This window comes from Dipodomys spectabilis, unplaced genomic scaffold, assembly GCF_019054845.1.
Source record: "Dipodomys spectabilis isolate Male_0828 unplaced genomic scaffold, ASM1905484v1 ptg000125l, whole genome shotgun sequence".
Lineage (NCBI taxonomy): Eukaryota > Metazoa > Chordata > Mammalia > Rodentia > Heteromyidae > Dipodomys > Dipodomys spectabilis.
Window position 1 is genome coordinate 20,028,457 of NW_024870802.1, and position 144,179 is coordinate 20,172,635.

At 37.5% G+C, this 144,179-nt stretch overlaps 1 protein-coding gene, 1 long non-coding RNA gene and 1 pseudogene across 2 annotated transcripts; all 3 read right to left on the bottom strand.

Annotated features, from left to right (window-relative positions):
- Positions 1–15,819: 15,819 nt before the first annotated feature.
- Hectd2 (HECT domain E3 ubiquitin protein ligase 2) lies at positions 15,820–86,479 on the bottom strand. Its single transcript, XM_042689310.1, has 21 exons — positions 86,348–86,479; positions 68,755–68,881; positions 52,494–52,632; positions 51,273–51,375; positions 50,533–50,622; positions 49,364–49,428; positions 47,002–47,047; positions 44,818–44,927; positions 43,119–43,267; positions 42,490–42,613; positions 39,985–40,081; positions 36,482–36,589; positions 35,412–35,544; positions 34,116–34,204; positions 30,438–30,596; positions 27,078–27,152; positions 26,267–26,354; positions 26,072–26,178; positions 24,126–24,241; positions 22,129–22,272; positions 15,820–18,082 (listed from the first exon to the last, which is right to left on the bottom strand). Exons 1-21 carry the CDS (start codon positions 86,477–86,479, stop codon positions 17,962–17,964), a joined length of 2,322 nt encoding a protein of 773 aa, XP_042545244.1. The 3' UTR covers positions 15,820–17,961.
- Positions 86,480–127,032: 40,553 nt separating this feature from the next.
- On the bottom strand, positions 127,033–142,935 carry LOC122115967. The gene is made up of 3 exons (XR_006148854.1): positions 142,768–142,935; positions 142,088–142,089; positions 127,033–127,044 (listed from the first exon to the last, which is right to left on the bottom strand). It is a non-coding gene; the product is annotated as an uncharacterized LOC122115967 (long non-coding RNA).
- LOC122116067 lies at positions 139,285–139,384 on the bottom strand (annotated as a pseudogene).
- Positions 142,936–144,179: the final 1,244 nt, after the last annotated feature.

Genomic DNA, 144,179 nt, shown 5'->3' on the forward strand with positions numbered 1-144,179 from the left:
TAATAATGGGTGTGCCTTTTCCTATATTTATAATAGCTTACATTTTAACCACTATAGTTTAATATACTTAATAGTCCATTTATTTATGGAATACCTATTTTCTTATAGGAGTAAAAATTAAATCAAAGGTTTTTTGTCCTTTATAAATCTCACGCTTTTCTTTCACTGCCTAATTTGAGGCAATAATATCTTATTTTTTAATTTTGCTTAAATCTGTTGCTATATTTTAACCTGGCATTGGAAGTTGCTCATAGATATGTGAACCTGTTTTGATTTTTTTTCTGTGTAAGTCACTTGGTCATTTTTTTTTCTTGCTTCCTAAATTGCTTTTTTTAATATTTGAAATCTAGTAAATTTACCATGTAAAACTCAATTGTTATCATTCTGGGCCAGTTTCTCCTGGATTAACTGTGTGTTATTTCATTGTATAGATTTCACTCCTAAGATTCAAGGCTTTGTGCACACGGTCACTTAGCCATTCATGCTGGTTTTCCTTCAGTTCCTCAAATACTCTCATTTCTCTCCTGAAGCCAGATGATGATCATGTTAGGCCAGAGCTTTTTCTTACCAACTCTGCTCTCCCTTCTTTCATCTGGCCCCATCCACTGCCTGTCCTTCACAGAGCTTCCTGACCTTTCTTTGAGTTTATCACTTTCTTCTCCCTTTGTTGTACCTAGTATACTTACAATTTTTGTCTAACATCTGCATCTGTCTACCTTCTGCAAAGCATGAGCTACATGAAAGGGCAATTATTACTATCTTATGCATTGCTCCATTTACAACAGTGTCTGGAACAACTCAATAAATAATGATAGATTACAATGAACAGCTAAGAGAATGCTACAGCTGACTGCCAGTAATCATAGGCGTTAGTGCTAATGGAAAAATCCCACTCAGTGATAGGACCCTCAGTCTTTTAAAGAAATCAGTAAGGATGAATTATGTTCATAAGCAGGTGCTAAGATTTTGCCATTGAAAAGGGGGTAAAAACAAAACAAAATATTATTCTGAGCTGCCCAGTTGATGCTTACAGAAACACCGCTCAAAGATGTGTCTTTCTTCATCTAGAAGGTAATTTTTTAAAGCCTGGTTTCAGAATGATATAGTTGCATACAGAATGCATCCGCTCCTGCTGATAAAGTGATTGTTGCACAACACTGGCTGCCTTCCAAGATGAAGGAAGGGCTCCGAAGATGCTTCCTGAAAAGATGAAAGAATTTCCAAAATAGCAGCTTAATGTTATACCACATATGGGATCTTCAAATTCACAGCTGGTTAGAAAACCATTTCCGGCTTCAAGCTGTTTGACTTGCTTGTCTCCCTGCCTTCATGCACCCAGAACTTTCTTTATCTCCTGGTTGTCAGGGATTTCTCTGATTTTTTTCCTCTCTCATCTGCCCCTTCTGATTGAAAATAGGATTTTCACTGGTGACATAGCTCAGTAATAGAGCATGTCCAGTGCTCTGTGTTTAATCTCTAACACACACACACACACACACACACACACACACACACACACACACACACACAGATTAGTGTGAAAACAGTATGTCCAGTTGCATGTACCTAGCATTAGACCCTGTGTCCACAAAGGACGTAGGCTACCTGGAGAGGGTACCATATCTGGGCTTTGTTCTCTGATCTTACAAATAGCATAAATATAAATATATATTAATATATTTGAATAAATGGGCTATCAAAAAACTGTATTCTAGTTAAAAAAAATCACACTGGAGAGAATCATTCAATATGAAAGAGAATATTGATTCCTCTGTTTATGCTTACCCTCAATATACTTGCTCATGCCTATATTACACTACTGTCAGTCTGTGTGACCTAGAAAAGTCATCTGCCCTGGTTGGGCATTGGTTTTCCACACCTGAAAATAGGGTTGGGGAACAACCTTATATATACAGGATGGATGAATTAATTTTTGGAAACAATTTAGCATTACATTTTAAACTATTTGCATGCCCCATGACTCATGAATTCCAAAAGAGATAAAACAGAAAATCTATAGCAACACTTTTTGGGGGATAGCCCTTTACTGGAAATTATCTGAATATCAATTCATAGTCAAATGTGGTTTTTTTCTGGATGGTCATGTGGCTTGAATTTAGGGCCTGGGTACTGTGTCTGAACTCTTCTGCACTGTTGTTTGAACTCTTCTGCTCAAAGCTAGTGCTCTACCACTTTAAGTCTCATCTCCACTTCTGGTTTTCTGGTGGTTTATTGGAGATTAGAGTCTCACTGACTTTCCTGCGTGGGCTGGCTTTGAACTGTGATCCTCAGATCACAGTGTCCTGAGTAGCTAGGATTATAGGTGTGAGCCACTGGCTCCTGGCTATATAAAAGTTTTGTACTACAGCCATACAATGAAATACTATATAATAATAAAAAGCCATGAGTTACAATTACATGCAAAAACTCATATGAATTGCATAGACATGAGGTTGAGCCAAAAAGGGCATGAATATTAATACTATATGATTCCATTCTATATATATAGAAAAATACAGTATGATATGTTAGAAATAAGGTAACAATATTCTTAGCATCTAATATCTTCAAAGGGGCATAGGGGCTCTTTTAGGATAATGTTCTGCTTTTTGATCTAGATGATGGTTAAATTTCATTTTAAAATGTATCAAACCAAATGCTGTGGGCAGTATAGTGGTTTAGTGAGAAAATCTCCATTGAGGAAATTCGGAGATCAGCATCCTGTTCCCAACTCTGCATTTAACTATCACATACTTTTAGGCAAGTTACTTCTCTTTCTAGAACCTCTCCTAACACTTGTAAGGTAAGAAGTTGATGTAGGTGACCAAAAAGGTCTGATGGTGTTGAGATGCAGCCATCACTTTGTCAAGCCACCCTCAAACCAATCTACCATGTGGTATGCTGTGCCAAGATAATTCCCTTCCTGGCCACTGACCCAATTAAAAAGACCTAGACTGGATGCTGAAGGTCCATCTGTATTAGTCCTACTGGACTAATCTCTACCCATCACCCTCACAGGGTTGTTGTGAGGATCAAGTGCATGGCAAAGGGGGCTGTGTAAACTGGACAGATACTTGTTATTCTAGTATCATCACAGCTCAACGGCAAGATCATAGTCCAACTTGTAGAGTGACTGAATTGAGCAGTGTGCAGACTACCAACAGTACCGCTGATTACTCAAAGGTGAACAGGTAAACCATCTATTGGGAAGAAAGTTTCAGGTAAACAAGGATTCAAGAGCCAACAGCTGAGTGTTGAAATCAGTTAAGTAAACAGATATTTCTACAAAGCTTTGGCAACTTTGGGTAGAGTGGTTTCCCAATGAAAGGACTTTTCTGGAGCTAGTGGTAAGGATGCCTGTCTATGATCCCTGTGAGATCCTTATGGTGCTAAGTAGAACAATTTGGCCAGAGAGTGACACAGCCAAGTGCCTGCAGCCAAGGCTGTAGGATCTCTGGAGCAGTGACAAGCCTCTGTTAGGCACCCATACTATGCAGCTTATGGGATTATTCCATTTAGTCCTCCCAATAGCTCTCTCAGTTAGGTCTTATCATTGTATAGATGAAGAAACAAGTCCAGGAAAGCCACATCCTGTGGTAGGATTTGAAATCAGATTTCCTGACTTCACAAACCATCTCCTAAGCCCTGTTGTAGTCATTAGCCTCAGAGAATGGCACCATTTTATCTACCATGGGGATAAAAAAAAAAACGCTTATTGGACTCTCACAAGGCCAGACTTACAATCTACCCAGTTCTCCAATATCTCATATGTTGGGCATCATTATTCATACTTTGTGGATAAGATGGGGATCTAGAAATGTTACATGTAAAATCACATACCAGGAAGTGGAAGATTTAAATCTGTTTAACCCAACCCAAGACTCCTTGTTCTTCTTCCTTCTGTCTTCCTGATCCTGCCTGAGACTTCCTAAATATACTGCCTTCATGTGAACTTCATGTGAATTAGTATCTGCCATCCCTCCACCAGATGGAGAGCTTTGAAAGGGCAAGGCTAGGGTCTTATTTCATCTGTATTTTCTGTGTCCTCAGGCCAAAGGAGCAGAGAAGCCATACTGAGCTGCAGGAGATTAGAGATGGATTTAAAGAAACTTGGTTGTGGAGTCTTTAGAGGAATTTTGGGGACTGAGATTAGCAGTAAAAGATCCTGAAAACTTATTAGCATAGGGTGTGAACTGAAACAGATCTCAAGTGGAGGAAGCATTATTTTTGGAAATTAGCTGCCTGGACAAAGATTTAGGGAGGAATAGGGGAGATTAGTGAGGGAGTAAGAGATAGAAGAGGCTTGCATAGCTGCTTGCTAACCAATAATCATGATCTCAAGTGTTTTATAAAGACCTACCACTCTTTCGACCAACAGAAAGACCATGGTTTTACCACAACCAGTTCTTTGTTACCTTATTTTTCTTTAGCACTGTGCAGAGGCTTAGTTGGAAACTTTGGCTTCATACGCAGAGGCAGAAGGCAAACCACGGAGGTGAGAAAGGCAACCTCCACCCTACCTGCATGAAACAGTACAGAGCCAAATTGTGCTCAAATGACAGAGATGCCAAATCCTCATGCAATGATACAATCGTAGGCCTTGCTACAAGTTGACATGGTTCCAGTCTTGGCAAGAGAAAGAAAGGTTTAGTAAAGGCCAAGCTTCTTTGGGATCCAGAGTGGCGCTCACTCAACATGCTAATTGCCATTAGTGTGATGAAATCTTGCACCATCTTGCCCTGTCCTGCTAGGGACGTGGCTAGGGATGTGAATCATCCCTTCACCCAGTGTATCTTCAGTGTCTACATTACCTGCCTGTTGGTCCCTTAGTGGTAATCCTTATAAATCATTCGAGTAGTAAAGCTGACAATTTTAATTTGCCAAAGAATAGCTGTAAAAATGCTTTCTTTAAGTAGGAAAGATGAAAGCTTTATATCTGGTAAGGACCAAAGTGTATATGGTTTGATATTTAATCTTCAGTTTTAGGCATTTACTTGAGTATTTTCCATGGACAAATTCAGCCTTGGTAAGGGAATGGTATTATACAGTATCATTTCATTCCTGTGGGTGGAGGAGGAAGAAAGGCTGCTAAAGTAGTCAGGAATTATTTTGCAACCTTCATTGGTGAAAACTTAGTCCCTAATGCAATGTTCAGAAGTGAGGCTCCAGGGCGGTGACTAGATAGAGCTCTGACTTAATCATGAATTTTTCCATTAATGGATTTATATCAATGTCTTTATTAGAAGATGGTGGAAACTAGGAGGGCAGGCCTTGTTGAAGGAAGTAGTTCACTGGAAGTGTCCCTTGAAGGGTAGACAGTGTGCTACTGGGGACTCCCTGTCTCTTTCTGCTTCCTGTATTCCATAGGGTGAGAAGTTTACCTCTTCTGTGCCCTTAGGCCATGATATTTCTGCCTTGCCTGTGGCCTAACAGCAATGGAGCCAGCCATGAGCCAGAATAAATCCTGGCTCTTTAAAGTTGATTTGCTCAAATATTTTTTGTCACAGCAACAGTGACTAACACAGGAATGCAAGAGATGGGACTGGTTTTCTTTCTGATACACTGGCTGTGTAAACTAAAAATCTAATGCTGCAAAAGCAATTTCTCTCCCAAGAAGGGAGTCCTAGCTTTTTAGGCCCTATTGGGCATAAGGCCATTCCTTACCTTTGTGATCTTGTTTAGAAAGTCCCTGATGGTATGACTGTTCTATGGAGGACCCAGATTTTCCTATCCAGTGAGGCCTTTCTTTTTAATCTGTCTGTCCTTTACCCACTTAGGATGGCAGTTTGCCAGGTTCTTTGCTCAGGATCACCAGTGGTAGGGGTAGTATCCCAAATCCAGTTCCCTGTAGTTCAAGAGGACTAGGAGCTAACTCTGGGTGGTCAGGATTTAGGTTTGTTTTGAATTTCCCAATGCTTTCCTGGGAGGAGTGATAGAGGGCAAGGCATCCTCATGATTTTCACAGAGAACCTCCTAAATTTTCCTTTGACTGCTAGAACTTTAGAGGTTACTGTCAAAATGGCCAAGTATATTACTTGGTGAAATGGGAGATTAATTTCTAGTGTTCTAGCCTTTTCTCTTGGACCAGGAAAGTGATTATAAGCTCTCAGCACTTTGGAGGTCAAAGCTAATAGGTACACATGTAAACAAAAGAAATTTTACAACTCAATGGTCATATTTCTTACTCTGTTTGGACTGAATAAATTGCTGATCATCCAGACACTGAAGAACAGGGTTCTGGCTTGGGCTGTTTATACTCTCAATGAAGCTTAAGTCAGCAACAAAAGCTGGAGATGGAAACAACATTACTTAGGCTCCAACTCTTTGGACATGTCATGGTATTACAGCTAGGTTTAAGTGTCTGATGCCCATCTCCCTGCCCCACTAAGGGTTCTAGTAGAGGCAGTAAATATGTCTGCCTAACTGAAGTCCCCAAACTTCCTTTTATAAAATCAACTTGAAGGGTAGAGATCTTGCCTGACTGCTAGTTATCATCAAACTCTGCTTTCCCATTTTCTTAGGCACATGAGAAAATCACATTTTCCGACTCTTTCACAGTAACTGTGGCTATGCATTGTAGACAAGTAGGTGTGTCACCAGACACCTTTTAAGAAGGTCTTGCTGCCCAACTGCAGGGATAGCAGTCAGCAAACAAGTATCTGTCACCTAAGTCAAGGTCAGTCTCAGTTACAGTCTCAGCAGTTTTTCTACATTTCAGTCCTTCAGGGCATGCCTCTCTATGAGGCACAACTACTTTGGCTCCATAGATATCACCTCAATAGAGCTCCCCAATGGGTTGGCCATTGCTTTAGTTGAGAAATATGCCAGTTTCACTTCTAGCTAGATCTGTTTCTCCCTTCTTTCATAGGTATTGAGATTCCTAATAAATTTTGTGTTTTACCAAGGAATCTGATTCCTAAGTCTCCAATCTGCAATACGGTGACCAAGATGTCTCCAACGCAATGTAAACAGAAGTAGTGTGCACTGTTTTAGTCCAGGTCCAAAAAATGCCCACCACCATTCACTTTTACCTGGTAAGTGAGCCACCTGGTTATTAGAGAAGGCATGCTAACATGGGAGAGGGTTCTAGAAGGTATTCCCTCAGAAAGGTATTTCCTAGTACCTCAGGCTGGTGTGACTGAGGTCTCGACAGGGTGAGAGCATGTTTGTGTGAGTCAGTGCAACAATTTACAAATCCAAGATGAGCTGCAAACCCATGGCAGGATGATCATTCACTCCACTAATTTGGTGGGTGAATGTTTCATCTTCCCACCCAAGTCGAGTAGATTCTATGTGAATTTATAAACCTAACAGCTTGAGATGCTGAGTAGAGACAGAGTCTACACCTCTTGAGCTGTTGTTATCCACACATTTAACCATGTACTCTTGAAATCACTCATTCCACTTAAGAGATGAAAAGAGGGATAGATATTTACTTTATAGATAAATATTTTGTTGTAAAGGGATGGGAAGAACACCTCAGAAGGTACTAGATTGAGCCTGGGTGGGATTAAACAATGTATTTAGGAGGAGGTTAGGGATCTATTCTTTTGGAAGGTAGTATTAGGAAACAAAAATAAATTATGCAAGATGAGAGTGGAGTTTATGCTAGGATTTGCAATTGAAAACTGGCCCAAGAAGCACCAAATACATCTCAGATTCTTGATGAGGGGGGTTACAATATAAAAATGGAATTTTACAAAAAAATAACTAAGGGACCTGAGGACAAATAGCAATAGGGTAAGCCAATATTCAGGGAGGCCAGTTGGGATGAATGTACGTCTGAACTAAAGAAGAAGCTGTAGAAATGGGGTGGAAGGATCAAATCTGAGGACAACACAAAGATGAAATTTGCTAGCATGTAGGTGAAATAGAAGACATAATGACCATAATGATTATAAGCCAAGGAGATTAAAAGAAAACATTGCTATGACAGAAACAGTCAAATAAGAAAGCAAAAAAGACATATGGAAACTGGCCTATATGAAATTGGAAACATAGCATAAAACTGTGCTTAAAGGTTTTGCTAACTCTCAAGATGGTGAACATCTTGAAAGCTATGGTGGACATAACTTTCCTGTTATGTCCACAAACTAGACATAAAATTTCTGCAATGCTTGGTAAGAAATGTATGCATTATCCTGCCCATGTAATTGTAACCCCTCTGTACAGTATGTTCTCAAATAAAATAAAATAAAGTTTAAAAAAAAATTTCTGGTATATGTCTGCAAGGTGAAGTAAGAAAGTAAATTAGCAGAGGGTACCAGTAAAAGGACAGAACATTAGGAAAAACCAACAACAACCAGACTCTCAATCTCTAAAAGAAACAAAGAAAAACCTTGTTTGGAGGGAGCCAGTAGCAACATGCAGATCTGCTTCATCCTCTGACCATCCCAGATTGGATCCCAGTTTTGTTTTACTGTTTTGCTTCTGGCAAAAGCCACTCAAGTGGGTCACCCTGTGAAAAAATAAATTCCACAAAGAATGAAGTGCAGGTTGGCCAGCTTGGCCCAAAGCACTGGCAGTGTCTGATGTCTGTGCCTTACCACCTGGGACAAAAAAATCTGTCCCTCAGTCCTGAGGGTCAGTGCATAGGTCAACCCAGCTCCCAGGAGCAAATACCTGTCTCCATCAAAAAAAAGTTTTGGCTAAGTGGGCTGATTCAAAGCCTCCATACTCACTCCTTGACCGATGAATGGGTGAAATGGTAAGTGCTGCTTTCAGCCAAACCTACTGTGCATACACAAATACATTTGATCTCTGGGAAAACTTTTGGCTAAGTAGACTGGTTAAAGGCTCTCATATGTGGCCCAACTGATGTGTGTGTGTGTGTGTGTGTGTGTGTGTGTGTGTGTTTGTGTGTGTCGGTGTGTGTGTGTGTTTGGTGAAGCCATACAATAGTATCTAGGTCTCTACTCCAAGACAAAGGAATGGTACAGGAAGTTGGCTAGAATTCATCATCTGAATCTCTATCATAAAACAAAAGAAGGATCACAGAAACCCAGCTGGTTAGAGCTTTAAACTCACTTCCCAATCCCCTAGTGTGTTTATTTACACAAATGATAGTGGCTATTTCCCCTTCACTCTCCCAAAAGATTATTAAATTGGTAATCTAGGTGGACAAGCCAGAGCTGCCACTAGATTCCCTGAGCAGGACAGGGAACAGGCTTTGAGAGTCCTCAAGTGTTTTTTTGTTCAGTAGCTGTTCTTAAGAAATCCCTGCACTTACCCCAACAGCTATTTGACATGCCTGGAACTGCTCCACTGAGCTTTAGCAGATTACCCCCATCACTAGACTTGCTCTGCTTTGCCTAACTAGCTTCCCTTGATCTGGAGCCATAACTAACTACAGAACACTGCACCCATACTGCATCTGGTTCCATCCAGGGCCCTGAGTAAATGCAGAAGAATTGCAGACAGAAAGCTGAGGACTAGGGATTGTAGGAGCGTACACATCATGCTGTGTGCTGTGAGCCCAATAGATATAAATTCTTCTCAAAAAAGAATATTCACTTTTGTTAAAATTTTGCCCTTAAAATTATATATACATATATACATGTTTCTTAAACATACTGTTTTTTGAAAATTATATATACATATAGTTTCTTTTTCTTTCCATTTTTCCTACCTCTCATTTACCATTCTTCTGGTGCTCTATCCTACCTCCTTTTACTATTATTCTTAACTTTTTGATCCCTTTACAACACCTGATTACTGCACCTTTCTCCACAATAACTGAACTATATTGCTACACAGTTGCATTTTGTTTACCTGAAGCCCTCACACTTCATAGCCCTTCTCCCTATCTTCACATTTCTCTCAATTGCTTAATTTTATTGCCTATTTTTATATACTTACATAAATAAGCTTTCTAACTTTACACCATATCACACAAAATTCCTAATTCCCTACATACACTACATGATAGGCTGTTAGATAAAAATGTTAATATTTGTTTGATATTAGATTGGTGAAATTTTAATTTCTGAGTCATACTTCTAAGCCAGTGGGGGTAAAATGGTACATCAACATTTCCAGTACTTCCAGAATGTGTAAAAAAAATGCTAGAAAGAAGTCAAATGATTAAAAACCCCAAACAAGGAACTGATGTCAGGTGAGAACATCTTAAAGTAGAAACATAAACTATAAACTAAGAAAGAAAAAAGATGATACCTCAAAGAGTCAACAGCCACCTGAACAACGGAGGGGGGTGAAATCTCAAATTCTGAGTTCAAAAAATGATAAAGATGATTAATGAGACAAATGACATGTAGATGCATTTCAATGAAGTCAGAATACAAATAAACAAATGAACTCAGAAGATACAGATAAACCACTAAAAAAACTAACAAGGGATATGAATAGATAAAATAAGGTATTTCATGTAAGATATGAAAGAATTGGCATAGCAATCCTGAAAAAAGTCAATTAAAGCTCTGAAGATCAAAAGTTCCTTAAATTAAGAAGATAATGGAGGGCTGGGAAGGTGGCTCAGTGGTAGAGCACTTGCCTTGCATGCCTGAGGCCCTGGGTTCGATTCCTCAGCATCACATAAGCAAAAAAACAGAAAAAAGCCGGAAGTGGCGCTGTAGCTCAAGTGGTAGAGCGCTAGCCTTGAGCTGAAGAGCTGAGGGACAGCGCCAGGCCCAGAGTTCAGGCCCCACGAGTGGACCCTCCCCCCCCCAAAAAAAGAAGATAATGGAAAGTCTCTCCAGCAGATGGAATCAAATGGAAGACAGAAAATAGAAAAGTAACAAAAGTCAGATGCAGATAAAAAAGGAAAATGAACCAAAAACAAAAGAACTCTGGGAGTTCCATTAAAAGACCAAATATACAAAGTATGGGCACTAAAGAAAGAGAAAGGTGTAAGTTAAAAGCATCAGAAACATTCAATACAGTAATAGAAAACTTCTTGTTTAGCTACATAGCCTTCAGGACTACAAACAGACAAGAACAGAATAGAGCCACTCCTGCTATATATTAGTCAAAACACTAGAGATAAGAGAAAAAGAATATTTTAAGTTGCAAGATTACTCTTTCCAGCCAAGTTATTGTTCATAACTCAAGGACAATAAATCTCTTCTATGATGAACAAAACTAAAGCAATTTATAGAAAATCTTTGTCAGCTATTTAAGAGATAAAGGAATAATATCCAGAACACACAAAGAATTCAAAAAAGTTAACGGCAAAATAAAATAATAAACCTACAAAACTCTATAGGAAAAATTGGTGAGGAAAAAGGAGGGGAATGAAAATACAATGGAGTAAAGTTGTTACAAGTATTCTGTATGGCCAGGCGGGGATGGCTCACCCCATCCATACTACTCAGGAAGCTGAAATCTGAGGGTTGCAGTTTTAAGTCAGCCTAGGCAGAAAAGATTATGGGACTTATCTCCAATTAACCAGCAAAAACCCAGAAGTAGAGCTCAAGTGGTAGCCTTGAACAATAAAAGCTGAGGGATAACATCTAGGCCATGAGTTTAAGCCTCAGGGTTGGCATTAAAAAAAATATAAAGCTGGGTGCTGGTGGCTCATGCCTGTAATCCTAGCTACTCAGGAGGCTGAGATCTGAGGATCATGGTTCAAAGCCAGACCAGGGGCAGGAAAGTCCGTGAAACTTTTTTTTTTAATTTAATTTAATTTTATTTGTGAACATACTGTACAGAGGGTTTACAATTACATGGGCAGGATAATGCGTACATTTCTTACCAAGCATTGCAGCCTCCTCCTTTGGTTTACCCTTCACATCCCTTCCCAGCCTCCCCCCTCTCCCCCAATCTTTCTCCTTCCCCCCATGCCCCCCCCCGCCCCCCCCCCCTCCCGCTCGTTTTGGACATGACAACTTGTACTTCTCATTGTTGCAACAGGTCCACCTGTATCCTTAAACAACCTGTTTTTCCCCATCTCCTCCACAAGTTATACTGACATCAAATATAGTGAAAGCAGGGGTTATACTGTGGGGGAGGGACATACAAAGCAACAAAGAGATAATCTTATAAATGCGTTAGAAACACATGCATGAAAGAAAAAAACATTAAAATACATATCTAAGGGTTCATTTTCCTGACATCACATTATCTGATCTTTTCCGCTTGACTCATACATATACTAGATATTGCAAATAAGGAAAACCATGGGACCTATGTTTCTTTGGGCCTGGCTTACTTCACTTAATATAATTTTTTCCAAGTTTTTCCATTTCCTAACAAATGGGGCAATGTCATTCTTTCTGGTGGAGGCATAGAATTCCATTGTGTATATATACCACATTTTCTTGATCCATTCATCTACTGAGGGGCATCTGGGTTGGTTCCATATCTTAGCTATGGTAAATAATGCTGCAATAAACATAGTTGTGCTGGTAGCTTTAGTGTGGTCTGGTTTGTAAACATTTGGGTAAATGCCCAAAAGTGGGATTGCTGGGTCATAGGGGAGTTCTATGTGAAGTCTTTTGAGGAACCTCCATACTGCTTTCCAAAGTGGTTGAACAAGTTTACATTCCCACCAACAATGAAGTAAGGTTCCTTTCTGTCCACATCCCCTCCAGCATCTGTTGTTGTTAGAGTTCTTGATTTTTGCCATTCTAACTGGGGTGAGGTGATATCTCAATGTTGTTTTGATTTGCGTTTCTTTTATGGCTAGGGATGTTGAACATTTCTTCATGTGTCTGTCTATTGGCCATCCTTCTTTCTTCTTCAGAGAAGTTTCTCTTTAAGTCTTTCGCCCACTTATTTATTGGGCAGTTGTTTCTTTGAGGATTTGTTGTTGGGGGGTTTAATTTTTTGAGTTCCAAGTATATTTTAGATATGAGACCCTTGTCTGTTGTATGGCTAGTAAAGATCTTCTCCCAATCCGTGGGCTTTCTATTGATCTTGCTAGCTATGTCATTTGCCCTGCAGAAGCTCTGCAACTTTATGCAATCCCATTTGTCCAACCTTTCTTTGATTTGTTGTGTTTCCGGGTCTCTATTCAAAAAATTTTGGCCTGAGCCAAGGAGACCCAGGGTTTCTCCTATTCCATCCTGTAATGTTTTCAGAGTGTCTGCTTTGACTCTGAGGTCTTTGATCCATTTGGAGTTGATTCTGGTGCAGGGTGATATATAAGGATCTAGCTTTAGTTTTCTACATGTAGTTAACCAATTTTGCCAGCACCATTTACTGAAGAGGCTGTCTTTCTTCCATTCTATTGTTTTAGCTCCCTTATCGAAGATTAGATGGCTATAGGTCTGTAGGTTCATTTCTGGATTTTCAATTCTATTCCATTGGTCCTGAGGTCTGTTCTTATGCCAATACCAAGCTGTTTTGATTACTATGGCTTTATAGTAGAGTTTGAAATTTGGTATTGATATTCCTCCAGCAGTGTTCTTTCCGTTGAGGAGCGTTTTTGCTATTCGGGGTCTTTTATTGTTCCATATGAATTTTTGGATTGCCTCTTCTATTTCCTTGAAGAATGAGGGTGGAATTTTGATAGGTATTGCGTTGAATTTGTAGATAGCCTTGGGAAGTATTGCCATTTTCACGATGTTAATCTTTCCAATCCAGGAGCATGGGAGGCTTTGCCATTTTTTTAGTTCTGTGTTGATTTCCTTTTTCAAGATTTTAAAGTTTTCATCATAGAGGTCCTTCACTTCTTTAGTTAATTCCTAGGTATTTTATTTTTTGTGGGGCTATTACAAATGGAGTTGCTTTCCTAATTTCAGCCACACTTTTCTCATTGTTGGCATACAGAAAAGCCATTGATTTTTGGGGGTTAATTTTATAACCTGCTACTTTGCCAAAGTTTTGAATCAGCTTGAGTAATTTGGGAGTGGAGTCTATGGGATTCTTTAAATACAAGATCATGTCATCTGCAAAGAGGGAGAGTTTTATTTCTTCTTTCCCTATTTGGATCCCCTTTATGTCTGCATCTTGTCTTATTGCTGTAGCTAGGCATTCTAATACTAGATTGAAGAGAAGTGGAGAGAGTGGGCATCCTTGTCTTGTTCCTGAGTTAAGAGGAAATGGCTTTAGTTTTTCACCATTGAGTATAATGCTGGCTGTAGGTTTGTCATATACAGCCTTTATTGTATTGAGGAATGTTCCATGGATTCCTAATTTTTCCAAAACCTTCATCATGAAGGGGTGTTGGATCTTGTCGAATGCTTTTTCTGCGTCTATTGAGATAACCATGTGGTTCTCATTCTTGCTCCTGTTGATGTGATGAATAATATTAATTGATTTGCGTATATTGAACCAGCTTTGCATCCCTGAAATGAATCCTGTTTGATCGTGGTGTATGACTTTTTGGATGAATTGTTGAAGTCGATTGGCCAAAATTTTGTTGAGAAGTTTTGCATCAATATTCATCAAAGAAATGGGTCTATAGTTCTCTTTCTTTGATGAGTCCCTGCCTGGTTTTGGGATGAGGGTTATGATGGCTTCATAGAATGTGTTCGGTAGTGAGCTTTCTCTTTCAATTTCATTGAAGAGTTGGAGGAGTATTGGTGTGAGCTCTGCTTTGAAGGCCTTGTAAAATTCCGCTGTAAAACCATCTGGTCCTGGACTTTTCTTAGCTGGGAGGTCTCTTATTGCTGTTTCTATTTCAGTGCTTGATATGGGCCTGTTAAGATAGTTTAACTCATCTTGGTTTAGTTTTGGCATGTCAATATTTGCTAGGAAAAGGTCCATTTCTGTCAAGTTCTCAAACTTATTAGCATAGAGTTTTGAGAAGTATTCCCTTATAATGTTCTGAATCTTGGTTGTTTCTGTGGTGATGTTTCTATTCTCATCTCTGAGTTTATTAATTTGGGTGTGTTCTTTTTCTGATAAGATTTGCTAAGGGTCTGTCAATTTTGTTAAGTTTTTCGAAGAACCAACTCTTTGTTTTGTTGATTCTTTCTATAGTTTTTTTGGATTCTAATTCATTTAATTCTGAGTTAATTTTGATTATTTCTTTCCGTCTACTGGATTGGGGTTTATCTTTCTGCTCTTTTTCAAGGAGGTTTAGATGTGTCATTAAATTGTTAGTTTCAGATCTCTCCAATTTGTTGATGTAGGAGCTCAGAGCTATAAACTTGCCTCTGAGTACTGCCTTTGCTGTGTCCCAGAGGAGCTGGTAATTTGTGTGTTCATTTTTGTTGAATAGCATGAACATTTTAATTTCCTTTCTAATCTCTTCCATGACCCACTCATGATTCAGCAGTGTGTTGTTCAGCCTCTATGTGATGCCGGACTTTCTTTGGTGGCTTTTGGTGTTGAGTTCTAATTTTATTCCCTTGTGGTCAGAGAGGATGCAAGGTATAACTTCAATGTTTCTGAATTTAGACAAGTTTGCTCTGTGGCCTAAAATGTGGTCTATTTTAGAAAACGTTCCATGTGCTGCTGAGAAAAACGTGTATTCTGATGCTGCTGGGTGAAATGTTCGGTAGATGTCTGTTAAGTCTAGTTGATCTATGCAGCTGTTTAGATCTGCAAGTCCGTGAAACTTATCTTCAATAAACAACCAGAAAACCGGAAGTGGCACTGTGACTCAAGTGGTAGAGTGCTAGCCTTGAGTTGAAGAGCTGAGGATAGCACCCAGGCCCAGAGTTCAAGCCCCATGACTGACAAAAAAAAAAGTATACTTTATATATATATATGGAATTAATCTAATGAAAATTTTTTATATTATTATGTAAGCTAATTCAAAAATAAAAGCTAGGTGCTGATAGTTCATGTCTATAATTCTAGCTTCTTGGGAGGCTGAATCTTGGAAGGAAGGATCATGGTCTGGATAAAGCACTTCCAGTCAATGATTGAGAGATTAAAAGAAGGCCAAGACATTTTATAAATATTGCGCAATGCTTTAATTTACTGTGGTGGATACAAAAATCAAGAATTCATTAACAGATTGCATATAAAAAAGTAACTACATGAATTTTCTAGCTGTTTAAATTAACAAAATGTAACAGTAGTGGTTTTTAATTTTAAATGAGGTATTATTACACTGTAAACCGAAAACAGCATAAATAAATAAAGGTTATGTGCAATTTAGTGATTTATAAATTTCAACTTAACAACAGATAACAATAATCCTCCAGTTATTTATGGACGTTGTCACTTAACATCTGGCTTGCTTGTGAACATCTTACTTAAAAGTGACATAGCTATCATATACAAGCACATCATTAAACATGCAGACCAAGCCAACACTATTTTCCATGAGTCATCTCTATCAAATAAAAACTTTTACATTTACTTAAAACACTTGAAAATCTGGTTTCTTATACATGATTCTTTTGTGCTTATTAGTAGTAACCTACATTAAACATCTTACATTCTAGTTCAAGCAGTGTAAGAGAGAAGCAGTTTTATTTGCATGTGGGTTAAAAACAGAATAAAACCATACCAAACCAATATGCCTTTAACTCTCATAGGCTTGCCAAGAATTTGAAGAAGAAATACGCTGTATAGCATACCAAGTGGAGAAGCAGAGTCATTTCAATCTCAGCAGTAATAGTAACTCAACTGACTCCTTTCCCTCAAAGATTAAGGAGTTGGCTTCAGAACTGTAGGAAAACAAGCTGGTTAGTTCCTCCACCCTTGAAGAATTCTGCTGGTTGGGTGCAGGAAGCATAATAGCAAGGAAATGGCCTAACTCAGAAAAGATTTTGGAAGTATTATTTGCAAATGAATCATATGCTGGTACTAAATGCTGGTTTCATTATTATTGCAAATACAACTTCAGAGTATTCTGAAGAAAAACTCTCAAAGAATAAGAGAATTCAATCCAAAAATGTTTGTAACATGCTAATAAAACTGCTTCATTCGCTATAAATAAAAAAAATTACTGTGACTTAAAGGGCAGTGTTTTTTACATGCTATTTTATGGGAAATGAGAAACAAGGGTATGTTTGAATTTACTATATTCAGAATCCAGTGAGCAACAAACATTTTAGCCAAAATGTTGAGCTTTTCATTATACCAAGCTCTATCATTTTGACATAAATGCTATTATTGTATCCACTTTTGTCAAATACTTTATCCTATTTTTTCCAAAAATTAGTGTTTCAGTACAACTGGTGATCAGAATTAAATAAGTATGTCTTGTACACCAATCAAAATATATATAAAAGCAGTTCTTTTGTGCTTCTGACTTAGTTCATCAGTGATTATTCAGATCTGATTTTTTTCTAATATCTTGATCTTTAAGAAGAAATGATCATTATACAAATATTACAGAGTACTCAGGTAACTGGTTTGCTGCCAATGTGCATGCAGACTAACAATACTTAAAAGAATATAACCTTAAATCCAATTAGTCTGAAAATACTCTTATACAATCATCTTTTTATTGATTTGTAAAAGCTGTGTACACATCTAAAACCCTGAATTTACTTTGTAAAAATAAATCTTTAGCAATAAATGTCACTATCAAAATTCCATTTTTCTTAGGCTATTATGTAGTTATTTACATGCTTTTCAGCAACAGTTGAAAAGAATCGTATAGGACCCCAAACCAGTATATCAAAAGACCCTGTAAACTGCATGTGCACTTATACTGTTGTTTACCTCAATATGAAAATATGGCTACATGCCTTATGTTAAAGATAATGTAGCTGCTTACTTTGCTACGGTGTGCTAGCAGCGCACAATCTGCCACTGGGCTTAACTTTGTCATAAATGCATTTCTTACTGCACCTTGCTTTCCCAGTGGAACACCTGTGACAAACTACTTATGGAAAATGATAAAGTGCTATAGAAAAGAGCAACTGGACCCACACCTGCCTTTGCCATGTGGTCTTTCTTTCACACAAGAAATTTCTGTTTTTAGAAAATCATGCCTTCACTAAGCATATTTCATACTTGATTTAAAAAAGCTTCAGTATTTTAAAGTTGGTGAACTTTGTGAAAGTATCTTGAGACAGAAACACAAAAAGGTTAAAGGCACAATAAGAGGGAAGTGAATGCTACATATAAAATTTATATTTCAAGTCTGCTAGGTTACTCAAGTCCAAAACCTTCTGAATTTGAAATTCCAATGATCAATTTCTGTTTCAGGTCCTTTTTGCTCTTGTAGGGGGGAAGGCAGAGTTGATTGAAGCAGGTGTGAGCCACAGGTAGCCTATGAAAGATAAGTTTTAAAGAGGTAGTGAATCTTAAAAATGTAAACATTTTTGGTAAAATGTCTTTTTAAAACAGACACATTCCAGTACATTTTACTGTTCTACAGGATGATTCATTCTTTATTAAACAAATATTTATTAAGCACTAAGCTATGTCTCAGGTGCCATGTTAGACAATCAGGTTATGTTTACAGACAAGACAATTAATAGCCCTGCTCTCAGGAAACTTTCATTTGAAAAGATTTGTTTGGAGTCAGATCTGAATTTGAATACTGCTTCTTTTACTAACAAGCTATGGAACTTTGAGATTCTTACTATCTTCATTATCTTACTTGTTCCATCATCATAATAGGTTGGTTTTTTTTTTAAAAAAAGAGAGATCTACAGAAAACACCTAGCAATGTAATAAACAGCACAAGAGCCATGACTGTTAAAAAGTTATGGAAAGAACATTTCTGAGACACTAGATGGCCACACTTTCAAAAGTTATTGCCTTTAATGCACATGTGACTACACCTTCTAAGTCCTTACCATCATCTTCCCCAATCCTCTACCTGAAGATTTCTACGAGTATCTCAAACTCTTCCCCCCTTCAGTTTTTATGAACTTCATAGAATAGAATAGTTATCAAAGAAGTTAATAATAAAACAGGGGGTATACCAGAAGAATTGAGGTTTTAGCCTATAATGAGTCTAAACTGAGAGTTGAAGTGTTCACAGGATCAGTGTTTACTTAGTGCCTAGTCTATGATACTAAACATAGCACTGGACAAACACTGTTTCACTTAAGTCTCAAAGCAACTAAAGGTTATCATGCTCAATTTACCAATGAGTAAAACAGACATGGATTATATACATTAAATTGTCTGTTCAAAGGATAAAGTTAGGTGTAGATCTGGTAGTCAATTTCAGGTCAATCTGACTTCAAAACCAATGCTGCCGATTACATAAAGATTTAACACTGTTATTTAACAAAAATCTGTTGTTCTGTCTCTTGAGGTACCCTGTTAACTGGGTCAGATTGCAATGTCATATGTCTTTGATAGTAAGATATATGTAGTCTATGTGTGGTTCCCACTGGGATTTCTAAGTGTTCTAGATTCATGACTAAGCCATGTTAGCTCATAAAATAATCACTGAAATAATACACGGTGAAGTTCACATATAATATCACCTTTGTATTAAAACATACTATTCAAATTATCTTTTTAAATTGATAATATATATATTTTTGATAATTATTATCAAGCTTACATGTTGGAAGATTGTAAGCTCTTGCCTTTCAAGCTCTATCTTCCCCAAGGGAGTTTTAAAATATGACTTTCTTTTAAGGAAAGTAATACAGAAAGGCATGTGGGGCTTAGGTAAGGGCCTTTCTTGTTCACTTGGAATGTGGATAGTGTACATCTTATCTCATTGATATAGGTCAAGGATAGCTGAGAGGATCAAAGTTAATTAATATAAAATATTCCAGCTGGTGCAATGTTTCATGCCTGTAATCCCAGCTACTGCAGAGGCAGAGATTAGGGAATCATGTTTCTAAGCCAGCTGGGGCAAAAAATTCATGAGATCCTCATCTCAATGAAAGGATGGGTGTGGTGGCTGTGTGTTTTTTGTCATCCTAGCTACATGGGAGTATATTAGGAGAGAATTGTGCTCTAGGTTGGCCTGGGTATAAACATGAGACCTTATTCCAAAATAACCAGAGCAAAAAAGGCTAGAGACATGGCTCACATGGTAGAGTTTTCCTGGTAAGAACAAGGCCCTGATATCAAAACCCAGTAGCACTAAAATAAAATTATAAAGTATTAATTTTGAGCAAATAAAGCCTTGAAATTTTCTCATTTTAGGTGTTTAACTATAAATATTACTCAGGAATTAATTTTATACATACATTTAAATATTTATTTTATACTATTGGAACAGTCCTAATGTTGGCTTAACTACTCATTTAAGAAACATTTACTACATGTGTGCCTATGTAGAAACCACAGATATATAATGCCCTGATTTCTCCCTCGAAGAGCTAAATGACTAAGACATAAGGTAAACAGCACATCACTTGTATATCTGAGGAACTCACTGAAGTCATAACAACTTAAGTCAATATTAAACTGGGTTTTCAAGAAAGGTAGTAAGTATAAACTTCATGTAAAGGGAGCAACTTAAAGGTATGAAGGAAGGTTGCTGGGCGCCAGTGGCTCATGCCTGTAATCCTAGCTACTCAGGAGGCTGAGATCTGAGGATTGCAGTTCAAAGCCAGCCTGGGCAAGAAACTCCATGAGACTCTTATCTCCAATAAACCACTCAGAAAACTGGAAATGGCTCTGTGGCTCATGTGGAAAAGGGCTCCCCTTGAGCGCCCAGGCCCAGAGCTCACGCCCCACGACCCACAAAAAAAAAAAAGAGGAAGGTAAGTACAGAATGTTACAGAATTTAGTAAAAGATTATACTAAGAATGAAAAGAAATAAAAATTGATACATAGCTTGAAGAGAATTATCATGATCAGATGGTGTTAAGGCAAATAAATTTAATAGGGTAACATAATTAGAGAGGGAAGAACAGGAAGGAAACATTTAAAAAAACTGGGATGAGACAAAAACTAATTATATAAGGTGTTGGAAGCCGGAAAAAGAAAGGACAGATTCACTCTCTAGAATGAAAGGGAAACCTCTCACTACTCAGAATGTCCAATGTATGCGGCAGGAGAAAAAATGCTTATAGTCAAAGTTGTGTCTACTCAAATTAGTTTTAGAAATTACAAGAAGTTTGGCAAAGGAATAAGAAGATCAACATTAATTAAAATAAAGCCATCATCACTTCATATGAAAAGGTTTTTAGAAAAGAAGTACAGTGGAAGTATTTCTGCAGTAAGAATTGGTCCCCACTCTAAACAAACAAGAATTCCAATTTAAATTTTTCCTAAAAATAAAAATTATTTACATAAAAATGAAAGCTAGAAATAAACTTGTATAAAAGTAGTCTAGATTCTCAAAGAGATTTCAAAGCAATAATCTGACCTAGCAAAATAAAGTTAATGGGAGTGAATTTCTTTCAGTTAGTATTGGTATGTGTCAAAAATCAATAATGGCATTTCAGCCAATGTCTCTCTCATTTCATGGCCACATTTACCCTGGAGATTATTAATTTACTTATTTATTTAAATGTAATTTGATTTTTATTATTAAGGTGTTGTACAAAGGGGTTACCATTTCACAATTCAGGTAACATGTACATTTCTCCTTTGCACAATATCACGCCTTCCTTCATTTTCCCCCAGTGTCCACCTCCTGTCCCTGCCCACAAGTGGCATAGTTCATTTTCCACATAGTGCATACTAAATACCATGTTTGAATTTGTCTACCCTCCCTCACTTTCTGTGCTTCACTTTACCACCACCCCCAAGAAGCAGAAAAAGATTTAAAAAAAATTAAAAAGCACACACACACACACTACCACCACCACTAACAACCCATATTTCCTGGAAATTGGTTTTGATAAATAGTATTTTAAATATTCAAGGGAGTTCCTCCCCTACTGTATCCTCCTTTGGTCTATGTAAATGCCTAGTTGTCTAAGCTATCATGTCCAGTTGTATTTTAGATCTAGTTTCTACATATGAGAGAAAACATACACTGTTTGTCTCTTTGAGCTTAGCTTACTTCACTTAACATGATTTGTTCTAGGTTCATCCATTTTCCTGCAAATGACATAATCCTATACTTTCTAATGGATGAATAAAGTTCCACTGTGTACATATACCACAGTTTAAGGGGCCACTCATCGACTCCAAGGCATCTGGGCTGTTTCCATTATTTGGCCATTATGAATAGTGCAGCAATGAACATAGATGTGCAAGTGTCTTTATGATATCCTGGCTTGTAACATTCTGGGTAGGTGCCCAAGGGTGGTATGGTTGGGTCATAGGGAAGTTCTATGTGGAGATTTTTTTTTGTATGAAAAAAATGACATCAAACTGGTTCCTCCAACTCCAAATTAACAATAAACTACAGATTAAAAATAAAATTATAATCTAGAAGCTTACCAGTTAGTAGAGGTTTCATTCTTTGAAATTTTGAAGTTCAAATCAGCCATCCCTCCTACCGGTACTCTGTCACTTCCAGTAGTAAAATGAAGCAACTTTTTTTGAAGATCAAGAGGGAATCCAAGTACAACATCCCAAAAGTATCTACAGAAGAAAATTTACTAAAATATTCTGACAAAAGCCTTAAAAATCATAACAAACTAATAAAAACTTCTGAGAAAAAGTTTCCTTAAACATATGTACTATCATTGGACTGGTTCAAGGGGTAGAGTGCTTGCCTTCCCAAGTTTAGTTCTTAGTATTGCAAAATTGTTAAGAAAAGCTGGAAAAAAAGGATAATCTTAACAAAATTAAAGGAAGTTTTTATTTATAAATCAGATTTTTTACTAAAATAACTACATAAAAAATAAAATTTTTATGACATTATTTAAGTAATCCTAGAATGGATAATTTAGAACCTTTTTTCTGATATTTTTATTATCTTTTAGTAAGTGTACAAAGGAATTGTCATTTAACAAAGCAGTGTATGAATAAAATGTACCTCAATCAATGTCACCCCATTCAATATTCTCAACCATCTCTTCCCTTCCTTTATTCTTTTTTTCCCCTACTCCTCTTAATTTTGTAGGATATGCATTGAATTCTTGACTATACTCTCCCCTCTTCTCTTCATTTTACCCTTTTCTCCTTCATCCCAATTCACACCTTTCAAAGTACTCACTTCCTGGTATTTATCTTGTTGAATATTGACTTTGCTTTTCTGTATTCTCCCTTGAATCTACCATATTTCAATCAAAACATTTGTGTGGGGGATGGGCAGGTAGCTCAGTGGTAGAGTGCTTGCCTTGCATGCATGAGGCCCTGGGTTTGACTCCTCAGCACCACATAAGCAGAAAAAGTTGGAAGTGGCACTGTGGCTCAAGTGGTAGAGTGCTTGCCTTGAGCTGAAGAGCTGAGGGACAGTGCCCAGACTCAGAGTTCAGGCCCCATGACTGACAAATGGAATAAAACTCCATTGTGTATATATAACAAATTTTCTTGATCCATTCTTCCACTGAGGGGCATCTGGTCTGATTCCATTCCTTGGCTATGGAGAATAGTGCTGCAATGAACATGGTTGTGCTGGTGGCTTTACTGTAGCCTTTTTTTTTTTGGGTCCAGTCGTGGGGCCTGAACTCTGGGCCTGGGTGCTGTCCCTCAGCTCTTCAGCTCAAGGCTAGCATTCTACCACTTGAGCCACAGCACCACTTCCGGCTTTTTTCTTTTTGCTTATGTGGTGCTGGGGAATCGAACCCGGGGTTTCATGCATGCAAGACAAGCGCGCTACCACTAAGTCACCTTCCCAGCCCTACTGTAGCCTTTTTGATAAATGCATAGGAATGAAATTGCTGGATCATAGGGTATGTCTATGTTTACCTGAAGAACTTCCATACTGTTTTCTAGTGTAGTTGAACAAGTTTATATTCTCACCAATGGAGTATTTGGGATCCCTTTTGACCACATCCTCACCAGTATCTGTTATTGTTTGTTTTTTGATAATGGAGTGAGATGAAAGCTCAATGTTGTTTTGATTTATACTTCCTTTATAGCTAGAGATGATGAAAATTTTTTCATTTATCTATTGGCCATTTTTACTTCTGAGAAGACTCTGTTAGCTCATTAGCCCATTTATTAATTGGGTTGTTGGTTTTTTAAGTTCTGTGCATGGATACAGAGTCTATTTCTGTCCTACATATAATTATAAGCCTTCTTTTTTAACAAAATACTATTAAAATGCTATTTATAAATATAGCATCCCTGAAACTTCATGATCAAAGCTATTTTTTAAAGTAAAATTCCTTTACTTTCTTTAAATAGAAAGCTTCTTATATAATTTTCTTCTACTTTACAATATTTCCATTAATTGATTTAAAACTTGTAAGTTATACATATAAGCAAGCTACATTCTTTGTGTTCTATTTCCTACAGTCTCATTAGCATAACTATAAGGAACTCACCTTATAGTTACATCTGTTTTTGCATAGCCATCATATTGAGTACTTCTCTGCAAAGCATGCATATCCAGTTCAGGACTTCCACAGACAAGAATTTCAACTTCTTCTGGACGAAGCAGCTGTCAATAATTATTGGCCAAAATAGTAATTAAAATCATAGGTTTTTGTTTTTTGTTTTGGCCTTGCACCAATGGTTCACATCTATAATCCTAGCTACTCAGGAAACTGAAATCTGGGATTGAAGTTGATAGCCAGACAGAAAAGTCTATGAGACTCCTATCTCTAATTAAGCTGGAAGTGCAGCTGTGGCTCCAGTGGCAGAGCACTAGCCTTGAGCAAAAAGCTTAGGGGCCACACCTAAGTCTGGAATTCAAGCCCTTGGAGGACACACACACACACACACACACACACACACACACACACACACACACACACACACGATTAAAAAAAGCAAGAAAAGAAAAAGAGATTAAAGACCTAAAATCAAAGAACAAACTGACATTTAATTCTGATTTTCTCTCTCTCCATTCCCACAAATACCAGTATATTCTAATTAAAATTTTATTAGAGTTCAGTAAAGTATTTCTTTTCCAAAGGTGCTTTTAGCTGGAAAAATAACCTCCTCTTGCCCTGAAGTAATTTCAATAGTCCACTTCTCTCCTATGAAAAAATAATCAACAAGTGGCATAATGGAGTTCTGTCCTTAGTAGCTGAAGGGTTTTATATGACATTTCTAATACTCAACCCCAAATTTACATGGTGGCTAAGTCAAAACAACCATAGTTTACCATTATTCTGGAGAGGGCAACTCATGGTTGCTAAAGGATTCTTTTTTTTTTTTTTTTGTCGGTCGTGGGGCTTGAACTCTGGGCTTGGGCGCTGTCCCTGCAGCCTTCAGCTCAAGGTGAGAGCTCTACTGCTTGAGCCACAGCACCACTTCAGGTTTTCTAGTTTATTGGAGATAAGAGTCTCACAGACTTTCCTGCCCGGGCTGTCTTGAACTGTGATCCTCAGATCTCAGCCTCTTGAGTAGTTAGGATTACAGGTGTGAGCCACCGGCAACCGGCGCTAAAGGAATCTTAAGGAAGTAGGAAGCAGTTAGCAGTGAGAAAACTGTGGCTTTTACTTGGAAGCTAAGTGGCATTGTCCCTTGGGTTTCTATCTGGGTAAAGTTTTTTCTTAATTTATATAATTAAAATTATTATTGTACCAGGGTTTGAACTCAGGGCCTTGCATTTGCCAGGTAGATGCTCTGATCTATCACTTGAACCATACCTCCAGTCCTTTTGGCTTTCATAGCTAGACTATGATTCTATTTATGCTTTCTGCATAATTGGGTTGACAGGTGTGTAACCACACTCAGCTTTTATTAATTTTGATGGGGTTACTGCGAACTTTTGCCTCAGCTGATGTTGAACCATGAGCCTCTCAATCTCGATCTCCCAACTAGCTTATTAGGATTATAGCAACTTCAAAGCCATGTAATAAACTGGGATAACTTTTTTTGGGGGGGTCCTGGGGGGGGGTTTATTTCAGTGCTTGATTTTGGGAACTTGTGCTCTTGCTTAGATTTTTCACTTATAGCAATGCTTTGCCACTTAAGCCACAATTACACCCAAGCATTTTCCTTGCTGGCATTTTTGCTTGGGCTGGCTTTCAAACCATGATCCTCAGATCTCAACATCTTGAGTAGCTAGGATTATAGGTATGAGCCACTGGCAGCTGGCCCTTGGGGAAAGCTATAAAGGCTATACTAACAGCAGAAGGGGGAGAAATGAAGTGCATGAATAACTTTATAGAGACATAACAATGAATTGGGAAAGCTGTGTTTGTTTCTATTTTTAAAAGAAGAGATTTAAATTAAAAATTTTAATTTTAAAATATTTATTTGTCTAAGTTATACCATTACAAAACCTAATTAAAAGCTCAATTTAAAGTTTTAAACTCACCATTAGGGCATTTGAAGCACATACACTATGAAATCCATAATAAAATGCAGCAAACTGCTTATAGATAGATTTGTTGAGAAGGAAGTCAATATAGAGCTGTACATATTCTGGAAAGCAATTGTACATCTGTTATATAGAAAAGGTAAACAGTAAATAAACACTAATTCATTTTAATTAAAAGTGTGTCTATCTTACCTTTTCTATTTTGATTGGTAACTGGAATTTTATCACCTCCTGGCTTTAAATTATAAGACTTAATTATTCCAAATTCTTCTTGAAAAACCTGATGAGAATCATAATAGGATATTAGTTATATTATTGGTTCAATAACAGGCTTCAATTGAACAGGTTTCTAAAATTTAAAAAGAACAATTTTCTTCTCCCATCAAAAAGATAACTACAGAAAGGCCAAACAATTGTGGCATTTTGTTTATTTATTTATTTGTAGTACTAGAGTTTGAATTCAGGGTGATGGACTTACTAGACAGGCATTCTACCACTTGAGCCACTCTCTCATCCTTTTTGTATCATGGAGTTAAAAAAAAAAAAAGGTGCCTTAATCCTATATGGAAATACAATTTAATACTTTAATGGTAGCCACAAAATTTGTGTGTCACCCAGACCCAATACTCAGGTCTTTGGAGCTATGTAGATCACTATAACATCTACCTTCTGACTATTCGAAGAGCAGTGGGAATAACAGTGTTTTAGTCTGACCCATCAGCTTCAACTCTTAACTTCTTGTGGTGACAGTACAGGAGTACTGTCTATTTTGAGAGGCTGAAAGTCTCAGAGAGTAACTGAATCAAGAGAATATCTAGTGGATTATCTTGAAGCAGTTTTGTCAAGTTCTCATCTACTTGTGTCTCTCTAGGTGTCTCTATCATGCTAACATCCTCTAAGAAGGGGATTTTTCATCTTTTCTAATGGTGACTATTTAGTACATATGACATTTTTCATATATAAAGTATATGGCTGACAAACATTTATATGTCCTTTGTAGTACCTGAAATGTTGAATAGAAATCTTCTTCAACATTGCCTTCATATGATAAAAGTTCACTTAATCCATGGGCCAATTCCTATAAAAAGAAATCTGTTATGTCTTTTAACATTTATTAGCAGTACTTCAAGTAAATCTACTGTAGTTCATTTCCATGTGAGACAATGGGTAAACTTAGATTTCAAAATAAATATTTGAGATGTATTTTCCAGGACTCAAATGCATGTTACCAACTTCTGCCATCCAAAAGCTTGGAAAAACTCATTAGTTATATAGGAGGAAATTATCCATTTTTTAAAACCAGATTTAACTGTAGGATCTATTCTTTTTTTTTTTTGGGTCCGGTCATGGGGCCTGAACTCTGGGCCTGGGCACTGTCCCTCAGCTCTTCAGCTCAAGGCTAGTGCTCTACCACTTGAGCCATAGCGCCACTCCCGGCTTTTTTCTTTTTGCTTATGTGGTGCTGAGGAATCGAACCCAGGGCCTCATGCATGCAAGGCAAGCGCTCTACCACTGAGCCACCTTCCCAGCCCATGTAGGATCTATTCTTAAGCAGCAAGCTAAGCATAACTCTAACGTGATTTTCAGCATAATTCACAGCTATTTGCTAGATTATTGTTTATGAATTCGTGGTGTTTCATGAAAAAGCACAAAAATTCTATTTTAGGACTTATCTTTAAACATAAAACATAGAGATCACACATGTTAAGTAGTTTATACTCTGTTACTGTGTCTTCTCTCAGGTACAAGGTGAGAACAAAGGAAGAAATACTATATTTTGTTATAACTTAACTTACCCATGAATAAGAATTTAATAGGAATTTGATTTTTTTTATTGTAAAGATACTATACAGAGGGTTACAGTTACAAGAGTGAGGTAATGAGTACACTTCCTCTTGAACATTGTTACCCCCTCCATTGTTTTCCCCCTACCATCCCCTCCCTCCCTCCCTTCCCTGAGGTTCTTTTTTTTTTTTTTGATTGTGGTTAAGTGATTACATAATTTCTGGAAATTCACAGTATTGTGGAATAATGATGCTCATTTAAAGTCACAAGTTCATTCTAACTTTCCTGGAGCAAATTGTCTATCACAGTCTGTTATAACGGTGTTCACATGTTATATACCCTATATGTGATCAGCAGCATGGGGATATTTAGTAGTGGTTCAACCAGATGAGTGGGAGTTCTTTGTTTCTTAAGTCCTGTTAGTTTTGTCATATCACCTAACATTTTGGATTTAGCATCCACTTATCAGGGAGACCATGTACCGTTTGTCTCTTCATTCTTGGCTTACCTCGCTCAACATGATTCCTTCTAGCTCCATCCATTTCCCTGCAAATGCCATTATTTTGTCATTTCTAATGGCTGCATAATATTCCATTGTGTATAGATACCACAATTTTTGGATCCATTCATCTGTGGTGGGGCATCTAGGTTGTTTCCATATCCTAGCTATTGTGAACAGTGCTGCAATAAACATGGAGGTGCACGTGTCCTTGTATATTGGTTCCTGTTGTTCAGGGTAGATGCCTAGAAGTGGTATGACTGGGTCGTAAGGGAGGTCAATCTTTAGCTTTCTAAGGACCCTCCAGACTGCTTTCCAAAGTGGTTGTATAAGTGTACATTCCCACCAGCAGTGTAATAGGGTTCCTCTTTCTCCACATCCCCTCCAGCATTTGTCGTTGGCTGATTTGTGGATGTGGGACATTCTGACTGGGGTAAGGTAGTATCTCAGGGTTGTCTTTATTTGCATTTCCTTCACCACCAGGGATGATGAACATTTCCTCATGTGTTTCTTTGCCATTTTTATTTCTTCATTTGAGAAGTCTCTCTTTAGTTCCCTTGCCCATTTAGTAATTGGTTTGTTAGGCTTGGGAGGGATTAGTTTCTTGAGTTCCCTGTATATACAGGATGTTAACCCCTTGTCTGATATATTGCTGGTAAATATTTTTTCCCAATTCGTTGGTTGTCTTTCTAGCTTAGTTGCGATAGATTTAGCTGTGCAGAAGCTTTTTATTTTAAGGTAGTCCCATTTGTCGAGTCTTTCTCCAACTTGTTGTGACCCTGGGACTCTGTTCAGGAAGTTCCTTCCTGTGCCTATTAGTTTAATTTTGTTTTTAAAAATAAAACTAACATAGTATTTTTATTTTTGATTTTATTTATTTTTTTGGGGGGGGGGTCCAGTTGTGGGGCCTGAACTCTGGGCCTGGGCGCTGTCCCTCAGCTCTTCAGCTCAAGGCTAGCACTCTACCACTTGAGCCACAACGCTACTTCCGGCTTTTTTCTTTTTGCTTATGTGGTGCTGAGGAATCGAACCCAGGGCCTCAGGCATGCAAGGCAAGTGCTCTACCACTGAGCCACCTTCCCAGCCCCTAACATAGTATTTTTAAATTATTCAAAGTTGCCAGGTACCCGTGGCTCATGACTGTAATTCTTGCTATTAAGGAAGCTGAGAGCTGAGGATTGAGGTTTGAAGCCAGCCTGGGCAGAAGAGTCCATGAGATTCTTATCTCCAATTAAAGAAAAGAAAGTCCAGGCCGGGCGCTGGTGGCTCACGCCTGTAAGCCTAGCTACTCAGGAGGCTGAGATCTGAGGATCGCGGTTCAAAGCCAGCTCCGGCAGGAGAGACCGTGAGACTCCTATCTCCAATAAGCCACCAGAAAACTGGAAGTGGCGCTGTATCTCAAGTGGTACAGCGCTTGCCTTGAGCTGAAGAGCTGAGGGACAGCGCCAAGGCCCAGAGTTCAAGCCCCACGGCCGACAAAAAAAAAAAAAAAAAAAAGAAAGTCCAGGACCAGCACACACACACAAAATTATTCAAAACTTATAATACTTTTAATTTATTTAAAATTATGAAAAAAGATCAACAGTATGGATTAGAATGTTCTAATATACTTCATATAATTTTCATTCCATTAAAATAATTTTTTATATAATCTAGGCTGGGTATAAATTTGATATGATTGTTATCATTTGTTTTAATTTTTAGTAAAACCTAATGTTTGCATAAGGAAACTACAACTCAAGAAAGGTTTAGTAACTAATCCAAGTTCACAAAGCTAGTTAGTGGCAGAGCCAAGTTTCAAATGACTGTTTCTCAGACTGTTCCACTATTTTTAAAGGGTTTAGGCATGCTACAGTGTGGGTGACTAAGAAAGGTCTACTTTATCTTTTCTATTTTGATTGGTAATTGGAATTTTATCACATCTGGACTTTAAAAAATAAAACTTAATAGAAGGGGAAGCTAAGCAAAAATGGACTAACTTTTAAAGTAGAAGGAACCATATTTTAAAAGAACAGCATTAGAAGAAAAAAGACTGTGCAGATGAGATATTAAAGGACAAGTTAATTAAGTTATACTTACAGGCATAATTTGACATAAGTCATCAATGGTAACACTGCAGATGCCTACTGGTGTATTTTGGTCATCAGGAACGATGGGAGGGCTCAATAATTTCTTGTAACAGCAGGGAGGGAAACGAATATCCAAGGTAATGCTGTTATAAACTGCTAGTCCCATAAGCTATGCATACTAAATGTTAAGCATTAACATAAGATCCATGGCAACAAATGAGCTTTGAATTATGCATCAGTCTATTTCTTCCAGTCTTAACAATGAATTTTTAATTAGTCCCACACATTTCCTTTCCTCTATTTCATTTATTTTCCCCTTACTGTATGTAATATAATTCCTTGATTACCAAAAGTCATGTAAAAAGGTTTAGTTGATAGAATTAAATAATCATCCTAGAAAAGAAAAGCTTATCAAAGATTACAGTAGATAGTAACTTCAGACATTTCTGCAAATTATCTAATAAAAATTTCCTAAATCTAAACAAGCAAATTGGTGGTTTTCTAAGCAGCAGCAAAAGTTTATTCAGAACTTATTTCAGAAAACATAACCATTTTAGCTATTTTAAAATTAAATGCAAGCCAGGCGCTGGTGGCTCATGCCTATAATCCCAGCTACTCAGGAGGCTGAGATCTGAGGATTGTGGTTCAAAGCCAGCCCAGTCAGCAAAGTCCATGACACTCTTATTTCCTCAATTAACCACCAGAAAACCGGAAGCAGCACTGTGGCTTAAGTGGCAGAGTGCTTGCCTTGAGCTGAAGAGCTCAGAGACAGCCCTCAGGTCCAGGGTTCAAGTACCATGGGGAAAAAAAAAAGCATACTGTTAAAAGAGCTGAAATAAAAGAGCATATGGATATATGCACACTATTGGTAAGTTAATAGAGCAAGAAATCTCCCATAGTTGGGGCTGGGAAGGTGGCTCAGTGGTAGAGCACTTGCCTTGCATGTCTGAGGCCCTGGGTTCGATTCCTCAGCACCACATAAGCAAAAAGAAAAAAGCCAGAAGTGGTGCTGTGGCTCAAGTGGTAGAGCACTAGCTTTGAGCTGAAGAGCTGAGGGACAGCATTCTGGCTCCACGACCAGACCCCTCAAAAAAAAAAAAAAAAGAAATCTCCTATAGTAAAACTTTAAGGCATTACTTTGAGTTTATTCTAAATGTCAAAGTTAAAAAGTTATTGATGTTATATTTATAAACTTTGTCTATTGTTTTCTTTAAAAAATTTTAGATCAAATTTTATGTTTGTTAATTTTATATGAAATTATTTAAAAATAATTCATTTCATAGTCTCAAAAGGAAATTTATAAGCATATGGGCTGACTAAATTGCTGAAAACAATTAAAAACACTGGAAGAGTGCCAATATTTATAAGACAGAATCAAGGCTGTTAGTTAAGGAATAGATATACTATTTTATAAGTAACTATATAAAGACTGACCAGCATTCAAGAGAATACTGATATATATAATATATAACTGATAATAGTGGTGATGATGATAAACATAATACTGAAGTTAGTTTTTGATTGACTACAGCATTGAGAACTTGGTAATGGTGGTATCATCTTCTTTGCCAACTGGTGACAACTTGTAACATTTTTCATTGAAGACTTTTAAATGTTATAATTTTGAAATCAGATTTTTCATAGTGAGGAAGTAGGCTGTTAGATTTGCAACAGGGCACTCACATGCAGAAGCCTATTTCATTTAGCACTTCATTGATCTGCTCTGGTTGAAGCAGGGATGGGGATGAGGTAGCTTTTCTTCTGGATGCACTAGATCATGTAGTGCAAACAGCAGAATTAGAAAACCCCACCCATACTATATTGCCCCTATTCCTAAATCCAATGTCCATTGTACCATAGACAATTATATTTTCAAAACATGGTTAAATTATAGTTCTTCACAAAAATTTCAAAATATTTTAGTTATTACTATGCATTTTATTACAAATTTTAAAAGATTTCTATAGATGTGTACTAAAATATAATAATGTAATGCAATTTAGTGTTGAATTTAATTATTTAACTTGGAATACAAAAATGTAAATATGCTTAGTATAATCTTTTGGGTAATAACTGAGTAAAAACTAATACCCACTGCACAGCAAAGTATTTGGCAAATTCATGATTTTATGTGCAGCATCATTTTAAAAGTATAATAAATGAGATATAATACTATCTTACAAATAAAAGTAAATCAAAATATCATCCAACTCTAAGCAATGATATAAAAATCTAAAGCATGATCATATATATCAGGAACTTGAATTGGTGATTGTATAGTGGTGGGGCCTTCAAAAAAGGTTAAACAAAAAGGTTAAACACATTTGTTGCATGAGTACTATAGATGATAGAATTAAAAACAGGATTCTTTGGTGTTATGGAATTTAGCACTTTGAACCTTTAGACACATTAAATATTCAAATTTCAAAATAAGTTTAATCTCTCAATGTGTATTATTTCCCTACTGCTATCTTGTTTCCCCATCAAGTTTCTCAATTTCCATATTCCTCAGGATTGAAAATCTTAAATAAGATGGTTCTAAATTGTTTCTTTAATAACTATCAGTGTCTTACTGCTCTGTACCAAGCTCATCATAGTTCAGTCATTTTTTTTCACTATTCTTCCAACTTACACTGTTCTACTCTTTCCAGTCCTACCTTAACCAAATATAATCATTTCATTTAAAATATTCTACCTTCTCTTGGAGGAATATAATGATACTGAGGGCAGCTGATTGTGCACTGGTGTTTATCTGTTTGTTTCTTAAAGTTTGAATTTCTTCCCTTCTTTTGATGTAAGCATTTCCAGTGCTTGCTTATTTACTCTTCCCTCTTCTCTTCCACAGACAATTTATTTCTGAGAATTAAAAAGTTAATGTGGAGTCAGGTGCTGGTGGCTCACACTTGAGGCTGATATCTGAGAATCATGGTTCAAAGTTAACCCTGGGCAGAAAGTCTGTGAGACTCTTAACTCCAATAAACCATCAGAAAACCAGAAGTGGCATTGTGGCTCAAGTGGTAGAGTGCTTGCCTTGAGTTGAAGAGCTGAGGGACAGCGCCCAGGCCCAGAGTTCAAGCCCCATGACTGACCCCCCTCTGCCTCCAAATTAATGTGTAGGCATCGTGTTTACTTTAACAAGGCAGAGAGATATGCCTTCAATAAAATACCTGATAGTGATCAAAGATTGGCAAATGAGTTATAAAATTAAAAAACACTACAGAATAATGTTATATGTTTTAAACATTCCCATTCCACTAATTTTTAATTTTTAAAGATGCCTCCTTCATGTCTCAGGATTCAGGAATATATTACAGAGCTAAATTTAGTTCTGACAAGTACAGTTTACTAAATAGGGAAATAAGCACAAAATAAGTAAACAGAAAAATAGTTAATAATGAATAGGAAACACTGATTTTTAAAAAATGTTTTAAATTTTTGATAATTTAGATTATATGTGAAAAGGAAATTAATCTTTTGAGAGATTTTTCAGAAAAAATCCAAGTTTTTTGAATTTATAAAATCTACTAATATTATACAGCTGTGATCATACATACGTATGGTAGAGATTATAGAAAACTTATTTGACAAGAATGGTTAGTTTTCTAAAATAATATTTTTCTAAAACACAGATACCACTTAAAAAATCTGTACTCTAGTAGCACCTCCTAGTGGAAAGTTTAAAGGATACAATTCCAACCAATCGGAATTCAGAATAATTATCACATTTGAAGCTGCTAAACCAATGGCAGTGTGAATCCTTGTGATATGTAAACATGCCTGAAAACAAGAAAATAAAAAGTAAAAATGGTAAAAATGTACATGACATATTAACTGTTAGGAATAAACCTTTTTAGCAATAATTACAAACTATCTTCCATGTTAAAAATTTAAAGATTCTTTAACAGGCTAATATTGGCAAATCTCAATGTATATAAATACATACATACATGCTGAATAAACAGCTAGAACATTTTATTCTTTAAGCTAAGGATAGAGAAGGACAAAGAGCAGACTAAACTTTATGAAGTTATATATAACTATAGGTTACACATTTTATAAGCTATAAATTACATGTTAATGCTCATAAATAATTTTGCATGTCATATGGAGAAATCAATTTATCCATATCATTCCTACTTCTGTTTCCTACCACCAGACTTTATGTGTCTATTTCTATATTACATATCAATAAGAAAACTACTAAAAACTTCCCTTTATATAAGTGGTTTAGCTAAGTAAAATTTAAGTTTAAAGACCTTATTTCTTCTAAAGAAATTAATCCATTCCTTAAAATGACTCACTAATGACAGAGGTTTCAAATACTAGTGTAGAGCAAACTAGTTTTGGTGTTTAATGTTGGATATTGTTTATTTTTATTTTATTTTTAGGCATTTGGCCTATTCAGGAAAGCTATGGGTTTCTTCACAAATATATACTTGCAACCTGAATACATCTTGTGCTGCATTCCCAATCAGGTAATTACCATTGCAATCATCAATTTGGTTAAAAAGTTTTTTTAATGTTAAAAATAGTCATTCAGGGCTGGGAAGGTGGCTCAGTGGTAGAGCACTTGCCTTGCATGCATGAGGCCCTGGGTTCAATTCCTAAGCACCACATAAGCAGAAAAAAAAAAAAAGCCAGAAGTGGCACTGTGGCTCGAGTGGTAGAGCACTAGCCTTGAGCTGAAGAGCTGAGGGACAGCGCCCAAGCCCAGAGTTCAGGCCCACTACTGGACACCCCCCCCCCAAAAAAAAGGTCATTCAGTAATTAATTAACACAAAGGGGGGGGGGGGGACCATGCTCAACAGGAAATGGACTCATCTTGCTCATGTAACTGTAACTCCTCTGTACAGTATCTTTACAATAAAAATATGTCATTTATCATTGACACAAGTATGCAAAATCATAAAGTAGATTAAAAATAAGTTACTACTTGACTCCTAACACTTATGAAAAAAAGACTTCATCAAAATGAAAAACTCACCATAATCGGGATGAAAAATTTGGCGATTTAGAAGAAGGAACCATTCTTTAGTCAAGCCACCCATATCCAAACCAGCTTCTCCTACAAATGTAACTTTTAACTTCTTTTTCAGGTCTGCTCTTTTCCGGGTTAACTATTTGAAGAAATTATATAGAAGAAAAGAACCAAGGCCAGTGAAAAGAGAATTAACTGGTTTTGATTCTGGAAACTGTTAAGACAGTCTATCTAATTTACAAAACCCACCAATCCATCCATCCATCCCAAATTTGCCAGTGAACAAGGTGTTTGGTTGTTTTACAGATAATGTGTCCTGTCCAAGGTTAGCCTCCAATATCATATTGCCCACCAGAATTTTAATTTAGTAGACTATACCATAAAATAATTAATTTTCTTCTAACATTTCTTGAACATTGAATTTTTAAAAAGTCAGATAAATAAACCAGTCATTATCTTCAGGAAGCTTCATGTATATATACAATCAGTATTTATGTGGACTTGAGTATGCCCAATAGAATCTGTAGTTTCAACTTACAATTTTACAGATAATCTAGGACTTGCATAAATTACATAACATATCTATCAAGTCAGAGATGGGTGAGTCTAGAATTCAGGTAATACTAAGAAACAGGAGTTACTCATTTAAGTGTTCTTAGTCCTTTTTGAGTGCAATAACAACATACCATCAATAATCATAAAAATGAATATAAAGCTTAACTATATAAAACTGATTTAAACTATGGCTTCAAATTTTAAGGAGATATACCTAATATGCAGATAGAAATAAAAAATAGCTTTCTGGGGCTGAGAAGGTGGCTCAGTGGTAGACTGCTTGCCTTGCCTCATGAGGCCCTGGGTTTGATTCCTTAGCACCACAGCAACAGTAAAAGCTGAAAGTGGTGCTATGGCTCAAGTGGAAGAGCACTAGCCATGAGCTGAAGAGCTGAGGGACAGCGCCCAGACCCAGAGTTCAAGCCCCATAACCAACAACAAAAAAATAGGTTTCTACGACTTAAGTAATGAATCATATTTAAGAATTTAAAGAAATTAATATATCTTAGAATATATTATACCTCATCAAGTGAATCGCTAACCAGATGTGTCCGCCTTACTTTCATATTTAGAAATAACATATTCATATCAGGTCTCTGTCTTCGAGATACTTTATCCACCAGACTTTGCTAATTAAATAAGAGAGTAAACATTTTCACTTTTAATTATATTATGCTTTCATTTAAAACATTTAAATACTTCAGTCAAAAATCTCTTAATTATTGCCTGTGCCACTACTTATATAAACAATTTCATAAAATCAACTATAACACCTTGATTTGTGAAAATGCTTTATTCTGAAACAATTGCCAAAGGGAGCACATAGGGAGGACTAAAAATGAATTGACTTCTATATAAAGAACAGTGCATTACAGTTCACATTTGTCTCATCTCTTAAATAATGAAGTTTTTTCTTTCATAAATACAAATATAAAATGGGAATATTTAAATCATGGTAAATACTTCTGATAATAAACCCAGACTTAAGGTATTTTAGACAGTGAATTTACTCTAAACGCACAATTATTCTACTTTTAGAAAGTAATTGATCAACATTATAAAAAATTTTAACATCCATACCTTTTTTCATATAATGCTAGTTGTTTATACAGCTGTAGCCACAAAAGCCAAGATTGTTAACTATCTTAAGACATACCTAGCTAATGAAATCGAATGCAGCTACAGCCACTAAGAATGATGGTTTTGAAAACCATGTAAATACTATAAGAAAGATACACCTAAGGAAAGCAATGAACAAATTATATATAATACTGCTTCAACTCTTCTAAGTTTTCCCATATAGGGAAAATACTAAAGAAAATTTACTAAAATAGCACTAATAGTTATGCTTGTAAAAGTTAAAGTATCTGTTTCTCATAGCTCTTAAAAATTAAATCACTAAGTATATAAAAACCAACATACTAAAATATAAGGAATATAGGTCATTTATCATATAAAATTTACATGCTTCTATATTCATTTACCTAAATAATCTATCAGACTATTCCATATTCTTTGATAACAATGAAACAAGTTTTTGTACAGATTAAAGATGAGCATTTCAGACATTTGAAGTACATATAGTAATTTACTTTTAGTAGATAAAAGACGTTTTTAATCTATGAAAACTATATAACTTAAAAGGGTACTTCGAATTCCACATTATATTCTGTATTATACTGCTTACTACAACAAAACACTTAAGAGCTTTCTCCACTGCTCCAATATCCAATGCTAAGTGCTTTTAACTGTGTTTTGCTTCACTGAGTTCTCTATTACTAAAAAGATCTTCATTTGAGACAGAATTCTGTGTTGTGTATGTTCTTTTATCTATCATTCCTATCTTCTGTTCTAGCATAGCTCCTAGAGAGCAATTATGATGTAGATGAACAAAACATAAATTTATATTAGTATGAGGATGGCAAACAAACTTAGTCATTTTTCTTCCTATTAGGAATTCATATTAATAAAAAATGAAAGAAGTAACATAATAAAAGTAAGAATTCTAGACAGTCTGACTGAGGAAGTCATTTCAGTGGAACTTCTTTTGCAGCTTTAGACTGTAGCATAAAAGCTCTTGCTTACATTTAACTACCAATAGGGCTGTCCTGTGTCAAAATAATAACCAGTTATTAATTTAAACTAAAATTGCAGTTTACAAGTTAAATTGTTGGGAAACCTTTCTAGGAAGTAATAATGCTACTTGGCTCTCCAATCTCTACTCACTTCCTTCCATGCTCTGTGAGCTAGGCTATACCTGCCATTTTCCTTTTAAGTATAAGAAAAATTCCAGAAAAAAAACAATATTTAGTATTTTAAGGGTGAATGACAAAAGACAATATTTTAAGAAAAATCTGGACAATCTTCTAGCTCTTTAGATTTTCATTAAAACATAATAAATACATAGCCCAATGAGGAAAAGTACTAGGAAAGTTATATTATACAGTATCAAAATGAAAAACTTCATTTTTGAGACTATATCTGTTCAAAATCGAGTAACAATTCAGATGCCATATATATCTGTTTAAACTCATTCTTCAGGGGGGTGGGAGGAATGTGAATTTGGAATTCCCTTAAGAGCTAAAGGCAATAAATTTTCCTGTAATATTCTCACACAGTATAAGACGACTCTAGGATGTCACCAGCCACTGAATGCTTTTATCTTTGTTTATGATAGAAAAAAATATCTCTGGGAACTAAATTACTAACTATTATATAATTCTTATTTTTACAGTAATTGGAAGTATTGCAATTTAGGGTTTAGGTTTTATATTCTTCATATATTCTGCATTTTACTTAGATTATACTCAAGCTTCCTTTTAATTTTTAAAATTGTGGAGCAATAATGTAACATGAGTAGGAACTGGATATATGTTCTTAAATATACAGTCTACAGCACTAATTAAATAAAGCTCATTAGAGCTGTACTGAGCACTGTTGGCTCACATATATAATCTTAGCTACTCAGAAGACTGAGATCTGAGGATTGTGGTTCAGTGCCAGCCCAGGCAGGAAAGTCTGTGATACTGTTATGTCCAACTAATCACCAAAAAAAGCCAGAAGTGGTAGAACACTAACTAGTCTTGAGCACTAACTAAGGCCCTGAGATTAAATCCAAGTACTAAAAACCAAAAAAAAGAAAACTAAATTAATTTTAGCCAGGTACTGATGACTAGGTAATCCTAGCTATTCAGGAAGCCAAGAGTGGAAGGATCTCAGGTAGAGGCTGGCCTGGACAGAAAAGTTCATAAGACTCTTATCTCCAAAATAACCAGCGAAAAATAGGGCTGGAAGTCTGGCTCAAGTATTAGAGCAACAGCCGAGCAAAGCTAAAACCCTGACTTTACACCAGGCCCCTCCCAAATAAAACAACAACAAAAACCTCATTTAATCTATTACACAAATGTAACTTTTCTGTTTGGTAAATGGTAGGGGATGTTCATGGATAGGCCTAAATATGAGCTTTACTGTGTTCTATAATCTGTCTAATGTCAGCCTGACTGCTATCCTAGCTTTCACGGATCTCCATGCATCTATCTCAGTTTCCTAGGAGCCAAGTAAAACAAAAACAAAAACATCATTCACAACTTCGTGGGTATGTTTCCTAGTTCTCCAAGAGATATACTTTTCTAATTTCTTGGCTGTTTCTGATTTTTATAAAGCCTAGAACATACTACAATGGTTTTACTCATTTGTCTTTTAAAGATCCTCATCACTTCACCCTAAGTTTCATCAGTGATCTGCTTGTAACCTGAACAGGAAGAGAATTATATAGAATGAGGTCCAACAAGCTCCTAGAAATATGAGTCTGTGAGAAACACTGACTCTTCTGCTACATTTGTAATATAATAAGTTGATTAGATGAGGTGTGTCTTCTCTCCCGTACTGCCTACAGGTTTAAGCACTTTGTAATTTTATTTTTAACATTTTCAGATTATGCTAGAAACAATCCAACAGACAGCTGACTTATTTTTATTTACTATATTTATTATAGTTAGCATAAGTAGTCTTATAGCTGGCTTACCCTTGCGATGCTTATCATCTGTTGCTCTGAGTCTCTCTGAATAATGATTTTTTTGGCAGCTATAGAAATAACGAACGGGTACTGACAGAAGGAAAACCTGCTTAACAAGTGAAAACAGAAAAAAGCAAAATGGTGTATTTTTAGCAAAATTATACTAAGGGAATTTAAGGTACCCATTCTAGTAATAAAACATTACTTTTGTATTGTGTTTTACCATTTGTGAAATGATTTATCACTTAATTCCCACAGCCCTGTGAAGAATGTTGCCATTACTAAATATGCAGTGCTTTTATTCTCAGAAGGAAACTATATATAATCTTCTGAAATGTGTGCTAATCATGCTCATTGCTTGTATAAAGAATTACAGCTTATTCAGTCATCTATTATCACTTGGAAAAAACAAGGAAAACACCAGAACTGGGAAGCAATGGTATTATGAAGAAGAAACAGGACAGAAAACTCATATGCTCAAATTATATAAGTATCCACTATTAAAAGGCTACTTCTGCTGTGTGTCATAAATGAAAAAAACATAGCAATAACTGTAGCACACAAAAAAACAAAATAGTATTTTTTGTTAAAGGTACTGGGGTTTCAACTCAGGACCTTGTGCTTGCTAGGCAGGTACTTTATCACTGAGCTATGCTTCCTGCTCAGACAGTAATAAATTTAAGACCAACTGATGATTAGGAAAATTATGTTGCTCTTAGTACATTATTTAATGGTGTACTTGTAACTTAATGCTGTAATATAAATAACCTCACTTATAGGTAAGAATCCATTCTTATACTATGAACAAAAGCCATAAAGTACATAGACATAAATGTATTGTATGAAGCATGAATATGGCAGCAGTAACACCTTAGCAGTGAGATTCCCATCAGAAGTGATCACGTGGCTGATGGGTGTATAACTCAGTGGTGGAGCACTTGCCTAGAAGTGGCTGTTATGAATTAATTAGTCATAGTTGAGATCCATCTCAGCTGACAGGTGGTATATTTGCGACAACTGGGCACAATGAAGACATTATAAGAAAAAGGAGATAGTCCTAGTATAAACTGAACATGAGACTGCTTCTGCTCTGAGACAAAACTGTTAAACAATAGGGATTGTTCAGTACTCGTATGTAGTAACTTTGAATCACTAGTAATAACTAAAAATTGGAAAATAAAATGCAGTAAATTTCATAGGACACATTATCAGCTTCATTACAAACTTTAAAACCAATGCTTCTCAACCTTTCTCTTGTTATGGCATACACAAAAAATGATGAGATATGCATGAAGTACCCAGATAAACCTGGATAAGTCTGCTTATGGTCAGAGGTGATTTGCCCTAAGATTCCAGAACACACTCAAGTTCAAGCCAGCTTGATGGGCTGTGATTACATTATCTAAAGTCCTGTATAATTCATTTGGTATGTATTTTCTGTGCCACAGTTGCAATGGTTAGAGAAGCACTCTGTTAAAGATGTCATTGAAATACGAGTTGTTTCATGTCTACTGTACTTTAAAGGTGAGGAAAAGTATTTTTATAACACTTTGCTAGAAAATACCATAAGACTGACTAGAGTATCCAGAAACATTTTTGTTTAATTCTGGGTGTCAGATGTGGACTAACATGTCCCAAAGGTCATTCAATATTTTAGGCCAATTTTGGTAAGACAGGGTCTTGGGAAAGTTTAGCAATTTAGCAATGCATCTAGGGTTTTGAAGTTATTATTTTTATCTATACTGTATTTTCTAGTCTCTTTTAGAATAAAGGCAATCTTCTAGATATTTCTTGGATTAGGAATAAATTATATTTGTGATACTCTTCTTATCTTACAGTAATCCAAACCGAGTGTGTATATAAAGTGTAGTGCATTAAAGAATATGGTCAGGTATTTTGAAAATCAATTGTATCAAATGATCTATGGTGAAGTCTTTCTCTGTAATATCTATTCTTTTTACACAGTAATTAACATGCAACCACTTTTTCTTCAGAATAAGGGACAAAAGGAGTGAATGTAAGTGTACAGTACGTGTGATCAATGTGATAAATTAGGTACTGGCAAACATGGTCCCTAGGAGAAGGAAGGTTTACCATCTGTTTTATTTGGAACACAGACATACTCATTTATATTTTGTCCAAAGCTGTTTTGTGCTAAAAAAATGTATAACAGAACTGAAAATATTTACCATCTAGTATGTCAGAGAAATGACTCTTGTACTAGATAGCACTACACAGAATAAGATAGAAGAAACTATATACCCGGATATAATCATTTCCTTCTTGAAAAAATGTTATTAACTAGACCAAAACCAGGTTAATTTGTATATCCATTCAAAATGTAGCAAATAAAGAAAATGATTTAATAAATATAATTGGTGTTTCCAGGGCTGGATATCTAAACTATATGTATTTATATGTAAAGGTATATGTGTATATCATTTATGCAAACTTAAAATTGTCATTATTTTAAATAGTATTTCCTTTAGGTGAATAATGAGTCTTTCATCGTACCTGTGAGAGTTTCCAAAGCTCTGCCAAGTATGATATTCTTCCATGAGATCAATATGATCCAGTGTAGAATTATAGAAATCAGTATAAGGAATAAGAGGAGGATGAACCAAATTGTTTGCAGTATCTGTAAAGATAAATTCTAACATAATGGCCTTTCCCAACAAGCATATGATTTAGTCTAGAAATAAAAACATTTTAACATTTACCAGCCAGTCTTGACCTAGAAAATTATGTTTTAAAAGCGGTAGCTCTAATGAGAAAGGCAATTTTAATATTGTGGTCAAAGCGTAGGTTTTTACTTTTAAAAAATTTGTTTTGGAAATCATTAAGAGCCAAAGGAGCATGCAGATGGCTGTCTACTTATATTTTCCCCATCAGTGTGTTCTTGTCTAGGGGTCCTCAGTTACTAATGGAAGCTCATGTTTCTCAGCAATCACTACTATGCACTTAATAGCTTTAAAACAAAATACTGTTCAGTAAAAGACATATTTTTTCAAGCTTATAAATTGTGAAATGGCAATAAAAATTTAAAAATACAAATTTTTCCTTCAGAGAATCTGAGATTCTTGAGTAATGTCTCCAATATTTAACAAAAGAAACGCATACATGACAAAACAGGAAGAACTTACTAAGTAAAGCCAACACTTTAGATGCTGATGGAATCCACCAGGAACACTTTGTTATAGGGGGAAATTCTTCAGGCTTTGCAGGAAACAGGCGTAAGGAAATAAATTGCAGCAATCTCTCTACCAACTGTTTGAACCTCTTCTGGGATAATCTGGTAAAGATTTTGAAATAATTCTGGTTAAAATTCTCATTTTCTATTTTATTAATGCATTTGTTAAACATTGTTAAACTATATCCTATATGCATAAAATTTCAGGTTATTCAGTCTTTCAAATTCTCTGTCTTGTGTTGGCAACCTATTAAAAGATAAAAAATTCTACTATGAACATAGGAGAATTGAACCCCAAAATTATTACATGGCTAGTAATGTAATATTTAGGGCTTCTGATATTTATTCATTATTCACAGATTCTGTAATTATAAATGTTCCAATTTTCTTAATCCTGTTTGCTTATTAACTCCAAAATAAATACTTAGCTTTTATGATCATGTGTGGACATGAAAAGAAAAAGAAAAATTTGAGTCACCTCACAGGTACATTTCCAGATGAGGTTGAACAAGGCTGTCTTCTTGTTCAGTTCTCATACAGCACACAACTATCCTTTATACAGTCAAATGGCATGTTTTTCTTATTTATTTGTGCTTTTTGTTGGTGAATCTGCCATTTCAAAATGGTCCCTAATGGTAATGATAAATTACTGTCTACTTACTAGTATCATATTAGTAACACTAAGATTACTAATACCAAATTAAAAGCTGTGAGGCTACAAAATTATTAATATTATAGAATGATTCATTACTTTTTAAAACAGTGAATTATGGGAGCTATCTGTCGTACCAAGTGAGCACAAATGACTTACATAATAGAATAAGTAATAAGTATGTGATGCACCTTATGGAGGAAATACATTTAATGTGAGTGCTATTCATTCATGACTTATAGTACTACTGTAATGAGCTCACTATTAGTGAATCCATAACCTACATTAAGATATCTTTAAGCAGAAACACTGATAAAAGTTATACACTGACTAGATAACAAAAATGTGATCAAAGGCTCTCACGAACCTAACTATATTTTTTCAAGAAGTGATGGCTCACTCAGCATTTTTTAATTTAGCATTTGTGGTGACTTTGTAGACTTGTAAGTACTGTCAATAATGAGAACTGATTGTACTTAGGAAATTATTTTGAAAAATTGTATGTATTTTGCTTTGACCCATGATGGAGAAAATTATGTTAATGTGAACATAGTTTTGAAGGAAAAAAAGTTTTTTACTTTTACAATTTGATGTTTTTATGTGAGGAGGAAATGTCATGAAAACAATGATGGAATTTGTTAATAAGCACGTAGGAAATAAAAAAACACGTCCCAGCAAATCCAATCTCCATCTTTGAGATACACAAAAAAGGCAGTGATAGCAATGTGTTAAATAAAAAATTGAAAGCAGTAGATATTTTCAAGAGCTTGTACAGCAAAATTCTTACGCTAGAACAGTTTTGAATTATACTTTATATAGTATTAAAGGTATATTTTTATAATTGACTTTTGAAGCATCGCAAATTATGAGCAATGCTAAGACCTTTATAAGCATTTCTAAAGACCTTTGAAATAATCTAACACATTTAAAAGTAAAATTACTAATAGTAAATTAAGAATTGTGATAGTACAGAAATTCTTAGTATTATAGAATGATTTACTTTTTAAACCAGTGAACTAGAAAATGATGGTCAGCTTCCACTAAGGCAGCTATTTGTCGTAGCAAGTGAGCATAGATGACATACGTAGATGTGTTATTAAATTGAGGATTCTGAAAAAGATAGTAAAAAAATTATGTTAAAACTGTGTTAACATATAAAAGGAAAGGCATTAAGCTTAACGACTTAAGTGATAACTTCAAGGAATCAAATTTCAGACTAGGAAATACTTCAATACAATAACCTATTTGTTATTCAATTAGCAGAGACTAAGTTATACAGCCCTGCCATTGGAAAGCATGGGTCAGTTCTGGGTCAGAGGGTATATTCTACTAGTTACTGTGTGACTTCAGGCATGTTCCTTAAACTTCTGATTCTCAATTTCCTTACCACTTAGATGAGAATAGTATCTGTCTTAGGAGTTGTTTTGATTATTAAGAAGAAAATATATGTAAACTACCTAGCTCAGTACCTATTCTGTCGATCACTATTATTCAATTAAACAAGAAATAAGCTGATAAAACACCTGCCACAGTTAAATAAGTTAGCAAAAGCAGAATTAAGAGCAAAAGCAGAAGTGGGGAGCTTAGGGGCAGAGCTATGTAATAGTTTGTGACAACTTATGGGTTTGGTTTTTCTTTTTCTTTTTTTTTTTTATGGTCAGTCATGGGGATTGAACTCTGGGCCTGGGCTCTTCAGCTCAAGGCATATGCTCTACCACTTGAGCCACAGCATCACTTCTGTTTTTCTGGTGGTTAACTGGAGATAAGAGTCTCACAGACTTTCCTTGCTGGGGCTGGTTTTGAGCCACAATCCTCAGATCTCAGTCTCCTGAGTAGCTAGGATTACAAGTGTGAGCCACCAGCGCCCTGCTTATAAATGTTAAAAGATACTGAAGAAGTGGCTTGTGAACAGTTCCCAAACTCTACTTGTTATCAAAATGTTCATTTTAGCATTTCTTATAAAAATGGTTATCATTGATATTCTGAAAAAATAAGAGAGTACTATATGTTTTTTAAACTTGATTTGTGGATAGGAGAATTTAAAATTAGTGACCCTATGTAGTAACTTCACACAGTGATGGTTCTTGGAGCTTACTGATGACTAATATAGTCATCTAAAAATGTAACCTTCATGTTGTCATTTTTGTAGGTTTTTGTTTCCTCTTTCTTCCCTCCTCACTTAGCTATTTCTTCTCTTGTATCTCTATTTTAATTAACTTCTTGGGTCATTTTTTTCTATATTTCCCTCTTTTCTCTTATGTTCTTTGTTTTCCTATCATTTCCTTTTATTGGACATACTACCACTACTATGATAAATTGAACTAACCATATTACATTATTATTAATTTACCTTTAAGTGAGTTAATATATACAAATAACTCTTGTAAATTGTAAAGAATAATACATAGTATGTTACCTAAGTTAATAACTTTCTTAAAAAAAAGTAATTTTTTAAATTTAGGCCTCAATTTTTTTCATCTATGATTCTGTTATTTGGCAAGGAAAACATTTTGCCATTTTTTGCTTATTTAATTTTTGCTTTATAATAAATAGAAACGAAATTTAACTTTCCAATAGAATTCTAAATCATTAATTTAAAAAAAATACGTAGAAAGTTTGAAACCTAGTAGATGGGGAAATAAATGCAAGTTCTAGAGCCCAGCAAAACTAGTTATAAGAACAGAGGTTTGAGTAGAATGTAAAAGGACCTTTTTATTCCCAAATACTGTGGGCAGGGAGTCAAGAATTAAATTTTTAGGCAGGAGCATTGATTTAGGCCTGTAATCCCAACCACTTTAGAGGCAGAAGTGGGGGATAATGGCTTGAGGCTAGTCTGGGCAAAAAATAAAAAGTTTGTAAGACTCCATCTTCATCAACGGTTGGATAAATTGGTGACTGCCTGTCATCTCAGGGATGTAGGGAAGCACAAGTAGAAGGATCACAATTCAGGCTGGTCTGAGCATAAAGAAAGACCCTATTTCAAAAGAAACCCAACACAATCATCATAAAGAGAGTTGATCAAGTGGTAGAGTGCCTACATAACAAGTGTGAGACCCTTTGTTCAAACTTTGGAACTGCTAGAATGTTTAAAAAAATTTAATCCAATAGATGTTTATTTGTTACAGCATTAATAATTCTCAAAAGTATCAAAAATATTGTCAAAATGAAGTTCTTAACATCTTACCTGTAAAAGTATAAAATAAGCTCTAAGATCATCTTTACTTCGTGGGCTGAAAGAGAAATAAGCATAATCAATTACTGGAAGAAATGTTTAATCTCATAGTATCTAATAAAAATGAACAACCATTATGAAAAAATAAGTTAAATTGTATTATTTTTATAAGTTATTCTGTGTATACAGTAGGTTGGTTCTGAGGCAACCAGCCAGAGAATTAACTAGGATAGCTAGCTATCAAATTGGAAAAAAAAATCTATCATGACTAATTCTGAAATAGCTATGTCTAATAATAATCAACAATTCTAGAATATTTATGTTTTTGTTTTAATATGGGATAATCTACATAATACTTATGCATTAAAGAATGTTCATATGTTCATTTCTAAAGTGATAGATGATGTATGCTTGCATATCACATCATATTTTAAGTGTATCTAGTATATTTCTAGGTAAAAGAATAATCTCTGATTAATAATTTTTTTCTGTATTAATCTGGATTATACATGATTGGATTTGATGAAGAACTTTTATTTTGTGCCAGTAGTGGGGCTTGAACTCATGGCCACAGACTTTTCTGCCAGGGTTTTCTTCAAATTGTGAACCTCAGATCTCAGCCTCCTGAACAGCTAGGATTATGTGCTCTGCTAGGCTTTTAAGAATTTCTTTTATTCACAGAGCTGGTAAGTGATTCTCTCCTACTCAAGATCTATTTGATACTTTCCCATAGATTCACAGAAGTAATTTTCTGAATTAAAAAGTTTCATTTGCATGACAATCAGATAGCATTTCAAGATCTTGGCTTAATCTTGGATTAAAACAAAACTCAGATATCAAAGCTTTATTATTTTCAAGGTTCAAGAGGGTTTCTTTCTTATATGATCTATTTCTGTCACCTTTGCTTTGAAATCCTTTCCCATCCCAGTGAAGACTTCATAAAACTGACACTGTCATTTATGTTCACATGAATTATCAAATATCAGCAACAACAGTATGAGTGTGTTTGATAAAATGCTTTGATGGTATTTTCATTATAGTACTCAGAAAGCATCTAACTCCCAGTTTGGCCTAAACCATTCTCCCCAGTTCTTTTTTTGGGCAGTACTGGGGTTTCAAATCAGGGACTCATGCTTACTAATCTGGTGCTCTACTACTAAACCAGCCACTTTCCCATCCCTTTTTTGCACTAGTAGGATTGAGATAGGGTTTTGCTTTGTGCCCAGCCTGTGTCTATTCCACAATCTTCATATTTTATGCTGCCTTCTGGGAAGATTGGCATGTACCATCATGCCCAACTTCTATTGCGATAAAGTCTCCTGAACATTTGCCCAGGCTGACCTAGAACCATAATCCTTCTAATCTTGGCAGCCCAAGTAGCTAAAATTACAGAAAAGAGCCACAAGACCTAGCTCTCTTCTATCCATAGGCACTTGACTGAGAAGTAACAGGAACTTATTCTCTCTGAGGCCAGTAATCATTTTCTGAAAAGTTTTCTCTGGTTACCAGGAAGCCCCAAACTAAATTTTTTTTTTGGGGGGGGGGGGTGTCCGGTTGTGGGGCCTGAACTCTGGGCCTGGGCGCTGTCCCTCAGCTCTTCAGCTCAAGGCTAGCGCTCTACCACTTGAGCCACAGCGCCACTTCTGGCTTTTTTCTTTCTGTTTATGTGGTGCTGAGGAATCAAACCCAGGGCCTCATGCATGCAAGGCAAACACTCTACCACTGAGCCACCTTCCCAGCCCCCCAAACTAAATTTATGGTAGGGTGATTTTTTTTTTTGTACTGGGTATAAACAAATACTTGCTTAAGCTACTACACATCTCAAAAGCTAAATGTAATGCCCATACTATTAAACTGTGGTTGCTGATTACTATCCAACCTATATTTGTTAAAAATGTATATTTCTACACAAAACATGACATAATTTTAAATGATTCACCAATTTTCAGATGCTTTTGTATGGAGCCTGTGAGAAATCACAAACTGGGTTAAGCATCTTTGTTGCAAGCGTTTTATAATCCTTTTCTGATCCATGTTATTATTATGATTCACTTAAAATATCTGAGTAAAATACATAAAATATATTAAAGATATATGAGGGCTGGGAAAGTGGCTCAGTGGTAGAGTGCTTGCCTTGCATGCATGAGGCCCTGGGTTCGATTCCTCAGCACCACATAAGCAAAAAGAAAAAGCCAGAAGTGGCGCTGTGGCTCCAGTGGTAGAGCGCTAGCCTTGAGCTGAAGAGCTGAGGGACAGCACCCAGGCCCAGAGTTCAGGCCCCACGACCAGACCCAAAAAAAAAAAAAAAAAAAGATATATGAGATATGTAAGTTAGTAATCTATATTTATTGGTTACAATACTGGTTACAATTACCCTTTCCACTCTCGTAACAGACTGTTAATGATTCCCTTCAATACTGTCTTCTGAATGTCTTGAGGCTGTAAGCAAAAGAAAATAATAAAGTAATGTAATCTGATTAGCTATTTAAGACTTTTACATGCTAACTGTATTACATATCAGTTTCAATAATTAATATCAGATGTGATGGCTAAGTACTAATAGAGTAGTATTCATTTTTCTTCTTAAAGCTCTAGGAAACAAAAATGATGTAAAACTCCAGTGAGATTTCTCCCTGGGATATGCACTAGACAAGTGGAAAAATATGTCCAGTTGTCCTTTGATGATCAACAACAGTTACATAACTGGAAAACAATAGTTTTAGTGAAAGACCTGTAAGAGAAAGATTAAATTTATGGGCTGACTGCACACACACTGTGCAGTCAAAAGGATACTTCACAACACTGACAATCTTACAATAGTTTGCTACCTTCCACGATAACTATTTTCAAAACTCCTTACCATTTTTTTCATTTTTTTGTCTTTCATGATAGTGACATTTTTGAAGAGTTTAGGCATTTATTGTTTTTTTTCCATCTATTTTCTTGTGATTATATTTTTGGTAGGCTCATAAATGATACCTCAGTGCATCACATCACCTTTTGTCAGCTGTCAATTTGGCAATTTAGTTAACTGACTATGATAATGATTACCTCAATTATTACTATAATGGTTGTAAATCTTAAATTTTAAACATTTTAATTCCTTGTATACTTACTAGTCCACATTCTTTTTATTTCTCCTACTTTCAAAATATATTTATCAATCATCTATTTTTCATTAGATGGATTCAAATGTTCTTATTTTCCACAATGGTTATAATTCATTGTTATTTTGATTTTAATAGCCAAATTGATTCATATTTGGCCATTGGGTGAGATGGTTCTTGTGATATGACAGCCCAATTTTCTTAGTAATACACTTTATTTTTTAGAGAAGTCTCAGATTTACAGAAAACTTATGCAGAAAGTACAGAGTAGTATATTTGTAATAATTAATGAGAAATTCAATTACATTTACTTAAAATGATATCAGTTTCTAATGTACTTATGTTACAAAGTGATTTTTACATTGTATGGTTATATTTGAAATACAGAAGAGAAACAGAATTGTACCATTTGAATGTGTCCATAAATAATACTTACAGTACTAAGTAAGGCATCATACACAGCATTCACAAATTTAGCATTAATCCCAGAGTCTTCAATGGTATTAAATAAAGCCGTGGCATCTTTCTGTAAGTTAATTTAAAAATTAAGTGTATATAACATTTTAAGAACTATTATTAGTAATATCTGAATCACTATTCTTTGATAATTTTTACTATTTTATAAAAGTATTCTGTAAAAAAGAACCATTAGCTGGGTACCAGTGGCTTATACTTGTAATCCTAGTGACTCAGAAGGCTGAGATCTGAGGATCATAGCTTGAAGCTAGCCTGGACAAAAAAGTCTGAGAGATGCTATGTCCAACTGACCAGAAAAAGAAAGAAAGATGGAAGGAAAAGAAGGAAGGGGGGAAGAAAGGGAGGGAGGGAGGGAGGAAAGGAAGGAGGGAGGGAGGGGGGAAAAGAAAGAAGAATGGAAACCAAACCAGCAAGAAGACTGGGAATGTGGCTCAAGTAACAGAGACCAGTAAGAGGCTGAGGCCCTGAGTTTAAGCCTTAACAACGAAAAAACTAAAAGAATTGAGTCAATCATTAATAGCCATACAAATAAATTTAATAGTTAAGGTATTAAGTAATATTTGTTACACATTTGATTTTTTAAAATCAATACATGTATTTTTATTTAAAAAGTTGTTTCATTGTTGGTAATGAGATAAAGTCATATATTTTGGAAAATGTTAAACTAAAAATGAATGAAAATGTTTTATATATTCTTACCTTAAATGCAGTATTTAATTCTGGGAAAGAATCAAATGTTGTAAGATAAAAATCATGTACTGTTTTCCAATCCCCTGATGTCTTAACTTTTTCTACATCTTCCCTAAAATAGAAATATGCATTAGCTGTATATAGAAATATTATTCAAGTAACACTATTATTTATTTTAAATATATATGTTACCAACTATGCACTTTGAAATACTGAGACCAGATAGAGAAATCTGCTTGTTAACGTAAACATAGTTTATGAAAAATACATATATATAATTCTTAACTGGATTATGATATTAATCAAGTTTCAACTTTCCCATTTACCTGCTGTAAAAAAAAAAGTTTATTCTTGACCTGGCCTTTCTAATTGTCATTCTACTTCCTCTCCTTCTCAGTCAAACTTGTGAAAATTTTGTTTATTCTCTGTATCTCTGCTTTCTCATTCCTACTTAGTCCTTTGAGTTTTTGAATAGTGACATAGTTTTTATAGTATGTGTAAAAAAGTAGCTGGATTTTTTTTGTCAGTTTTGGGGCTTGAACTCTAGGTCTGGGTGCTGTCCCTCAGCTCTTCAGCTCAAAGTTAGTGTCCTACCACCTGAGCCATAGCGCCACTTCTGGCTTTTTCTGTTTATGTGGTTGCCGAGGAATCGAACCCAGGGCCTCACGCATGGGAGGTAAGCACTCTATCACTGAGCCATCTTCCCAGCACCACTGGATTTGTTTTTTTAAATGTCAGAGTTCTAGCCAGGTGCAGGTGGCTCACACCTGTAATCCTAGCCACTCAGCAGGCTAAGATCTGAGGATCGCAGTTCAAAGCCAGCCGGGTAGGAAAAGCTGTGAAACTTTTATCTCCAATAAGCCACCAGAAAACGGGAGGTGGTGCTGTGGCTCAAGTGGTGGAGTGCTAGCTTTGAGCTTAAGAGCAGAGGGACAGCGCTCAGGTCCAGAGTTCAAGCCTCAGGACTGACCAAAAAAAAAAGTTAGAGAGTTTTATTATTTTATCACCATCTCTTTTTGCATATTTGGACTCATTTTTTTTACTTAAGTGTTTCTTTTCTTTTGCTTTAACATAGCTAACCTTTATCAACCTCAACTTGAGACACATAGTCGGTGTCTTTACTCTTGATTTTATAGTGGCCTACAAGTTTGATGAATTTTTCACAAAAGATATTAAATTATGTAAAACACAGAATGAAGATAGCTGAAAGTCCAGTGAGTTGAAACTTACTGAAAGTCTTTCATAGTTTTGGGCTGGATAGGAAGGAGTGGTTCTGGAAGGATTGGGGCCTTCATTTCAGATGATAATACATCAATAGAGATTCGCTGCTTTTGTCTAACATCAAGGCAAATTGGTGGTAGGTCTCTCACTGTAAAGTATCAGAAAGCATTCAATGTAACTCATCATCAAACTTCCAAGTTACCAAATGCCATGCTCACTCAACATGAACAGAAAGCAAATTATTATTTTTATTAAATTCTGGTTATCAGAGTGAAGGGCACTGACCAGCAACACGCTTATCCTCTCCTGGCTACATCACTCATAGCACCTTGATCTGTACCTTAATGTGTGTATGTATTTTAGTTTTAGTGAAAGTGATAGTAAAGTTTATTAGAAAAAGAAAATACTTTCAATAGACTGAAAGCAGGCCATCTCTAAGGTGATTATAATTTAATGGGTATATTTATTAGAGTTTCTTCCCTATCTCCATTCTCTCCAAATCCACTTAGCAATGGAATTTAGTTTTTTTTCCCCCAATTGCCTTTTTAACATTGTCTTTCAAGAAATATTCTAGAAAGGCTCAGTGTTTTTAGTGTTTATAAGCTTTAGAATACATTCATATAGTGTCCTTCATAATTATTGGTTTGTCAGCATTATTTTACCAATTTAGATGAGTTTTATTTTTTTGCAGTGCTAAGGACTGAACATAATCTGTACATGACAGGCAAGTGCTCTACCACTAAGTTACATCCACAGCCTTGAGTGAAATTTTTCTTTAATATCTACCAGTATGTTTGCCTTTTTGTTACATTTTATGACCCTTACATTTTAATATAAAACAAATACAAGGAAAAGTCTCACAAAAATATATGACTCAATGTATTATTATGAAGCAAGCTCAACTTGGAAATCACTACTAGTCAAGGAAGCCATTACTAGTCAAGGAATAAAATTCTAACCAGTTTTCCCTTTGCTCTAATTATTGATAAGCTGGGAGCTTACAGGTACTTACTTCCATTTTTAATTTATTTCTCTCGAAGTTTAATTTTTCTTCATTTTTCCTTAATTTCAAACATTTCCTTCAATCTTTTGATTCTCTAGGGCTTTATATTTATTTATATGTTCCTTTTATTTCAAATATTTTTTCTAATTCTTTTCTATAATTATCCATTTCCCTTATGTAAGTTTTCTAAATTAGGACCTAAGTTGATCTTTCAAGTGCTATTATCATTTTCTTAAATGTATTTTAGTAAATTCTGAACTAAGATCTTAACTTTTTGTGGACAATTGTCATTAATTGCCTGTTATTACAATATAAATTTGTAATAAGAAACTATAGGTTTTGATCACAACAGTTTTCTCTTACTAATTTTTATTTTAAAATATTATTTCCAAGCTTTCAGAACCTCACTAAACCCTTTTTGTTTTTATGTAGAACATAAATATTTGGTGGTTTGCTTTCCCCAAACCCTTGCCGCCCCTTATATTTTCATCTCTATTGTTCCTGATTTGATAGTAGGCTCAGTAAGGGGTCCTAGACTGAAGGAGACCACTCCTTCAGCTTTGAGATTGCTGCATGGGATCTCTACATTCTTCCCAATGTCAGTTTTTGTTCTAAAATCAGCTTTCCAGTGAAATATCTGTTGCTTGTTTTGAAGTTCTATGGTTCTCACCAGCTAGTCCTGGTGCTTTCTTCTGGTACCTTCTGTCCAGAAGTTAACTTTATAAAGAACTTATGGTTTTGGTAACTTGTCCTTTTTATCTTTGGGGATTTGTGTAGACATTTTAGTTGATTTCATTGTAAATTATTTCCATGATCTTAAATGTTAGTTCAGTTTCTCTGCATGTTCCTAGAGAGATTAAAATCCAGTGCTGTTTCTGTTGCTACCTTTACAGAATCTATTTGTTTTGGAAACAGAAAAAGATTTAGTAACTGCATTAGCTAATTTTATCAACTTTTTCTGTCTGTCCACCTGATCACCCATCTGCCTATCACATCATCTGTCTATTAATTCATTTTTGTGTCTATAATGGGACTTGACTCAAAACCTCATGTTCTCACTTGGCTTTCTTGCTTATGGATGGTTTTCTACTGAACTGGTCACATGGAAACAAAACCTCATAGACTCTGCTGCTTGGAATGGCTTGAAATCTCAATCCTCCAGGTGTCAGCCTCCTGAGTAGTGAGGATTACAGGCATGAGCTACTTGCACCTAGCTTATTATTTCATATTTGTATGATGTTAGCCTTAACTTCTAGAGATCAGGTGGTCATATATTTCTTCTAATTATGTTTTCTTCATTATAATACATGTGAGGCACTTTCCAACAAGAAGTAAATGCTACAAAATGTTATCTATTATTTCTGGAATTTATGTTATAACACAAGAATAAAAACTTTTCCCAAGTAGCCAATTTCAGAGTACCATTTATGAAAACACATCTCTTTTTTTGTTGTTGTTGTTGTTGGTTGTGGGTCTTGAACTCAGGGCTGAGGCGCTGTCCTTGAGTTTTTTCACTCAAGGCTAGCACTCTCCCAGTTTGACCTGCAGCTCTACTTCCAGTTTTCTGGTAGCTAACTGGAGATAAGTATCACATGGACTTTCCTGCCCAGGCTGTTTTTCAACTGGATTCTCAGATCTCAGCCTCCTGAGTAGCTAGGATTACTGGCATGAACCACTGACACCCAGTACTTCGCACCTTTTTACACTTCTTTTATCATACATGAAGTTCTTTTATATGTTGCAGGACATTATGATCTATGTATATGGCTCCACTGACATATGTGTCATTAGGTTAGTATCACAAACTTTCAATATGCTTTATAGTATATATTATTATCTGGTAAGGTTAGTATATATTATTATCTGGTAAGGTAGTAGGTAATAATAGAATAATATAGCTATTATAATAGTAATATATAGTACTATCCAGAAAGAGATGGTGGTGGATTAGACTGGAATGGTAGAACTGATAAGAAATTGTCCCGTTTATGACAATCTAAATGCAGATAATATAATATCCTGTTGGAAGATAGGCTAAGAGAGATAGAAATGCATTTTTTACAAGATAGATGCCAAAGATTACATCAACAGGGGCTGAGAAGGTGGCTCAGTGGTAGAGCGCTTGCCTTGCATGCCTGAGGCATGCACCACATACGCAAAAAGAAAAAAGCCAGAAGTGGTGCTGTGGCTCAAGTGGTAGAGTGCTAGCCTTGAGCTGAAGGGCTGAGGGACAGCGCCCAGGCCCAGACTTCACACCCCACGACCGGACCCAAAAAAAAAAAAAAAAAAAAAAAAGATTACATCAACAGTTTAGCCTGACCCAAATAATCTACTGAAGTGCAGATGCTAGCAGAGCAAGGTTTTTTGTTTTTTCCTCTGTGAGGGAAGAGGAATGATCAAAAGTTCTCTTATTGACATGTTAAAGATAGGATGCTTATTAGACATGTAAGTGCAGGCATTCAGTAGATAACTAAATGTATGAGTCTTGAGTGCAGGAGAGATGTGATGGCTTAGTTTATAAAAGGTAGTAAAACTACAAGATTAAAGAGACCCCTAAAGAGAGAGTAAATAGAGAAGAAGCATGAAAACTAAATACTGATGGAGCAGTATTTATTTGAATATTTATTTCATTAAGTTTTCATTTCTTTTAAGGAAAACATTAAAGGCTATAATTCTTGATTACATAATATTGGCCTTATCACACAAACTATGATGAACTGCTAATCTCATAGCTGCTATTTTCTTAAACCTTTAAGTCTAGCTTCAATTTTTCAAAGCTACTTTTTTAAAAATTAGAGGGGCTATTTATAAGTTTTCTAAGCTAGTATGTTTAAATTTTTATTCTTAAGTCTAGTTTTATTGCATAAGAGTTGAGAAAATGAACTTCATGATTTCTCATGTGAGCAATTTATTAAAAACTATTTAATCTATATTGTGAATTCTTGATATATTTTTTCTTTTTTTGGGGGGGGGGTCTGGTTATGGGGCCTGAACTCTGGGCCTGGGCGCTGTCCCTCAGCTCTTCAGCTCAAGACTAGTGCTCTACCACTTGAGCCACAGCACCACTTCTGGTTTTTTTCTTTTTCTTTTTGCTTATGTGGTGCTGAGGAATCGAACCCAGGGCCTCATGCATGCAAGGCAAGCGCTCTACCACTGAGCAACCTTCCCAGCCCCTGAATTCTTGATTTTTAAAACACCTGTCTTCTATTTGAAGGTTACAAACATCACAATTAATGGGGAAATAGTAACAAGTATTCTTTTTCAGATATAATGATATAACACAAGAACAAGCCTACGATCAGCACTTTCATTCAACTATGTTCTAGAAGTCAGTGAGAAGAGACATTAAAAAAATTATTAAAGACACCCAGAATTAGAAATCTCAAAGAATCTAGATATTTAAAGATAACTGAATTTAGTCTAGTAGATGAATTTCTAAACAGTAGCAACAAATAGTAACCAAATTTAACAGAAAAAAACTATTTTTGAGTTTTTTGTATTAAGTACTGATTTATTAATCGTTAAGATCTCTATGAACAAAGTACTGAAACTGTCAAGGTATGAAGAGCTAAGTAAATATAAGGAAAGGAAAGGATAAAACTGTGTTTACCACATTAATGCTAGAAATGTTAAATACCATTAAGAACTCAATTTTCCCTACTTGATCTGTAGAGTCCATGCAATTCAGTAAAAATCCCAGCAACACTTTGGAGCTTAAAAAAGTGGATTGTAAAAGGAAGGTCAAAGGGACAAGAATTGCCAATGTGTTTCTTTAAAGAAAAAGAAGTACTGTTCTACCAGATACCAAACGTTTGAAGCTATAATAACAGAGACAGTATTATATTGATGTGTTATCAGATACGTGGACCAACAGTATATAGAACTCAGAATGATACCTATACATATGTGAAATTTAAATGTATGTCAGATAGCAGGTAAAAAATGATGTATTTGAAAATATGGTTAGCTCTGTGGAATCAAAATGAAGTTGTGCCTCTTGCTAAGTTTAAGAAGTTTTTAGTCATTATCTTTTTTTAATATTTTTAGCCTTACCTTCTTTTTCTGTCCTGACGCGCTGATAACAAGAATCCTGTTATACTTCCACAGGTCCCTGTCACCTGCTCAATTGCTTCTCCTAGTCTGTTTTATAGATTCTAAATGTACGCAATTAGAAATAACAATACCAAGGTAGACTGATTTTATTGCTACTTTAATAGGCTATATTTTCAACTAAGCAAACACAATCATCTCAATAATCACAGCAGTGCCGTAAGTACAAAGTTTTTTTTATTCCTTATTCACCTTCTCATTCAAGTATCTATCTGTCTATCCTTGGACTTATCAAAAACTTCAATAGGCTAAGTCAAATCTATTTAGTATGGAAATATGTTATTGGGGAAATGCCTTTGAAGGGTATGTGCTGTCTCTGGATTCTTCCATTCTCTGCTTCCCAGCTTCTACGAGGTGAGCAGCTTTTACTGCAACACTCTCCTGGACATGATGTTCATAGAGTCAAGTGACTATAGACTGAAACTTTTGACATTGTGAGCCAACATAAATCTTTCTCCTTCAAGTACATTTCTCAGGTATTTTTGTCACAGTAAAGGAAAAGTGGTTAACACAGGTATATTTTAAAGCAAACTTTCACATTAGAAGATAAAGATGTCAGTTTTTTGTATTTGATAGAAATGTTTTTCAAGCTTTACTACATATCAGAGTCACTTGGAAAGTTTATTTAAACAGATTAAATTTGGGCTTCCCCCCTGAGTATGTGGGGCACAAAATTTGATTTCTAATATGCTCTTAGATGATGCTGATGACTGTATTGAAACAAACTGTTCAATGGTTTTAGGTGAGATGACTGTAGTACTGACAATACGTAATAGGCTATTAAATTCCCTTAGTTTAGATCTACAGATGATTTTATATCCTTTAATAAATATGGAAATATTCAGTTTATAGTCATTTACACTATAGGCACAAATTGAACAAAGGTCTAATTTATTAGCAAGTAAAATTAAGTATTTTTGCAAATTATTTTTTAAAATAATTTTATTGGTGTTGTATGAGGGGTTACCATTTCGTAAGTTCAGGTAAGTACATTTATTTTTTTGGACAATATCCCACCTTCCTTTATTTTCCCCTCCCATTTCTGCCCACAAGTTAGATAGGTACATATCCACAGTATATACTGAATTGCATGATGGCATTGTTTATCCTCCCTTCTTCCCTCCCTCATTTTTTTACAGTTTTTTAAAAATTATATCACAAATCATTAGTCTTCTAAAATAAATGACATCATGCCACCCTCTGAAATATTTTAGATTAGATTATGCAAAGACCTGTCATTTGAAGATATTCTTTTTTCCTGATAATCATATTCTTACATAGAGAAAAGTTTTTTTTGTTTTTGGGTTTTTTTGGTCAGTCATGGGGCTTGAACTTTGGGCCTGGGCTCTGACCCTCAGCCCTTTAGCTCAGGCTAGTGCTCCACCACTTGAGCCATAGCACCACTTCCAGCTTTTTCGCTTATGTGGTGCTGAGGAATCAAATCCAGGGCTTCATGCATGAAAGGAAGCACTCTACCACTGAGCCACCTTCCCAGCCTGAGAAAAGTTTTTAAAAAGTTTGTAAAACATTTTAAGTCTTGCATAGTGTAAATTAACTCTAATTACAAAGGTGAATTGTTTTATATCTATCCTTTGGTAATTTCTACTAATTTCGGCAGGAAATTAATAAGTGATAATCATTTCCTTTCTTCAATAACGGTATTGTCACAATGATCTCTTGGGGCTCCTCTATAGTTTTTCTTCCTCTTCACCAGGCTTACCGTATCTGATCCCTTCCTATACACTTTTCTCGACCGGGCTAAAAACACTCACCATTAAATGCAAGCAGACTAATTCAAATATAAATTAACTTAATCACAAACAAAACATATACACATTTTAATATGCACTCACTTTTATTAATATCATGCCTAGGAAAAAGTGAAATCTGATTAATCTCAGGCAGAGCCTGAGAGTGAGGAGATTGTTATATAGGGAAATAGTAATTCCAAGACCAAGAGGATTAAAGGTGGAAGTGAGAACCAGAGGCCTAGACTGAATCTAGTTTTAGTTGTACTACAGAGTAATGCACAATGTTAACATATTATGTTACTAAAACTTGACTCAGAAATAAAGGCTAAATCCTTTGCTCAAATCAGTGAATGAAAGCCAAACTACAGGATCTGACATTCAGTTATTAAGAAAGAAAAATAACAGCTCACAGCTGCTCTCATGTCCCTGAATATCAAGGCATTGTTTTCTGAGGCAGGCTTTCTGCCTGGTCTCACAGATGGTTTATTAAAATCTAATTCAAAAGAGAAAAATCAATAACTATGCTGATGGAGATTAATTAAATCTCAAAGTGATATCATAAATAGAATAGGAAAATCTTTATTCTGTTACATGCAACTTTGTCTGCAATATGGGAGATCATAATACATTGAAAAAAGTAAAAAATATATTTATCACTGAAAACCTGTTATTTAGGTTTCATTCATCCAATACTTTGGGAACACTCTGTGCTAAATTGATAAGCAGTAATCATTTTCCCTTTCTTTTAATATACTGTTGCCAATTTTAGTTGGTTGCTTAGAAACATTAAGTAAAATCCCTGAAGCCAGTGTAAGGATAAGGGCTGTGGTAAGGGCTGGCAGTATATTTAACATGTGAAGATCATAATTCAACTACAGATAAGGGTATTAAAATCATTAGCTAAATTTGCCAGCTCACTGCTTTCATAGGCTGACTGGTAGGAAGTGTCATATGTAGTTATCCACAGTGGCAGTCACCAAAATGAAGAAAGACCCAACTTAAAAAAAAAAACCCAAAACCCACTACTTTTCTTCCTTTTTTCTTGCCAGTGCTGAGCCTACATGCTTGCTCAGCTTGCTTATAAGCTTATTCTCTTAAGCCACACCTCCAACCCAGCTTTATGTTGGTAATTTTGGAGGAGTCTCAGACTTTTTTTTGTTGGTTGTGGGACTTGAACCCAGGGCCTGAGCACTGTCCTTGAATTCTTCTGCTCAAGGTTAGACCTCTACCACTTTGAGCCACAGCTCCATTTTTAGCTTTTTGGTGGTTAATTGAAGATGAGTCTCATAGATTTTCTTACCCTGGATGACTTTGAATTATGATCCTCGGAACCTCCTACGTAGGTAGGATTACAGATGTGCACAATTATCTCCCAGCTAAAACTTAATTCTCTTCCATGCATTTGATTTTTTTTCTTTTTCAAGGTAGGGCATCACTATGTAGTTCAAGCTGCCCTTGAACTCTTGATCCTCCAAGTACTACCATGCCAAGCAGCATTATCTTTAAGTGGCTACATGCAGATTGTTCCTGGATATCCAGGGCAGATGGCAACAGAATCAATGCAGATCATATACAAGAGGAATCTGGACCTGTTCTTTATCCTCAACTGCTGGAAAGGAAGTAATGACATGAAAAGACTTTTGCAAAATGCTATACCCTAATATCCTAAGTGCCATAAGTAATGGTAAAGTATCAGCCTTGGATCCTATTGCTGACTAACTTTATTAACTAACTTTATTAAGCAAGTCATTGAAACTCTAAAAAGCTATAATTACTTGTCTTCATGGGATGAAATTCTATAAAAACAAAAACTATTCAGGGCATGGAAAGAACTGTTGATAATTAAATTTATGATTATACATAAAAATATTCAATAGTATACTTTTATTTTTAAAATATTTATTTATTGTCTTGTAGTTCCAGATACTTGGGTAGATAGGTCCGAAGAATCTCAAGTTTGAGGCCAGTCTGGGTTATACAGTGTGTCTGAGTTCAGCCTAGTCAACTCAGTGACACTGTCTCAAAATAAGGGGCTGGGATATTAGTTCAAGGTTATGGTGCTTGCCTATCATTCTTGTGATGTTGATGAGGAGACAAAGGAGGAAAGAAGGAAGAAAGAGAGGGAGGAAGGGAGGAAAGAAGGGGACAAAAGGGTTTTGAGGAATTTCCTGAAATTATTAGCACAAAAAGAAAAGGAAAATAGTGAAAAAAGTACAGAAGTGTCCAGAAGGTTTGGCATTCTGAATTATAGGAAGACCTAGAACAAGAGGCTAGAAAAGTAGAAAGAAGGAAATATAACAACAAAATATTTTTTAAAAAATGTCCTGCAGTTTGAGGACAGATCTGCTGGATGCAAAAAGCCTATTAAATATGTAGCATAAGGAATTAAAAAACAGACCCAGGTTACTAGGCACATCACTTGTGCAATTTCAAAACCTTGAAAGATTAAGAAATGGTTATCTAAGCTTCCAGAGAGATAACAGGTAAAAACAGGAATGCAGACATAGATATCTTATACAATGGACCAACAATCACAGTGGCCTGAGAGTTTCACTCTGCACAGAACAGAGGTCACCTGAGCATTAATAGCATTTGATGCTGGTCATCATCAAACTCGTAATTGCCTTTATAGTCCTATTCTTTAAACGAAGATAGAATGAACAGGTGGGCCTAGCCCAAACTCGTATTCTTCTCTTGGATTGCCAGTGCACTGATGAGGTCCCTCTCTATTCATCATTTTTACTCTACTAGCTGAATGAATCAACTAAGGACACTCAATTTACCACACAGCTCTAACCTACAGTACTTTATGAACAGTTGGAAACCATATTTCTCCTAGACATCTAATACAATATCACATTCAAATGAGAACTTTGTCAGATGTTCCAGTAGTTGTCCTTTGTTTCCCAGGATTTACTCTATGTGAGTGAATCACATACTCACATAGAGTGAATCCACAAAAAAGCAACAGTAATTACCCATGGAAAAAAGGATGGGGCAATGTAATTGGCATGAGATTATGCTGTCTTTTGAAGTGCTAGTAGTGTTTTTAAAATAAATTTGAGTGCTTTAATTTAGTCATTATTATGGAAATGTTGATTCCATTCAAAATGTGTGACATATTTTGACTTGTTAAAAATGTATGCAATTAGTTGTTCATGGTATGAGTAATGGTAACCTAGCACATTATAATCTCTTCTCCCCAAATTTAGTGTGTGCTGCCTCCTCTTTATATATTTAGGATTCTCTCTCTATATATATAGATATGTATGAATGTATATATGCATGTATGTATAGTTTACTTCATAAAGCAAGGAACTGAATATCTTTCAAATGCTTTTTCATACATCTAGCATTATAGAATAGCTTTTCATTAATTAATTTTACAGATGGAAAAAATAACTACTTAAGAGACTAACTTTTTTTTAGGATGGTAGAGTTTGTAAGTTACAGAATCAAAATTCAAACAACCTGAAAAGTTATGAAACCCTACTGTTTCCACTAGTGGGCAAATATCATTAATGCAAGTAAGTAGTAAAGTAGAAACCTATTTGGAAGCTACAAAAAGTAGGAACTAGTAAACTATAAAATGTCTCAATTAAAAAATATTCAATAAAGACCAAGCAAAAACCAACAACAAAAGGGAAATTACCCTTTAAATCATAAATGTTAGGTATAGAAGATATTTTACAGCTCCTCACCCCCAACTGTCTCATTGTAAAAAATGAGTAAATAAAAGCTTACAAGGGCTAAGTAACTGTTTCTAGTCATACTGCCAGTTAGAGAGAGCTGACTTAAAGACATGGTTATTTTGTATCATAGCTGACAATGTGTGAGTACGAGGCAGGTCATAAATTAACAATGTGAAGGGCTCTTCTTACCAGTTTAGTTCTTTGGACTGTTTCTGACTGCTTCACTAGTGGCATGAAGCTGAAACAGGGGAAGACCAGAGTGGATGAGTCATAACAGGTGGTGTTTACATCAGTGTCTATAAGATGACTTTTCTGAACATTTAGCAAAAAATAAAACTGAAGGTGGGAGAGAAAAAGGAAGAAATTGGGAAAACAATCCTCTGACTCACAGGACTTTAGCCATAAATGCCAAGAAAAGCAATACATTCACTGGTTCTTGGAGATGGACTTTTTACTAAGTTCAGTGAAGTGTGTGTGTGTGTGTGTGTGTGTGTGTGTGTGTGTGTGTGTGTGTGTGTGTTTGTGTTTGCAAAACTGCAATAAAAAGAACAAGTAAAATGTTCTTTTATGGATTTAGTTATAAGAATACTAAAAAATAATGACTATAAAAGTTTATCTTTAATGAGGTAGATGCCTTACAATGGGTTATCTTCAGAGAATGTCTTATAGTCTTCTGATGGATATGACAGAAGTCCAGAAAAAAATGCCTCTCAACTTCTTCCTTCAGTAAATTTTTAGTGTACAGGCTACATGTACCATAGATGCTGCTTCCTAGAGACTGATGGATTCCAAACTGAAGGACACTGTAAATCTGGAAATGCCAGGCACTGGTGGCTCATGCTTACAATCTTAGCTACTTAGGAGGCTGAGATCTGAGAATTAAGATTCAAAGCCAGTCCAAGCAGACAAATATTTGAGACTCTTATGTTGAGTTAGCCAGAAAAAAGCTAGAAGTAGACTCAAGTGGTAGAGCAATAGCCATGAGCAGAAAAAGCTATGTATGAGCGAGGCCCAGTGTTCTAGCCTCAGTACTGGTACTTCCCCCTTGCCTTCCCCACTCCAAAGCATTTACTGTAAGATCGGACACACTGCCAGGAATAGTCTATAGACATACTATAGGTGACCACAATGTCATAAATGGAATTCTTCATTGTGATGTTGCTTATAATAACAAATGAACTGACACAACTTAAACAGAAGTATGAATAAATTCTAATGTATTAATAAAATGGTATATGGAATATGGTTGTGCTAAAGGATAGGGAAACTTTGTGTATTCTAATATAGAAAGATATCTTGAATATACTAACTGAAAAAAACCAAGGTGCTGGATAATAATGCATGTGGTTCTTTTTTTTTTAAGGAAGGAAATGCAAATGTGTTGTTGCATACAGAAACAGGAAAGAATTCAAGGGACAGCGGGGAGGAGTGTGACAGACATCTGAACCAATTATATTTTTATAGTTTTGATTGTTGAAACATATAAATGTTACTCAAAAACTTAGATTTGCCAGGTACTGGTGGCTCATCCCTATAAATCCTAGCTACTCACTCAGGAAGCTGAGATCTGAAGACTGTGATCAGCTCAGGCAGGCAAGTCTGTGAGACTCTTATTTCCAATTAACCTCCAAAAAGCTGAAAGTGGAACACTGCCTCAAGTGGTGGTAGATCGTTAGCCTTGGCTTACAAAAGCTCAGGGACAGCACCTAGGCCCTGAATTTAAGTTCCAGCATACACATTAAAGGACCAGCATACACATTAAAACAACAACCCCCCCCTCCCAAAACAAAACAAAACCCTTAGACTTAATGTAAAAAGGTAACCTGTTCCTTCTCTGAAATAAAATCTTGAGGATCATATAGATTAAGTAAAGGGATAGATAAGAAAATGAATAAACATAGCAAAATACTTTAAGTACTTCATTGAGATACCTCTTCGGAAAAGCCGAAACCAAAAGTATTCACTCACTGTGACCTAGGAAAAGATCTTCCAAATTTGGCTCAAAATCTATTCATTTTCCAAGGAAAACTAGAGATAGGGTTGAGGCCTTGGAGATACTTCTAGGGTAGGGTTCTAAAGCAGCAAGTACTTTTTCTTAGGCAGTAAGCCCTATGATTCATTTCTTAGAACAGCTTGTTTGATGTTTGTACCTGAGTCTTAGAAACTGGGAAGGTCTGTTATTTTACCTGTAAATAGATCACAGGCCCCACCCACCCAGACCTAATCACTAATTCCCTTAGCAAAGATGCATTTCTTGAGAGTTTATAATAATTTAGGGCGGCAAATTTTTTCAGAGTCTGAAAAATTATAGACTTCACATCAGGCCTCTACTTAGAATACTCATGAAATGGGCTGAGCTGCAAATGAAATACTGCCCTCAAGGAAAGGTAAAGGTGAGAGTTCATATCCATTCTTTTCTGAATTACCAAGAATGTAAAAATATTTAAAAGATTTGAGAAAGAATTTCTTTGATGTTTTAAAATATGTTCCCTGCTATTTTAAAAATGTTTTAAATAAGTCTGAAAAGAGGCATGGTAAGTTTAGAAAGAATAATATAAAAGAGTAAGAGAAAATGCAGTGTTACACCCCACATGTCCCCCAACTCCTACATTACTTATCTTTTAGATTGTTTCTCTGAAGATGTATCATCTCTAGCAGCTGTTATAGTAGGTAAAACTCCTACATTTCTCAGATCTTTAAAAGGACAGCCAACTTGACAGGCATATCTAGTCATGTGATGTACAGGGAGGAAAGGCATCCCTCAGCTGTTAGGTAAACCCACGCTAGGTTTTTGCAGCCTCTCTAATATCACTTGAAGACAAGGCAGACAAGCTGTTAGAAAATACCGGCATAGGTTCTGCTACCAGCAAAAGAAGAAAGTTATAATAATGGCCAAGAATGATACATTTCTGGGGAAATAATATTTTTGGCAAGTAAGAAAAGCTTCTCAAATGATCCAAGAATTACAAATACGCTTAAGTATGGAAGACTTAATCTAAAGTCTCATTCATCAAAAAAGAGAAGCAGAGAAGTGGTGGAAATTCAAATAAGTAAACCATATTCAGAGTCAATACAACTAGACTTGTGGGTATATGAGTTTACAACCTAAATTCAGAGATCAAGATATCTGTGTAGAAAGGAGTAGAGAGGAGTCACAGAGTGGAATCAAAGGCTAAGGAATGTGAACAAAAAATCCAAACAAGGAAGTTTGTGTTATCTACCACTTTCAAACCACTATCATTCTTTCTTGCATGCATTTCAGTTTTTTTGTTTTGCATTTCAGTTTTCTTAGGGTTCTTAACCCTCTATTGTGAGTTGGACTGAGTGCTCTCCCCACCCCCCAAAAAAAGATACAATTAGGTTCTAAGCCCTGGAACCTGTAAATATGACCTTAAAACAGGGAAACTATCCAGGTAGGTAAGAATCTAATCACACAAGTCCTTTAGAAGCAATGTCTTCCAGTGTTCTAGAGGACAAAGTTAAGAGAGAGGAATCATAAAGGGGATTCAACACTACATTGAAAGAGTAAGCTTTGATATTATAAGACTTATGTTATGGCAAAGAACTGTAGGTGTGGTCTCCAGGAACTAAGAGTAATCCCAGACTGACAGTTGGGCAAGGTGATAGGACATCAGTCTTAAAAGCACAAAGAAAATATTCTGCTCACAACCTGAAGAAGTTTAGAAATGTTTCTTGCTCAGAGCCCAACTGAACTCATACCTTGATTTCAGGCTTATAGGACCCCAAGTTAAAAACCCAGAGTATTTATGAAGCTTCTTACAAAAAGATCTTTACAGGATAGCTTTGTCTTTTTATATGGTGTGGGACACTTAAAATACGCAAGTAATTTATATTCCATGTGATAAAGCAAGATAGATTTATACTTTAATTATAGATTTATAGGTAAATTATAGATTTATACTTTAATTAGATTGATTTATACTTTAATTTACACTCAAGCCTCCCTGATAAAAACAGTAACAGATTTGTAAGCACCTTTCTTTGCTCAAAGTATAAGAGATCTCTTGGACGCTGGTAACTCAATCCTGTAATCCTAGCAACTCAGGGAGCTGAGATCTAAGGATTATTAAGCCAGCTTCAATTGACCATCAAAAAACCATAAGTGGAGCTGTGGCCAAGTGGTAGAGTGTTAGCCTTGAGCAAAAAAGCTCTGAGACAGCCCAGTCCCTGAGGTCAAGCTCCAGAACTGGCATAAAAAAAAAAAAAATCAGAGTCATATTTTAGCTATTAACTATATAGCTTGCTTTTAAATTTTTTATAATTGCATTGTAAGTGCTCTTCTAATCACTTTATATACTTATCACATTCTTTTTCATTAGAAGCATAACATTTACAATACAGATGAACATAATTTAAGTAATCAATTCACTTAGGTTGGCTCAAATACTTTCATAAATAATCCTCATTCTTTATATTTGCAAATGTATGTCACATTATTTCCTCAGACTAAATTCCTAAAAGATGAATTACTAGGTTGGTGAGTAATTGCACATTTGAAAAAAAAAATTCTACATGTTCTTCTAGTATGTTTCCAGTTTAAAAAAGAGGCTATCCTTTGGGCTGGGAAGGTAGAGTGCTTGCCTTACATGCATGAGGCCCTGGGTTCTACTCCTCAGCAACACATAAGCAGAAAAAGCCGGAAGTGGTGCTGTGGCTCAAGTGGTAGAGTGCTAGCCTTGAGCTGAAGAGCTGAGGGACAGCACCCAGGCCCAGAGTTCAGGCCCCACAACCAACCAAAAAAATAAATAAATAAAAATAAAATAAAAGGTGGTTATCCTATTGGCCTAATTATACTTTTTTTAAAAATTTAATGCCATTTACATACAGTCTTTGGCTCCATCTATTTGACTTCTCTAATGGCAATGTTCTTATTAGTTTCTTTTTCTTTTTTTCTTTTTTTAAATAGAGGTACTAGGGTGGAAAGTCAGGACTTGAACTGCTAGGCAGACTACCATTTGAGCCACATATTCAGCTATTTTTCTCTGATTGTTTTTGAGATATGGTTTCACTTTTAGCCCAGGATATTCTGTATTGAGAATTACTATTGGTGCTTTCCACAGAGCTGGAATAACAGACAAAAACTACCCTGGCTCAGATTTTTCTGTTGAGATAGGGTCTAGAGAACATTTTTGCTAGGACTAGCCTGGGACTACAATCCTCCCAATCTCAGCTTCTTATCGCTAGCCTCTTCCTGCCTCTTGCTCTGCTTCCTGGTTACCATGAAGTGGAAAGTTCTTTTCTACCACAGCCTTCCCACTATAATGTTCTGCCTCACTAACAACCCAGAATCAAAGAGCCTACTGTACATGGATTGAAACTTCTGAAACCCTGAGTCAAATTAACTCAGTCTTAAGTTATTTCAAGCATCTGTCACAGTGATGGAAAGGCTGCTTAACTGTACAATAAAAAGACATATAAAAGTCTTATTGTAGTTGGTTCTCTAATCAAACTTATTATTCATGAGTTTTTATTTCATTATTACTTTAGGTAACAATGATCTAAAATGATTTTGCTTCTTTATGTACATATTTACCTAGTTTATTCACTCAGAACAAATATGAGTAATTGAAATCTAACTTTTAAATAGCTGAATACTCCATTCTTAGCCAAGATATATCTATATATATCTATATATATACATATATATGTATATATACACAGAGAGAATGAGAGAGAGAGAGAGAGACTATTACCATTCTTGATGTTAGGGAAAACAAGATGTGTAGGTGAACTTCTATTTTCAGCTTCTTTCTTCTGGCTAACAGTTGAAACAAAACTGCTGAAAGTGGGTATTTGGCCTTTGGCACCTCTGTCCAAACACTAAAAAAAAAAAGTTAAAATTGCAGTATAACTCCTACTTTCTGTAATTAAATTATTTTATTGCATAAATCCAAAACATTTATAAGAGGACATTTAATAAGTGACAGATAAAACTGATGATTTACAACTGATTTACCTTTGCTAGAACCAAATTATCTTAAGTATTCTAAGATACATGAAAACTGACTTCTTACAAACTACTAGTTTGTAAAGAGAATAATCACCCTTAGAGACAGCAGGGGGTTTAACAAAACAATTCATACAAAATAATTCATACAAAACAATAATACAAAATAATACAGTACATACTCCACTAATGTTAACTGCCATTAACTATATATTTAGATACACTATTTTTGTAACCTCCTAAAATATTGTTTTTAATAATTTACATGAATGTGATATTTCACTGGTTGATTTCAGTGAAGTCTTTCTTGTCATTTTAATACAAGTTTATGGGCCCAGCATGCTTCTGCTGCACAACTCTAATGTTTTTATACAACTTAAAAAGTTCAGATAAAAAAAAAAGATAAAAATCTTTTTAGAGTTTATTTTTTCTAGTCATTTTTGCATGTATTTAGATTCTTGGCTCATAGAGCAATCTAAACTATAAACTATCCATTAACAGTTTTCCACCAAATTCATAATACATATTTAATCTGTATTTCATATAAACCAAATAATGTAGACAGTGAAAGATTCCACTGTCTCAGGACTTATTCCTGGCTTTTAGATCTTCATATGCGAATGTTCCAGCTTCCAGTCTGTTAGACTAACTAAACATTTACTATTTTTTTACTTTTAGATTTTTATTTTTAATATATATTTTATTGTAAAGATATTGTACCAGAGGGGTTACAATTACATGAGCAAGGTAATGAGTACATTTCCTATTGAGCATTGTTACCCCATCCTTTGTTTTTCCCCTACCATCCCTTCCTTCTCCCCTTCTCCAACTCCTCCCTCCCCCAACCTGAAGTGATAAAGTTCCTTCCAACATAGTGTCTTGTACATCTCATTGTTACAATGGGTCAACCTGTATTCTTTTTTTTTTTTTTTTGTCGGTCGTGGAGCTCGAACTCTGGGCCTGAGTGCTGTCCCTCAGCTCTTCAGCTCAAGGCTAGCGCTCTACCACTTGAGCAACAGCGCCACTTCTGGTTTTCTGGTGGTTTATTGGAGATAAGTTTCACGGACTTTTGGGCCCAGACTGGCTTTGAGCTGTGATCCTCAGATCTCAGCCTCCTAAGTAGCTAGAATTACAGGTGTGAGCCACAGGCTCCTGGCTCAACCTGTATTCTTGTTTCAGCATTTTGTTATTTTCCTTCCCCTCCCCAAATTAGAAAAATGTATATACAAGATGTATATACAAGAATCAAATACAGTGAAAACAGGGGTTATACCATGGGGGAAGAACATACAAAAGAAACAAAAAAAATCACATAGTACATCAAAAATACATTAAAACAATAGCAACAAAGATGAAACCTCTTGTGTTCCTATCTTGGGGTTCATTTCGCTTAGCATCATCTTATATGGTCATACGTACATAGCTTTTCACCTTTTCTGCTTGTCCTAGATATATACTAGTTATTGCAAATAAGGGAAACCATAGGACCTATGTTTCTTTGGGCCTGGCTTACTTCACTTAATATAATTTTTCCCAAGTCTTTCCATTTTCTAACAAATGGGGCGGTGTCAGTCTTTCTGATGGAGGCATAGAATTGCATTGTGTGTGTGTGTGTATATATATATATATATATATATAAAAAAATGTGATATATGTATGTGTGTGTGTGTGTATATATATACACACACACACACATACATATATATATCACATCACACACACACACACATACATATATATATCACATTTTTTTTGATCCATTCATCTACTCAGGGGCATCTGAGTTGATTCCGTATCTTAGCTATGGTAAATAATGCTGTGATAAATATAGTTGTACTGGCAGCTTTAGTATGGTCTTGTCTGTGATCATTTGGATAAATGCCCAAAAGTGGGATTGCTGGGTAATAGGGGAGCTCTATGTGGAGTCTTTCGAGGAACCTCCATACTGCTTTCCAAAGTGGTTGAACAAGTTTACACTCCCACCAGCAATTCAGTAGGATTCCCTTTTGGCCATATCTAGCATCTGTTATTAGATTTCTTGATTACAACCATTCTAACTGGAGTGAAGTAGAATCTCAATGTTGTTTTGATTTGCATTTCTTTTATGGCCAAAGAAGTTGAGCATTTCTTCATGTGTCTATTTGGCCATTCTTATTTCCTCTTCAGAGAAGTCTCTCTTAAGTCTTTAGCCCACTTATTAATCAGGCAGTTCTTTGAGGATTTGTGGAGGAGTTAATTTTTTTGAGTTCTAAGTATATTTTAGATATGAGACCTTGTCCATTGTATGGCTAGTGAAGATCTTCTCCAAATCTGTATGTAGGCTTTCTATTGATCTTGCTAGCTATGTCCTTTGTCATGCAGAAACTCTGCAGTTTTATGCAATCCCATTTGTCCAACCTTTCTTTGATTTGTTGTTTCTGGGTCTTTATTAAGAAAATTTCAGCCTGTGCCAAGGAGCCTTAGAGTTTCTACTATTCCTTCCTATAATGTTTTCAGGGTGTATGCTTTTACTTCAAGGTCTTTGAGCCAATTGGAATTGATTCTGGTGCAAGGTGATAGATAAGGATCTAGCTTTAGTTTTCTATAGTTGTTTGACCAATTTTGCCAGCACTAAAGAGGCTGTCTTTCTTCCATTCTATTTTTTAGCTCCTTTATCAAAGATTAGGTGGCTAAAGGTCTGTGGGTTCATTTCTGGGTCTTCAGTTCTATTCCATTGGTCCTCAGGTCTGTTCTTGTTCCAGTATCAAGCTGTTTTGATTACTATGTAGTAGAGTTTGAAATCTGGTATTGATATTCCTCTAGCACTGTTCTTTCTGCTAAGGATTGTTTTTGCTATTCGGGGTCTTTTATTGTTCCATATTAATTTTTGGGTTGCTTCTTCTATTTCATTGAAGAATGAGATTGGGATATTGATATATTGATAGGTATCACACTGAATTTGCATATAGCCTTTGGCAGTATTGCCATTTTCACATTAATCCTCCCAATCCAGGAGCATGGGAGGTTTTCCACTTCCTTAGTTCTCCTTTTTCAGGTTTTAAAAGTTTTCATCATAGAGGTCCTCCCTTCTTTAGTTAACTCCTAGGTATTTTATTTTTTGTAGGGCTTTGCAAAAGTACTTGCTTTTTTGATTTCAGTCGTGATCTTCTTGTTATTGGCATACAGAAAAGCCACTGATATTTGAGGGTTCATTTTATACCCTGCTACTTTGCCAAAGTTTCGGATCAGCTCAAGTAACTTGGGAATGGAGTCTATGGGGTTCTTTAAATACAAGATCATGTCATCTGCAAAGAGGGTTTTACTTCATCTTTCCCTGTTTGGATCCCCTTTATGTTTGCATCTTGTCTTACTGCTCTAGCTAGGCATTCTAATACTAAATTGATGAGAAGTGGTGAAAGTAGACATTGTTGTCTTTAACTTTTCGCCATTAAATGTAATGCTGGCTGCAGGTCTGTCATACACAGCCTTTATTATATTGAGGAATGTTCCATGGATTCCTAGTTTTTCCAGAGCTTTCATCATAAAGGTGTTGGATCTTGTCAAATGCTTTTTCTGCATCTGTTGAAATAATCATGTAGTTGTTGTCCCTGCTCTTGTTAATGTGATGAATTATATTGATTTGTGTATATTGAACCAGTTTTGCATCCCTGAAATGAATCCTGTTTGATTATGGTATATGACTTTTTTTTATGAGTTGTTAAAGTCGATTGGACAAAATTTTGTTGAGAAGTTTTAATCATTTACTTTTTTACCCTACAGATAACTTCACTTTCACAGTAGAGTTTCTTTTTAATATCTTCTTTCTTCAATCACCAGACTGACTTTATTTACCTTTTCAAAATCAGCTCATATATGGTTTAACAGGAGCATTTATGTTCATTGAATATTGATATATTCATCACACATTCCATACCCTCTTACAGAGACATCGGATGAACTCTTAATAGGCCAAAAAAGAGAAATTATGTCCCTCACTTCTGGACTAGCAATATCAATGATTTAAGACCGATGAGAAACTTTGTTTTCTTCTATTTGTTCCCTCTAGTACTGTAACACAATGACTAAGAGTTGAGATGTCATTTATCAACTTGGATCCTTGAATGATGTGTAAACAAAGCCGTTTCTGACCAACATTATACTTTAGAGTTTTTAAACACTGAAGCTTGGTGCTAACTTGAGCAGCAGCACACACTATCAAGCTTCTCTGGAAAATGTTTTGTGGTACCCCCATTTCTACCACCAATTTGCTCTTACAATTTGTTATTATATGGAAATTTTAGTTATTTTCATATTGGTCCCTCATACTGCTCTAGAAATTTCATATTCATTGTAGATGAATAAGACTTCTACTTTAGAGTAAATCCATCATCTTTTCTTCTCAAGGAAGAAGTTAATGTAGGTAAGAGAGATGAAAAGAACTAAAAAAATTTCTGGACTTAGGATACCCTCAAAAAGTAGTTAACTCTTATTTCACAAAAAAAAAGAAATTGAAATTGTATGAGACTCACCAAAAGTTACTAGGCTAACAATCAAAATGTGATGAACACTAAATGAGAATTTGAGGGATACTTTCATGAATAAAGTACACAGATGAAGTTTGTGTGTGTTTGCATGTGCACGCGTGCGTGTGTCCGTGTGTGTGTGCGCGCGTGGGGGGGGGGGGCGGGAGAGAGAGAGAGAGAGATCTTTGGACCACTCATAGACATCACTTATTTGTTTTGTTTGCTCCTTGATTCTTGTCTATAGTTCTGCTCATCAAGTTACTATTTCTGTGTTTGGATCAGCTTATAAAAGTCTAACTGAAATGAAACAGTTTTCAACAGATGTGAGCCATGAATCTGGTTTTACCTGCATAGACAATATCACCTAGGGTCTTGTGTAGAACCTACAATATAATGGGCACTTAATAAATAATCATTACTATGATAATATACTAAAACAAATCATTTAAGAGAGTCCCTTGTTATACTTTCTTCTATTTAGATGCTTGCATTAATGTATTACAAGATACACATTTACACCTCAAATGGGGGAATTGAGATGCCATGTCCAAGAATTCAAATTCCATTCTGAATGATTATGATGACTGTACTCTTAAATATTACAGAATCTCTACCTATGGTAGCTAACACTATTAAGAACTTACCAGGTGAAAGTAGATATGTTAAATATATCAGCCTATTTTCACAACTACCTTTGGTAGTTGCTTTTATCTTCTATAGTTTTACAGATGTATAGTAAATGATATTTAATAGCTGTAGAAATAACTCACCTAATCAGAGGAAATTAACATATGACAAAAACTAAGTGTACATTAGGAAAACCTCTGATATCTTAACAATCAGAAAAAAAACAGTATTTTATTTTCTTTCCTGTTCCTTTCTCCATCTGTGGTAATAAAATGGGGTTCCAAAGAATATTGCAAGTCCATTTGTGAGATTTCCAAATGATAATAATAATAAGTAATTCAATGAACAGTTATTTCACAGCTATCAATTCTAACCTTTAGTAGATTTGTAATGAAAATTCCTGAAGGTAAGAAAGAAAATTGAAAAGAGGGAAAATAACACAGGAATAAGCAGTATTTCTGTACTTATTTAAAATAATGCTCTGGTAGCAGTCTAAGGAGTAGCTTGAAAGGGAGTACTTTTGAAGCTGAACTACAACCCTACTGTAAGAAGTAAGGTCTCACTGCGGCAGTAGGTTAAATGGCAGCCAGGCAAGGACAAAACAGTAACAGCTATTTTAGGTCTAAGTCTGAAACACAATGAGAAGGAATATTGTCTTATGAATTATAAAGTAAAAGAACAACGCAAAATGCTTTATTCTAAACTTTACAAAGGCATATCTGAAAAATTTCTAAACTAGGTTACAGAACTACACAGCTTGTGATTAACAAGAAAAGGGACCAAAGATTGCTAGGCAAAAGCATACTTTTCATGACAAAAATTAATTTTTCTAATAGGATTATTGTTGTTCAGTAACAGTAAACTAATATAAGGACAAAGCTATATGGCGTAAGATGGCAAAGGACATAAAAAGTGAGTGATTGCTTTAGCAAGAGATGGGCAAAAGGCAGTTTATCTGTAGGTGGGAAGGTCATGTATTAGTCCCGTATGAGTGAAGGGCATTGATTCTGCTTAGTAAGTTAAGTAATGGTGGTCTTTCCAGATTTTAGTTGAGGAATATGAAAGACTGAACAGCTAAGAGCAAGAGAATAGCAGAGGTAAAGACATCAGCCAGTTTCAGCTCCCATTTAATTTCTTATTCTAATCTGTCTACATTCTAATAAACTCTTCTGCTAAAAAGAGGCATAAATTGACTGATTTTCTGTTTCTTATTGTAATCAGAGAACCTTTAACAGTAAGAAAAAAATTCCTTGATTTAATATGTCTGTTGTTTGTAAAATGATTGTGTTCTTGGTACTTGTTATTTAAGATGACATGAAATTGATTATGGACATTTTAATAGGTTGACAGATTAATAAAAGCAAATTTTCAAAACAGCAACTGCTCCAACTCAACTTGTAGAAAAGTTAACCTAGGACTTTCATGACAAAAACACAGAAACAGAACAGCATGCTAGGCACAAACAAAAACAAAACAGGACAGCATGCTGTGCAAAGACAAACTGACTAAATATGAGATAAGAAAAAAGTCCATTGAGTATTAATATGACATCAAACTTCATGCCAAATTAAAGGTTAAAAGATACCACTTTACAACTCTTCATGACTTAGATCTATCACATATAGTGTATCTGTTTTCTGCTGTTTTGGGGGTGTTATCTCTGAGTCTTTCAGAAGAACCATCCTAGAGATGAAGTCTTGGAATGCGGCCAGCCTACAACAGTGGGCTGATATGTTGAAGAATAGAGAGTAGCAGGATCCCCAACCAGCTGTTACAGATTGAAAAGGAAAGTACAAATATAAAGCCCAGGGAGAAAACACTTTAAGAATTCATTGAGAGAAATAATAAATTTTAATCTAGGCAGAGGGTAACTTGAATTTATTAAACTTTAATTTACTGCTGCAAAAAAGAAAAATTTAATTTTGTGTTATTATAATAACTAACCAAAAATTGTATTTCATTAGTACCTAACAAATCTTAATAGTCTTCTGACTATAGAAATACACAGAGTCTATGTAAGGTTACTATATAGAATACTTTCAAAAACTAAATACTGAGTACTTGAGATGCTCATAAAAATAATTTAAAAATTTCAACATTATTTACATTTTATTCAAATACATGAGTTCCTACTTTCAACTTTTATTAAGAAATAGATTATGGGCTGGGAAGGTGGCTCAGTGGCAGAGCGCTTGCCTTGCATGCCTGAGGCCCTGGGTTCGATACCTCAGCACCACATAAGCAAAAAGAAAAAAGCCGGAAGTGGCACTGTGGCTCAAGTGGTAGAGCGCTAGCCTTGAGCTGAAGAGCTGAGGGACAGCGCCCAGGCCCAGAGTTCAGGCCCCACGACCGGACCCAAAAAAAAAAAGAAATAGATTATATCTGAATTCAATTTCTACTAAAAAGTATTTTTCAGATGTCAATAAGCAGGATATTCATAGTCCTCTATGATCATTTTTGTTTTGAATGTCTAGTTGTTATATTAAAAATTCTGGTAAATTTTACTTTGATCATCCTCTATCCTCCAAAGCTAATAAGAATCTCAGTAAAGATAAACACTTGTTCACATGCTAACCAAATTCTTTTTTTTTTTTGTCAGTCGTGGGGCTTGAACTCTGTGCCTGGGCACTGTCCCTGTGCTCTTCAGCTCAAGGTGAGTGCTCTACCACTTGAGCCACAGCGCCACTTCTGGTTTTCTAGAGGTTTACTGGAGATAAGAGTCTCACAGATGTTCCTGCCCGTGTTAGCTTTGAACCATGATCCTCAGATCTCAGCCTCCTGAGTAGCTAGGATTACAGGCATGAAGCCACCGGCACCCGATGCTAACCAAATTCTTGATAAAGGAAAAATGGCTGGGTCTACTTTATCATGAAACAACAAAACACTTTAAAGTTATTGTATCTCCCTTAGAGTCTCTGTAATAAAATATTTTAAGTTGAATTTTTATGTGTACAAAATCTATCCTTTAAGTCCCAATGTATGTGCAGACTACCTATGATGCATATAAAAATACTTTTTCAAAATAATAAGTGGCTTTTTGAGATACTGAGCAAAGGTTATCATGTGAAAAGACTAGCAAACAAATACATCTGTGTGTGTGTGTGTGTGTGTGTGTGTGTGAAATTAGAGATTGAATTGAGGGCCTTTTGCTTGTTGAGTAAGCACCCTGCCACTTGAATTATGCCCTAGTCATTTTTTTTTGTTGTTATATATAAGCACGGTCTTGTTGTTACCTTTGCCAGGAGGGCCTCAAATTCATAATTCTCCTGGTTCAACTTCCTGATAAGCTAGAATTACAGGTATGCATCACCATTCTGGCTGTGTGTTTTAAGTAAAAAATAGAGTCAACTTTAATATAGTTTACCAACTTCTAAAATAACTGATCTAAACTATCTGTCTTGGCTATAAGGCCTCAACTGTATATAGTCTACAAAAGATACTAATTTTAAATCTTGTTATTGGATATTCTCTCTTCTTAAGTTTTTTTTCCCAGTTCCTTATTAGGATGCTAGGTAATACAATCAGAAGTGTTAACTTTACATCATTCTATTAAGATGTGAAAAGTCAGCTATACTTAAGGTGTGAACTTCTTTCCAAACTAATACCAGCAGCCTAAGTAGGATTGCTTTCTTTATATAATAAAAGCCTTGTGTTTCAAGGGACACTAGGAAATAAAGATGTGGATTTTGAAATAAAAATCTGTCACCCAAAGTCACCATGAAATTGATCAGAGATAACCCTCAATTACTCCTACAAACATTAGTCCTGAAGCACAGGACACTCAGGTTCCTTACCACCAGGAGGTAAAGTGACACCAGAGATCCTTTTCATTTATTTTCCAACACACACACACAAAAAAGATGCAACTATGTCATGCCTACGTAGTAAAATATTACTTGTAGAGTATATGCTTTGATAGGTAAAATCCTTCAACTAATTAGTTTTGTTGTTCTTTAACAGAAACATCTACATCAAAACCAAGTATATTTTGATGACAAGCCTCAACTTTTTAATTCAGCTAACTTAGCAAAATTTCAACATTTTTTAAATTTTAGAGGCATATTTAATTATATTTGCTCCAAAAATATTTTTGGCTGTCTACTAAAATATCACACAGATATCTTCTCCAAGGTACAAGCATTAACTAATAACAACTAGCTATTTGTATAAGGCTTGTCAGAATAACATTACCCACACCAGAAGAGATTCTTCACCCTAGAGTCAACCATAATGTTTACAGTAGGAGGGGAGAAAGTGAAAATAAAACATACAACATATATATACACACACACACACACGCACACAGAGGAAACCAAAGTTTCCCATAGTTTTGTCACATCCACATGCTTCATTTATCCACTGCAGATCTTTCTCTTCTTAACTCTAAAAATAAGCAAGTCAATTTTCAAACTCAATGCCAAAAAAAGTTGCTACTTTAGTAGCTAGAACCTTTTTGAAGCTATTTTTTCTCTCTGTAAAAAGAAATTCATAGGGCTAGAGGAGTGGCTCAAGTGGTAAGAGTACTTGCCTAGTAAAGACATGGCCCTGAGCTTAGTACTACCAAAAAGAAAAAGGGGGAGAGGGGAGGAGAGAAGTAAAGAGAAAAGAAATTCATATGAGCCTAGATATATAACAGTTGTAAAGAGTTCAGAGCACATGACATCTCTTAGTTGTGTATGTGGACTCGGAGAGAGATGAGTTGATAAAGGCAATACATACAAAACCTGAGACTTGATAGGAAAGGCTATGAAGAAAAGTACCAAAATCACAGGACAGGAGTAGAAAAGCTAGCTGATTTACCAAGAGCTTTTCAGCAACAGATGTTTGTTTTTAAACAATAATAATATAATCTTACAACTGAATGGTTACTATGTATAGGACTTTTTCCTGAATCCTTTACATGTATTAATTAACACTTCATATTGATTCTATGAGATAGGTCCTAGTATTATGGACAATGAGTTATAAATAACAGTATCACAGCTGACGTGTGTGTGTGCGCGCGCGCGTGTACGCGTGCACACGCGTGTGGTACTGAGGTTTGAACTCTGGGGCTCTCATTTGCCAAGCAGATGCTCTACTACTTGAGCCAATCCATCAGCTCTTTTCCCATTGAGTACTTTTAAGATAGGGTCTGGCTTTATGTCCAGGCAAGCCTGGGTCATGATCCTGCATGTGTTTCCCCATGAAGCTAGGATGACAGGCACAAGTAACAGCAACTAATCACAGGTTAACATAGAGTTCTCAAGCCCTGAACTGTAATCCTTCAGATCACCACCACCAAGTAGCTGGGATTACAGGCTTCTATCACACCAGCCTACATCTGATATTATTAAAGGTTCTCTGGTTAACAATGTTAATGGCTACTTTTCTCCAGTTGTCAAACAGTCAATGTATGTTCGAACATTCTAGATTAATTGTAAATCCAAAAATGAGCAGGCAGATGCATTATGGTGATAGCTTAAAAACAACAATGCTGACAGACTTCACAATCAACTCAAAATCAGACACTCAGAGTATGCATTCATATAGTGATAGTCCTCCTTTTTTTTTTTTTTGTCAATCGTGGGGCTTGAACTCTGGGCTAGGGTGCTGTCCTTGCGTTTTTTAGCTCAAAGCGAGCGCTCTATCGCTTGAGCCACAGCACCACTTCTGGTTTTCTAGTGGTTTATTGGAGATAAAGAGTCTCACGGACTTTCCTGCCCAGGCTGGCTTTGAACCTCGACCCTCAGATCTCAGCCTCCTGAGTAGCTAGGATTACAGGCATGAGCCACCGGTGTTCGGCTAGTCCTCCTTTTTTTTTAATCTCTTAAAACTCTGATGGCTTTTGCTGTGTCAGACTGCTTTACTTCACATAAAATTTAATTACACCTCCACACTATAACATTAAAACGAGCAGACATTCTAGAACACATCTTCTCTTCCACAGTAGCTCTAATTCTGGTAACAACTTTTTGAACAAATTTGTTGCTGGACGACATTCTCTATTAACCAAGATATTCAGAATACTCTTGTTCAGAGTAAGGGAAAAGGCAGGAGTTTTTTAGTTGGAGCATCTTGATTACAAACAATCTCTGTCCTTTACTAGCCATTTCACCATTTTTTCCATTAACTCACTAAATGGCAGAATACTTAGGAAATCCTCAGCACAAGGTAGGTACTCAATAGCTATTATTTATTATTATACATATATACATATTTATTATTATACATATACACATATACATAAACAAATACATAGTTTATTAAATTACTTAAGATATTCACCATCATAATGTTCATTCTTTCTCATCTTGACTCTTGCTTGTAACAATGAATAAAGAACACAGATTTTCCATATACAAGATTGTTCTAAACACAACTAGTCAGGATAAGTTTACACATATGTACCCCTGAAATCCCTTTGGCTAGACTGCCATTTTATATAAATTTTCTTCTCCAAGAAACCGTGTCAAATACCTGAGTCCTTTTTCTTCACTAATTTTCCTTCTCATTCACTCCTGTTATCCAGATAGGTTCTATATTATGTGGATTCTTCCATTACTTCACCACTCTAGTGAATAAACTTAACACCTCAGGCATAAATTACAAAGCTCTTTCCTTCACTTTCTTCTTCTTCTCTCCTCCAGTTTAGCAATATACTACCACTGATTTTATTATGTTGTTCCTCTATTCAAGGAGTTCCAATGGCTTCCCATTAACCATGGGGGGAAAGTGCCCAACTTCTCTGCTTAGTGATCGGGTTCCAACCACAAGCAATCTTGCTTACCTCCCACAAGTTCCCAGCAGGCTTTCATTGGGCTAGGTTTATTGCTCCCTAATTTTTCCCTTTAAGTCTTGTTCCTGTTGTTTTTTCCCCATGAGATTATTGTATTCATTTTCTTTTGCCTATCCAAATCCTATCATCCTTCAATGGCCAGTCAGCTAAAATAATTACTTCTACTTCAAGGCCTTTCTTCACAGTTCTGCACACACTAATCTCCTTTCTCTGATCTCTGTTTCTATAGTTAGTGGCAGCTTTCACTTATTGCTTTGTTTTTCATGCATTAGTTCTGCATCCTCTGAGGCAGGGATCTAGTTTTTAAAATCTTGCTTTTTGTTTTGTTTTGTTTCTGTAGCATCTAGTGTGATGACAGATGTTCAATTATTAAACATAACAGATTCCAATAATTAGCAGTTGCATTTTGGTAAAGATGCTCCATTAACTCCTGATATACATATGTGTCAAAAAGTGCACAGAGTTTTCACTTTTGTTATAGACTGCTCATCAAATACTCCAATACACTTTCTGCCTTCCTTCAAATTCCTCTTCACCTTCCTTTAAAAATTTTTTTTTCAATTTAATTTTCATGTCAAGGTAATGTACAGAGGGGTTACAGTTTCATAAGTAAGGTAGTGAGTACATTTCTTATCAAACTTGTTACCCCTTCCCTCATTTTTCTCCCACTTTCCCTCCCCATTTCCTGACCTTCTATGTGTGCACATACCTCCTTTAAAATTCTAAAATAGGGGGAAAACAAAAATAAAAACAAAAAATTTTAAAAAATTTAATTAGGGCTGGGTGTAGCTTAGTGGTTGCATATATAAGCATAAAGCATGTACACAACATACACATAAAAATATTTAAACTGACTTCTTGCATTTCTTTTCACATCCCTGACTTATATAAATTCTAGCTTTTTCTGAAACCCACTTCATTCCTTGGTACTCTATCCCATGCACAATATCTTTTCTGTTTACCTGATTAAATACAGAAGCAGCCAAACTCATCCTTTTCTTGTCTCTATAAATTCTGCCCCACTTTGGGCGTTCACTCTTTCCTCACCACTTTTCTCCTAATATTTAACAAATTTATAAGATTCTCTACTCCAACCTATAGACCTTAGTAAGTTTAATCTTCCCATAATTTGTACTGTCCTCCTTTAAATTCTTTATTCTACACGACAGCAGTTGATTGTCACTTATAGTCCTCAGAGGGCTTCTTGAGCATCTCTAACTAGAACTACTTTAGCAGCCATTTCTTTAATTCTCAACCATAACTGATTTCTACTGTGATTCATTCATTTAAACTGTACCTTCTCCAATCCTTTTCAAGTGCTGCTCCATGTGTGAAGTAGACTTGGGATAGGACTGAGGTTAAAAATAGACTCCCAAGCTGCAGGCACTGGTGGTTCATGCTTGTAATCCTAGCTACTCAGGAGGCTGAGATATGAGGATCATGGTTCGATGCCAGTCCAGGCAGGAAAGTCCATGAGACTCTTATCTCCAATTAACCACTAAAAAGCCAAAAGTGGAGCTCTGGCTCATGCTGAAGAGTGCTAGCCTTGAGCAAAAACTCAGGGATTGCACCCAGGCTCTGAATTCAAGCCCCGGGACTGAATAAAAAAAAAAAAAAAAAAGACTCCTGCATCTGGCCCCAAAGAGCTTCTAGTTCAGCACAGAAAGCATCAAATTTTCAATCTTAGCTTTATTGGAAAATTAAAAAAAAATCATTTCCCTGTCTGGTTCACGAAATTCCAAGTTACCAGGAGATTTTACTGTGCATCACTTGAAAACCTGTGACTTATGGTAAGATGTGGGAATCAGGACCTAACATTATCACCAAAAGAACTCTGGTCAGTCACTTTTGAGACCTGACTGGAACCTCTTTGGATAGAAATGGTCTTCCTTCACACTTAGAATGTATCATGTGAAAGCTTCCCTTCCCAGTATTCTCCTTCCAGGCCCGTGCCTTTCTTTAACCTCTAAGAGATAGTGTAAACTTGTCAACTTTTATTAGGGTCATCATAATCTGATCTACTGTTTATTTTCATGAGCTATCACTCTAAATTACTTTCACACTCTCATATAGATGATACAGTAACTTCTTTTTGTGTGTGTGTGTGTGTCATGGCGTTTGAACTCAGGGCCTGAGCATTGTCCTTGAGCTTTTTCACTCAAGGCTAGTGCTCTACCATTTTGAGCCACAGCACCACTTCTGGTTTTCTGGTAGTGAATTGGAGATGGACTTTCCTGTCCTGGGAGGTTTTGAACTTTGATCCTTAGATTTCAGCCTCCTCAGTAGCTAAGATTACAAACATGAACCACCAGCACCCAACTGATAGAACTTTGAAAAAGCCACTATTGCAGGATCACTTGAATCGAGTCATACTTAACCTAGAGATAAAGCTACTAACTGATACAAAAAGGAAGAATCACTGAAATGGCTCAAAGGAAAAGTTATGGATCACAATTAGGTTCCTAAAGAAACATCTGGGAGTTCTAGTTAATTCATGAGGAGGCTGAAAAACAATTGATAGGCCACATAGATCTCTCCTTGACCACTCTATTCCATCAACATGACAACCCCTCCAATACACCAAGGCCTTCCTCACCCTGGTAAACTCATCATCATAGTTCTCCTGCTTTCTTGCTCCCTGGAAGAACTAAGCATATACTTTTTTGACCTGGACTTTTCATTGCTATAGCTCAGAATTTTGAAAATCTCCCTGATAGCATACATACATACACACACGCACACATGCGCGCACACACACACACACACCCCTACAGACATGGTATCAATGTTCAAAGACCATGTAGGCACTTTGGAATCACAAGTTTTTCCATTCAACCTTATCCTGTTTTGTCTTTTCAAAGTTTAATTCAAGATTTAAAAAAGTTTTTCTGAATCCTTTTCTTTTTAACAAGTATTATAAATTCACAATTCTTTATTTACAATTCCAAATCATATAAATTCTTCAAACAGAAAATGTTTTGCAACTCATTCAGTGGAAGACTTGAAATATGGGGCTGATTTTTTTAGGTTACCATAAACACACATATATTGTTTTGCAATTTTAAACATGCTGGATTATGGGGAATGGTCTGACACATACATCATTGTAGGTATTATATAAGATATGTGTACAGTTTACTTTCACAAAATCTGAAAAATTTGAAATTTCAAAGCCCACAGGCTTCAGATAACAGATGTTAGACCTACATAATGCACCAATTTCTGAAAAATTTTAGTCTAAACCTTCCATTTTAGTTACACACTGAGATATATATAGATTTGGGGGGGGGAATGCTTGCTTCAAAAACTAAGCTACCAGCACAACTATGTTTATTGCAGCATTATTTACCATAGCTAAGATATGGAACCAACCCAGATGCCCCTCAGTAGATGAATGGATCAAGAAAATGTGGTATATATACACAATGGAATTCTATGCCTCCATCAGAAAGAATGACATTTCCCCATTTGTTAGGAAATGGAAAGGCTTGGAAAAAATTATATTAAGTGAAGTAAGCCAGGCCCAAAGAAACATAGGTCCCATGGTTTCCCTTATTTGCAATATCTAGTATAGGTATGAGTCAAGCGGAAAAGGTCAGATAATGTGATGTTAGGAAAACGAACCCTTAAATATGTATTTTAATGTTTTTGTTTCTTTCATGCATGTGTTTCTAACGCATTTGTAAGATTATTTCTTTGTTGCTTTGTATGTCCCTCCCCCACAGTGTAACCCCCACTTTCACTATATTTGATGTCAGTATAACATGCGGAGGAGATGGGGACAAACAAGTCGTTTAAGGATTCAGGTGGACCTGTTGCAACAATGAGAAGTACAAAATGTCATGTCAAAACCAGCTTTACAATGTCGGTGTAGGGGGGGAGGGGGTATGATTGGGTGGGGGGGAGGGGGGAGGCTGGGAAGGGAGGTGAAGGGTAAACAAAGGAGGAGGCTGCAATGCTTGGTAAGAAATGTATGCATTATCCTGCCCATGTAATTGTAACCCCTCTGTACAGTATGTTCTCAAATAAAATAAAATAATATTTAAAAAAAAAAAAACTAAGCCCATAGCACGTATATTTACTTTTTTTTGAAACAGCCACCTTAAAAATATGAAGTAAGGCCTTTCTATATAATAAACTCTAAAAACCTAGGGTAACAACAGAAGGAACCATATCTACAAACAGTTGGGTAACAAATTCCTTCAAAGCATCTCCCAAAGTAATCCCTCTTCAGTTGCAATTTACCAATCAATTGTAGCTAAATTTGTTAGTGTGTGCCATCGGGGTCCATTGGTTTTTAAAAAACAATTTCAAGTTGTCACAGACCTTACACATTTTTGAGAAACATTACTCAAATCAAAATGTTATTCTAATACTAATTCTTTAAAGAGGAGTAAGCTATTTTTGTTATTTCTTAGTCATTTCGGAGGGAGGTTTTAAGGAACTAATTGCAAGTAGGAATTTTAAGATGTATAATAGTCCCTAAACTTTTACTATTTCGTCGTGCACGGCAAGTCATGATCTTTAAATACATCGAAGCAAACTTCCAGAAAAGTATTTAAATATTATGTTCAACAAAAAACCTCAAAATCAGGGCTTAATTTCTTTTTCCTTATTATATTCCAAAGTAACCAGAATCATAACCACCAGTACAAACAGTGGAAAGGGAAGGAGGGAAGGGGGGAGGGGAGAGAAGGAGGGAGGGAGGGGTGTCCCATGACATCATCTGGCAATCTGTAGTTTGAGGGCTGACAGCACTTTCTAAATAACCTAACCAAAAGGCAGTTGGGAAATCATCTCTATCCAGCTTAGATAACTTAAAAAGAGTTTCAATAAAAGGTTCGAAAAAGCTTCTCACTCCCGTAAGTCACATGCTCTGTAGGAAAAATGACTGAGAAAAAGACGACCAAGAGCATCACGGATGCACTTACCTCCCACCACGCTGACGGCCCCGGAGAGGTCACCATCCGGTGGGCACTCCAGACAGAGCCAATTCCAGGGGAAGGGGGAAGGGAACGCAGGGCACAGCCACGCGCGATCTCGGCGCCCAGGGCGGGCGGGCGGGCGGGCGGGAGGGCAACCTCGGTGGGAAACCCACTCCCGCCCGGCCGCCCCGGTGCTACCTGTGCTCACCCGACAGGACGCCGGTCCCGAGTGGCGGGCGGCTGCCTCCGCGAGGTTCGGGGTGGGGTGCAGGGAGGGGGGTCGGGGCTCAACCCCACCGAACCGTCAGCGGACCCCCCCACCCCCGCCAAGTATCCAGGGCCGTCCACGAGGCTCAACTCCGTGCATTCCGTCCCCGGAAAGGGCGGCCCGGGTGCATTCCCCGAGGGAGCCCTGGAGGAGGCGCGGGTACCCGGATGCCCACCCTCACTTCCCGACGTTCGCCGTCGGGGCGCCCCGTGGGCCCCCCGCCCCCGCCCCGCACCTACCGCGGCCGCCCCGGCCGGCACGATGGGCGGCAGCCGCTCGCGCTCCGGGTCCTTCCCTTTCTTCTCCTCTGAGGCGGCCGCCGCCACCGCCGGCGGCGCGGCGGGCAGGGGTTCCCGACCCGCCTCACTCATGTCGGGCCGGGCGGCAGGAGCGCGAGGCGGCGGCGGCGGCGGCCGGACGGCTGCTGAGGTTGGCGCTGCTGCTGTCGCGGCCGCGAGAGGGCTCTGGGCGGCCGCTTCCAACCGCCGCCGCCGCCGCCGCAGCCACACCGCCCCCGCCCGCGCTCCGCGCGCGCCCTGGTCGCGCGCCCCGCCCGCCGCCCCACTACCACCACCACTCTGCGCGCGCGCCCGAGGCCGCCGCTCCGCGCGCGACCCGCACACGCGCGCCTCGCCTACCGCCGCCACTCTGCGCGCGCGCCCGATGCCTCTGACCCCCCCCCCCTCCCGCGCGCGCCCGGCCCGCGGACTTGGCCTCGCGCCGCTCCCGCCGCCGTCTAGCCCAGGCCTCCCCGGGCCCGGTCTCGCCCACTGTCGGTCAGAGCCGCGGGTCGCCGCCACCTCGTCTATCCCCAGGGCTCGCCGAAGGTGCACGCCGCACGCCCTGCCGCCATGTTGCCGCCGGAGCTGCTGAGGAGGGGACCCCGCCCCGGGGCCGCGCACCGGGCGACCCGGCGAGGCCTGCGGAGGTCGGGCGGGGATACGGAGCGCCCCAGCGGCACCTGTGGAGCGACGCGAGGCACGGTCCACCGTTCTCGGATGTCCCCGGCCTCAGGTGCTCAGGGGACTGGGCTGGTGGCCCGCGGCTGTTTTCCTCCCCACTGCCCTCGAAGCCCTGTTCCTAGGGGCTGCTGCCTGCCCTTCTTTCCCGGCCCACCCTCCTCCCCGTTCCTCGGTGCTCCAGCAGCCTCAGTGTACAAAGAAGACGGGGCGTGGGGGGGGGGGGATTTGCGTCCCCCACCACACAGACAGACCGACCGACACACACGCGCGCGCGCGCGCTCGCACGCACTGCCGGGACAGCCAGGCCACACTTTCCATTTCTGTTCCTCTCATCCCTCTTGTGACTGCCAAATCCGCCTCTCCCTTCCCGTCCCCTGGCGCCTACATTTCTCTCTTCCCCCATCCTTGGGCTGCCTCCGATCCTTGTTCCTTTCCGTTTATAAATCACAGATGGACATACCCAAACTCTGCCGCATAATCCTTAATAGCAGATCATTATAAGGACATTTGAAATCATGATATTAAAATATCCCCCACCTCCACCGCCAAAATACGTAGACAATTTCCTTTCCTTTCTTATCGCCCCCTCTTCCTTTTTGCAGTCTACTGGAGTGGCAGAGACACCTGCTGATCCAAGGGGAACGCGAGCGTAAGAATGAGCTGTACTGCTTACTTAAAATAGAAAATTTCTCGACATTCAGGTCTTTGGATTTTTTAGGTGAGATGTTACTGCTTTATTCACCCTTCTGTGACTTTTTTTGATTAAAAAAAAATACTCGGGTCCAACTACAAGAACCAACAATACCTCTGCGATATACCCAGCGATGATTTTTTTTTGTTTTGGTTTTATGTAATTCAGTTATTAGCACAACAGTTCTTCATGAAATGGGACTTCATGTTTTGCAAACCCAGAATTTGTAACAAGCAGATCTGAAGCAAACAATACAATGAATGTGATAGCTCGTGTGCCATATTACCTTCAAAATGGTAATTCTGACGCTCATTTATGAGGAAAGGCTTTATAGTTTTGATATAGTTGATGTCTCTACCTGTTCACTTGTTAATTAATAAATGGTATGGGAAGTGTCATACACAAAGGAAGGAAACGATGCACACAGACATTCATTTGGAATATTCTCGTTTTTCCTGCTTCCCCACCACCAACAGCAACTTTCCTTCTTAAACCTCTGGAAAAATATTCCATGGAGAGCAGCATGCAATTATTTTTGCCTTTTAGCAGATCAACATGCTAATCATGGTTAAAACAACAACACAGATATTATACAGCGAAGCCTTTATTTATTAATGGAAAATCTAAATTATGGATATCTTCTATTTTAATCACATGAAGTATTACTAATGTAGGACAACAACAACGTTAGTTCTGAAATACATTAAACAACAACACAGATATTATACAGCGAAGCCTTTATTTATTAATGGAAAATCTAAATTATGGATATCTTCTATTTTAATCACATGAAGTATTACTAATGTAGGACAACAACAACGTTAGTTCTGAAATACATTTCAACATATATTGTGCTGCTAAGTCTAGGTTGACAAAGCAAATACTAAGGGAAAGGTAATCTCTTTCCTATTATTTTCAAATAGATTTGATTTGCTAAATATAAAATAAGGCTTGGATGAGAATCCACTTGGGTTACAGGCCTTATGGTTTAACTTTTCCTGTGTGAGACTAAATAAAAGAATGTCTGTACATGTAGTCACATTCAACAGAACAAAATGCTTAAATATTGGCAAAACAAAGCAAGTAGGAAATGTTGCTTTGTGCTACTGCACCAGAGTAGATAATACATTTTGAAACAAGTCCACCTATTAGTTCATCTGTCAGTTTTATATCAAAGATAAGGGATTTCTTTTTTACTTATTAGGAATATTGTTATTCCTTTACACCCTTCTTGTCTAAGAATTCTAAGGTGAGGAGTGGAGGGTAGGCATGGGGACAATAGGAAAGCTATAATGTGATTGCTTTGGGGAAACTCCTGGGCTTGAAAGACATTCTCCACTGCTACCTGTCAGCTTTTGAGGACCCAGAGAGGGAAGAGATGGTGGTGGAACAGGGCATCCAGAAAGCTCTGGCTGTTCTGCGCAAAGGTGTGGAGATGCTTGTCTGCTATGTCAAGGGTAGCCTTGAAAAAATGTGGGAATTAAACAGGTGAAGTTCTCCACCTTCTGAAGTCCAGATGGGAAACTTGAGCTCAATAATTAATCAGGTTTTCCATCAGGAGTTAGGAAGGTGAAATACTTATGGGGAATAGGGGTCTGGGAGGTGGAGCAGGGCTTAAAGAGCTCTTTATCTCCATAGAAGAAAATGAAGGACTGAATTGCAAGTTCATGCAAAGTCTAAATTATAGACATCTTCTATTTTAATTACATAAAGTAATACTAATATAGTGAACAACAACAAAGTAGGTTTTCACAGGTCAATTAAGAATGGTTATAATTATTATTATGAAAAAGTTTAACTTATTTTTAAGAAAACATCTTTGTCCCCAGTTGAGTGTTGTTGTCCTAGAGTAGTAAATTTAGGAAAGTACTTTAACCATGTTAACATTGATGAATTCTTCCTTATATATGATTGTGACTTTTTCAAATGCCTCTTTGAAAGATAACTTTTCTTTATTAAAAGGCAATATATTGTTTCAAAAATTAGAAAATATGAATTAGCAAAATGAAGCAAATAAATACTAAGTCCTGCTTAACTGTAGATGTTTACTAAAATTTGGTCTGTACTTTTACAAAATTTCCTATAACTATCTATTTACACATACATATATAAACACACTATTTCTTACTATGTTTTAATAAAAACAGAACCCACTGAAACAATGCTGAAACTGTGGAACTAATTCTTAGAGTACATTCAGTGATATGATAAATCTTTTGTCCTTAGAGGGTTAATTTTAAACAAATTATCCAACTTTATATAGCGCCAAGATTAAAGAAAAATAATCATCAAGTTTTATATTTTTACTAGTTTCTTATCATATATTAACTGTACAAAATAATGAGCTTTAGTATAACCTTTTCAGACATAGATATAATGTACTTTGATCACATCTCTTGAACTTCATTGTCACTGACTTCATCAGAGCTTGCAAAATCTCTAACCCAGGCTTTATCCTTAGCCTGCTAACAAGTCTTGCCTTCAGTTTCTTACTTGCTCTAATTGCAATCAGAATGACCTCCTCAAAGTATATAATTATTTGCCAGTCTTTTGTACTGGCAAAACTTTTGTATTTCAATAGTGTTGTAAATCCTTTATAATAAAAATCTGAACCCCCTAGTATGGCATTCATCTGAACTCTTTGCAAAGAAGGCATTTTCATAATGTCCTAATTAGAATCACTTTTTCTTTCTTCTCCCAGAACAAATTGTGGTAATCATTATACTTACATTCTATACACCCATCACCTTGCATCTTAGTCATTTGTGCACCTCATAAAGTCATGGCATAGAGAGAAAGCATCAAACTGAATTAATTACTCTTTGAATCCTTCCTAATAAATAGCACAGGAGTGTGCTATTGAGGGAACTTGAACTATGCTGGTGAGCACTCAATAAGCTCAAAAGAAATGAAACAAGATGTTACCTGAAGGTAATGTGAAGGAGCCTTAAAAACATTTCCAAAGAGGAATTAGAAAAATATTCTGATTGACTACACTCACTCCCATGCTTAGGTCATAGCATTGGGGAAAAGTCTTGATTCTTAAGTCTTGATCTTATACAATAGTGCTTTTAACAGAACTTTCTGTAAAGGTGGAAATGTTCCATATTTATACTACTACTAATCACATGTAGCTTCTGAGCACTTGGACTCTGACCTATTGTGAGAACAAAATTAAATTTTGTTGATTTTATTTAATTTATAAATAACTAGGAAGACCATATTAGAAATTCTCCAATATTCTTACTTGGATTTGTTGATAGCTACTAAATACTAACTACAAGTTTATACTTGTTTCTTATGAGAGATAAAACAACAATGAACTAATAAGTATTTCATTAAAATCATCCTATGAAATGGAAAGAGTTGGAAAAATTACATTAAATGAAGTAAGCCAGAGCCAGAGCAACATAGGTAGCATGGTTTCCCTCATTTGTGGTCACTAGAATGTGCCTATAAATACAAGTAAACACATTGGATAATAAAATATATATACTGAGACATGATAAATTATACAGATCTCTAAGCATTTACACATGGTGAGACCAAAGGAGGATATTCTTAAGAGAGGAACACAAAAGCACAATACCTATGTTCATCTGATCACATAAAATAATATTTATCTAGGGCTGGGAGTGGCTTAGTGGTAGAGGGCTTGCCTAGCATGTGTGAAGCCCTGGGTTCCATTCCTCAGTACTACATGAACAGAAAAAGCTGAAAGTGGTGCTGTGGCTCAAGTGGTAGACTGCTAGCTTTGAGCTAAAGCAGCTCAGGGACAGTGCCCAAGCCCTGAGTTCAAATCTAGGACTGGCAATAATAATAATAATAGTAATTATTATTATCGAAATAAACCCCAGGAAATGGAAATGAGGTTTTTTTCTTGGTTGCTTTTTTTTCTTTGTGTCTTGTTTGTTCATTTATCTGTCTTTGGGAGTGTAAGAAGGGCAGAGAAATGGAGGGACAAAGGGTGAACAAATGCAACTAGACACTATGTTGAAAATGAACTATACAACTTGTGGATGGGGACAGAAGGGTAAAACTGGGAGAGAGTGAGGGAAGGGGTGATTGTTCAAAAATTAATGTACTCTATCTGACTTATGTAACTATAACCCCATTGTGTATCTCCTTTATAACAATAAAAATACATGAAGAAAAAATCATGGTATAACTATTTTAAGTATTCTTTAGCATTAAATAGCCGGTGTATTCTAAGGTAGCTAAAGACTTCAAAATACTTCAGGATAGCAGGAATTGCTATATATGCTTTCTATTAAGAGAACACTGAGTTAATTTCAAATGGTGATATGTTCATTTATCTTCCCCCTTTGGCTTTCCTGTAGTCAGGGGTAGACTTGATATAGGGAAGGTATTTGCTATTGTATTCTGGCATGAAATGTGAATGTAGTAATGTATGATGTTTAGAAGGAATCCAGAACATTCCTGTGAACTGTGATAGCAACTTGGACTTCATATATTTGGCTTTGTCTTGTGAGTCAAATCCCATCTTGTTTATGTCCATATTAACTTTTTTATCCTGTCATTTCAGCTAAATACTTGGTTTGCATGCGTACTAGAACACACATACTCACACACTTATAGGAATGTTTTTCCTTGTTTTGATTCACCCTCAACCTAGTCAGTTGGTTGAATATCTCCTGTTTTTACATGTGCATTCAAGGCACACCCATAATCAAATAATGTCATTTGTTCTTAATATTTTGATCTAGTGCAGGAAATGAAATAACCTGTATAAAAGCATGAACTTTTTTCTTCAGTGTTAGGAAAGATGCCTTTTACTTTTTTCTTCAACTTCTAGTATTGGAAAGAATAAAATTATAAGCCAAGAAAATTGGCTTCAGTTCCATCTCTTCCAATTTTTAGCTAACTTTGGCATGCTTTTTTATGTTTTACTAGTTAACTGGTAAAAATCACTCTTTGACTTAGTTTCCTTGATTGGATGTTGTGGAGAAAAATGAGAACAAGCAAAAAAGATTTTTCTGGTGTATTTTAATAAATCTAAATTAATGAGCATTGCTTGGTACCAGAGACTGTGTTACACGTACTTTTAATAGATGGGTACATGATTTCTAGTAGAGTAGGGACTTTCTCCCAATTTTTAGGCAGAGGAATTATGCAATCATACCGTTTTTCCCCCTTTGGTACAATCTGGATCTGAGTGCTGCTGTCCCTTAGATCCATTAGCATTTTTGCTCAAGGCTCACCTGCCTTGAGCCCTATCTCCATTTCCAGCTTTTTGTTAGTTAATTGGAGATAGATAGGGCTTTCCTGCCAGGACTGGGATTGAACTGTGATCCTTAGATCTCAGCCTTCTGAGTAGCTATGATTCTAGGTGTGCTACAGCACCTGGCTGGGAATCATATCTATTATACCATTTGCATTCTTTTTTTTTTTTTTTACTCCCCAGCTTTATTGGAGTATAATTTATTGAAGTATAATTGACAGATACAATTATATAGATTTAAGGTATATAATGTGATGTTTTGAAATGTATGCACACCTATAAATGGATTACCACAATCAACCTAATTAACATATCCATCACCTAACTTAATTCCCTGTGTGGTGAGAAAATTTATGACCTAGTTTCTTAGCAAATGTCAAGCACATAATACGGTATTATTAACTATAGTCACCATGCTATACGTTAGATCTCAGGAACATATTTGCTGTGATTTGAATGTGTCCCCTCATACTCCACATGTCACGAAGTTAATCACCATTGTAACATTATTAAGAAATGAGACTTTTACGAGGTGATTAGGCCTAGGCTCTGCTCTCATGAACAAATGAATGCTGTTACTGTGGAACTTAGGTTCCACATAATGGCTCCTCTTTCCCCTCTGTCACCCTCTCCTCTGTCTTGTCCTTCTGCCCTCTGTAATGGAATGGTATCTCTCCTCTTCTGTTTCTTGCCCTTCCACCTTCTATCATGGAATGGTACAATATGCTAGTGCCTTGATCTTGGACTTTCTAGCTTCTCGAATTGTGAACCGATGAATTTATTTTCTTAAAAAATTTATGCAATCTTCAGGCTGGAGGAAATAGCTCAAGTGGTAGATCACTTGCCTAGCAAATATAAGGCCTGGGTTCAAACCTCAGTATTGCCAAAAAAATTTTTTTATGGTGTGCAGTATTCTGTTATAGCAGCAGAAGGGACTAGAACAGTATTCATCCTGCATGATTGAAACTTGACTCACTTTAATGGCCATCTTCCCCTATCTCTCCTATCTATAACAACAATCATTGTACTTTACGTCTCTGAGAGAGGATCAGTATTTTTCTTTTTGTGCCTATGTTATTTCTTATAGTGTAATGTCCTCTAGATTCATCCATTTTATCTCAAATGAATTTCTTTCCTTTTAAAGTGAATAATATGTGTCTGTGTTGTGTGTTGTCTGTGTGTCTGTGTGACAATTTTTTGTATCCATTTGTCTATGGACAGTTAGTTGCAGCATTTCATGCATGTATACAATATATCCTGATCAACCACACCCTCTATCCCTCTCCCTTATTCTACTCCCCCTTCCCAAAATAATTTTTAACGTTTCATTGTTGAAAGTGAACAATCTACTTCAACCATTTTTCCTATAAGTGTGTGAGTATGTGTGTTCCAGCACACATGTAAACCACGTGTTTAGTGGAAATGACAGGATAAAAAAGTTAATATGGATATAAATAAGATGAGATTTGGCTCACAAGACAAATCCAAATATATGAAGTCCAAGTTGCTATTACAGTTCTACAATGCCAGGATGATCAAGTCCACAAATGAATGACTTTATTTCTGGATTCTATTATTTTCCATCAGTATATATGGCTGTTATTTACAGTAGTGTCATACTTTCACTATAGCTTGGTGGTCTATTTTACAATCATCTGGGCTTTTCCGTATTGTTCATTGTTACCACTGAGTTTTGCATGTTTATCTTATATCCCGCAACTTCACCAAGTCTGTTTATTTGTTCTAATATTTGTTGTCGAGTCTTTAGTGTTTACTATATATAAGATCTTGCTATCTGCAAACAGATAATTTTATTTTTTTGTTTCCTATTTATTCTTATATATTGCCTAATTGTTCCTTTAAAAAAAAAAAGTACAGGGGGATTGAGTCTCATGCTTGCTAGGTAGGCATTCATGATAATGTCTCCAACCCTGTTTTCTGCTGATTATTATTTTTTATTGTGTAAATACCGTACAGAGGGGTTACAATTACATGGGCAAGGTAATTGTTACCTCCTCCTTTGTTTCCCCTTCCCATCCCTTCCCATCTCCCGGGCCCCCCACCCCGCCCGACCAAAGTTGTAAAGTTCATTTTTCAACATTACAACTTATACATCTCATTGTGGCAGTGGGTCAACTTGTATCACTATTTAAACAGTTTGTTTTTGCCCTTCCCCTCCACAAATTATACCAACATCAATTACAATGAAAAGCAGGAGTTATATGGTGGGGGAGGGACATACAAAGCAACAAAGAAATCATCTTATAAAGAAATCATCTTACAAATCTGTTTGATTATGTTTTTCAATAGGGTCTAGCTTCCTGCCTGGGTACAATCTGTCTGTGTTAGACTTCCCATTTTTGTGGTACTGGGATTAAATTTAAGTCATCATGTTTGAGCTATATCTCAGTTTTTGCTTTTAGTGGATTTTTCAGACTTGTCCAGGTTGGCCTTGAATTGTAGCTAGGACCACAGGAATATGCCACCGCACTCAGCTGATTCTTGAGATAGATAGAGCTTTGCTAACTTTTCCCTAGGTTACACTCAAACCATGATCCTCCTGTCTCTGCTTTCATATGAAGCTTCACTTTTAATAACTTACTGCGGGTGATTCTTAAACAGGTGGCAATAGGGATAGTCTAACATATTTGGACAAGTTTAAGTTTTAGAGGGAATAGAGGAACTTGCCTCATAAACTTAGTCTTGAAAATTTCAAGGAAAATACGTAGGCTAATAAATTGTACTTAATGAGTTGTATTTTGACGGTTTAAGTCATTTGTCTACAATATATCTGCCAAAGATAAATGCTCTTGAAACTCAAAAATCATACATTTCCTGCCTTGCTATCATAAGAAATTATTTCATTGCAGCACCATGATACCAATTTTATGTCTTTTCATGTGGTGAGGTACAGAAAAAGGATTTTAAGTAATCATTACTTCATGAAAATTGAACTGTCACCTCAAATAGTCAACATTCAGCTCAACAAATTTAAATGAAACTAACAGCTCCTCTACCCAACTCCAAGCACGTTAAAATGCTGCATAAAACTGATAGGCAGCATAATTACTGTTTTCCTTTTCAGATATAAGCTTGTTATATCTATATTCTGTTGTTGAAATAGTGAAATGCTGAAATTTAATCAATGTCCAAGATACACAAAATTATATTGTTTATTAGTCTGTGTCTACAGGATGAAGCATAAAGATTCCAGAGATCAATCATGGTGGCCACACAATCCAGCACTCAGGAAGCAGATACAAAGATGGTAAATTCAAGGCTCATTCTAGTAAACTAGTGAGACACTCAAAAGCCAAGGGTTGGAGCCGGGCGCTGGTGGCTCACGCCTGTAATCATAGCTACTCAGGAGGCTGAGATCTGAGGATCGCGGTTCAAAGCCAGCCCGGGCAGGAAAGACCGTGAGACTCCTATCTCCAATAAACCACCAGAAAACCGGAAGTGGTGCTGTAGCTCAAGTGGTAGAACGCTCGCCTTGAGCTGAAGAGCTGAGGGACAGCGCCCAGGCCCAGAGTTCAAGCCCCACGACCGACAAAAAAAAAAAAAAAAAAGCCAAGGGTTGGAGATGTAGCTCAGTGGTAGAGCCCTTTCCTAGCATATGCAAGGCCACTGGTTTGGTTCTTTTAAATAAGAACTTAATAGTATTTGTAAAAGTAATTAAATTTATGTTTAGTTAGTTGAAGTACTCAGTGTATCTGTTTTAAATATTTTACTTTCCTAAACAAGTGATGTTTTATAAGGAAAAGACATAAAAGGAATGATATGAAAATAATCTTAAAATACTTTCTGGCTGGACATTGTGATACATGCATATGATATTCCAGCATTCAGATTGAAGATTTTGAGTTTGAGGCCAGCTTGGTTTAAACACGTTAGATTTGTCTAAAAACAAAAACAAAAACAAGTATCTTAATTGCAACCCTTCTGTACAGTATTTTCACAATAAAAAAATAAAAATAAAAAAAAAATAAAAAAACAAGTATCTGCAAATTTCAACCTGAACTTTTAAAGGGCCTTAGTTCCATCAAATATATTTATCTGATGTAATTCTAAAACCTCTATCTGTGGCATGGGTCTGAAATCTTCCTGCCAGGAAACAGAGATCTCTGTCTGATTCATTGAGGCAGAAATTACATTGTTCAGCAAGGTAAGCAGATTTTCCAAAATGGTCCCTAAATATGTCCCACCCTTTTACTCAGAACCTTTGCAATGATGACAAGATCCCATTCTGGTGTTAGCATTATCTTATGTGGCATGGTTGTCTTTAAGATAGGGTGATTATCCAGGTGAGCTCCCTAAGTACTTGGGCCCTGAAAAATGGAGTGCTTCTTCTGGATTGCTGCAGAAGTCAGACTTTTAGTGCGAAAAGGGGTCTATGTGCCACTGCTGCCTTTGATAATGAAGAGAACTACATGGAAGGAAGGTAAGGAGCTTTAAGGTGCTGAGAATGTTATGGGAACATCAGTCTTACATCTGCAAGGAACTGGATTCTGCTAATAACGTGAATGATCCTATAAGAAGACTCTTCTTGGACTATCTAAGAAGAGCCAAGATAGCTGGTACCTTTGACCTCTGCATTGTGAACCTCTAAGAACCGAGACAAATCCACCTGCATCATCTGAAGTTCTCATTTATAGAACTGTGAGATCAAACACCAATGTTATATTAAAGTGCTAAATATGTGGTAATTTCTGACACCAAAACTAATATAGTCAGGATAATTGTGGTATTGTAGGTAGGGGGGACTTCAAGAATCTTCTGTCTACTGGCCCCTTTTACAAAGAAAGGGGTCCCTTAATACTGGAAACAGTATGAAATCCAAAATATTTAAAAACTTTTTAAAAACCTAAATTAAGTCACATAAATATTGTCAAATACTGCTGTGTGGGCTTACTTCATCTTGATAAATCACCACAATTCCTTGTTTTCACCACTTGGACAGGGATATCGACTCCTTTGTTCATGCCTATCCATAATGCCAAGAACAAAGCCCAACTCCCAGCAGTAACTTAATAAAACATTTATTGAATAAACAAATAAATGATTAGGGGTAGAATTACATCAGTCAGTATTTTAACAACAATTATTGGATTGTGGGCAATTATTGATGCTTGAATTCATTAGAAAGATTATAATAAATTTCTTTGTGCAAATAGATTAGCCAAGTCATTCAAAACATAAGACTTCATGTTCAGGGAAAGGAATAAAAGGGACATTAGTTACTTATTTGTTCTTTTGAAAAGATTTTTGCTCATCCTTCCTAAAAAAATGTAAGTAAGGGAACTGGAGCCTAGTAAGGTTAACTGGTTAAGTATGAGACTGTTGGCTAAATTGTGGTTCTGGCCCTAAATGTTGATGATGAAAAGCTTTTTTAATCAAACAAGAATCTGTCCAAGTGGAAAACTGATAAGTACTGCTGCTAAATTAGCTCTGTGAAGAGAAAATGGAAACAGACTAAAAAAAGAAGGCATTGGATTCACAGTTACTGGAACACAGACTGAAGCCCATTCTATTTAATTAAACAAAATCTACTGAAAGTTCCTAGTGAAAACTTATCAGTCTTTTGGCTTATGATCATGAGGGAACATGTGTTGGCTCTCCAGGAGTTCCAACCTAGGAGGAACCATGAGCCCAAGTAAACACAGTAAGGACCCAGGTGTAAACAGTAAAAGGTGGAATGTGGGAGGTGTTATCAGAGAAGTAAAAGTAAAGAAGGGAGTGGAATTGATGGAAAGGTGTGTGTGTGTGTGTGTGTGTGTGTGTGTGTGTGTGTGTGTGTGTGTGTGTGTATGTGTGTGTGTGTGTGTGTGTGTGTGTGTGTGTGTGTGTAAGGACCAGGAAAGCTTTCCTACAGAAAGCATCATCTAGTGTCATGGCAAGGCTCACTGAGTGGAGTTTTCCCCATGTACTGAAGTGATGGCTAGTCAGAGACTTGACCCTTGGGTTCTTATTAGTCACCTAAATCTAAACAGAAGAAAAATCTGCTGCAAAACTTCTGTGCTTCAGAAATAAACTTTTCCTCCTCCTTCTCTTCTCTCTCCTCCTCTCCTTCCTCCTCTTCTCCTTCCTTCCCCTCTACCTGTCCCTTTCCTTCTTCACTATCACTGCCCACCCCCCACTACCACCACCACCTCTTCCTTTTTGTAGTGTTAGGGATTAAGTTCAGGTTTTCTTGCATGGGGGGGGGGCACTAGGCAATTGCTCTCTCTACTGAGCTATAACCTCAGCCCTAATTCAGAATACATCTACTGAAACTTCTTAGACAGAAAGTTGTACTTGATTTGTATTCTCCCAGAGCTCATGAATGCTTATTCTTTTGTCCTCCCATGTTTTTTTTTTTTTTCAATTAAAAAAAAAGTGAAGCTTAACTTCACTCTGGGGAAGGGCTGGACATTTTGAAAATGTTAAAGATATAACACTAATTTGTTATGTTAACTGCTTCTCATCTGATGGAAAAAAATCCATTTATCATATGTATTTTCTTCTCTTTAGGCCAAGGAATTAATTTATCCTTAATCTCTCTAACATAGCAGTAAGCCTGTTTCAAATGTTTTTTTTTTACATATGTGAAATGTGTCCTTAAACTGTAATACAGAATTAATTTTAAAAAGGGGCATAGCAAAATATAACAAAAAAAATCTGAGCAATAAGATACTTTAAAAAAAAACACTATTATTTTGCATATGAATCACCATCAGCAGTGTATAGTAGTCTTGAATATAGTACCCTCTAGTGGTGATAGGAGGTTATAAAGTTCAAGAAACATCTTTTAGGAAGTCGTAGTAATGATTAGGCATCTATTGTATGCTTAGCACTGACATTGGCTGTGGTGTACTTTGATTATGAAAACATAGTTCCTGCCCTTTGTTTATATTTTTTCAGTCTATCAAAATCTGCATTTCAGTGTGGAAAAGAAAGTAGAGCAGGAGTCCATACAAAGAATAGTCAGGAAAGGTAGTCAGTTCTACCCTAGTGTATCTGAAGGACTTTTGAAACATACTACATTTGAACAGCAAATGAGAATTTGCTTGAGAAGAGGGGTTTCCTCTCTGGGGTGGGGGTGAAATTAGCAGCTGAGGTTAAAGAGGCTAGTCAAAATGCACAGTGTCCTCAGAGAACAGTAGAATCTCCTTCACGTGAGATTCACAATGATATTATGATCTTGCAGATTCTCCATGTATGTCCACAGAACATTTCACAAACTTGGTACAGGTTGTATAGAAAGGCTGAGACCATCCAACAAACCATCATAGTCAAGATGACTATACCTATGACAATGATAATAATCCAACCTATATACCAAAGAATATGATTCATTTTTCAATATACAGATCACTGTTCTTAATTTTAAAAATCTAGATTACTATTGTTACAGTACACACTGACTTTCTTTTTCTTCTTTTTTTTTGGGGGAGGGGGTCCGATCGTGGGGCCTGAACTCGGCCTGGGCGCTGTCCCTCACTCTTCAGCTCAAGGCTAGTGCTCTACCACTTGAGCCACAGAGCCACTTCCGGCTTTTTTTCTTTTTGCTTATGTGGTGCTGAGGAATCAAACCCAGGGCCTCATGCATGCAAGGCAAGCGCTCTACCATTGAGCCACCTTCCCAGCCCCCACACTGACTTTCTTTTATCCATTTATTTTTGGTTTGTTTTTGAAGTGCTGAGTATTGAACCAGGGTTTAGCAAATTCTAGGCAAGAGCCCTATAACTTGAGCCATACCCCAGCCCTTTGGGTTGTATTATTATTATTATTAGTTTGCCATAAGGTCTTGGACTTGTTATCCTCCTGTCCTCCTGCCTCTGCCTCCCTAGCAGTTGGGATTATAGGCATGTGCCACCACACATAGCTTTATTGAGTTCCTTTAGAAATTCCTATTGCTCCTTAATTCGTGAGGTTAAAAGTCAGAGCTTGAAAAATATTTACATAATGAGCAAAAAGACAAGGAGGTTGTGAGATTTGTTGATTTACATTTTTAATCTTTGTTTTTGGCTATGAAGACAATGTGAGCTGTTTCTGGCCCGTGGAGTCCAGTCAACACTTGTGCAGAGTCAAGCTGTTTCTAGCTTAGCTACCATTTGGCTGAATGCCTTAGACAGCTTTACTTGGCATGCATTTACTTGTTTTTTTCATTTCCTCCCTCTCTCCCTCCCTCCCCTCCCCTCCCTCCCTCCCTCCCTCCCTCCCTCCCTTCCTTCCTTCCTTCCTTCCTTCCTTCCTTCCTTCCTTCCTTCCTTCCTTCTCCTTCCCCCATTCTTCTTCCTCTCCCCCTATCTCCTCCCATCTCCCTCCCCATTCTTTTCTAATCTTCTCCAGCCTTTTTTCAGGTCTATGGCATGGGAAGGGGTGAGGGGTTAGCAGGGTGTCATCTATAACTAGAAGTCTTCCCTCTACAACAGCAGCAGCTTGCAGGGAAGCAAACATGGGTTCTGGAGGCAGCAGGCCTGGGATGAAACTCTGGCTCTCTCCCTAACTGTGTGATATTAGCAAGTGTTTTTGTCTCTCTGAGTTCTGTTTTTTTCATCTGTGATAAGCTCCTAGTGTGTATCTCCAGGACCGCTGGAGAGAATAATAAGAATATGTGAACAGAAAAAATGATTGGTAAAATTTAATTCCCTTACTGTTCCCTCCATCCATTGAAACAAGCATAAGATGAACCAAATTTCCAACGGAATATAAATGCAATAAAGCAATTTTCCCTTGCATTCCATTTTACCAAATCACTTAACATCTAGAAAGGACCTTACCTATATGAAGTTGCATCTCACATGCTTCCTCATTGGGCCTGCTAGTGAGGGCACCTTCACACTGCACCATCATTTACTGAGGATCTGCTCTGTGCCAAATAGATTATTGCCCTCCAGAAGCCCCCAATCAAGTGGGAGAAGGCAGATGATAAAGCCAGCCACCACTTGGCTTAATAAAAACTATTCTGTAGGTAAAATGAGGGGGAGCAAGAGGGGTAGGGAGGAAAGGCACCTAGCTGAAGTGGGCTTTCAGGTTAGAGTTCACAGGTAAACTGAATCAGGTAGGATAAGGGACAAAATGAAAGAATGAGATGTGGTGAAGTGGGCAGGAGAGAGGAGGAATGTGTAAAGGATAGCGGGAATGTACCTTTCCAAGAAGAAGAAACATAAATTGCAGAAGCTAAAAGACCAAGTGCACCATTGTGATCAAATGAATCTTCAAAGTACATTTTTGGTTATACAGAATGCCTGTGGCGGACTTAGAGTTGTGAAATGAATGGGTCTGTAGCCCAAATAACTGGAACTTCTTTACAAACAACACCGTTGCCTTTCTCTGACAGAAATGCTCTAGTTAAGGACAAATGAAAATCATTAGTTAAATCACCCGTGCGGATTTAGGGAAGGAATAATTACTCCTGGAGTCATAGACCAATACTGTTTCACATACAAGATATTTCTGTGATGCAGGTTTCCTTAAAGAAACTTGTGTATTTTCTACATTATGAAATCTGCCTTTAGGAGGCAGTTGGGAGGTTTCTTCGCTAACAATATGATTTAGTTATTCCTTCTGTTCTTGCTCATCCCTTCCACTCAAGCCAGCTATTCAGCAGCTGCAAAGGCCTTGAATTCACTCTTCCTTTTGCTTAGTTGAGAAGGAAAGTCTGAAAAGTCACAATGCTAGAGGTAAGGAAAAGGCATGCATAGCAGTGCGATGGGCAGGCTTCCAAGCCATGGTAGCTATGCTGCAAAATGCATGGCAGAGTTTTTTGCCTCTCTGATTTGGGCAGGGATGAATTCTCCCATCTTGATTACTAGCATGAACAACAAAACAGTTGTATTTTTAGTCTTTTATTGGATGTGTGTGTGTGTGTGTATGTATGTGTGCGTGTAAATTTCTTCCACGGATAATTTTAGCACTAAATATACATGAAACTATTTCAGACCTTGGCAAGTTTCAAAATATGAGTGGGTGACTTAGGAAAGGTCTATTCTCAAGAAGTAACAATGGTGTCAGTGCAATCCAAGAGATTTGGAAAATAATTTACATGCACAGACTGAATCATTCTGTCTGCCTCTCTCTGTCTCTGTCTCTCTCTGTCTCTGTCTCTCTGTCTCTGTCTGTCTGTCTGTCTGTCTCTCTCTCTCTCTCTCTCTCTCACACACACACACACACACTTTTCCCAGAAATTGAAAATTGATTTAACACATTGAGATTATGTTACTTGGGTGTTTCTTTTAACACCAAGGAATATATTTACTTTGGCATCAGAGACAAACAGTTCCAACCCACAGGAAAGAGGGCACAGAGTTTGGCTGAATTACTGTTGGTAATGCAGCCTGGGACCCCATACTCCACCTCTCCTCCTTTCTTTCTTGGTATGGATAAATATACTCACAGAGTATATTTCACAAAACAATATAGAAACTATTTTAAATCGAATGAAGTTAAAGATCAGGTGGAAGAAAACTATCGAGTCAGTGAAACAACTTAAGCAATTAAGACAAACTGATTTTTGCTATTATAAGGAATGGAGAAAACTACTTACATTCAAGAAAATAAATCTAATTAAAATCCAATGCATATATACATGAAGGAATAACTGAATACAATAGCAGGTAATGGATATGCATTGCAAGGTATAGATAACAAATAAGTTAAGAGACTAGCACCAGAGGGTCTCACTCATATGGTATCCGCAGCTTCTATGTTCACAGATTCAGCCAATCTTAGGCCAAAAATAGTTGGAAAAAATTGTGTCTGTAGTGAACACATAAGAGTTTTTTTCTTGTTACTATTTCCTAAGTATTATGCAACTGTTTACGTAGCACATATATTAGGAATTGTAGGTAATGGTGAGATTAGAGTGAACATAGTATTATGCAAATATTACCCCATTTATATAAAGGAATTTAGATTTTATGGATTTTGGTACCCTGAAGGTGAGAGGAGGTCCCTGGAACTGATCTCCCACAGATACTGAGGGATGACTGTTTGTCTTCTTCCCATTCTCATAGCCATGTAACAAATACAATTTATTGAACATATATTGGTTCCAGACTCTCCATAGATAATTTGGCACAAATTGCTTTTCTACATGGAATGGGATGTTGAAAGGGCTATTTCTTGATATTTTAGCAAGGTTTCTAGATCTGAGAGCAATGAATGCTAAATAACTTCATATTTCATTTATTCATTTTTTCCTGTGTATGTGGTACTGAGGAATCAAACCCAGGGTTTCATGCATGCTAGGCAAGCACTCTACTACTAAGCCACATTCCCAGCCCAATAACTTCATATTTCAAACTGGAATAATTAAAAGAAACAACTTTGCAAGTTAATTGAGGGGTTACCAAATGGGTCTCTTATTCCCCACTGCCATCTCTAGCCTTTGTAAAGAGAAGACTGAAAGGTGGATGACTGGAGAGGCCACTGAGGCAGAGAGTTACTGACTGCTTAACCTAGCAGTGAGCACTATGCTGTTTTCCCCTGAACTAACCTGACTGAGAAAGAAGAATGACTAAGATCCCTTCAACAGAGATGGGCATTCCCTGCCATTACTGGCAGATGACTGAGCTGTAAAGTCTGAGCTGAACTGGGCTGAAACTTTCCAGAATTGCAGTGGAAGGATAGATTTTTTTCTACTTCCGGCTTTTTTCTTTTTGCTTATGTGGTGCTGAAGAATTGAACCCAGGGCCTCAGGCATGCAAGGCAAGCGCTCTACCACTGAGCCACCTTCCCAACTCCGGATAGATTGTTTTGAGGCAACATCCTGGATGTTTTATATTGGCAAGGCAAAGATACATTAAGTATTTCTGTGCCAGTCAGATGTTAGCCTCTATCCATGGTTAGGTGATTCTGGCTAAAAGACTCTTATAAGAAATGGTCACTAGCCTGAAAAGTGGCTTATATGCATTCATACAACTGTCTGGACAAGCCTGCTCTTTAATGCATGCCAATAGAAAAACTGGGTTCTGAAGAAGAAAAAAGAGGAGGAGGAGGAGGAGGAGGAGGAGGAGGAGGAGCAGGAGGAGGAGGAGGAGGAGGAAAAAGAAGAAGAGGAGGAGGAAGGAGAAGGAGGAGCAAGAGGAGGAGGAAGAGGCGGCTGTGTAGGGTAAGCTGCTAGATATTGGATCAAGAGATGAACTGAAGGGCACTGCTGTTTACAGAGAATGGCAGAATGGGGTGGGGGTTCACACCTTCACAGCCCACCAAGAAGTCCGATACTTAGGATAGAGGCTAAGAGAGCACCTGCTAAGGAAATGGACCTTTAATTTTCCCCTGCCCTGACTCTCAAAGACCCAGAAACAGGGAGAGGAGTGGAAGAGCAAGAAGGAATAGGAAAGCATAGATTGCAGCAGCTTCATGCCACTGGGCAACCCCTGTGCATATGGGGAGCAATAAGAGCAGATGTGGGGAGGCACTGTTAAGTTTGTAATTAGGTTGGATGAAGCTTTTGAATATTTGGAAGTGACACTTGTTCTTTTAATCCAAGATTTCCAGAAGGCTATTGTTCAAGGTCTAGAAAGTGATAGTTGATACCAAGGGCAGAGGTTGGAGGAAAGCAAAGCCATTTCTCATTTATTCCTTATCAAAGTCGAGAGATTTAACAAACTAGATGAAAGTACAAACTTGTATGAAGTATAACTAGTATCTAATAATATTGAAGTTCCAAGAAGTGAAGTTCCTGTCAAAGTCACATAGCCAGAAAGTAGAAGTTTAGGGCTGAGACGTCATACCTGGTGCTTCCTCCATCCCAGCTCTCCATGAAACATTGCAAAGTTTGAGGCTAGCATGTTAAGGTGAGGGATAACTTAAAAGAGTGTAGATGAAGATATTAGATCACTGGAACACTGAACCAAAGAGGTCTGAATGCAGAGGGGAGTCTGGGATGAGATGAAGACTGGTAAGAAGTTAGATTATAGAGATTCATTGAGATCTGAGACAGGAGCCTGAAAGTGTCTTAGTAGGACTGTAACTAGGCAGTGACATGATAGGAAAAAAAAATTCATGACGCTCCCAATAGTGGAGGTGGGGGACTGCAGAAAGCCGATCATCTCAGTAGCTGGGATGTGAAATGCAATGAGAGAATGATGATGGTGGCAACTGAAATTGGCAGAACATAATGATAGGGGGAAGAAAAGAGATGCTTAAATAGTAGGTTACTGAAGAAAAGAAGCTGTTTGAGGCTGTCTCTAATCTACTGAGGTAAATAGCTTTAAGGCAACCTGTCAGTCATGGATGCCATTAAGAGCCCAAGATTACTCAGGAAAGAAGATTGGTCTAATTTACTTTGGCTTTTCTTCTGTTCTTTTCCTTGAACGGTGACACAGTATGAAGGCTGAGCCACACAGTTCAGGCGATTCACAGGGGATCACCCCAGAAAACCAGCTGGCTGCCAAGACACTGCACAGGGTGACATTCACTGCAGTGAATTGAACACAGGAAAGTGTCTGGCATCAACTCTGCTGGCAGGATATTTTCCCTCCCCCTTTTCCTTTCCCTGGAGTGTGGCACATACCCAACTCCCCTCTGGGATAAGGCATGCACAGAGTAAGGAGAATAGAAAGGGGTCTTTTGTGATGCCAGACTTTGCTCCACCAGCAGGAACTAGAAATTCTGTAGTTCTGTCTCAGGGAAGAAACAAAAAGAAAGAAAAGCAGATGGAATGAAATGATTGACAACACAGACCAAAAGCTGAGGTGGGGCAGGGCTGAGATCAGAGAACTAGGGGCAAAGGGGTTTAATAAACTGAAAGGTAGCAGGGAACAGGGAGCCTTCCACAAAGGGGAGAGGCTCCTCAGAGCCCTGGGAAAGAGGTGAGTGTGGGTGGCCCTGGGAGTTAAGAACAAAGGCCAGGCGGGGGTGGAGCACCGGGAAGGGTTGCCACTAGTGTTGGGATTAGAGCAGATGGTTGGAGCAGGAAGTTACTGTTCTGAACATTCTCCTGGACTTGTCAGCATGAGAGATCGATCAGCTCAGCCTTTTCTGCACTCAGAGAGATGCTCTGCTTTTGACAGGAGCCCACAGGAGCCAAAAACACAGAAATGAAAATGCAAGCAGAATGCCAGCGTATGGATTTATAATGAGAGAGTTTTTGATTTATAACAAGAAAGCGTTGTCCACAGCAGTGTTCATGTCAGCAGATCAATGAGTTGTTCTCCTTGCAGGCAAGCCACAAGACAAGTCAAGTGATAGCCATACAATAAGGAACCCACAACCAGAGCAAAGGTAGCTTGCTACTTAAGTTACTGTGGTATAGGCTACACAAAGACTGACTGACTACCCCTGGGGTAGTGTTTAAGTGACTCCAGCAGCTTTACAGCTTAAAATATCCCCCTTTGTGTAGGCCACTTAAAACTGCCTGTACCCAAACTCACCGGGGAACTCAAAGATCTCCAGTTCTTCAGAATCAAATTTTCAAGAGAGAGGTCTTAGAATCACATTTTCAATTTTAAAAATTCACAAAATTTATAAATCTTATATATACAGTTCTAATTTATTCACTATGTAGTCTTTCTTCAAGTAGAGCACTCATCCCTCCCCACTTTTGGGTCAGAACCCATTAAACCATCAGTATAAGGAGGCAACCAGGGATCTAAGAGTTTTCTTTAGTGCTCCTTTGTCAGGCTTACATGGACAAATTGGCTGGGTCTTCCCTACCCCAACTCTTTAAATTCTGTTAGAATTTGGATCTTAAGGCTTTCACAAACCCGAAGCTGGAGAATGGGAGGGTGTCCCTGTCAAAGAGGTATTCTACATGGAGGGTGGGGGTGGGGTCAGGTACTAACAGGCAGGTCTATAAGAAAGTAAGATACACTAGTCTTAGTAAGATAAACTTAGTCTGAATATGGTGGTAATCCTGCCTGATAAATGTGATCTCTTGAATCCCTCTTCCTTCCCTCCTGTCTCAAGAGAACAAATGTCCATCTTTCAACCTATTGGATTCCTCTAGAATCATGTCGATGTTCTGCTACCTTAAGCTTCTCTAAATTGGCTTCCACCTGATTTCTCCATGACTTGGCCTCACTTACCTTCATCTCATTTTTGCCTTAGCTCTGATTCAGTTTCTGTATTGTGTTCATCAAAGACTTCTTTCTCAGATCCCCTGGCTCAGATCCTTCAGCCAGGTCTCCTTGGAGACCACCAATTATGGAATGTTGTATGGAGTGAGGCTGGACCTCAATCTCAGTTACCTTTCCTTATGCTTCTTTCTGAAGTTACTTTTCAAGTAGCAGAGATTTAGTAAAGAAGAAGAGGTCTTTTACTGAACTCTCAAAATAGCTCTGTAAGTGGTTTTGAAAGTATTAGAGGGAGTCTGAGGAAGCCTATGTCAGACTGAGAAAACAAGGCAGCTCCACAAAGGAGATGACTCTTTCCAGTGATGTAAGAACAAAGTTGTTTGGTATATTTGTAGTGCTAAAATGAATGTGGATATGCAAGGTCCTTACTGTATCTTCACTTGTAGTCTTTTGGATAAATGCCCAAGAATGGTATTTATCTACCTGGAATTGCTAGACCATAGGGTAGTTCTGTTTTTAATTTTTTTAAAATTAAAATTGTGTTTTTTTCTTTTTCTTTTCCTTCCTTCCTTCTTTTCTTTCTTTCTTTCTTTCTTTCTTTCTTTCTTTCTTTCTTTCTTTCTTTCTCTTTCTTTCTTTCTTTCTTTCTTTCTTTCTTTCTTTCTTTCTTTCTTTCTTTCTTTCTTTCTTTCTTTCTTTCTTTCTTTCTTTCTTTCTTTCCTTCCTTCCTTCCTTCCTTCCTTCCTTCCCAGTCCTGGGGCTTGAATTCAGGGCCTGGGCACTGTCCCTGAACTTCTTTTGCTCATGGCTAGTGCTCTACCCCTTGAGCCACAGCACCACTTCCAGCTTTTTCTGTTTATGTGGTTCTGAGGAATCAAACACAGGGCTTCATGCATGCTAGGTAGGCACTCTACCACTAAGCCACATTCCCAGCCCTCAATATTGTTTTGATTTACATTTGCTTTATAGCCAGGGATGCCAAACATTTCTTCATGTACTTATTGACCATTTGTACTTCTAACGAGTGTTTATGTAGCTCTTTTACACATTTGTTGATTGTGTTTTTTTCTTTGTGGTGAAGGGGAGGCTAATTTTCTGTCTATATTTTGAGTTTTAGTACAATATAGGATGTATGGCTGGCAAAGATTTTCTCCCATTCTGTAGGGAGTCACTATAACCTAGTGACTATAACCTTTGCTGCATAGAAGGTTTTTATCTTGATGAAATCTTATTTGTCTATTCCCACTTCTATTTTCTCAGCTACTGGAGATCTATTTCAGAATTTGTTTCTTATCCCACTGAGTTCTTGTGTTTTCCCTATTCTGTCATGGATACCAGCACTCTTACATTGCAATGGGAATGAAATACAGCATCACTCCTATAAGGAACATTTCACATTTTCAGGAATAATATATACACCTGACAATTTTGTCAAACCAAATAGCAAGAAGAAGAATGCAGGAGCCAACTGGCCAGCAGTTGGGCATCAATAAGGATAATAAATTTAGTGGATTGAAACACATTGAGACCCATAAGTTTGTCTTTGTCTACATTTGGAAGGACAACAATGATGTAGTTGTTACATTAAAAACTTGTAAATGAGGGAAAAATGAAGCATTTATCATCCCTTTTCTATCAATTTCCACATAACAAGTTACAGAGTATTACATTTATAGATATTCAATTTACCAAATGAAGATAAAATGAGAATATAATTTTGTAAAGGTGGTCTTTATGCACATTCTCCAGCTATAAAAGAGGAAGAATGATCAAATTAGACTTAACACTATATTCCTAAAAATTAATGGTTTTATGCAGCAATTATTTAAGGCTGATTACATTTAAAGAGTGCCTCCTGATAGAATTATATACTGCCTATGGAATAGTTTGCTCTCCAAAACACCCCCCCTATATAAATATATATATTCAATTTTCAACTTATAGAAAATATAGACAATTGAAGAATATATCAGCAAAGTCCAAGTGGTAGGAAACTCTCTAAGACAAATGATAGCTTCGCTAAAATATAGATTACAAAGAAAGAGAAGCTTATAGTTTAAAAGAAACTGTAGAGACATATAGCCAATCTAATATATATGCAATATTTAAATGCAGATACCAATACATAATCAGGAAGTTTGAAATAATATTTCATCTTTTGATTTAGCTTTTTGAGGTTAGCAGTGTAGACAATTACTTGAAGCAATGGGGAACCTAAAATGGAATTAAACTGCTGAATGTTGAGCTCTCTAAAGTTGAGGTTACTCAAGAATTTAGCTAGCTATACAATATGAGATTTTGGTGACTAAATTCCAACAAAAAATACATATGTCTTCCTGAACAATTGTCTTTACTTGTCTACAAAGAAAGACATGGCTTTGAACCACCCTTAGTTTTTGCGAGCCTTAGAAATGAGCAAACACATATCTTATGGGATTGAAAACTATGGCCCATTGAGAAGAAGTTAGTTGTTTGAACCCACAGAGTTAGTTAACTGGATTGCACTGGCAGGCATTTGCCTTTTGTCCTCGACTACTAGGATACCAACATGAATTTCAAGTAGCAATAAAAATTGACTAATACAAATATTAGTTGTAACATCCTGTGGACTCTTTGTCTGCTGTGCATAATGTTTTTATTACTAGATGGCAACCTTGATAACAGCACCAACAGGTCCCACGATTCTCTAGTTTTGGCTAGTTGTTCAAAGCAAGCTAATGCTATTCAGTCTTTGTTTTAATAAATTAAAGAAAGTTCCCAAAAGTTTACCTGAATGTGACAGGATTAAACAAACATGATATTCAGGAATTGATAACAAGAAAGGAAAAAAGAACATGTAAATACTTTTAGAAAGGCTTGTTGGCTTATCTACTGTATTGCTATCCCTGCCTTGATAAATAAAAACTTTAAAAAACTTCCTGATTTCTCCATTAAGTATGGCAGCAACTGTTTACCACATGCTAACCTGCTACCAGAGGATATGTCTTTCAGGTCATTTCTATCTCATAAGCTTCATACCATTTTAATAACTGAGCTGCTTCCTGGTCCAAATTTGATGGTTGTTCTCACTTAACTTGCCTTCCTATTTTCATTCTCAAATCACTTCAAATTTATTTCCCATCTTGTTGTCTGAGTAAACTTTTGAAAATATGCATATGATCATATTATTCCTCTGTTTAAAATCCTTAAGGGAACTTTCTGAGTTGTATGCTACCAGAAAAACATGAAAAGTGATTCAGATAAAATTAGTAGCAGAGTCAGGCTCAGTTAAGCTCATGCCTGTAACCCTAGTTTTTCAGGAGGCTGAAATCTGAGGATTTCCTGCCCTGCCAGCATGGGCAGGAAAGTCCATGAGACCCTTATCTCCAATTAACCACCAGAAAAGCAGAAGTAGTGTTGTGGCTCCAAGTGGTAAAGCACTAGCCTTGAACAAAAAAAGAGCTCAGGGACAGCACTCAGGCCCCGAGTTCAAGCCTTATGACTGACAAAAAAAAATTCATGGCAGTATTGATTTGCCAACTGTTTTGAATGAATCTCTGAGTATTGTGCGTACTGGTAGTTTCTAGTAGAAAATAAAAGATAAAACACATGACATTTGTCTTCAGATCATTACAGAAGAGGGACAAAACAAAACATTAAATGCCAAGAAAGCAGTTAAAAATGATGAAACAATAAGTATTAATGAGTTAAATTTACCTTTAAGAAATAGACTATCAGATTAATCTGGCTTTTGATGAAGGGACTATATTGGAGCCAAACTTAAATAAAAATTTTAAAAGAAGTTAAAAGGAACATGAGGGTTTTGTAATGATTACTATTTTTCTGAAATTTAAGTCTAGCACCCAAAGGCTCTAAGTTTAATGTCAGATCATCACTAGATATTATACTAGCGATATTGCCAGAAGACTTGCTACAAAATGTCATTTCAGCAGAAGTGACACTGTGATCTCCCCATTCTCTCCACTCCCCAAATATAGGAGATTTACTTTTAGGAGAACCATATGTTTGCAAAAGTTCTTGTCTGGATTCTCTTCTCAAAGGCCAAGAATGAAGACCACAATCACTGAAATACTGTTCCTGTCTTATCTGTAGTTTTTGTCTTTCATTATCAACTATGGTCTGAAACTAGAAAGTGGGAAGTTTCAGGGAAAAAAAGACAAGTTTTAAACTGCATGCCACCCTGAGTATCATGATGAACTATTAGACTGCTCTGATCCATCCTATTTGAGATGAAAAATCATTTTTATCTAACAAACCAAACATCTTCCAAACATCTTGCCTTTGAGTAGTCACATACAACAATTTCCCCCCCTCTACTAGCTGAGAGACAGGCACAGGAATGAGGAAGGGGGAAAGAGAGCCTGAATGTGGCTCTCTTCTCCTTTTCCTGCTCTGGACTCTTTCTCATAAGTCACTACAAGCTCAGCTCTAATCTGTTCTATTAGGTGGACAAGAGTTTAATAATTTAACTGGGAACCTCAATAACCTAATAAGGAATGAGAATTATGTGATCAAATAGATACTGAAGAATCTATTCATTTCGCTGACAACAGTTACAGTCTAATAAAACAGTTCCATGTTTTTGTCACCAACGAGTCAACAAGCCTCAGTCAAAATGGTTTTAAAAAAGAAAAGAGTCACTATAATACTAACGTAGAACTCAGGAGCAAATTCAATCAATGGCAAAAGTGGTGCATAGCTTTATTTTGTGCAAGTGTAATTTCCTTAATCAAGAGATAGTCCTGAGCTTTTGAGAAGTAAGTGGCATTCTTGAAGAGTTACAAAAATTTTGAAGGAATATGAGGAGCAACTTAATACTGTAGGAGAAAGGGCTTTTAGTGTTTACTAAGACATTAAAGCTTTATGAGATATTTAAAATCATGCAGGAAGAGAATGGCAGTGGTAAGCCTAGAACTCAAGTCTATTGACCATTGTTCTGTGAAAGCAGGTTCACTGTGCACTGATTAACCACTTACCTGAGTCCTCTGAGACAGAACACTCATACACCTAGTTATATGAAGTGGGGTTATTTTTTGTAGATAGGCAGATGGGAACAAGAGAAGCCTAAGACTAATTGTGAGCTGGTCCCTTCAAGGCACAAGAAAGAGTCCCAGGCAGATAGAGCCTTAACTGACACATCTCTTTTAACCTGAGTTATATAACCTTTGGGGCCATGTGACATACTTGGAAAGTAGAAGGGTTTCCAACTTCCTTCTCCCTCCCTTTCTCCTTCATCCCTCCCTCCCTCCCTCCTTCCTTCCCTTTCTCCCTCTCTTCCTCCTTCCCTCCCTGGCTGTCTGCCTGCCTGCTGCCTGCCTGCCTGCCCTCCTCCCTATAATTATGGTAGTAAGAGAAACTGAAAGGGGAAAAGTCTTTCCTTTCCTCTGATCTCCAGACCATTTGACTATGATAACAGTCTGGCAATCAGTTACAGAACAGATGCCAATAGACACACTGTCTCTTTAGCTGTATTGAAAAAAATTCGAAAAGAACAAACAGCTCTGATGTAACAACAACAAAAAAGTACATGTTTGGGAAAAGTTTTCTCTTTGTAAGGCTTTTACTTACATAAAATTAGCACTTGGAAAGCATGAGAAAGTCACATAAGTTCCAATTAAAAAGGAGGGAAGGAAAGAAAATGAAATAAATCTCTATTTAAGATACAAGACACTGGAAATATATCAGAAATGAGCACTGAAGATGTTAAAAGGCATAAAGTAGAATGAAATATAAATCATGCAGTCCTGTTGTGATTTTATTAATAATGTGTAACTGCAGAATAAATCATAGCTCTTCAGCATTTCTTCATGAGAAGAAACAAGGAAGATGACACATGTTTTAACGGAAAGTGAGACTTTTCAGATCCAAGTTCTGTTATCCTGCTGTTTACCTATATAAATTTGTGAGTCAAAGTTTTCCTTTATTTCACCAGAATGAGTATGAAGTAGGACAGGATTTGCCTAGAGTGTTGAGTGTTATTCTGCCATCTATAAAAGGCATTAACACATGGTTCTTGTAAGTATTCATGACTAAGGTTTACTAGCGAAGTTAATCTCATAGATCAGCAGGATATTTTTGGCATTCATAGTTCCCAAAACATCCTCTGAAGACCTGTTTAAATCTACCACTTGGAATGCTTACTTTGGCCAGTATAATTTTTCTGCAACAAAATTGCCATGTCTTAGGCTGTTTCTATCTACTCTAAGACCACAAATTGCATGATTTATAATGAATAACTCTGGAGGATAAAAATTCAGGATCAAAGAACTGTCATCTGGTGAGATGTTTATTGATTCATCATCATGACAGAAAGGTGGAAGGGCTTGAAAAACCACACAACCACTGGTACTGTTATAACAGTATTGATTTATCAGGGTGGTGCCCCCATAACCTAAATACCTCCCCAAAGGCCCCACTGCCTAATACTGTCACATTTGGGATTAAATTTTGGAAGGAACATAAATATTCAAACCATAGCATACCACAATTACTATAGTACAAGTAATTGGATTGCCAGTTTTCCTCTACTCAGCCACATGACTCTGTAATGGAGTATTGGGTATCCTTGAGAGTAATATTAACATTATACAAATAGATGACATTCACTGTTGATGAAAATAAGCGAAGTTCATTCTATTTCAAACCCAGGAAGATACCAATTCAAATTATGTAAGGTTCCTAAGGAAAAATATCTTCCTTCCTTCCCTCCCTTCCTCCCTTCCTCCCTTCTTACCTACTTCCCTCCTTCTCCCTCTCTCTCCCTCCCTCCCTCCTTCCTAATTCCTTCCTTCCTTCCTTCCTTCCTTCCTTCCTTCCTTCCTTCCTTCCTTCCTTCCTTCCTTCCTTCCTTTCTTCCTTCCTTTCTTCCTTCCTTCTTTTTCTTTTCCAATGGCCTAAATAGATTTAGAAAACCATAGGATGCCAGATATAAACATCTATGAATTGCTGATAGTTATTAGCTGAGAAGCTTTGTCCTGAAATGAGATAGAGTAGTTTGATTCACATCCAAAGGGCTTATGTCCAGTGGCAGCTTGTTCCTAAAAATACCCTATACATCTGTCCCTGTTACCTTACAGGGCCCAAAGGAGGTGAGTTGGGATGATTCAAGCATACAGGAATAGGAAAGAACAGTGACTTCTTAGAAATGAAAAGTTGGAATAAAATCTTTGACTCAACAGGGAACTTGCTACAATTTTGTTCATGCACACACATGCAAGTCTATATTTAGAGATATGATTCACAGCCAGGAAGAAGATTTTATATTCATACCTTATAAGATATCTTTTTCCCCCCAGTTCTTCATGGATCATTGTGAGAGAATAAGTGCTTTTGTTCCTGATGATGTAACATACATACATATTATTCTTCATAGTCTTAGTAAATACCAGAATCCCAAGATTTCACCAAAAAATGTTTGCAAAGTACCTCTGGGTTTGTTGATTTATCACATCTTAAATGCAATGGTGACATTTTACACAGTGCAATTTCTGTGGAATTGGAAATCTGTTATTGATCTTATTTATACTAACACAACTGTTTTATATCCCAAAGGTGATAAGTTACAAGAGCCTATGTGGTCTATACTCATTCTGAGTCTCTCTGAAATCTGTAGAGATTAAATTCAACCAGACAAAAGCTAAAGAGGTTGTCCTTAATGGTGGAACTGGCAGGTCACAACCAGAAAGAGGAGCAGCATTAGGGCCAACGAAGAAGTTCAGAACTCATTGGAGGACTGACCTAAGCAAAATATGGGATTGAATCTAAGCCTGGACTTTGAAACCTCCAGTGTTTCTGGTTTAGCTATTTGATGACCTAAGTTCCTCCAGGCCCTTTTGGCCTAGAGCCAGTCCACTGATGACTGGTTTGCAAACTCATAGTATCTCTGGGTCCATATATATATTATGGTAGCCTTGTAATTACTGAAATATTGTGTCCATTTCCAGTATGGAACTTCTCAGATTATTTTGTTTTATAACCTGAGGCAGTAAGGGAGACTGGACCATGGAATTCAGGTTTGGAGCATCAGGAGCCTGAAGTGTTCCACAGCTTCAGGTCCCCAAGGTTGATTTTACAAGGTATTTATTGAGTAGGGTACAGGGGCATATGTGCAGAAAGTGAGGTCACAATATCCTTGAAGTCACAAGCATCAATCATGTGATGCAATCTTAATCAATATCCTTGAAGACACAATCACCAATCATTTGGTACAATCTTAATCTATATCCTTGAAGTCACAAGCACCAATCAGGTGATATAATGTTATTCAAGTGATAACTTCCTTATCTTAGGAAGTTACAATTTGCATAAGCTTTTGTCTATCTCCACGCTCTCAGAAAGTTTGGGGTGGAATTGGCCAACACCCAGGATAGAAATCTGAATTCCTATCAAGCCAGGAATGATTGACCTTTTCAGGAAACTCTCAGCATTCTGAGAGTTCATGTTGGGAGGAGGCATTCCAACCTCCCAATCCTTTTGGGTCTCACAGCTTGGCTTTTGGGGCTCTCACAATTTTGCAAGGTAAATCAAAGTAAAGACAGGAAATAAAAGGTGGGAATCAGGACATCTAATAGAGATTTAAATAATGGAAATGAGGGATCAGAACTAGTTTTTTGTGGTTTTTTTTTTTTGGTCGGTTGTGGGGCTTGAACTCTGGGCCTGGGCACTGTCCCTGAGCGCTTCAACTCAAGGCTAGTGCTCTACCACTTAAGCCACAGCACCACTTCTGGTTTTCTGGTGCTTAATTGGAGATAAGAGTCTGACAGACTTTCCTGCCTGGGCTGCTTTGAACCTCTGATCCTCAGATCTCAGCCTCCTGAGTAGCTAGGATTACAGGCGTGAGCCACCAGCACCCAGCAATGACCCTATGAAGAGAAACATTTTAGCAAAGATCTATACCTTCTACACTGAAGCAGGTATTAAGTTGTTTGAAAGAGTTAAATAGTAACCAGTGAAGATTAATCATAAGAGCAGACAACAAAATTAGTGGCAGGTGTCAGTGAGGGCAAATGTGAAGTGGACTATGGGTAATATATTGACACAAAATGTGCTTGTGGGACTGGACTTCTAACATCTGATATACTCAGAGAAGCCCTAAAGATACTCAGACCCCATAGATACCATGAAGTCTGGCTGATCACCTTTCATGAGAACACTTGAAGCAACCCAAAGAATGTAATTTTGCTTATGTTTAAGACCTTAGTTCATCCATTTCTGGGAAAAATATTACTATGAGTTCAAAATCCATAGAGGTAAAGTGTGAAGCCTGAATAAAATATAGCCATATTTACCTTTAGATTCCATCCTGTTAAGGCACTATAACTAAATTCCAGGCAATGTGTCAACAACACCCTTTGCTGTAAACTCTCCTAACAACAGCTAATCAGCACATGGCAGGAAATGCCTAAAGTTCCAAGTGTTCCCGCAGTTAAAGACCACTCAGTTGACACCCTTGTGGCTCCGACCATCTGCTTTAGCCAATCATTTTGGAAAACATCAATTCCATGAGCCAGCCAATCACCTTTACCAGGTCGGTTCCCACCACTGATTACACTAATCATTTTTTAGAATTATTTTATGATTTTCCCGTGGTGTGATATGATTTGCTAAGTGATGCTATGACACATAGAATGTCCCTGAAAACCCTATTAAAACCCTGTGAACTGAAGGGTTGGGCTCTCAACTCTGACCCACTGTGTTGGTGATGGTTGTGAGTCCAGGCTCAACTTACAATAAACAAGTGTGCTTGCATCAGGGCTCCTTGGTGGTCTTTGGGGATCCACGATCTGGGCATAACAAAAGAAGTGCCAGAGAGAGATCATTGGAGTGATCAACAAGGTGGAGAAAGTGTCAGTTGCTAGACAATTTGAAAATTAAATACATTTCTATCTGGATATGGAAATATTAGAAAGAAATTAGTCTGTGAAACTAGAAGGCAAACAGAAACGATAGGACAAACATGGAAGAATAGTGATTCCTGGAAAACTGGGTCTCAAGATACTGTTCGCAATTTTACTACCAATGATGCAATGATGATGATGATGATGAAATAATGACAGCAAATATTTTGGGAATGGCTGTTGAATGTACTCTATAATGTGTCATTTTGGGGAAACTAGATTTCTAAGACCTCCCACAGGGACAAAGGAAGATTTCCCTGAGACTATTTCTATTCCTTTTGTGACTGAGAAAAATTTCTCCAGAGCAGTAGACAGCGTGTACAACAGCTCAAGACTTCATTTACCTCTCATGACATAATACAAAGGGGGTGTGGCTAGCTCACCCAGGAAGTGGAAGCTTCTTAGTTTGGTTATTATAAATTGGGTTCTCCAGGAGGCAGAACTTGAGATGGAAGTTGGTAGGCAGGGAAAATTTTTGTTTTTGTTTTTGTTTTGTTTTTGTTTTTGCCAGTCCTGGGGCTTGACCCAAGGGCCTGGGTACTGTCCCTGAGCTTCTTTTTTTCAAGGCTAGCATTGTACCACTTGAGCCACAGTGCCACTTCAAGCTTATTATGTTTATGTGGTACTGAGGAATTGAACCCAGGGCTTCATGCATGCCAAGTTAGTACTCTACCACTAAGCCACATTCCCAGCCAAGCAGGGAAAAAAATTAAGGTGTGCTTTCTATATAACTGGAAGGTAGGGAAAGGAAGCAGGATTGAACAGGAGGAATAACTGAGCTACGATATATTAACAGATGTTACATGAACCATTGATGAAGTTATTAGGATGGGCTGAAAATACACAGATTTCCAGGCTAGCTCTTTATTTTATGGAACTAATAAATCATTAGATCTGTGACTCCTTCAGAAGGAGATGGAATTTGGGTGAAGACAGTTTTCTTAAACTGAAACAACACAAAAGCTGCTAAAAGGAGGTTCTGGCTAATGATGGGGTACTTATAGCAGTCCCAGTCACTGAGGTTGACTGGTCCTTCATTTCTATGTGTGTGTGTGTGTGTGTGTGTGTGTGTGTGTGTGTGTGTGTGTGTGTGTCCTTCATTTCTATGTGTGTGTGTGTGTGTGTGTGTGTGTGTGTGTGTGAATATTGGTGCTTAAACTCTGGGCCTCATGCTCTCAATCAGATTTCTTGCTCATGGCTGGTACTCTAACCACTGTAGTCTCTAACCATGCCTCTAGTCTGACATTTTGCTGGTTAATTGGAGATAGAGTTTTCCAGACTTTTCTGCAAGGTTTGAACCATAATCCTCCAGGTCTTAGATTCCTAAGTGGCTAGTATTACAGGCATGAGCCATCAGAGTCTGGAATTCATTCATTTCTGAAGATGGATCTTGACAGCTCATGCCAACATTGCTTATACTTTCCTCCTTCTTAATCTCCAGTTTCTATTTCTTATTTACATAGCTGGACAGCAGTAGGATACTAAGACTGCTTATTGGAATATAAGTGCTTAGCTGCCAACTTCAGTACCAGCCCTGAGGAAGCCAAGAGAGCTGACAAATTTGTTGTAGTCCTGGCTTCCCTTTCTGGACTCCTTGTTTCCTTTACAATGCCACTTCCTTTACCTCCTCCTCTCTAACTTCTACCACATCCACCTTTCCAGTGGAACTCATTTGATAAATAATTTATCCAAGCCTAGGTTTTCATTTTCACTGTAAAACAGACTCTCTGTCCAAATGAATGAAGTCCTTTGAAATTGGGGTTGTCTAAGGTAAAGGAACACCTTCACGAGTCTTAGGAATGAAGAGGCATTGGGAATCAGCTATCCCTCCAAAAGCTAAGTGTAGCCCTGGAGAGGTCTGGTAAAATTGGTGTGGATGGAGCCAGCAAAAGACAGAAGAAAAAAACAAGCTTTTCATGAAGGTTCTTGCCTACTGGGCATGATTGACAAGAGTTGATAGAAGCGAAGAGTGGGTACTGCTGCTGCCTAGCAACTTAGACTAAAGAATCAAAGCCAGAGGATGAAATAGAATCCATCTTTTCTTTCTTTCTTTCTTTCTTTCTTTCTTTCTTTCTTTCTTTCTTTCTTTCTTTCTTTCTTTCTTTCTTTCTTCTTTCTTTCCTTTCTCTTTTTTCTTTCTTTCTTTCTTCCTTCCTCCCTCCCTCCTTCTTTCCTTCCTTCTTTCTTCCCTCCCTCCCTCCCTCCCTCCCTCCTTCCTTCCCTCCCTCCTTCCCTTCCTTCCTTCCTTCCTTCCTTCCTTCCTTCCTTTTGTGTACAAAACTTGGGGCTTGAACTCAGAGCCTAGGTGCTGTGGCTCTACGACTTGAGTCACAGCACCACTTTCAGCCTTTTGATAGTTAATTAGAGATAAGAATCTCAAGGACTTTCTTGCCCGAGCTGGCTTCCAACCTCCATCCTCAGATCTCAGCCTCTCTAGTAGCAAGGATTGATTACAGGCATGAACCACTGGCACCCAGCTAGAATTCATATTTAGTGAACGTTGATGAGTTTGCTAAAGTAAATCCATGTAAAGAACTGGAAAAACTTAGATCTTAGTTAAAATGATGATGGTAAAGGTAGTTTAGACAGGACTATTAGCTCATCAGACTTCTTCCTCCATCTGTTTCAAATACCTTATTGTACTTTTTTTTAATAGTAGGAAACTGTGATAATCTAAAAGATGATTAAGTAAGAAGAAGAGTCTTAAAAATTTTCATTACTGGGCTGGGAAGGTGGCTCAGTGGTAGAGCGCTTGCCTTGCATGCATGAGGCCCTGGGTTCGATTCCTCAGCAACACATAAGCAGAAAAATAAAGGCCAGAAGTGGCACTGTGGGTCAAGTTGGTAGAGCACTATCCTTGAGCTGAAGAGCTAAGGGATAATGCTCAGGCCCAGAGTTCAGGCCCCACGACCGGACCCAAAAAAAAAATTTCATTACTACATCATAACCCTTGACTGTTCAAGACCAGGCAACTTTCTCAAAGATTTTAAATGCTCAAATATTTCATTAAAATCCATGTCTTTACAGCTTTATTGGACCTTCTCCTATTTGGGGGAACTCAACTCTTCATTTGATAGCTGTAACTTACACTATTTTTTTTTAAATTTAATTTAATTTTATTTGTGAACATACTGTACAGAGGAGTTACAGTTACATGGGCAGGATAATGTGTACATTTCTTACCAAGCATTGCAGCCTCCTCCTTTGAACTTACACTATTAAAAGCAAGTTTGGGATGGCATTTTGACAAATCTCATCACCTACATTTTACTTATCAGTGAGTTGTTTCCTAGGGGTAACAGGTGGAAGATGAATTCTATTTCCAATATAATTCTTCTGTATCATTAGTGATTTTTTTTTCTTTTACCAGAATATAAATCCCACGAAGTCAGGCAAGGTTTTTTTTTTTTGTTATGTCCTTCATTTGGTTGATGTGTTGCTGTATTCAGTGTGATGCCTGAAATAGTTAGGGAACCATTTAATATATGTAGAGTAAATTTTCATTTCCCATTAGTACATAGGGTCTCAAAATCCTTAGACTGATTAATGGAAATATCAGAATGAAACTCTTTGTATATGCAAATAAAAATCTTTGGAAAATTCTCATGCTGCTTTTTAGCTTCTCAGTGCATATTACCTTTAGCGTTCATAAAAACAGGATGGATGCCAGTGGCTCATTCCTGTAATCCTAGTTACTCAGGAGGCTAAGATTTGAGGATCAAAGTTCAGAGTCATCCAGGGTAGTTAAGTCCTTGAGACTCTTATCTCTATTGAACTTCCAATAAGGCAGAAGAGGAACTGTGGCTCAAGTGGTAAAGCACTAGCCCTGAACAAAAAGCTCAAGGGCAGTGCTCAGGCTCTGAGTTCAAGCCCCAGGAGCAACATGTGCATGCATGCACACAAGCAGTGTGTGCACGCATGAGTGCATGCGCACACATACACACACACACACACACATATATCAATATCTATCTATATCTATCTTTCTATCTAATCTTTGCCAGAGTCTTTTTTTTCTGACAGTGATTTAACTAGTCATCTTTTTGGCTCAGTATAGCATAAAGAGCTGACTAGAAGTCATGATCCCCAGGATCAAGATCAATTAAGAGTGGGTAACCTTTGGAAAATCACTTGAATTTTCTTTTTTTTTTTTAAAATTTTATTTTATTTTATTTGAGAACATACTGTACAGAGGGGTTACAATTACATGGTCAGGATAATGCATACATTTCTTATCAAGCATTGCAGCCTCCTCCTTTGTTTACCCTTCACCTCCCTTCCCAGCCTCCCCCCTCCCCCCACTTGAATTTTCTGAGTCTTTATTTGATAATGCTCATGGAGTGATTTAATAATGCCCTTACCTTGGAGGATTTTGGATGGAATCAAACAACATAACAAGTAAATAGTTTTAATGATTAGAAGCAAAAATTTGGGGTCTAGCTTCAAATTCTAATTTTACCACTTTATAATTACATGACCTTAGCAAGTTATTATTTCTATGTGCTTTTATTTCATGTGTTAAATGGAGATAATTATAGTGCTTTTCCCATAGAATTTTAGTGTGGATAAAAATAGCATATGCCAAACACACAAAATAGGGTCTGTCAAATAGAAAGTGCTGGCAGTAAATGTGAGGTGTTATTATTAAATGTAAGATACATTAAGAAAATTGTGCATTGCTCTACAAATGTAAGGTAATTAAATTTGCATTTCAAGAGATCATCAATGGCTCAACTAAACTTAATGACTAATGCTAGAATTATAGATGCGTGATAAGCTAAGGAATGGTTGCTTTTGCATTTCTCACATGATACCTATGTATACCTATGATGCCTATGTATATTCTATCTATGTTTCTATCTGTGTTCAGGCACAGGGCATAAGTGGGAAATTCACTAACTACCTCTTTGCTTTTCTGAGTTCTGTTATCATCTACCATGTGATCTTGGACAAGTCAAGCTCATTTGATTCTTAGTTTCCCTATTGTAAATAGGACTGATTAACACTTTATTGTCTTTTTTAGGATGATAGAGATATCCAGTTTTTAGAATCTCACTTAAGATATACAATATTCAAATATGAAATTAATATCATCCATTTGTTTGTTCTCCCCTTTTTTAGAGAATACTTTATTAATATCTGTAATCAAACCTACATAGATAAGACCTTATATATTTAATACAGTGTGTTTGCCCCTGTACAAATGGAAAAAAAGTAAGTTTAATGTTTTTAGAACAATATAGCTATTAATTTCTGTTCATGCCAACAAAACATGGTAAACTGGGAATATTTTTCCCAAAGCTGACACTACAGCTAAAATTTCCAAAAATTATATGTATATGTGTGTATATCTATATCAATAATAGCAGTACGTTATGCAGCAGTAGCAGCAGCAGCTTTTCCAGTTTCTACAGGCATCTGAACAAAATTATGTATACAGCACACTTCATTAATAAAATATAAAAAAGATAAAAAAACAAAGTCCCAGAAAAATGTAAAGTTCTGTTACTGTTGTGGTTCCTGGCATCACTGTTGTTGTTATAACTTCTCAATCATGACCTGGAAAAAAACAATTTTTGTGTAAAAGCATTAAAAAATAGCTCTGAAAAAGCACAGTGACTAACTACTATGTATCATAGAACAGATGCAGGGTATTTTACATTCACAGAGGTATGATATAATATTGGCCTATATCTATAATACAATACTTGAGGATACAATTAAAAAGGCATTATTGAGGGGCTGGGAAGGTGGCTCGTGGTAGAGCGCTTGCCTTGCATTCATGAAGCCCTGGGTTCGATTCCTCAGCACCACATAAGCAGAAAAAGAAAAAAGCCGGGAGTGGCGCTGTGGCTCAAGTGGTAGAGCCCTAGCCTTGAGCTGAAGAGCTGAGGGACAGTGCCCTGGCCCAGATTTCAGGCCCCATGATCGGACTCCCTCTCCCCCCAAAAAGGCATTATTGAGACTTGATTCTACTTTTTCAGTAGAGGATCCAGAAGTCTCCCTGACATTTGTATATGTATGTGTGTGTGTACACATGTGCACATTCATGTGCTGGTCCTAGGTCTTGAACTCAGGGATTGGGCACTGTTGCTGGGCTATTTTTGTTCAAGGCTAGCACTCTTCCACTTGAGTTACAGCTCCACTTCTGGCTTTTAGGTAATTAATTGGAAATAAGAGTCTCAGAGACTTTCCTGCTTGGGTTGACTTTGTACCATGATCCTCAGATCCCAGCCTTCTGAATACATAGGAATACATGTGTGAGCTATTGGCGCCTGGCCTCCTGGACGTTTTGGTAGAACAAAAGTAGTAGGCCATTTAAATGTATTTTTTTATTTTCTGTCCCAGACTCCTCCATGATACAAAGTTGAAACCAGACTCAGTAAATCATCCAGTAAAGCTAAGGACCAGGTTCAAAGGCAGCAAGATGGAGAAGGCTTGATCACTAGTCATTCAGCTCTCTTAGTCAATCTCAGATCTGTACAATGTTTTACATGGCCAAGTCAATTAGGTTGGTTTTTCAGGCTTAAAATACTAAATTCCCTAATATATTCTATAAATATGAGTGTCATATGGTTAGAAAGTTGGATGGAAAATATAGAGGAAGTTTAAACATCATTTTTTCATGTTCTTGGGTTTGAATCATGGCCTGCTTTTCTTTTGAGTATGTCAGAATAACTAGCATTGGACTATTCCTCCTGAGGTAAATAAGCATAAAAGTCTAACTTCAAGACCAAGTACCAGCACAAAAGAAGAAAAAAGAGAAAAAATTAATAATACATGTATCTGGGAGAAAAAATACACATATATGACATGGATCTAGACTAAGGAGCTAATAAGTTAACCCAAGTAAAAAAGAATAGGAAATTTATTTGCAAAAGAAGATATACAAATAAGGCAACAGCACATGAACATTTGCTCAACATTTTTCATCCTCCTGGAGATATAACTTAAAACTATAGGGAGAGCTTCTCTGTAATTAACTAATTAAAAGACTGACAAAAGCAAATGTTGGCAAAGACTTAGAACAACTGAAATCTTCATATCATACTCATGGGGAGACACTTGACAACTTTTGAAATAAATGTGTTCAAATCCTTGCCAGTTGTTCTTCCCAAGAGATTTGAAAGCATATGTACATACAGGCTTGTTACATTTGCCTTGGCACCTTTGTTCAAAATAACCAAGAACTGGAAATAATCAAAATGTTTATCAAAAGATAAATGGATAAACAAATTATGATGTGTCTAAATCATATCATGGTTTTAGTAATAAATAGTAGCGAATATCAAATATGTCATAACATGGATGAATATCAACAACTTACCTTGAGTTGAAGAAACCATGAACATATAAGTATATATTTTCTGATTCCATTCATTAAATTTCAGAGCAGATACAATCTCTATTGACAAAAATAAGATCATCCACTGCCCAGAGTCAGGTGTGGAGAGGGTGGCTTTAAAGAGACATAAGTAAAGTTTTTGGAACAGTGAAAATGTATTATGTATATCTTCTCTAGTGTGGAAGCTGTACAAATGTATACTTCTATAAAGATTCATTAAACTCTTAAAATGGGTGCAGTTATGTCATATTTCTATGTATATATATTATACCTCAGTGAAGGTGATTTTAAAATTGACGTGACTACTGTATTGTAGGTTACAATCACATGGCATTTCTACTCTTGGACATATCTCTTGGTATGCATATCACCTGAAATCCAGGTGAAAATAGTGGAATAGCATTATGGCAAAAGAAAAAGAAAACTAAAGCTTATGATTTCTAAATTCTTATTGCTTAGAAATACAGTGACATACTTTATAAGTTTTGAAGAGTAGGAAATGGGCATTGACTGGAAATGAGAATAGTTTATTTAATTCAGCATGGGAAAACCTGTTCTGCAAACATATAAACTGGCAGTACAGCCATGGTTATCAGTTTTCTAAGAATTAGAGGACAACTAAATGCATTCAGTATTGAAATTCTGCTGCATAGAGTTGACTCTGAGATGTTTCACCAAGCTTGCTACATCCTGGGACATTATTTACACATATTGTACTGGAAAACAATGGAGGAAACAGTATTAGAAGTAAATAAATTTCTTGTAAAAAGGAGATAAACTAGAGAATGTGATGCAGTTGTATTTTAAATTGGGCCTTTTAGAAATATAAAGGAATCCATTAGAGGTGATCTCAGAAATGAAGGAGGCCAGCGAGGCGAGCCTATTTTTTTTTTAATTTATCATTTTCCATACCACATAGCTAGAACCAAGTTTCCTTCCTCTCCCCATTTGCAGAAGCTAAGAAATACCTTTTTCCCCAGCTGATGAACAAATTGAATTTGCATTTCCGTGAAAAATCTCTTTTTCCTTCCTTCCTTCCTTCCTTCCTTCCTTCCTTCCTTCCTTCCTTCCTTCCTTCCTTCCTTCCTTCCTTCCTTCCTTCTTTCCTTCCTTCATTTTTGTGGTACAGAGGGTTGAACCCAGGGCTGTATGGCATTTTATGACTTAAGCTACATCCTCAACCCTTTGACCTTCATTATTTTATGAGTAAGGTCTTGCACGTATGCCCATAAATAGGCAGACTGAGATCTATTTATTTATGTTTCCTGTGTAGCAAGCACAGTAAGTGTGCACTATCATGTCCATGTCCAGCTATTAATTGAGATGGGGTCCTTAATTTATGACTGGTCTGGCCTTGAATCACAATCCTCCTAGTCATTGCCCTCTAAGTAGCTAGGATTACAGGCATGAGGCACCAATATCCACAGAAGGGAAATTAGAAGTGAAAAATGAAGCTGAGTGAGGCAGCTAAGTCTGTAATCATAGCTTCATGGGAATCAGAGATTGAGGATTTTGGGTTTGAAACTAGCCTTGGAAAAAAATGATAAGACTCCATCTTGACCAATGGCTAGGCACAGTGTCACATGCAGTAATACAGTAATACAGAAAAGCATAAGTTGGAGCATCATGGTCCAGGCCAGAATAGCAATAAAATGAGACTTTACCTCAAAAACAATCATTGCAAAGAAAAAAAAAAGGTAGCTAAAGTGGTTGAGTGCCTAGTTTAAGGTTTAGGAGAGAAAAGGACCACACAGAGAGGAATAAAAAGATTGCCAGGAAAGTTAAATGGGGTATGCCCCTGGGTAAACTCCCTGGTCAGGATCAGAGAGGTTACACTGAGTTTGGTTGTAGCAGAGCTTTTATAGGCGAGGTAAAAGCAGAACTTATAGTAAGTGAGGACTTGTAGCGTATAGCTTATTTTGCCCATTTGAATGGTTTTAGGTCAGTGTACTTGAAGAATAGTTGACTCAGATGGTGTTTTGTTTTGTTTTGTTTCTGTCGGTTGTGGGCCTAAACTCTGGATCAGGGTGCTGTCCCTCAGCTCCTCAGCTCAAGGCTAGTGTTCTGCCACTTGAGCCACAGCACCACTTCTGGCTTTTTCTGCTTATATGGTGCTAAGGAATTGAACCCAGGGCCTCATGCATGCAAGGCAAGCACTCTACCACTGAGCCACCTTCCCCGCCCTCAGATGGTCTTTGTTGGCAGCATACTGTTTGTCCCCAGTGGCCTGATACTTTTCCCAGCTGCTTACTTCCTCCAGCAGCCTGACACCTAGTAAACACAATTCTCTTTAGTTCAAACCTCAGAATCACCAAAATCAATCAATCAATAAACAAACAAATAAGACAAACCAGCCAATTAAAATATATTAAAATGCATTAAATGTATTAAAATTATACCCTAACATGTAAGTCCTAATTAGAATATACAAAATATAAAAACAAAGTATTTTTAGGATCATTAAGGAGGGAATATGAATACTAACTGAAAATTGAATGATGATAAAAAATCATTGTGAAAATTAAACATGTAATTTTACTTTTGCTTTTCAAGTTTCTTATGTGTATGTTGTCCTACTTATAAATGAAATAATCTAGTGCCTAGCATTTGATGCTGTACAATATGGGTAAGGAGAAATGTACCACCTCAATATTACATTCAGTTATTAAAAGTAAGCAGCTCATGGAATTTAATTACTATGAGTGAATCTGAGCACGTGTGATGCTAGGGAGAGGAGCTCTGGAGCGTCTTCTACCTCCTAACCAAGGCCACAACAGTAAGAAAAGAGCCCTTAGAAGTTTTAGTGTTTGACTGGGGAATTGCTTTATGCTTTGCTTCCTTTCCCTCTGTCCAGTCTTTACTTGGCTATTCCTCTTTCCATGGTGCAGGCTACTGTTGGTGAATCTGGATAGGAGCTCGTACTTCCCTAGCGTGGGCTCTTCCGCATACACTCCCTTGTCTCTGCATGTACCTTGACACAGCCAAGTGACACCATGTGCCCCAACCCCACCATGACTTCAACAAGAGCTCCAACAAGAGCTCCCCAAGACTCTGTCTGTTTGCAGATGTAGAAAGAAAACTGATAAGCAGTTTTCAGATCTGACAATCAAAATTGGAAAAGGGTGAAATTATGAGTGCATTATAATTCTACCAAAGAATTGGGTGAGTAATATTACAAGTCCCACACAAAATGATCCCAGAAAGTGCTAATTACATGCACTTCAACTTCCATCAGCATGCAATAAATTACCATTATTTAGATCATAGTTCAAATAATGTAATCTTTTTTTCCAAGTACAGGTTGTGTCACTTGGGTGAGCTACAAAATTAAATGCACAGGCAATGTCTAAAAAAAGAGATTGTACTAATTTAGAATGGAATAGAGAAAATTAACCTATTAAAGTGAATTAAGTGGAGTAAGAGTGAGTGTATTTTTGCAGAACTTTTAGTTTTATAAGCATGTAATATGCATTGTGCTGTGTCACAATATAAATCAATTTCTTATTGTAGCCAATGTCAGAAAAAAACACTTGAATTGTAATGAATTTCTATGTACAATAATCAAAAACTAAAAGAATTAAAGGATCAGAGAGGGGAAAAACACATAACACTGGATAAAAAATTATTTCCAACAAAAGCTTCCAAAACAAACTGCTCACCTAAATGAGAGAACTAAACCATGCCAACAAGGCAGCAATCAGAAAGAACCCTACAGAAGGAACAGACAACTTGGTATCACATGATGTTTCTTTTGTGTAGCTTTGCTTGCTACGTTTTCTTCTTGGCTTTTAAGTCATTTTTTTTTTTGGGGGGGTCCAGTTGTGGGGCTTGAACTCTGGGCCTGGGCGCTGTCCCTCAGTTCTTCAGCTCAAGGCTAGCTCTCTACCACTTGAGTCACAGCACCACTTCCGGCTTTTTTCTTTTTGGTTATGTGGTGCTGAGGAATCGAACCCAGGGCCTCATGCATGCAAGGTAAGCACTCTACCACTAAGCCGCCTTCCCAGCCCCTCTTCTTGGCTTTTAAAGAGCCCTACACATTTTTTTTTAAACTCCTGGATAGTACTGTTTTCCAGTAGAATGCATCTCTTTCTAGATGCAGTTGGTATGATACCAGCTGATAGTTAAGGACTTAGTAAGGCTGAGAAGAACTCTCCCTACCCCAGCTCAATAGTTAGGTCATGAAAAGAATAAGGTGAGCCAACATTTATCAGACTAAAACTACAACACTCAATGCTCCTGTGACAGTGGCTATATGCCAAGGCCATATTTACCCAAAGAATGTGTGCCCTTTAAAATCCCAGCAGGTACACACCTACCAATTCTCTGCTAATGAAAAGGTTCATTTATTCTTGTAGCCCGAGGGTGGAGAAAACAATTTCCCCTGCCAAATTTTTCTTTTATATAAAACTTTAGGTAAGAACTAAGAACTTTCATACAGGCTACAAATCCAAAAGATTTCAATACAAATCTTCTAGAAGTCCATGACTTTACAGCCTCTCATTGTTTAACAACTGCCTTGAATAGATTTGTATGTTTCCATTCCTTCACACAAAGAGGTTAACCAGGGCTGGGGGCGGAGCTCAGAGGGTGTGTTTAGTGTACACAAAGCCCTGAGTTCCATTCCCAAGATGGATGACATTTTTTAAAAATCCCCGAAGAAAATAAAAAAAAGTTTTCCTCTGACTAGAAAGATACTTTGGGAGGAGTGATTAAGATGGAGATTCTATCTCAAGATGACATGATTATTTAAAAAAGAAAATTTCAAAATCTGGCATTTGGAAGGAAATAAATCCGAAAGGGCGTGAAGTAGAAAACCCGGTGAGACAGAAATGATAAGGCATGTAAATCACAGCTATGAGATGACTTCACAATGTTATCTTACTAGTGGGGAGGCCTGGGTGTAGAAACAGGCCTGTCATTTTAAAGGCAGAAGGTAGAGGCTCTTTAGTGTGGTTCCTTGGAGCAGAATGAACTGATTCATCAGGAGCACAGCTGGGCCCCCTGGCAGAAGGGAGAGGACTCAGCAGTGTAGGCACTGTGGGTTCCTTGGACCACAGAGATCCACAGCTCTTGCTCAACTCTGACGCAGACAGGACCTTGCCAAGCTGTCCTTTCCCAGAGAACAGAGCCTGATCTGGTCTGCAAATTTCAATGGAGGTAACAGAAATGGCATCTAGAACATTTCCTGTCAGGCCATTTCTTCCCTTTCCTCTCCCTGACCTTACTCTCTCGTTTACCTTTCTGCCCCTGCTTCATGCTGGAGAGCCAGGTAAGGGCCTGAGACCTCCTTGTATTCAAATCCAGCCTCTCTTGCTATGTGGTAGCTGGGAGGACTCCTCTAAGACCCAGTGTTTTAATAATACTCTCTCGCGATAACTCTTACCTTACAGGTTATAGGAGGACTGGGATCATCTATGTGGTGTTGCACAATGTCAGCACACGTATGATGAAGTAAGGAGGTCAGGTCTGGCCGGCACCATCTTGGCCACAGGGTGGATTGTAGGGTGTGGCATCCTGTCTTCATGCTGGGGGTAGAAAACCTCCTGCCCATCACATGCCTGGATGCTGGGAGGCAGAGGCGGGCACTTGGCTGATAGGTTACTGAATCTGTCAGTCTAGTGTCTGGGACTGGGAATTTCCTGTGGATCTGCCCCCTGCGCGCACCTATTTAGGCCTGGACCAGACTAGCCACCATTACATGCCACCTGTGTCTCTGTGGTGGTGTCCTGTCTCCTGGCTCTTCTCCAATCATCATGGCGTCCCAATTCAGCTCTCCGTTGGAGCTGAGTTGGCTTGTTTGTGTCGTTTTGCTCTTTCTTTCCTCTTTAGCCTGTTTCCTAGCTGTGTTATGTGTATTTGCGTGTTTCAGGCCTTTGTAACAACTGGCTACCTGCAGTCTGCTAACTGTATAATAATATTCTATATTTCAAAATGTGGCTTCTGGGATGATTCACCTTACAACAAATTGGGGTTTCTGAACCACAGCCCAGTGGACACGTTGCCATGTATTTACAGTGAGAGCTGTTCTGTGCATTGCAGGCTGATCATCACTATCTATGGTCTCTACAGACAGATGCCAGGAGTACCTATACCTTCCACACACAGTGGGGGCGAACAAGAATGACTATAAACATTACCAAATATCTTCCAAGAGCAAAGTGACCTCTTATCTGTGACTTTCATCTTGCTTCCTCCTTCAGTTTTGGAAAGACAACTGCCATGTTAGGAATAGCACAAGTGGCCTTTAAGGGGTGATTAGGTTAAAACTGGGGCCATTAGAAGGGGCTTTAATCCAATCTGTCTGGTGTCACTTGGCCCCAAAAGGGACCCTAAGGATTTGTCTACACAGAGGGACAACCATGTAAAGCCAAGCAGAGAGGCCTCAAGGTAACCAACCCTTGATTTTGGGTTTAACAGCTTCTGGATCTGAGAGAAAATAAAGTTTTGCTTTTTAAGTCATTAGTATGTTTCACCAGGCCTACCCAATGGATACAGTGACCATTTCTGAGTGATCATTGAACTAAAAAGACTGCCAAGTCCATAAGATCCACATATGACTTCTTTGGAGCCTCAGAAAAGCAAATATACAGGAGTTCAAACTCTGCTTGAGTTCACCTTTTAGCCTTCTGCACTTGGGGTTTCTTTACTGGCAACCAAGCTTCTGAGTAGAGACCACAACAAGGTATTCTGAGTCTAGCTCCATGTTGAGTATCAATTCACTATAGGAAGTCCACATATACAGGGAAGTTCTACAAAATAAGAAGGAATCAGAGGAGAAAACAAAATTTGAGGGCCTACATCGTCTTTGCACCTATAATCTCTACTTACCCCCTTTACTTATTTCTCTTTAGGGAGATTCCCCTCAAGAAGACAGAAGGAAAGTTTTAGCATTCTCTACAAGACTTCAAAAATTCTCCTTGAGCTTTGTTTCCTACAGTGGTCTGCATATCTTGGTGTAGATTAGAGGGAATTATATATTTTATCTGCCTTGTCCTGCTGAGGCGCTTGCTCTAATTACTTTAGATACCCATAAATACCAAGTGTTTATTACCTAACCCTCTAGCCAGTTCTGAAACAAGAAGAAAAGTCCTGTTTTTACATCCCACACAGATTGTTTACTCAAAATGTACTTTAAATCTGGTAAGAAAACTTATAATCTCTCTATATATAGACCTCTGCTAAAAACAGAGATAAAAGTCCAATTCTTGCTATTGTTTAAGTGAATATCCTCTTACTATTTTTCTGACTATGCAAATGTGTGTGTACATGCATTAAGTACGAATATGTCTTATACTGATTCTCTTCTCTAACCAATAACCCTCTAATAACCACTGAGCTTTCCTAGTATTTTTTTTGTCAGTTGTGGGGCCTAAACTCTGGGCCTGGGCTCTGTCCCTCAGCTCTTCAGCTCAAGGCTAGCGCTCTACCACTTGAGCCACAACACCACTTCTGGCTTTTTCTGCTTATGTGGTGCTGAGGAATTGAACCCAGGGCCTCATGCATGCAAAGCAAGCACTTTCCCACTGAGCCATCTTCCCAGCCCCAATAGCATAATTTTTAAAGATGATAATTCTATTTGTTCATTGTATATGATTGACAAAATAATTATTGCTCTACTATAAAGACATCATTTGCTAAGTGTGTTAACTAAGATTATGTTTTGTGTAATTAACCTTAATGAGAAGATGGGTAACCTTTTTTCAAAAACATTTAAATAGAATAATTCTCAAGACAATTCAACCTCAAGAAAAATTACACTTATTAATATGGAAGATTCTATCATTATATGTAATTCCATGCATTTTTGAAAACAAATTATGCACTGAAGTATAAATGGTCTAAGAGTTTACATAAGACTATTAAACCTGGTCACCGGTAGCTCATGCCTATAATCGTAGCTACCCAGGAGTCTGAGATCTGAGGATTACGGTGCAAAGCCAGCTCAGGCAGGGAAGTCCCACGAGGCTGATTAATCACCAGAAAACCAGAAGTGGCCCAGTGGCTCAAGAGGTAGAGTGCTTGCCTTGAGTTGAAGAGCTGCTGGATGCACCAGAGTGCAAGCCCCATGACCAACAAAAATAAAAATAAGAATAAATAATAAAAGACTATTAGATACCCTTATATACATTCCTACATTCCCCAATTTAAAGTCTAGAAAATACAACCTATTTTTGACATGCTGAGTTTCCATATCTGATGGCATCCTTACTTTCTAGGCCTAAGGATGCATCTTCAATCAAAGGTCTTTGAATTGTGTCTAATATTTACTTGGGAAGTAAAAGTGTTTTCCTTTATATGAAAGATAGAATTGCACTACAATGAACAGAATAATGGTAGGAAAACCTCAACGGTGTTCATGTCACAACCTTTGGGCATATGATGAAAGAAAATCCTAAGTTTAGTGCTGGAATTAAATTAAGAACCTGCCTTGGGGTAGTAATCCTGGACTGTGGAGGTCAGTCCACTGTAATAAAAAAAAATGTCCTTGTAAGAGGATGATAAGAGGGTCATATCTGAGAGAAAGAGATTTGATCATGGAAACAGTTGGAATGATGTGAGGAAGGGTCTGGGAGCCAAGGAAAGAGGTAGCCTCAGGAAGTTCGAAGAGGCATATTTGCCCTATGAAGTGAATCCTTTGTAATGAATGATTTGCATGGGAAACACTTCTCAACCAGCTTTATGAACCATGGTATTGATTCTACCCTTGCCTCTTTCCATCTTTGATCTTCTGGCTTCCATTATCTGATATATTTAAATCAATTTGATATGGTCTTCATGCCACTGTTTTCTTGGTTCTTACAACTCAGAACCACCTATCATTCACAGGACATAAAAGAGATAATTGATAGGCACTGAGTTACAAAATCTGGCTCACATATTTAAAGTTTCTTTATTGAACTTTCATGCTGTTAAAATATTTTCCAATTTCTACAATGTTGTTTTTAGTCTTATTTTGTGTTTTTTTTGGGGGGGGGAGAGTTTGGGAGAAATAACTGTTGAGTGTATACAAACGCTTACATTTTAAATAATAAAACAAATCACTCTCTTCAAGAATTTCAACTGACTGAGATATTGTCATTCTGCAGGTCCCAGGGCTGGTGTCACAGCAATAGTTATTGAGTCTTAGAGAACACTAAAGATGTCCTCTTTGTCAAAGACTTTCTTTCTGTGTTCCCCATTTTGTCATCAATAAGAGCCTTGGTTAATTAATGTGAACTTCTAATAGGTTCTAGTGAAGCCTTCTTCCTCATACCTGTAATTTCTTCTCATTCAGGATTCAAATTGGGTCAGGCCTAGGCAGAACTGATTTTTCTAAAGAATCATCCAAACTGATTGGTAACTTTCCATTTCCTTGAGATGATCAATTTTAAATCAGAACCCTCTACTTGGTACAGGATTCAGCTTGATCTAATCACGAATAAAAGAGTCAACAAAGAGTGATCACAGTAAAATTATACTGGTAAAGAGTTTCTCAGTGAAAAAAATAGATTTCTTTATTATAGCATTCTATGGAAGAGAGAAGAGCCAAGATACACTGTCAATGCACAGTGAACCCAAGCAACAGCAGATTTGTGAGGATATATGACATTCTAGAAAAGAGCAAAATGGTGGTGCCAGTCTTTTATTGCTGTGGAAAATACTGAAAAAGAAAAGAATACAAAACAAAAACACCTTTAAAGGAAGGAAAGACTTAGGCTCACAGTTTCAGTGGTTTCTGTCCAGGTCAGCTGTTTCTGGGCCTTCGGGAGGCGGAACAGCATGGCAGGAGGGCACAACAGAGCAAAGCAGCTCACCTCATGACAACCAGAAAGCAGAATAATGAAGGAGTTAAGACCAAGACAGAATTGGAAGGCATGCTCCCAACAGCCACTTCCTCCAACTAGGCTCTACTCCTCACAGTTCCACTGTTTTCCAACAGGCTAGTCAAAATTCGAATCCATCAATGGATTAAACCATTGGTTAGGTTAGAGCCCTCATGATCCAATCATTTCTGTTTCTGCTCTCAATAGAGGTGTGCTCTCAATAGCACACCTGGATGTGTGCTTTACTAATATCCCAACTGTCTCTCTATCTACTCAAGTTGATAATCAAATTCATCATCAGAACAGTTATATACTTAGATTTAACCCTGGACAAGCATTGGTTTGAATCTTGGTATTGATTGATTCTAGCCAACCTGCTTAACTGTTTCAAGGTTTAGTTCCCAGTGCTATAAAAAAAAAAAAAAATGAAGAGACTTACGTTATATAAATACTGTTAAGTCTGGAGTCTTAGCCAACAAGGGGTTTAATCAGTCAATTTTTAGTCTTGCAAATATGAAGAAAAGGGGCAAAAATTGATCACCTTTTAATTAGCAAACTGGGTTCTAAAACAACAGAGTCCTATCTTGTAAGCTGTTATATGAGTGAGGAGAATGTAATTTTTCCCTGCTAGTAGTTACGGTGCGGCTAAAGCAAATTTGTCATCTCAGTATGGCATGTCCTAACTGGAATATTATGTTATCTGTGGATATACCACAGAGCACAACAAAGTTGTTAACCTATAAATCGCAGATTTTTTTTTTGTAGAAACTAGTTGTGAACTATAATATTTCCAATATGGATGACATGAAGAAATGTTTATGAAATAATGCTAAAGATGAAAAACAGGATCCTGTTGACTGTCTTAATTAGTATAAGCAATTAAATAGCATGTAAGTTCAGGTTTGAGTCTTTGCCGCTTCCCACACACTCTAGCCCACAGATAGTGGACCATTCTAGTGGACCACCTAGATCTGGAGACTATTCTTACTTTTGTGTATATGTGAAGTAATGGTGATTGAATGCAGGGTCTTAAACATGAAATACAACCTATCCCCCATTTTAAGAACCTCCATGACTGCCTGGGATGGTCTCAAACTCTCAATGCTTTTGAGACTGTAGGTATAAACCACCATATCTGACAGAAATCCATTCTTGCTTTTGGTTCTAAGTTTGACCCTAAGCTTAGTTTTTGCTGTATGTTCTCAAACTCTGACTTCTGTAAGTGGCCTCCCCAGAGGGTTCCCAAAGACTCTGGCTAGTTTTTGGACTTAGGCTATTATACTTGTTTACAGGGTGTCTGGGATTTGTACCTCCTTCACAAGATATGCAGGAAAAGATTAACTTTGGTGGAGGAGAATTTGTGAATCAACAGGACCTCTTTAGGCTCTGGCAAGAGTTGGAGCAGTTCATAGAGGAATGGTCCCCATACTAGCATGTGACATGGAGTTTAGGACCCAAAACTCAGCTCAGTCTTTCAGCACCTGTACCACTCCCCCCTCCTAGAAAATGACCACAATTATACTTTCTTGGTTCCCTGATACCTGAATCTAAACTTCCTTGCCAAATCAGTCAGTCATAAAAGCAGAATAAGCTCTAGCTCATAGCTGAGTAACAGAGACATTATCATCTATGCTTAGCAAAAACAGAAGTGTGAAATGTGAGTCAGTTGTTTTATTCTGTTTCCTAGTGGAGAGAGACAGTTTCTCATCCCATGTGAATCCAGTCATTCAGGAAGAAACTCTTCCCAGAGAATTATTCATATAGTCATTGTGGCTGCTCCGGTTTAGACACAGGCTGAGTCAGGAGGCTGAGACCTGACCTTGCTGGCAAGCTGTATCACAGCTGCTTGTTCTTGGCTGTCTCACCAGGCTGGACTCCTATTCAGTCTCAGCACCTGTATTTCTCCCCATAGGAAATGACCACAATTATAATTACTACCTATTTAAGTAGAGCAAAATCAGTTTCCAATATTATATATACCTCTAGTCCCAAACACTCATGATGGGTTCCAGCTGTTGGAAAAGCTGTCTTTGCTGAAGTGTGATGTTGCTAGCCAGCAAGGCTGGAGGGAGACTCTGAGCAAAGCTACACTGCTCACCAGGATGGGGGTGGTATAAAGGTGTATGACAGGAAGAGAAAGTTTCCTGGCTGGGGAAGGGGTGGTGGGTAGGAAGAAGGAAACAGTCTGCAAAGTCCAGAACACCATCCAGAGCCCAAAAGAATCTAAGTTGGAGATTAGACACATCCAAAGAGAATTTGGAATATTTTGTAGAGGGGAGACATTTCTCTGGGATTTTGGACAGGAGTTTTCTGTAAGATGTATAGAGTGATTTTCTAAGATTTTTGTATGGGAGTTTCCTATTGCATCTTATTTAATACCTGTGCTGCTCATTCGTGCTTTTGATGTAAAGTTAATACTTTATTTATTGGAAAGAAGGAAGCTGCTGTGTTCTTCAGCAAAATTAGTGGGAGATGAAAAGAGAAGGCTGTGGGGAAAGCGACATGAGTTGTTTGTGTAATTATAGCATTCATTTTATGTTGATTTCTCTACTTGATCCATGAGGATTGGGATTGAGTCTTTGGCTAGCATATTCCCAGAGCCTGGCACCAAGTGGGCATATAACATGTTCAAATGTTTGTTGGATGAATATATAAATGAATGGCACAGCTCCATTCTGATCCCCAACTGAACTAAAGTCTAGAAGACCATATTCCTTTGTCCCTTTTCTCAGGGTCTTCAGGGAACAATAGAAATGATGATTGGAGAATGATGAGTCTAGCATCAGAGCTTTTAGCGATATTCTCTTAGAAGAACCCCTCTTCAGCCCTACTAAGGTGGTGCTGTTGGCTGAATACATAGCTGGAACTCCAGCTACAAGAAATAATAAGGGCCATCAAGATGCCCATTTCATCTGTCATGGAAGAGGCCAATCTGATTTCCATAAGTATTGAAGTCACAACATTGCTAGGTATTTTGCATGCTGATTCATACAGAAAAAACAACAAAGCTCTGCTTCAAGAATGCATCCATTCTTTTTCTGTTTACTCTCTGGGAACTTCTATTGTAAAAACGAATTGAACTCCAGTTGTACTCAATCATGACACTTAGGAAGAAATGTAAAGTATTTGCAGTTGCAACAACCTTCAATTTTTTCCTTTAGATTAAAAGGAAACATATTAAATTGAAAGGGAAACTCTGCAGGCTTTGTGGTATCACTAAAAGAAAATGGTAATTTGAATCAGGAATGTGGGTTGAAGGCCTAGCCCAACCACTTACTAGGCTCATGAACTTGGAAAAATAAATTGAATGCTTGGAGCTTCCTTTTCCTGATTTCACAATACAGGAATATTAATATGATTACACTGAAGTAGAGAGATTGGGTCTGGCCAGCGCCATATTGGCCACATAGTGGATAGTAGGGTCTGGCATCTTGTTTTCCTGGGGTGGGGAGGAGGTGAAGCCCTCAGCTTCCAGTCATGCCCAGATCACAGGAGACGGGCGGGGACTTGTCCAGTGCCTGGGACTCCAGCTTCCTGTGACCCTGCCCCCTGCCCTGACCCTATTTAGGCCCAGACCAGTTCAGGTGCCCTTATGCCATGCCACGTGTCTCCAAGTTCACGTCCTGTCTCCTGTCTCTTCTCCCGTCACCATGGCATCCCACTTTAGCTCTCCATTGGAGCTGAAGTGGTTTGCTGGTATTGATTTTGTTCTTTCTATCCTCTCTGGCCTTTATGGCTCAGTTTTCTAACAGTGTTAGGTGTATTTGTTCGCTGCAGTCTTTGGGCCAGGAGTCCACCATGCAGTCGCCTGCCTTTTAATAAAGACTCCAAGATTTGCCCTCTCAAAATGTGGCTTCTCTTCTTTTCTCACTGTACAACAGTACATGTGACATTTTGGTGAGATGTAGCTGTTTTGGTTCACCCATTTTTACGCTTATACTTTTGATCATTTAAATTTACTTTCAAGCAGTATATATGTAAGAATCCTTAACTCATTCCTATATCTCACTCCAATGCTGGACCAGCATCTTAGTTCATCAGGTACCCAAATCTGGGTAATTTATAAAGAAAATAAAGTTATTTCTCGCAGTACTGAAGGTTCTGCCAAGATTAAGTATAGGTCTGGCAATTGAGGAGGGTCTATTCATAGAAGGTGGGAGGGCAAGGGAGAAGGAGAAAGAAAAAGGGGTCAAATTCCCCTTTTTACAATAAAAATTTTAACATTTTAATTGCTTTTAAATATGGAATACTTCACGAATTTCTGAGTCTTCCTGTACAGGAGTGATGCAATCTGTATCATTCCAATTTTACTATGTGTGCTGCCAAAGCAAGCACAAATTCCCTTTTATAATGAACCCACCACCCCCATGATAATGCACCTACTTCAGTGATGATTTCATTAATTCATTTATTCTACTTACCTAATCACCTCTTATTAGTCCCTACATCCAAACACTATTGAGTGACCTATTTTTTTTTTTTGAAGAAGACATCCAAACCATAGCATCCACAGGTTAAAGATAGATCAAAGCCATTGATATTTATTACACACAGAACTTCACAGTTAAGGTCAAAAGTCATCACTGCTGAAACACAAAACAAAACAAAAAGAACAGCAACAACTTTCATATGTAGTGAGATAATTTGTTCAAATTAGATGTTTTGTTTAGGGAATTATATTGACAGACTTTTTGGGAGTAAGCCTGATCTGAAAGAAAGGAGAAAATAGAGAGTCAGACGGAGAGAAATAGAAAAGGCTACATTCTTTGAAAATAAATGTGTGCAATTGTGGACTTTCTTGGAGGCATGTCAGAAGACAGAAGGCAAATGGTTCAGATCTAAGAAAAAGGAAACAATAAAAGAGAAAGGGAGTTACTCAAAGTGGTAACAAGCTGAATCCTGAAAGACAAAAGTAGTTGGGAAACTGTAGGTAAGAGGAGGACTCCAGAGTCCTGGGATTACAAACATGGTGGAAATAAGGACACTAGGTCTAACCATATTGGCCACATGGTAGATGATAGGGAATTGGGTTTAACAGTGGCTATCTTGTCTTCACAGTGGAGGAAGGTCAAGTCCCACCTCCCAGGTGACTGGTGTGCCTGAATTCCTAGAGGCAGGGGCTGGAACTTTGACAATAGGTTACTGGACCTGTCAGTCTTGGGTCATGGACTCTCATGCTCCCTGTGACCCTGCCCACCTAATCAGGACCCTATGTAGGCCCCAGACCAGCTCAGGCCCTTTTACCCCATGTCTTGTATCTTATGTCTCCTGTCTCCTGGCTCTCCTCCAGTTACCATGGCATCGCACTTCAATTCCCCATTGGAGTTGATCTGGTTTGTTGGTATTGTTTTTCTGCTCTTTCTTTCCTCTCCTGCTGTCATGGATCAGTTTTCTAAGTGTTAAATGTATTTGAGGGGCAGGTCTTTGGGAGAGGAGTCTACTTGCATTTGCAGCTTTCCAACTCCCGATTCGACCTCTCAAAATGTGTCTTCCCTGTTTTCTTACAATCGGGATCAGAGCCACCATGACAAGCTATTACTTTTTAATTTAAATCATAGCACTAAGCTCCCCGAGAGCACAACAATATCTGATTCATTCTTTCGCCTAACTTCTCACACAGAGTGTGAAGTTAGTAAATAAGTGTGAAATATATAAAAGAAACCTTAGGCTAAAAGCCAGGAGAAAGCAGCTTTCTGGGCTTCTCACCAGAGCCCAGTTTTTTAAAGGGTAGATAGGAGATCATCAATTCAGTATTTGTTACGCGCAATGCAACACTGAAATGGCTTTTCAAAAAATAAGAATGACCTAATTTCTTCACTGTAGGATTATAGTAGTTAATTAAACAGGAAAGGGCCCCAATGCCCATCTGTAACCCTGAATGTTTGCTCCCCAACCCTGCTTGAAGTTTGGGAAATGAAGGTATAAAAGTTATCAAGCCTCCAGAAAAATCTCAGTATTCCACTGAAGCCCGAACCCTCCCTAAGACTCTGCTGAGGCCTTCCTGCATGCCCACAGCATTGAGATAAAAACTCTTTGTTTCCCTCCCCAACACACACAATTTCCTCAACTCTCTCACAGCCTATCATCTTATCTCACACACCACATGATCCTGGTGACTGTCCTCATTTCCCATACTTCTCTGTTCCTTGCCCCACGTCAGAAGACTAGGCCTTCTGCCTTTCAAAAGCCATCTTGCCTGTGGTCAAGATTTGAAGTCTTAATTTCCATGTATCCAGTCTTGCTCCTTCCCTCCTGTATCATCCCTTCTCAAAGGCTGACTTGTTTATCTACTTGTTTTCCCACAGCAAATTCAAGCTGGAGTGGATTTGTGGGCTAAGCTTTCAGGCAACATGCGCACACAGAGTTGACACGGGCATGACACATGCAATAGAACTACTAGATAAGATATTCACACTTTAAAAAAAAAACTAATGCTTGTTGCCACTGAATGGTAGAAAGAGTAGTGATCAGGGAAAGTTAATTTTCCACCTTTAATATTTTTAGAGTATCTCTTTCTTTTTTCTTTTTTCCTTTGAGAGACAATTCATATTCCATAAAATCCACTAGTGCACAGCCATAGTCTTCACTTCTTGCTTATGCAGGACTTTAAGATCTATTAGTGGTAAAGGGTGGGGTGAGGCCTTCCTATATCTATCTTGGTCATAAACACAACTCTGAGTGTGTGTGCCACTTCACACCCATGTATGGACTTTCAGACATCAGGGGTTTGTAAGACCTTTGCATAGCTCCTTAAGGACATCTCATTTCTCATTTTATAATGAGATTAAATATTTTGGATAAGCTTCTTGTCAGCCCCAACCACTACTGCTGTCTTAGGCACTGTGGTTTTAAGTCATTGTCATTGATCTGATTGTTTTCAACATATACTTCCAGGGCAAAGTCTGCAAAATGAAAGAGCTCTGAGTCATGTCAAATGAAGACATACCCTCGGATTGTCCTTTCTAGACTTACCAAACAGGCTGAATGATGACAATTGTCTGAGATAGATGCGTTGAGGGCAACCCAAACCCATTCTACTGCTTCCACTGGTTGCCAAGATGCTGGTTTTCACTGTTTGCTGGACCTTCCTTCAAGACTTCCATGGAGCTTGACAGGGGCATGGGAAACACTAAAGCACCACAAATCTTGCTGTTATAAATGAAACTTAACCATTGAATAAATGGTTGAAAACTTCAGCCTTGAATAAAAATTGCTTGGATTGTGACTTTCATCAAGTTCCAGAGTTAGGAACACATTGGGTGTTTTGGTTGTTGTTTGTTTTATTTTTTTACAACTTTTGCTAGTATTTTTGTTGCTTGCATGGAGGAACATGTTTTTGAAAATTCTTACTCCACAATTCCTGCTGATACACCATTCCTGCTGATACACCATTCCTGCTGATACGCCATTCCTGCTGATCCAGCCTTCAGCTGCTGCACCACCTGCTCGAGCTTCTCCAGTGCATCCAGGCAGATGTCAGGGCAGGGAGTGAAGCTAAAGTACATCAGCACCCAGTGGCCTTACATTGAGGTTTGCCTCTATGATCCAGCAGGCCGAAGTCACTCTGGCCCATAGCAGCCTGGCATAGGGCTTCTGTCTGCTGTAGCGGCTGCCCCCATCTCTGCTTCTTCTCTGCTTTTACAGCAAGCCAGGCCCAGCCAGCCCCAAACAGAACAGTGATCAGCAGTCAGGTTTGCAGCTTAGGGCCTTGGAGTAACCCCTGACAATGCTCTGGACCTCATACCTAGGGCCTCACCTCCCTAGGTCCTAGGAAGGATATGGGGCTTGTGCTGAGAGAGCCTGAGCCAAATCTTGAAGCCCTGAGCCAGCAGCAATATGGACCCAATGCTCCTGGAAAAGAACAAAGATGTCAACAGAAGAAAAGAGGTACTTGGGCCCTTGCCACTAAGGAGACCTGCTGTACGCTCAGGCTTGCCAGCTATCTGCACCTGCACACAGGATCTAAGGTCTGCTTCACCTCTGAAACATCAAGTTCCAGCTTAAGCAGCACCAAATGTCTACAGGCCTGTCCTTTAACCTGGGTTCTTCAGTCTGACTCGGCTTGTGCTTGCATCCGCACCTAGGAAGCTATGCCCCTGTCCTCGATGGCTAGAAGCATTTTCAGCATGTCTTACTCCTGAGCGCACATATCTATCTGCAATAAATGTATTTGTTAAAGTGAGGTTGAAAAAAATACTATTAGCTGGTGTTATGGCTCAAGTGGTACAGCGTGAGCCAAACAATGAAAGCAAGTGTGAGGCCCTGCGTTCAAGCCCTAGTACTGAAGTAAGGAGGCCAGGTCTGGCCGGCGCCATATTGGCCACATGGTGGATGGTAGGGTCTGGCATCTTGTCTTCATGCTGGGGGAAGAACACCCCCCTGCCCCCCATCACCTGCCTCTCAGGTGATGGACGTGCCTGGACCCCTGGAGGCAGGGGCAGGAACTTGGCTGATAGGTTACTGAATCTGTCAGTCCAGTGCCTGGGACTGGGAATTTTCTTAGGATCTGCCCCCTGCATGGACTTATTTAGGCCCCAGACCAGCCTAGCCATTGGACTCCATGCCACATGTGTCTCTGTGATTGTGTCCTGTGTCCTGTCTCCTGGCTCATCTCTAGTCATCATGGAGTCCCAATTCAGGTCTCCATTGGAGCTGAACTGGCTTGTTGGCATTGTTCTTGTTTTTTCCTCTTTAGCATGTTTCCTAGCTGTGTTATGTGTATTTACGTGCTATAGGCCTTTGTAACAACTGGCAGCCTGCAGCCTGTTAACTGTATAATAAAGACCCCAATGTTCTATATATTAAGATGTGGCTTCTGGAATGATTTACCTTACAATAGTACCACCAGTTTTTTTCTTAACCTGCAACATATGTAATTTAAATACAACAAATAATCTTAAAAATAAATGAATAAAAACATGGCAAATGTCAGACAGGCTCTAGAACCTATGTATATTATTTATTTTTCTATACAGCTTGAGAGGAGAAAACTCTTATTCCTGGAAAAGCACCTGTAGACCCACACATTCCACACATAAGATTTTCAGGTAAAATACAGGATGCCCAGTTAAAGTTAAATTTCAGTAAAGGAAAATAATATTTTAACATAAATATGCCATATGTAATGAAG

What these genes read in the sequence shown, in the direction of transcription:
- Hectd2 (XM_042689310.1), bottom strand. Translation starts at nt 86,479, where the DNA reads ATGAGTGAGGCGGGTCGGGAACCCCTGCCCGCCGCGCCGCCGGCGGTG. An exon ending in GTGCTTCAAATGCCCTAATG is followed by an intron (nt 24,242 to 26,071) that starts GTGAGTTTAAAA and finishes AATTATTGACAG; the next exon opens with CTGCTTCGTCCAGAAGAAGT. An exon ending in AAAACAGATGTAACTATAAG is followed by an intron (nt 22,273 to 24,125) that starts GTGAGTTCCTTA and finishes TTTCTTCTGTAG; the next exon opens with ATACTTTTGGGATGTTGTAC.